Raw genomic sequence first — 144179 nt, forward strand, 5'->3', positions numbered from 1 at the left:
TTTGACTTCAACTTTCACCGAAAGTCGTGTGTTTGAGTGCATGAATTAAGTTAATCTTAGTTAACTTTGTCTTTTTTGGCGTCAAGAGCGACATTGCAGCCAGCTGTGGAAGAAGACGAAGATGAACGAGAGAGCTGTGGCACGAGCGCGAAGAGCCGTATGGGAACGCTAGCATAATGAGCGATCGCGTGTATGCGCGAGGCGAGCTCACACAACTCGCTGTAGCGCAACGCCGCGCTTCCGAGACCATCGTGGGTATGAGCCGCTTCATGCGTTAACCTAATATTGTGTTGGCTATTTTAAATTCAGGTGCATAGAGCGTTAGGCAGAAGATAGTATTGTCAGGCCTACCATATGCTTTATTCTAATGAAAGCTGGATTGTACCTCATTAGGTCAACATGTACCGGCGCATCATTAGCATTCTTAGAAGTAAACTGAACCACGATGCAGACAAAACGCAAGCAAGAAGACAGATACATCACTGTCGTCTTTACTTCGGTCAGTCTTAACTGGTTTTCGATTACCTTGTAAGACTGCACCAACCAGCCCACATCAGCACAGTATGACATCAACAGATAAAACAGGAAAACTGTGGCGAGCCTCTACCGTATACCTGGGGTAAAGACCACGGAATTAGGGACAATGTAGCAAACCGTAGTATTCTTCAATCGACGTCTGCGCCTCCATATAGCTGATCACGACTGCACTGGCACATGAATATAAACGGTAGTTCAGTTGTGTTCATTGCGTTGAAGAGCACCAGAGCGTGACATGTGCAACGCGATCAGTGAGATCAACACGATCAAGGACGATCAACAACCTCTTGTATTTTAAATGAATGCTGAGCCACACCTGTTTTCTTTTGTGGTCGTGAGATTCATGCCTTTGGATGTTTTATATACTCTATTGGGAAGGCAGGTGCTCGTACATCATCAGGTATATTCGCTTTATATTGCGTGTTTCAACAAGTTTTGAAAAAAACGCTCTACGCGCAACATATGGCAGTGGCTTCATTTCGACCTCTTTTTTTTTTTTTTTTCAAGGCGGGCAGGCACAAATAGCGCGATAAAACTAGGGCAAACCCAGAGCTGCGTTCCCTACATGTGCGCGCTTGTTCATATGCTCTGCAGCACGTTTTCTACAAAGTGTGCTTGATCACGACGTTGGTATAACTCTCCACAAATGCGAAGCGCCTGGAGCCGCTGTTTGCACGTGTTCATTCTGCCGTAAATGTCTTCACCCCCTCGTTGCACAGCTGGAAAGAGAAGCAATCATGCAAGGGGTACGCAGGCAATTTATAATTGATATTTGATCGTTTAATTGATTTCGTAACATCAGCAATCAATTCTACTGCTCAAAGTATGCTTGCAAACCCTATGCAGCGACTTCCCAATACAAAGACTTTTTACATCTTGTAGTACAGTAGAAGAGATACAAATTGCAATACATAAGGAGCTGTGACAACCTTGACATCCTGTCACTATTCTGCGTTTGTATAATGTGATGCCTAAAATGAAATTATTATAAGTAGTATATAAACATAAAATTTACGTTCCTCAATGCATGCTGGAACTTTGAAACCTTATACATTGTGAAATGCAAATAACTTTGTGACAAAACAAAAATATTCTACCGAATTTCAGTTACTCTGGTCATCGCTAAGTCATGCTGATAATTCATGAGTAAAAAACCAACTTTTTCTCTTTCTACAGCGGAGATGTATATGGCTAGGGTACCATAGAATTTTCGCGTCCACCCAAAAAATTATCACCAATGCTTCAGTCCCATGTAAGCACTCATACCACCGTTAGCAAGCAAAATCACGACTCATTCCACTCTGTGAAGGTGGTTGACAAGCGAAGCTGTTTAGCACACGGCACGGAGGTGACACGTATTTTCAACAAAGGTATGAAATCATTTATTGTCTCGATGGATGATCACCATGACGAAACCTACGCACCGGCATTCATTGTCTTGACCTGTGGTTATTACTCTACTCCCAACTGCAATCACATTCCTTGATAATATCAACTCGTCGCATGTGCGTCGCTGTGTGGTCGGTTGGGCTGGATGGGTGTCGCATTGCAAGGGATATGTCTGCAACACGGAACGCGCAAACAGCGTCCTTTTCGGGACTGACACATGCACATTGAAACCACCGAGAATGACAATAGGGGCAGTGCAATCGCAGCTCATTCACGCAAAGTGAGTAGACATGAGCCTTACGGGACTATCAGTTGTTGCTTATTTGCTTGCTTATCGGGGTATAATTGATGATGACAGTTTCGAATGGGCTGTTCTGTATGTTGTACGCGTGATTAGAAAGAATTTGAGCATTGTTAGCTTCACTTTGATGAGTGTTTGTAGCCTCTGCCGTACGGGACATAAGCAATTGTGTTTTAGCTAGCTTACGGAAGCATGAATGATTAGGAGGTATTAGCCATTGGTGATGAAAGTCTTATCCATGGAGGACAAAAATGCACTGAACCATAGCCATATAGAGCTTCGGTGTAAAAAATGCAATATGTCATAGCCCCGTTAGGCAGACGCTGCAAGCCCTCAAGGAAGTGAAGCGAAAAGTGCGCACATTCTTTTTAATCACCCATACCAAATATGAAACAGCATGTCGGAAATTGTGATCATCAGTGGCTCATACCCCCGTAAGCAAGAAAAAAATGCAATGGCTCATGGGCCTCTAAGGTTCATTTCTACAAACTTTGGCTGCGTTAGCTGCAACGATACTACCCCTGTGGTCGTTGTCGATGATTTCAATGGTATGACTGTGTCTGGACCGAAAAGCCAGTGGTTTACGCGTTTTAGGTTGCAGACATATCGCTTGCGATGACGTACCGATCCGGCCTAGCGGACAACTCTGTGGCATATGTGCATCTATTTACATTATTAAACCACGTGTTTGCAGTGGCGAGGACGCCGATCAGTCGATATCACCGTGATCACAAAGTCATTGTGAAGGTCGTTACTGTGTCACCATGAGTAATGCAATAAAGTCTTTACAACTCTTCTCAACCACCATGTCTAGCGCTCTGCTTGCCATCCACCTTGGCGTGGCAGAATGGCCTTGAATTTCTTATTCAGACTCACTGGTAGCCTTTGTCCTGCTAGCTAGAGGGCTGCAACGCGAGAATTCAGTGCCCAGTATATGAGTATTATTATCAGTATATGCTTGTGCACCCTTCAACAAGTTATCTGTCAGATGAATACAACTCTAAATAATGATGCGATCCACAATACTACTTTGTATCTCACTGAAAAGCTAGCTGCTCACACTAGCAAAATGGAGGAAAAGTAAATAGACAATGTCTCACTCAGGCAGAAAATAATTTTTCTTTCTGACAATGCCTAAACTGTGAACAATTATCCGATCAAACACAGTAATTGGTTTCAATATACAGGTATTGTTCTACATGCAAATTCAAATTTTATGTTACCCAATGAGTGTGCTTTCTAGGAAACAACCTATTGAGTGTTACTGTAAGAAGTGCGAGAAAATTTCGACCGGTATGGTGCTCTTTCATATTAAGTTGCTATACTGCATGAAAATATTGCAGAACATCTACCACATTTGCCGTCATTCTTTAGGACGATTATGAAAGCACGCCCTTAGTAAACACGATGAATCTAGCATGCTATTGTTTCGAACGTTACAAATTCTTGCTGTTCATTATTGACGTTTCACAAATGTGGTTCTTTGTGTTAGTCACGTAGCCAAATACATTCGTCTATTTTATATTGTTACGTGCAAAGATGCACAAGAACACGAGTTGCACGAGTTTACAGCTACAGCAAAGCAATGTCGCACTTCATTTCAGGAAATACAGCGATATTTCCTTTCAATACGCTGATTCACTGGGATGTTGCTGAAACTGTTTACGTGCATGCTTGTTACTTTGTACACAATTTTCTGCATATGTAAAAGAATACTGCAATTTATTTGCTCTTTCTTGTGTTTCTTTTTGGCATCTGTATTGCTATGTTATAGCCCTAAATATACGAATATTTTTTATTGGATCCTCCACTGGGCTATAGGACTAGGTCAAAACAACTGTGACTATTTCTATGGTGAATTTTATACGAAAAGAGTATAAAATTGTATTTAGTGAAGCTTTTACATGTGATTTATGGCAGCCCACAAGGCTTTACTGGACTGTAGATTTGGAGCGTTGGTGCCGAGTTGGCTGGACTTGAAAAAGGCTGGGCAATAAAAATATAGCTAGTAACAATTGTAACATTACAGTATTTCTATAATAATAAATATTACATACGATGAACACATGGAGATCCATTCAGTGCATCTTATGCGCATGTTAAGCGTTTTGAAAGCACAACGGTTCCATCATCGTAAATGGGACGAACCTGTTCAAATAGGCATAGTTCACCGTTCTCTACTGGATGTGATGCAGCACCCATTATTTTGGATGCCAGTTTTAACGTGTCGAAGTCAACGCCCGAGCGATCATTGCCTCTCGCGAAAAGAGATCTTTAAGCCTATGGTTTATTGTCGCTGGCACATCATAGTCGCAGTTGCTTTTTTGCCATAAAACCCTACATAACTAACTAAGGCTATGCTTTCGTGTGGTCCAAGCACTGGAAGCGATAACGAAGCATGAAATACGTCATCTAGATCATATCTTACACCCTTCTTACTCCACTTTGGACAACCGGAGGACGTTGCTCATTGACCAAAACCCAGAAAAGAAAGACCTACTTCATGCAACTTCACTTGAGGGTGAAAAACAGAGCAGTTAAGCAACAGTTAGTAAAGCACTCGTAGAAATCACCAAATTTAATACTGAAATACAATAAAGACTCTTTGCTACTACTTTATCGGGGCTATACAAGGCCACAACTACTCAAAACAAATGCTGACAGGATTATAAAATGCGTACCGAACAGGACACATTTCTCAATTAGAACGTGTTCGTTTGTCATGGTGTTCACTGCTCCTCTTATATCAACGTCAGCGCGCAATGTGCGCCCACCGCTAATTGATCCAACTATTTTAGTCAGTGAAGTTTCGTGTTTACGTGTCAGCAGCCCACTTCTTATATGCTGAACTGAATAGTACCGGCCGTCCACAGTGATACAAAAAACGTGCCAGACGGATTCCTTAGCAATTTATGCTGGTCTTTAGCCTCCAACTGATTCAATGGCTTGATTGTCGCATAATGCTGAATCTGGTGAATCTGCTTATCTGCCGAGTGCATGGTCGCTACATGAAGCTTTTTTACGCAGTTGGTGTTCCGGCCCTATTTAAGATCTTGAAGTCGGAGGATGGCGCAATATTGCAGGACATTTAAAATATTTATTCGCACAATATATTTTAAACTTAGGTACGTTCACCAGCATAAGCATGTAGAAGTTGCGACTAACAATAAAGCGTGCACACAAGAAATAGTGGGACTGATGCAAAGGCTGAACGACCAGAGCGCTGCAATTTTTCGTTTAACATGCACCAGCAGGCTCAAGATACCACTCTACCATAAGTGCTCCTCCAATTCTGTGGAGGCTTCTTACATTTTCATAAGGACCATCCCAATCTAAATACTGCTAAAATTCGCGTTGTAGTGTGTGTACGTTTCGTTTCAATAAAAAGTTTAATCATACATAGATCTTCAAGTTTTAAGGTGCTTATAAGCAACTGCCGTAAAACCAAAGCATCAATAAGTGCAGGAACAGGTCTTAGGCTAACATGCGTTGCACATATTTTCTGCACAAGTGCACGAATGCAAGCTCTTTTTCAAAAAAAGAAATGAGGCATGTTTCGTGGCATCGGTGCCAACATAATATTCAAAGTTCCTTTCGACGAACTGCAGAACATTTTTGCCAGCGATCATTATGCCAGCCACCATAAGAAACATTTTTTTACGGGCTAAGTAGCATTCCAATTACAACTTGACCGGATTAAAATCGTGAATTCAGGATTTTTACAAATGGAGACGGGGAGGGGGAATCAAATCCTAAAACTTTACTTTGTATGCTTGTCTAAAACTGCGGTTATTCTAAAACGGTCCTATTCGTTGGAAACAAAACATTACGTGATCACGTCGCATTTACTGTTTATATTTTGGCCAATCAGACAAGGAAATTAGTGTGAACAGCAAACGTTTTACGGCTCCGTGCAGGATTTCAAAATTTCTCAGTATCGAAGTGAAATGAAGAGGGCCTGCTGTCTTGATCAGCGTAGGGCTGAGCGCCGTATGTCGTGAAGGCTTGCCTTTCACATCGCTTTGTGACACAGGGTCCTGTAACCTCCGGTTACGCATGTCAACTAATAGTCCGAAGTGGCGCAGAAAATCCGCCCTGAGAATAGCGAATTTCACGTCGGCTACTCTGAAAATTCATCGTAGCGTTCTCTGCAGGCCCAGACTGACGGTTAGGCAGCGGTTTCCATGCGTGGCGATGGCCGTCTTGTTTACTGCTTGCAAATGCGATGTGTTTGGGCGCTTTCGGTCCGCGGGCGATGCTGGAAGTACGCTCACTTCGGCACCTGTGTCGACGAGGAAGCGGAAACCGCTGTTGCGGTCGGTTAGCAAAAAGACTGATGAGCGACCGTCTTGCATGGCAGAAAAGATGGTCGCCCTCAGCGCCTGCCCGTGGCGTTTCCCGAGCGTTCGCAGGGTGGTACGCATTTGCGTGCAGCGTTGCCGAACTTGCGATGGTACCAACAAATTTTTTGGCGTTTCATAGGCGATTGCGGAGCACTCTCACTGGTTGACCATGACGCGGTATGGAGGGCAGCCACGGAATCCACGAGACGCGAGATTTCGTTCCTCATCTCTTGAAGCTGGTCATGTGGAGACGGTTCGCTTGTGAGGGCCGCGACAGATGTGGGAGCTACCGCCATGAGCTTGTCGGCTAACTCGGCCAGCTTGGATAGATCGTTCTCATTTGAGGCAGTGATGACCATTCTGACGTTCGGGGGGATTTTCTGTAGAAATATTTCTTGAAGAAGCAGGCTGTCAAGACCATCCACTTTGCTGCCCAATAATTGCTGCATATGACGCAGCAGCTGGCTTGACGCCCTGTCTCCGAGGTTGACCTCGTGGAAAAGCTGCTGTAGCCGTTGGCTTTCGGGGGGCGTGATCCTGCGAATGAGTGTTGTCTTCAACGCCTCGTAAATGTTGTCTGCTGGTGGGGAAAGTAGCAGGTCTCGAATTTCGCTAGTGGTTGATGGGCGCAGACTGGTCACCACATAATGGTATTTCGTAGAATGTGCTGTGATGCGCCGCGCAGGGAATTGTGATTCTACCTGAATCAACCACAATGCAGGGTCCGCAGTCCAAAACGGAGGCAGTTTGACGTCGACGCCGGAGAGTGTCGGAATTTCGGTGCCTTGAGGTGTGTCCATAGCACGTGCTGCTCGTCCGGGTCACCAATGTAGTGCGGGACGCGAGCGCGGCTGGAAATTAGCAGGAAGAAGCGAGTGATGCGGCCCCGAAGAACAAGCAACAACTGGCTTCATTTTTGTGTTCGTTCAGCCTCTACGGCTCGGTTGCAGACTATCGCACCACTTTCCCTTTCCCGCACACTCCGCGATAATATTTTATTGAGTCAAAAGGGGAAAGAGTATCTGGCTGCTGCTGTGCGACCGTGAGGCCGCCACAGGGTAGTGGTCGGAGCATCGGTGAGTTCAGGCAGTCGTAATTGAAGAACACTGGTCGCGCAGTTAATGAGAGCAGAATGAATGGATAAAAAGTCCAATCCAATGATAACGTCGTGAGGGCAGTTGTGGATCAGAGCAAAGAGAAGTAGGGCGGCCGGCTATACTTAAATGCGCAGCACACATTCCAAGAACAATCAGCACGCCGCTGTCGGCCACGCGAAGCCCTCGGACAGCTGCTGGGGTGAGAACCTTCTTTAAACGTCTACGTGGGCTAGCACTCATCACAGATACGTGGGATCCAGTGTCGACGAGTGCTTGGACAGGTAAGCCGTCTATTTTAACGTCAATTACACTCCTCATTGTGGGCAGAGGAGAGAGAAGTGGTTCTTGACGGGAAGGAGAAAAGGCTAGCGCTATTTTCTGCAACCCATGCGGGAGCACGGCTCAGCGCCAGCAGGGTGGAGGGGATGGGGTTAAAAGAGAAGGAGGGTAGGAGGGAGAAAGGTAGAGGGTCGTAGAGATGGAAGCGAAGTAGTGGCCGAGCAGGAAGCCCTAGGTGGTGGGATGGCCGTTAGGCCAGTCTTTGTAGAAATGTCCTATAGTCTCGCCGAGAGCCCCGACGAGTCGAGGTACTCGACGACACTTAGGAAGGCTGGTAGTTGATTACGACAAAGGAACAGGATATCTTCCTGTCGTGAACATGGGAGCCGCAGGCGGTGGAACTCTTGCAGAAGTCGACCGCGGTGCTGCAGGTGAGCAGGGCCGGCCAGCAGGAGGTGTTCCAGAGTTTCTGGTTCAGCACAGGAGGCACAGGCTGGCGAGGGGGCTTTCCCAAGGCGGTGCCGGCGGGCTGCCGTCCAGTAGCAGCCAAACCGCAGTCGGAGCAGCAACGAGGCATCCCTTCGTAGGAGGCCGTGCTGTGGAAGAAACCGTGGAGGCCGGCCCAGGGATACCCGTTTGTCCGGGTGGCAGGCGATGATGTGCCGGCACAGCCTGTGCCTCGAGAAGTCTGCGGCCGTTACAGCAGGACTGAGGGGGACGCTTGAGTGGTGGGCACTTTTTGCCAGAGTGCCCGCTTCTTCATTGCCCGGGATCCCCACGTGTGCCGGTAGCCAATGCAAAGATACTGAGCATCCTGCGTCCTGAAGGGCCGTCAGTCTTGAGGAGAGTAGCGCTACCCCAAGGCTAGCCCTGTCAGGGTTCTGCAGGCAGACCATCGCCGCCTTGGAGTCGCAGAAGATGGCTGCCGGGCTCACTGGTAGCTCCTCTGCAAGTAGGTCCACAGCAAGGTGGAGTCCTGCTAACTCTGCTGCGGTAGAAGTTGCGTGCCCCGGGAGGCAGCATAGCTTGCTCTTTCGTAGGGCCGGTGCAACGCAAGCTGCTGTGGATGAGCGAGTCCCCGGTATCACGGATCCATCGACGAAGATGTGAAGGTGGTCCCCAAGTCTCTCTTGACTGGAGAGAGGCTGCCGTCTGCTGTAGGGCACATGCTGGGGAACGGTTCTTCGAGACACCTGGCAGCTTCGTCGAGATAGGGATTGGTGGTCGATGTGGTGGGCGTGGCTGTACAGCGTTTTCAGGAGTGTACACTATGACCTCCTTATAGAGGCCACACAGCCGTCCCATGTGTGATGCTGGCTGGGAGCGTAGGCGGCTCAGGAGTGCTTGACTATCTGCGGCATGGTGTAGGCGATCAAGGTGTCGTAGCCCCTGTTGTAGGAAGAGTAGTGACAGGGGCAAGGCACCTGCCTCAGCCAAAGTGGCGGCCACTTGTGAGGTTCGGGGAACGCCAAGACAGAGCCGTATTGCTGACCGATGCTGTAGCTCCAGTTTCCGCAGGCGGGGTGGGGGCAGCGCCACAAGAGGGAGGGCATACAGTAGCCGTGAAGTGACTGCAGCTTCAAATAGCTGCAGGGCCCACCTGGTGGTACAGCCCTGTCCACGGGCAAGGAGCTGTGAGATAGCCTTGCGGACCCGAAGAGCCTGGGCGCACAGGGCCTTGGTAGCCGGCAGCCAGTTCAACCGATGCTCAATGCTCAGCCCTAGGTAGGTGTCTGCCTTGTTCCATGGGATCTGGACGCCCTCCAACCGCAGCCGGCCAGCTGAGCGGTGGGCTGATGCTCTGGGGTGCAGTAGCAAGGCCTCGGTCTTCCTGGCCGAGATGGTAAGGCCGATGCTGCACAAGTAGGCAGCCGTAGTGTCCAGGGCTCTCTGTAGGGCCGCACGTGCCTTGCGGATGTGTTGCGGTGGTCCCCGCACCCATAGGGCGTTGTCGTCCGCGTATATTGAGGACTGCACGGGGAAGTGATGGTCGATTGGCAGGGCAGCAGGCAACCATGCCATGGCCAGGTTGAAAAGGAAGGGGCTCACCACTGACCCCTGTTGCACGCCTGCAGTGACTGGACGGGGGGTGCTCTTCGATTGACCCACACGTACCCTGAGGGTGCGGTTGTGCAGGAACGACGAGAGGAACTCCCGCAGGTTGCCACAGATGCCAAGGAGGTCCAGGCCCTGCTGGACAACAGCGTGAGGGAGGCTGTCGAAGGCGCCCTGTACGTCGATCAGCAAGAGCATTACGAGGTCCCCGCCGGCCTTGGCGTCCTCCAGGGTGGACACTATGTCAGCGATGGAGTCCGCTGTGCACCGCCGCCGCCGGAAGCCCGTCTGTTGGTCTGCCAGGAAGCCGCGAGCACGGGTCACCCAGTCCAGTCGTGCCAGGGCCATGGCCTTATCACCTTGCAGGCAGCGGAGGTGAGAGTCCGGTCGATAGGATGACAGTTCTCTAGCCGGTTTTCTGGCCTTAAGGATGGGTGCCACAATGGCTGTGCGCCATGCCTCTGGCACCTGCCCTGACTGCCAGATCTCATTAAAGCGCTCGAGCAGGTGCTGTTGCTCGCTGGTGCCCAGGTTACGGAACATCTGTGGCGTTACACCGTCTGCTCCTGGTGCGCTGCGGCGTTTCCCTCTCCTCAGAGCCGCCTGGAGCTCGTGCAGGGCTCTTGGCAGAGGGCAGCGATCTGGCTGGACGTCCAAGCAGGGTGGATGCTGTGTAGACAGGTGGGTAGCTGGGCAGGGGGGTGTCCGTCCGGTGAGATCGCTGCACTCTGTGGCACGGGAGGGGCGAACTGGTCCGCCAGAAGTGCCGCAAGGGCCTCTTCGCTGATTCCTAGCGAGATGGCCACAGCGAGGACGGGTTCACGACTCGTCCTCTTGCCGGTGAGTGACTTGAGTAGTCGCCAGGCTAGGGGGCCCCTTGAACGGTCCTTGATGCTGGAGCACAAGGACCGCCGCTGCTCCAGTCGGCCTCGACTGGAGCAGCGGCGACTTCCCCAGTCTGTGTGGTGGGCGTTGAAATTGCCACACAGGACTGCCTGCCTCCCGAGGCGTAACGCCAGCTGGTCAAGGATGGAGGAGTCCCATGTCTTTCCTGGTTGTATGTATATGCTCGCCACGGTTGTGTCTTGGCTGCCGAGACGCACTGTGACAGCACAACACTCCAGAGGGCCTCCTACGACGTCGGCCACTGGAACCACAGCGTGTGCCAGATTGCACCTAACGTAGATGGCTGTGCGTGGCTTGCCGGGCTGGTGGGCGTCGTCCACGCACGGCGCGTCCGTGCAGCCGCGTGTCGTGCAGGTGGTGGCACCTGAGTAACCGGTGTATCCCGGGAGTCGCAGGTCCTCGGCCATCGCGTACACCTCCTGCAGAGCAAGCACGTCGTAGTCACTCTGCAGGAGATGCAGGGAAAGGTCAGCGTGTCGCCGCCGCAGAGAGTTAGTGTTCCACTGGAGAACACTCGGGCGGCGGCGACTTTTCCTTGCTGTTGGCTGATCAGCCATGGTGGTTGGATGGCTGATGGCAAGCCACTGCCTGCAGGCAGATGGGTCGGAGTGGGTTGTCAGCTGGCAGCATTGTGCTGACTGCTTCCATGATGAGCAGCAGGTTCGCTACCAGCTGATCCACGGTAGTCTGGACAGGAGGAGCGGCAGTGTCCTGTGTCTCCTGGCTGCGGGAGGCACGAGGGGCTGCAACGGGAGGCCTGGGTGCCGGGCTGGGGCCCTTCAGCGCGCTGGCATAGGACGTCGCCGGAGGTGAGGACTGCTGCGGCCGCTGCTCCTCGCGGACTGCCGCCCGGACAGCGCGCCTCGACAATGGCGAGGTGGAGGAAGCCATGATTGTGGCTACCTTGCGTTCTTCCTGCCACTTGGGGCAAGCAGGAGTGTCCGCCCTGTGGGAGCCCCTGCAGTTTCTGCAGCCTACGGCCTGACAAGAATGTTCGCCGCGTGCCTTTCACCACAGGAGATGCAGTCGGTCGGCCACTGACAGGACTTCAGAACGTGCCCAAAGTGGCCGCACTGTCGACACTGTACTGGGCGGGGCCTGGCTGGCCTCGCCCTGAAGCCGAGCTTGCAAAGGCGTACGTGCTCCGGGGGGACCGGTCCCGCGAAACGTATGGTGACGGTGCTCCCATCCATTGTTGCCAACAATACAGGGATGCTGGACTCAATGGCTCCCAGTAGGTCCGTGTCTGCAGGCAGCCCGCTCACACAGTGTAGGAAGCCGGTGCTCTTGCCGCGCTCGGCCGATAGTCGGGCAGTCACAGGAATTGCGTGCAGCTGGGTGAGCTTGAGCAACCCTTCTAGGCACTCCTGGGTGGTAGTGTCGGCGGCCACGATGTTGCGCCTGTGGATGACGCGAACCGCTGATATACCGGGCCGCGAAGAGAGGGCCGCGGCAAGTGCGAGGCGCGGTGCTCCTCGGAAGGCTCCGCCAGGCGCCGCGGGACGGAAGAGCACCGTGCCGATGACTGCAGAGTACACTGGGAGCGCAGCATTCTCCAGGGCCCGTGCACGCCGCCTGTCCCCCTTCGACTGCACCAGAGTGAAGCCGTCTGGCGTTGGCTCACGAGCAGGTGGTGTCCCCCTCTGTACTGCCGCTGCAGGCGCGCTAGGGGTGACCTGGGTAGCAGGTTGGCGCAGCGAGTCGTCCGTTGCCTCAGGAGAGGAACGCGAGACATCGGCAGGCTCGTTTCTCTGCTTCTGCTTCTTCTTCTTCCCTTTTGGCATCAGCCGCGGAGCAGTCTGGTGTGGCGGGTCCTTCAAGAACCGCGCCGCGGCGTGCACGGGGCCCTGCGGTGACGAAACGGTGGCTGTCTCGTCTGCCAGCTCCATCGCATCGGTAGCTTTCTTGTGTGCAGCCGGACTGCTGGCAGACGACACTGCGGGGGACGCGCCACCATCGGGAGCAGACAGTGCTTCGGGGGGAGGGGGGGGGGGGCGTGCCAGGCGCGTCCTCGCTCGGAGGAGGCGCGAAGGAGGTGGCTGTCGCCCTTACCGGAAGGGCTTGCTCTATGGGGTTGCTGGCTGCCGCGTGCTGCTCCGAGCTAGGGGCAGCGCTCGACGGCTGCTTGCGACGCACGGCCGCCTCCTCGTCGTCACTCTCTGTTTCGCGAGTGCCTTTTCTGGAACTGCAAAGGTCCATGTCCTCGTCGTCAGAGAGAGGGAGCGGGATTGAAGCATGGGGCTCCTCATGCGCTGGGGAACCGTCCTCGAGGGGCTCCGAGGCTTCCTCGGAGGCTGCCGGCTTCGTGGCGTCTCCTGGCGTATCCGCAGGCTGGGCGGGGTCCACAGCCAGATCGACGGAGGTGGCCCGTTGACTGAGCGACGTTGACTGAGTTCCAGGTCCACCCTTGCCCGGAGTTCGTCGAGGGACGCGGGGCCGCGTGTCACCAGGCTCAAACTGGCGTGGCGACGGTGGCGAACGCGCGGCGGGCGGTCTCCGGGCGAGGCGAAAACCGTCATGTGCTGCGAGAGCCTCTTCTCGCGCACGTGTAGAAGGCCAAGGAACAGCGAAAAAAAGCAATGATCGTCCTAGACTCAGCGTCGTTCTTTTTCTGCAGTAGTGGGCAATGCAGCACCGCCTCCGAGGGCTGCATTTCTTAGTGTTCCGAAAGGGTGTGGCCAAAAGCCATAGGGCACGAAAGGCGACGTGGCTACGGCGAACTGTAAGAGGGGCGGCCTGTTTGCGGTGAACGAGACTGTTGTCTGCGCGGCGATGGTGAGCGGCTGTACCACGTGTTTTGAGAAGAGTTGTCGGCGCTGTTAGACTCGGTGGTGGGCGAAACATTGCGGGCATTTCCGTCGAAACAGCTCAGCTTGGTCGGCATGCGAGGTGTCGAGGGCCAAGAGTTGCGACCGTATCGGGCGGCATCACCAATGCGGCTACAGGTGGAAAATATCGGCTGGTGGTCCGCAGTTCTCCACTCAGTCGGGTTGCGATAACGCGGAGAAGCATCGTGGTGGCGCAAAAATAGTAGAAGGGCGTTGGTTAGCTCTGGGATCGGCGACAGCACACACAGACTGTAAACCAATGTTTTCAACTTCCTGGCGAACGATGGCTTGTACGAGGGGAATTGAAAACGGAGTAGCATCAGGGCTGCGCGAACAGAAAGCTGCGGGCGCCATCGCATCCAGTTTACGTCTAACGATTCGCACGACGTCATCTGATGGCGACGCATGCTGCTGGGCGGGGTGATCTTCACACGTCGGCGTTGCGGCAATATTGGGAAGTCTGCCGATTGGTTGCAAGACGCGTGGGCTTTTGGCGTGCTCGAATTGACGGCACTGTTTAATGATTGCATCAACTGTAGAGCAGCTCCTGCACATGAGCAGATTAAACGTGTCGTCAGCATTGCACTTAAGCACGTGCCCGACCTTCTGAGCTTCAGTCATGTCGTGATCGGCTTTACGACAAAGTGCCAGCACGTCTTGGGTGTACGAGCCATAGGACCCCATGGTGGATTGGGCACGGGAGGCGAGTTCCTGCTTTGCGGCAATTTTATGGCGGGCTGGTTTGCCAAACAACTCTGTCAATTTCTCTTTGCATTGGTCCGAGTTGCTCTTCGTGGTTTTCGTAGCACACATTTTCCGTGCCTTTTATGTAGAACAATAGGTTAGCTAGCATAAGCGTAGGGCCCCATCTGTTGAGTCCACTCACGCGTTCGTACACGGCCACCCACTCTTCAACGTCGGCGCCATCGATCCCGCAGGAAGTTCCAGGATCCTTGGGTTGCAGAACGACAACCGAAGGTGACAGCGACGTACCATGCAACGGTGACGTACGAGGCGGCAACGACGTTGATCCCGAGTGCTCTCCCTCATTCATGGTGCGGGCGGTGATGCGGTGTTCACTGTGGAGCTCCGTTTCCAGCCGTTGTACCCCGCACCTCTCACCAATATGTTACAGGGATGTTGGGAGTATCGAAGATTGTATTTACAATATAGTTATACAAAATGAGTCAGAGTAGTTAAGATGACTGACCAACAACATGCAGCAGCCAGCGTCCCGCTATCTTCTCCTTCCCCTCATTCTTGCATCCTTCCGTTAGAATATAAATAAATTTACATTTGGTGAAGATGACCGAAACCTATTGCCCAGGCAAATCTTTCTTGGGGTATTTGCGTGTGTTATCTCCATACGTGTCAACCTTCGAAGTTTACAATTTGCAGAATCCCACGAAGGGGTGAGGAAGGGGCCGATGACACGCATTTTTCAAGCTTCTCTTAGCACATTTGTTTTCAAGGGCACATGTAGACTTTTGTAACCAGTCGTTAAATTCAAACGCAGCACTTTCATAAGTAACAGACTTAGAATTGGAACTAATGATCAAGAACAAACTACTTCTAGATCGCAGTGACTTTCAGTAACCAAGCTATTGCCAATTTCACCCGCTTACAGGATTTGTTTGTACAACATTTCTCGAAGCAGGTATCTCTCTTGCATCGTTTCGCCATGTCAAAACGAAGCTATGAAGATGGACGTGCGAAAAATCTCGCAAAAAGAAATAGTTTTACAGGTACGCTGCATACTGCTAGCCAATTCGTCCACCCGTCTATTGCCTGAAGGCCCAAAACTTATCTGGTGCAACCCCATGCGCATGTGGGATAAAATAGAGAAAAGAGGCGTGGGATTGGCTGCGCAAGTAGCTGCGTCACCGCTGAGCGCTCACGCAGCAGTTTCTCTCAAGTTCCGCAATGGGTAGGCCGCGCGTCATATGTACTCTTTAGGAGCAAGGAGCATTCGATCAGGAACTTCACGAGCAGAACCGTTAGTGAGCTCGTCTACGTCGCGCCGATGCTGCAGCTCTGGCCCAAGAACAGGCTCGAGCAGCCGAGTGAAAGCAGCAACTGCGTACAGAGGACCCGCCAGCCTACAGAGCCATTTTTATTGAGCGATCGGGATTAACCCAGTGATAAACACCGGGGCCGCACGTTTCAGCCTCACCAGTTAACAATCTGTACGGTGTGATCGGGCGGTGACTTTCGTATTCGTAAAGCTTGATGCAACATGCGTAATATTGTAAAACTGGCACAAATTCATAAGCGTTCCGTAGAATTCGGATTTTCGCCGTTCATGTCTTCTGCATTGGACAGCTACATTTCAGCCATGCTGTTGGGCCGACCCGCCAACCCCCCCACCCAAAAAAAAACAAATAGAAGCGAAAACGCGCGTTAACGCTACCCAAGTGGCACTGCAATTGCCTACAGTGCAAGACAGCACGGCGTTCGAGGGCATAACCAGCTTGCGTGGCCCTGTCTCATGCTGAGGCTGAACGCCTTTCTCCATGGGTAAGAACAGAGACGGCACAGTGTTGACTTCAGTTGATTTTAGGCATGGGTTTCGCCGGGATTTGAACAGTCGCTTTTCCAAAAAAAAAAAAGCCGTTAAAGAAAGCAGTTGGATTTGTCACAGATAATCGCCAAAAGACAGGCTACGAGAAGTAAATCAAAGGACAAGCTCTCTCTGGATGCGTAAGCGAAAAAAAGATATGTAATAAAATGAAATCCTGACGATTTTCATGTGTTTGTTCAATAGAAAAACATGCTTCAAATTATTTATTGATCATTTATTGGATGAAATTGCTGATAGTCCACGGAGCATTAGGATTGCCTATGAACACTGACTGTGACACAGTTAATAGAAAGTTGCGAGTGACTGTGCGACATTGTTTGCTCATTACCAACCATCTCATAATTTTCATGCCAGGTAATATTTGTCATGGTTTGTTGCTGCTAATAAAACAAACAGAATAAAGTATTGTGGTGATTTCCAACGAACGGCATTCCCTCGAATGTTTACAGCAAAAAGTAATATGGCAGAAGCAAGATAGCAAAGTGGCGAGTTGGTTAGTATCCATCGTACTTTTGGTAACAATGCAAAGGGATACGGACAAAAGCAAGAAACACGATAAAAGGGGCGTTGACTCACAAGTGATAATGACCGACGGATTACTTATACAAGCGCTCCTAACCTTTATGTTGTATGCTTCCGCTATTTCTCCTCCCATCTGGCTTAAGAATTAAAAGATAATGGAATTTTCTTTTGAGACAGGAACACAGCCACATGATTTGCAATACTCAGGTAGAGATCTTTGCGACGCAATTTCTCGTATAGATAATTCATGCTCACTAAGACGAACATGAAGAGGACAGCGTGACAAGTGTCAGATCCCAGAATTGGAGTGAGGCTGATTAAATGACTACTACGGCATCAAGATGGCGGTTTGATAACGAATGCACGATGATGTATGACCACAACGGCATGGCGTGTTTTGAATGACAAAAACAAAATGATGGTGATGCAACGAACGCGATGGCATGAAGACCACGAGCCAAACCTAGCGACCTAGTCTACTAGGCAACTTAGGATGGCAAAGCAGGAACGACCACGCCGGTATCATGACCGGGTGAACATACCAAGTCAATGTGATCCATGCCGGCAGACAACCTGGGCCACTGAGTTGGCCTCTTAGGTTTGGTATTTGGATAGATAGATAGATAGATAGATAGATAGATAGATAGATAGATAGATAGATAGATAGATAGATAGATAGATAGATAGATAGATAGATAGATAGATAGATAGATAGATAGATAGATAGACAGACAGACAGACAGACAGACAGACAGACAGACGGACGGACGGACGGACGGACGGACGGACGGACGGACGGACGGACAGACAGACAGACAGACAGACAGACAGACAGACAGACAGACAGACAGACAGACAGACAGACAGACAGACAGATAGATAGATAGATAGATAGATAGATAGATAGATAGATAGATAGATAGATAGATAGATAGATAGATAGATAGATAGATAGATAGATAGATAGATAGATAGATAGATAGATAGATAGATAGATAGATAGATAGATAGATAATATGTGGTACGCGGGAGTGCAAAACATAAACATATGAAGACAGTGCGCCGTGTCGGACGGCCGGGTCGGACGGCAGGGTGGGACAACAGGGTTGGGCAGCAGGGTCGAACCGCCTCGCGGGGCTCAGGTGGCCCTGCGCAACAGTCGATATAGTGGAGCCTCCACGTGCCCGGTTTCCCTCCGGTGGGGTTTGCGCTCGGGAGCCCACGGCCACAGTCACCGGGTCAGGTCCACAGCTGGCGGGGTAGCCCTGTGGCCGCTCACCCGAACGCTCGATCACCCCGGTTCAGGACCGCCAGCCCTTCTGGACCAGTTGTCCAGCGGAAGAGCGGGGCGAGGTAGCCTCTCAGCAGGCGACAGCGTTTACTCGGGTGTGGCGTAGTGACGCGGGCGGCGATAGCTCCTATGGGCCAGACACCCAGCGAGGAAGCTCTTCGCGTTCGAACGCCGAACTTCGCGCACTGCTCGCGCCACGGGGCCACGGGCCACACTCTCTCGCGCCACGCTTTTTGAGGTGCCACTGTCGACGCTCTAAATCAGTGTCGATGATGATGATTGCTCTCTCGCGGGTATTTCCAAAAGTCGCTGTCCTCTTCGCCACTGCACGGCGCACTGTCTTCATGTGTTCATGCTTCGCACTCCCGCGTACCACATATTATCACAGACAGACAGAAAGACAGACAAACAGACAAGCTCAGAACGATTGAATTTAGCAAAAGAATGCTATTCGCATTAAAAATTGCAAATGTAAAAAAGACGTCGATTTCGTAACATTGAACTGGGTGAAATTCACCTCATGCGCACAATTATTCCAGCGGAGAAACGGAAATTTCGACCACCTCGGGTTCTTCAGCGTGCACATAAAACGAAGTACACGGGTGTCCTCGCTGTTCTCTCCCTTTAAAATGCGTACGCCCTGGGCGGGATTTGATCCCGCGACCTTGAGCTTTGCAGCCCGTGACCACATCCGCTAAGCAACCATGGCAGGCCGTTTTGCTGGTAGCTGGCTTGCCATTATGGCTTAACTTTATACAAAGCGTTACGATGTAGACAAACGCATTCGAATAAGACAATCGAACAGCAGTCTTCCGATACGAACATATGTGTGACGACACACAGCCTCCTGACGTTTAACACGAAATTACGAAATGCCGGTTGCTGAGTGGGTTCTACATAAGGTATGTGCAAGTGTAGGCGAGAAAATCGCGGGATGTGACATTGTCAGCGACTGCATGCTGGATAACTGTGAGTGCTATCGCACTCAATATGAACGGCAACACGCGAGCCGCGGCCGCCGCTGTACTGTCGACAAAAAAAGTGAAGAGGGCTTTGCCATTGCAGAAACGCGTATACGACCGTTTTTATGTTGTCTGCATTCTTCCCGAAACAATAATAGAGCTGCTCGCATAGCTGCCCGTAGCTCATCAACCTTAGCGCAGCCTGTTTCGTTATTGCGGGAATATTTTAGATATTATTTTCTTTACTTAATACGCGATGTCGTGGTATCTTTCCGCTGGCCAGTGTATTTATTATCGCTGTGCGAAGAAAGATGACGATGGAAAACAGAGAGAGATGCGCATTGCTCGATTGGCGACACCATCTTATGTTTCCATCTTGAGCATCACTGCAACAACGGCTCGCTTGATGCAGCTCATATTGAGCGCGATAGTGCCTATTGTTGTGCTATGTGCTGTATGCTAAAGTGACAGACATTTTAGCTTCAGCAATAAAACATGAAAACCTGTTCTTCCTGGGCTGATCATGAAAGCGGTGCAGCGTCAGAATTTTTTCCATGGCGTTAGCTGCTATAAAGAAAGTCTTGGTAAATGTGGCCCAATTCCTCACACTCTGGAACTTAACACCACGTTTCAATACAATAGGTTTGACGCCAAAAAAAAAAGAAAACACAGGCACCTGGAGACTCGACAAGCATTTGAAAGAGATCTGTGTCTTTGGTACGAGAGGAGTATTAGTGTAATAGTGGCCTAGCAGTTAGAGCAATACGCACAATTGCATATTCACTGTCAGTAAATAATTTCTTTTTGTTGTTTTTATTACAGGTGCGCGAAATGTAGTGAGACACGAAGTACCGTACCAAACTACCGGCCTGCGGCAAATTGCCTTCAATAACAAGAATGTTCCGAATCAAAACAAAACATTCACATATTTCATAGACAGCTTGCCTTTTCGGCAGCTAGAACGATGACCCAGAAGGAAACCTTTTTCAGCCCTACCATAAACTTAACTTTATTCCCTCGAAAGCTCCTTTCAGTAAAGAGCCACATTCTGTAAACGTCTATAAGCACATCAAAATCCGCGGTCATTGCCTACATAATGCGCGGGGCAAAGGACGTCGAATTTGTGGCGATTTGTGCCAAGGACGACATCGCCTCTGCATCTCTAATGATGACGACATTAGCTAATGAGTATAGGTTTGTGGTCACTTTCGCTCACGTTACGTTTTGACTCAAAAGACACGAAAGCGTTGCACTTTCAAAATTATGAGTAAGTATATGAAACACACACATCTATTATAAACAAATTCTGAGCCACAGCTGTTTCCCTATAGCGGTCGGACCATTTATACATGTTGTTATTTCCTTTTTCATACGGCGAAGCCACGCGTTGGCGGAGTTTCAGTTGTTTGCTGCTTTTACCGCTTGATTCAACGTGTGCTGAAGGTACAATGTACGCGGCACATATGGAAGAGGGTTCATAACATTTATTTTTCTCAAATTACACAAGCATAATGTGCACGACAGAGCGGCAGTAAACCCTGGTGAGCGCTTCCTGCATGGTCGCGCTTGTTCAAGTGTTCTGCAGGATGTTTGCTGCAATGTGTCCTTGATCACGGCATTCCTTCAACTCTCATTCAAACGTTCAGAGCCTGGAACCGCTGAAACGCACCTGTCCCCTCTCATGCCAATATCCTCGCAACTTCATTGCACTGCTACAATGAGACGCAATCATCCCAGGGGTACGAACGAAATTTGCGATTTTTCTTTGTACCTTTCGTTTTTCTCTTAAAATCAGCAGCTGTTTCTATATTCACTGTAACGAAATTCGACACTTTCCTTCAGTAACTTCCACAATATGAAGACTGCATTTGGTCGTTGAGTGTAGGAGCCACCCACAGTTAGGGATAAAGTGCGTTGATATTCTTGAGAATCATGCCACTGCTGTATTTTTGAACAGGATAAAGCGTAAATTTATATCACCATAAGTTTTACGCACGCTTCCAGTATAGTTTTCTCAATGCACGCTTACCCGCCGTGGTTGCGAAGTGGCTGTGGTGTTGGGCTGCTAAGCACGAGGTCGCGGGATCGAATCCCGGCCACGGCGGCCGCATCTCGATGGGGGGGAAATACGAAAACACCCGTGTACTTAGATTAGGTGCCCGTTAAAGAACCCCAGGTGGTCCACATTTCCGGAGTCCCCCACTACGGCGTGCCTCATAATCAGAAAGTGTTTTTGGCACGTAAAACCCCGTAATTTAATTTTAAATTTAATTTCAATGCACGCTTGAGCTTCGAAAGAGTATATATTTGGAAAAAACGATTGAGCTAATCAGTGCGCACCACAAAAATATTACAACAATTTGCATTTACATCTGCCTTCACGAATCGGTGCCTACAATCCATGCGCAAAAAGCGAGCTTCTTCTCTTTAGTGTGAAACCTTGACATGCCTGTATCGTAGTGGCCACAGGGTTACCAAACCATGCCTAGGAGCCCGCGTCATCACGCCTTACTATCCTATATCTTGGAAGCCTGCGTGTAGGTCATATATGTTTTGCCGATGGAGAAGCTCTTCAAGATAAAAAATGAATGTGTGAAAATACGAATGACTCATTACCAGAAGCAAACTAAAATCGACATCGTTTTATGTTAATCTTATGCCAACTGTCATAAAAGCAGGTGAAGGAAGAAAATTACGAATTATCGGTTTGATTTTCAGGTCCCTCGAACAAGTCATCTGGCCGGTCTAAATACGACCAAATATTTTTTTGTCCTAGACATTGATTGGCTTTTACCTAGACAACCTACTGATAACAATCGTAAAACTAAATATACGATGTTCCATTCCCGAAGAACTGTGTTAATGTCTGAATTCCTGTGAAATATTGACAAATTCAACACACTAGCTGGTTTAAATACGTAGGTAATTTTACGGATGCAAATTTACAGTGATGTAACAAATTAAGCACGCTTTTCAGAAACGAGCATCAGCGTGTTGACGTCGCAAGGGCGAGATCATTTTGACAAGTATATTACTCGTTCTGACTCACTTGTTATGCTGTATAGTAACATGGCCCTGTACCGTGCACAAATGCGTTGGTCCCCTAGAACGAATACAACCTTAGAGTAATAACCCATAATAAACCCGATGGCCATTATTGCCATTATTGCCATGCCATTATTTGGAACCTTGCAATTTTTTTTCCTTATGAGTATTTCTGTTCTCTAAAAGTTAGTGTGAATTGGCCCCATAGTAAACTATAATTTCTTGTTAACTTAATCTTCATCATCGTATTTCATCAGAATTCATACCGAAGGTTATTCCAAAAGGACTTCTTCGGCAAATTAGTGCTTAGATACCAAAGCCAGTATTAAACTTGTCATGCCCCGCCAACGAACGCAATCCCCGGGACCGGAAATCATTCTAGATTTTGTCTAGAATGTGTTTTTCACACTAGAAAAGGCATATACATTTCAGCGCAAACATTGCGAACTCGGACTGGATTTCGTGGCAACGCCCATGTACCTGGGTTCACATAACACTAGGAGCTCCCTCTAAGCACAAAGTTTCAAGGGTGTGTTTATGGCGAGTTGGCTCGTCGCGGTGCCTCGCGGAAGCGGCGAAATCTGTGGGGCGCATGGATTTCAATTCTGAAACGTAATGCGTATAAAGTTCTCATAAACTCTTGATGCGAAAAGTGCAGTGATATTTGTAAAGTCGTGTATTAGGTCTTCCATTCCGGAATCTTGCGGGTTTACCGTTGTTGTAAAAGATCGACGCTAAATGTGCGTTGAATATTCTAAACGCACATATCAGACCATGCAACGATACAAGTCAAGTCAACACATTATCAGGCAAGCTGACAAAGCACGCAGCGAGATCCGATGAGCTGACGTTTTGTGGCGGTTCATTTGTGCCTTCGTGACACAGGAAAGGATATCAATATTTTTTGCACCTGCGCCAAAGCATCCATGTCAAGACACTAAGTCAGTAACAGTAACTATGTTATATCATCATCAGCCTGGTTACGGCCACTGCAGGGCAAAGGCCTCTCCCATACTTCTCCATACACCCCGGTCATGTAATGATTGTGACCATGCTGTCCCTGCAAACTATTTAATCTCACCCGCCCACATAACTTTCTGCCGGCCCCTGCTACGCTTCCTTTCCCTTGGAATCCAGTCCGTAACCCTTAATGACCACCGGTTATCTTCCCTCCTCATTACATGTCCTGCCCATGCCCATTTCTTCTTTTTTTTATTTCAACTAAGATGTCATTAACTCGCGTTTGTTTCCTCACCAAATCTGCTCTTTTCTTATCCCTTAACGCTACACCTATCATTCTTCATTCCATATCTCGTTGCGTCGTTGCGTCGTCCTCAAGTTAAGTAGAACCCTTTTTGTAAGCCTCCAGGTTTCTGCCCGTACGTGAGTACTGGTAAGACACAGGTGTTATGCACTTTTGTCTTGAGGGATAACGGCAACCTGCTGTTCATGATCTGAGATTGCCTGCCAAACGAACCCCAGCCCATTCTTACACACATATCTATCTATCTATATATATGTTGTACTGAAGAGGAATGCCCGGTGCCGCAGCCACATCGCCAGTCGCCCGGGAGGCGCGAGCTGGAGATTGCCTGAGCTGCTCTGGTTGAGACACGCTGCCTGCTGCTCTCTTGTGCTGTATTCATATTAGATTCTGGTGGAGGTGCTACAGTTTTCCCCAACCTGGAATTACGCACCAGAACTCTGCCATCCGTCATGCCTGACGACCCCAGCCTGACATCCTCACCGTTTACTCCAGCCATCGTTTGTGCCCGTGCCCAGCGTCAGCGGGATCCTGATATCTTCAGCGGCACCGTTGAGAAAGACGTTGAAGATTGGCTGGAATCGTATGAACGCGCCAGCAACACCAACAAATGGGACGATCCCCTTAAGCTCGGCAACGCGATCTTCTATTTTTGGGGCGTCGCCAAGCTGTGGTTCAAAAACCACGAAGCCAATCTTCACACGTGGGCTAGCTTCGAAACCGACATCGCAGAAGTTTTCGGGCGCCCTACCGTGCGCAAGCTTCGCGCTGAACAACGCCTACGAAGCCGATCCCAGCAACCTGGTGAAAAGTTCACCAGCTACATAGAGGACATCGTCGACCTCAGCCGGCGTGTTAACCCGACGATGGCGCAGGCGGACAAGGTACGTTAAATAATGAAGGGCATTTCCGACGGTGCCTTTCATATGCTCCTCTCTAAAAACCCTATCGCGTATCCGCAACAGAGCGCCGCGTTATCGACGAAGAAGTAGCTGACATGCTCAAGCGCGGTGTCATTCAGCCTTCGGACAGCCACTGGGCATCTCCCGTTATTCTGGTTAAGAAGAAGGATGGATCGATACGATTCTGTGTCGATTACCGTCGTCTTAACAAAATAACTTTCATAGATGTTTACCCTCATCCTAGAATTTACGACGCCCTTGATTGTCACCAAGGCGCGGAGTTCTCTTCTATCGACTTACGCAGCGTCTATTGGCAAGTCCCCATGGCACCCGAAGACCAACCTAAAATGGCCTTTGTAACACCAGATGGCCTATATGAATTTCGTATCATGCCTTTCGAGCTTTGCAACGCCCCCGAAACATTTGAGCGTATGATGGACAATCTTGTGCGTGGTCTCAAGTGGAAAAATGTGCCTGTGCTACTTATGTAATGTGGTAATTTTTTCGCCTGATTTTCCCACCCATCTATATAGGTTGGACGAAGTGTTGCAGTGCCTAACTGCCACCGGCCTTCAGCTCAACGTGAAGAAATGCCACTTTGCCGCAATTCAGGCCACCATCCTTGGTCATGTAGTATCTAAACACGTTATTCTTCCTGACGCCGCCAAGCTTCGTTCAGTTGCTGATTTTCCCAAACCTTCCTCCGTAAGAGAACTTCGCAGCTTCCTTGGCCTGTGTTCTTTCGCCGCTTCATTCGGAATTTTGCGTCCATCACCGCTCCCTTGTATCAGCTTCTACGGAGCGTCTTGAATGACTACGCCTGGTCGTCCGCCTGTGGCGATGCCTTCCAAGAGTTGCGTCGTCTACTGACCTCGCTGCCTATACTGCGTCACTTCGACCCGACAACTCCGACCGAAGTACACACCGACGCCAGCAGTATTGAACTCGTCGCTGTGCTCGCGCAGTGCAAATCTGGATTCGACGAGTACGTCGTTGTATACGCAAGCCGCACCCTCACCAATACCAAGAAGAATTATTCTGTTACCGAGAAGGAATGTTTGGCCATAATCTGGGCACTTGGTAAATATCGACGCAATCTCTATGGCCGCCCCATCAACGTGATTACAGACCACCATGCATTTTGTTGGCTGTCCACGTTGAAGGACACCTCAGGTTGATTAGCTCGCTGGGCTTTGCGGTTGCAAGATTTCAACGTGCCCGTTGTCTACAGGTCTGGCCGCCGCCACACCCATGCCGACGTGCTTTCCCGTTCGCCCGTGTCAAGCGAAAGCGATGCCTGCCTCTTTGCCATTGACCAAGTACTTTCGTTCTCAGCAGGAGGCGACATGGCTTCGGAGCAACGCAAGGATGTCTGGATTAATACTCTTATCCGCTTCCATTCAAACCCGTCGACTGTTCCTTCACCTTTTTGAGCTTTGCGCCGTCAAGCATCACTTCATCACATCAAGCATCACATCAAGCATTTCACTTTGAAATTTGGGATGAACTTCTCTATCGCCGGAACTACGTCTCTGACGTCCGCAAGAGGTTGCTGGTCATACCTCGACATCTTCGTGGTGAAATATGTTCTGCCTTCCACACTGACCTGCAGTGTCCACATACGGGTGTCTTCCAGACGTACACCCGGCTTCGCTCCAGGTTTTATTGGCGTGGCATGTACAGGCGCCGACCGAAGTGGTATACTCCACGCAGTCCACGCAGCGGGAGCCGGAGCAGCGGCACACTGCATCGCTACGCCATCTACAGGCGGCATCTGGGATCGATACAGCCAATGGGTGCCCTTTATTATCGGCAGAAATGATCCCAGATGCTGCCTGTAGATGGCGTTGCGATGCAGTTTGCCGTCACTCCGGCTCCCGCTGCGTGGACTGCGTGAAGCATACCACTTTTGTCGGCGCCTGTACACCTTTGTGTGCAAGTACATTCTGTCATGCCCTCAGTGCCCCACGCCACAAGGTTCCTGCTCAGCATATCTCTCGTCCACTGCAACCAATCCCGGGTCCTGCCAGGCCCTTCGATCGCATTGGCATTGACCTGTATGGACCGCTTCCGAGCACGGCTTCCGGGATCCGCTCGATAGTCGTCGCCCTCGACCATCTGACGCGATACGCAGAAACAGCCGTTGTGCCTGCTGCCACCGCTCGCGATATAGCATCCTTCCTCCTGAAAAACTTTATTCTCCGTCACGGTGCACCTCGCGAACTTTTAAGTGATCAAGGACGTGTCTTTCTCTCCGAAGTCGTAAACGCGCTCCTTGCTGAATGCCGGTTCTTGGCACCACCACCGCCTACCATCCTCAAACTAATGGCCTGACGGAAAGATTTAACCGCGCCCTTGGCGACATGCTCTCCAAGTATGTCGCCTCTGATCACACTGATTGGGACCTCATTTCGCCATTCATCACGTTCGCCTACAACACTGCACCACAGGCGACCACAAACTTCGTCCCATTCTTCCTCTTGTATGACTGCGAACCTTCGGCTACCCTCGACACCATTCTTCCGTACAGACCCGACTCATTTGACTGTAAGCCTCTCTCTGAAGCTGCCCGCCGCGCAGAGGAATGCCGTCAGCTCGCCAGTTCCTTTACAGCCATCAACCAATGGAAACAAAAATCTAGACTTGACGATGATCACCCGCATTGTAACTTTCTTCCGGACTCCCTTGTGTGGCTTTGGGTTCACGCCGTTCCTGCTGGACTCTCATCCAAGCTTGTCTCCAGTTATCAAGGACCCTGCCGTGTTGCAAAGGAGACATCGCTTGTGAAATATATTGTCGAGCCTGTCACGTCACCTACGAACCGACGCTGCCATGGTCCTGAAACCATCGACGTACAACGCCTGAAGGCATATTGCGCCCCCATGATTCTTTATATATATATATATATATATATATATATATATATATATATATATATATATATATATATATATATATATATATTTGTGTGTGTGTGTGATACTTTGACTTTTATTCGAGAGGACAAATTGAGCCTCTTCAATTTTCTTGCTCGGGCTACCAGTGCCAGCCAGTGCCTTCCTCTCGTGTAGCTCCGACCTCCATGGGGCCACTTCGATGCGCTTTTGTTTTTCTCTGGCCGAGTGGATCTTCGCCTGGCAATGTTTTAGACGCTTTCTGGCTAGCAGACGAGAAAAGGAAACAATAGACGCTCGCGACCATCACTGTGGGGACTCGGGGGATTGCCATGCATTCGCTTGAGCACAACCTCTACGGAAAGTCTTGTCTCGCCGCTGTAGGCTAGCGAGCAGTACGCGTATGATTCTCAGTGGACGAAGTGTCCCGTACGTTCTTCCATACTCCTTCAGTAGCCACATTAGGTGCCCAAAGTAGGCATTCGATTATGGCCAACATGCTTTCCTTTGTGTTTCTTTCATTTCGGGGCCCACGCCCCATAAAAAAAAGAAGACATTGTTGCCTGAAAGTTCGATTTCCTTACTCCTTTTGCGGAAAGTAATGGGTCATGGGACGCTTTATTTGCCGGATACTCTTATTATAATATTGCGATATAAATTATATGGACTGTTCAGGCGAAATCCTGCTGTCGCCCTCATGTTTCGTATCGAGTCCAAGGGCGATAAGATCGTGACTGCGCGCCGCACGCTATGTGTGCGAGTGAAATCATAGGGCGGGGGGGGGGGGGGTGGCATGGGTCAGCTGACAATGGTGGCTCAGTCTTGTTTGCGCAAGGGACAAAAGCGGAGAGGAAGCGCGCTGCCTTCAATCACGCCTGATACATGGGGTGGAGTGGAGGGTAGGGGGTCAGGCCCTAGGATTCTGTGATCTGTCAATCTGTGATTTAGCAACATGTTTTTTGCCTTGTTTGACGCATTACATACAGTGACCTTTTCTTAGATACGTAGATTTATTGGAGACTCATTCGCATATTTAAATATCTTCTTGCGAGGTTTTGTGTATACGTGGAGTGAACTTTGTTTCCAGTGACAGACTTTTGCCTTTCATCAAGCTGTTTCTTCACATTAGTGTATTCCATTGATTCTTCGCATTTGTAATGCACGAGTCAAATGAAAGTGAGCCAACCAACCCCGCGTAATAATGGTTCGATTCATTATCTGCCAGGCATGCGCGTAGCATACAGGCATCCGTCATTTACAAGAGTGACACGTGAGTGTGAGTATAAATCTTCTTTCATGCTCTCAAAGAGTGGGTTTAGCATGGCTTGTAATTATTGGGGTCGGGCATGAAATAGATGGGAGCTCGCCCATGCCGTCGTCTAACTCATCCATGTTGAACACCTTGTTGAAGGGAGAGGCTTGTTCTCATCGAGAATGATGAATATGGGACTTATTTGCAGTATCTACACGGAAACGTTACAGTTCATCAGTCTAGCATAACTGAAAGAAAATGCACACCGAGCAGCCACGCAACGATCGCTTATAAACACTCTGTCCTCCCCCGATCCCTAGGTGAGGCGAAACGGCCTTTCAACCTTAAACCTGGGAGCGTCCAAAATCATCGTAGCCGACCCGCATTTGAGGGGGAGGGCTTACACACTTACTTCCGCACATGTTTTACTGAACACACCCAGGTGAAAGGGTTCTCGCAGACAGAGGTTTTGACCCGACTAGGTGCCTCTTTGATCCCAGAGCTGACCCCACCGACAGTGGCCGCTGCGTCTGTCCATTTACTGACCGCTTGGGCCTGTGAGACTGTACCGCAAATACTTCCAAGAGTTCGCCCGCTCCAAACAAACTGAGATGGCGACGGCGAATCCACTAACAATATTTCGTCCGCCCACCACGCCAAGACGTGGTGGAGCTGACGGGCTGTTGACGTGGTGCATTGTCGTCCTTCGAAAGCGAGTCGCCGCAGCAGACATGCCGGCGCCGATGGGCTGTTGACTCGGCGCATTGTCATCCTTACAAAGCCAGTCGTCGTATCGGGTTAGCAAGGCTTCGGAGGTCGCTGTTCATAGATCACCAGTGCCCGCGCGCCGATCGTAACAGGCTGCGTGACATATTTAAGGCTCCAAAAGTTTAACAGCGGGGTGTTGTGAGGTTTTTGACCATTTGAGGTGTTTCCCAAAATGAAATTAGTCGCCGTGTGGCTGCTGTGTACGTTTAACATTACACTTCATTGACCACTGGGATACATTGGAGCAAACAGTTCGAAGAAAGACGTGAAAGTACCAAAGACGGTGCTAGACCGGGCCAAAGCAACCGTGCAGTCACCCCCAAAACAATTGTGAAGGTTTATGAGTTGATTTGACAAGAACAAAGGATAAGCATCGATGAACTGTCAGAGCAGGGAATCATCAGTCACGGTTCCGTTCCCACTATAATTAATAAACAGCTCGGTTATCGGGTCTTGTGTGCGCCATGAATGCCCAAGATATTGAACCGCCGCGAGAAGATACCCGATCATCTGCCTTTGCTCATCTGATCGGGTATCACAATGAGGGTGACGACTTCTTTTCTGCAATTGTAACAGGGGACGGATCATGGCGCCACTACTACGAGCCTGAACTACGACAGCAAAGCTTATAATGGAAACATTCGAATTCACCACCCAAAGGTGTTGTTGACTTTTTTAGATCGTAAGGCATCATTAATGATAGAATTTTCAAAATCTGAAGGGTCTATCAATTGTTTCCAATATTGTGAAGCACCGGATCGGCTGCTGGTCGCAATCAAGAACCAATGACCTGGAAAATTGACGCATGGGTTCATCTTGCATCTTGGCAATGCCAGTCCCCACGTCGAAGATGTGGTTTATACAAAACTGGCAGAGTTCAAGTGGGAAACGCTGCAACACCCGCCATACAGCACAGACCTGTCGCCTTGCGACTTCCACATTTCGGGGCAACTCAAAGGAACCATGTTCGTGTCGGACGATGATGTGAAGAGTCAGTTACAGATTTCTTAAAGCAGCAGCCCAAGGAGTTTTATAAGACGGGAATCACGCGACTCATTATTCAATGGGACAAATGTATTGTGAGCATTATATTACCCCTTTATCTTCTTCATCTGTATACATTCATCATCTTGGCCAGCGTCAATAAACCGTTGAGGCTTAGCAGCTGTCTCGCAAGTGGTGGAGACTGCTTTCGATCCCTTGGTCCTCTAAACCTTTGAGTTTCCCTGGAGCTTCGTTCAGGCCGCGCTTGCTCCACCTTTCCGCCAGGATGCCCCATAAAATCCTCCAGGAGTCTCCGGCGTCACCCTCTCTGCCCCACTGGCCGTTCTTTCATGGACCATCAGCACGCGGCAGCGCGATACCACCATGTTCGCTGGCCTTCGTAGTGACGACGTTGATGACTGGCTCCACAATTAGGGCCGCGTGAGTGTAACCGGTGGGATGACATGCACAAGCTTCGCAACGTGGCATTCTACCTCACTGACGTTGCCAGGACTTGGTTCCTCAACCACGAGAGCACCTTGCCTGACTGGGCGGCCTTCAAACACCAGCTGCGGTAGATTTTTGGCGCTCCCAACGTCCACTCTGAGGTCACCAAGAAAAAGCTTGATGGACGCATGCAACTTCCAAGGGAAACATACACATCTTATATCGAGGACGTCCTCGCCCTTTGTCGCCGTGTTGACGCCACCATGACGGAATCTGAACGTGTTCGTCACATTGTGAAAGGGGATTGCTCACGTCGCGTTCAACGCACTGGCGATAAAGAATCCTAACACCGTTAACGATGTGATCGCGACTTGCAAACACCTAGACGCACTGCAGGCCATCCGTTTACAACCTGTCGCTGGTGACGCGCCTCCTTCGTCGGATACTGACCTGTGTATGCTGATTCGGACTCTCATACGCGAATGGCTCCAAGCGTGTGGCCTGCTAAGTCCTCCCGTTCTTCAGCCTCAGCCTTCGGTTCCTGGACTGTGCGACATCATCAAAGAGGAGCTATCCTCCGTGACCTACACTGCGAGCTGTGGCCCTCCTTTGCCATCCACCTCGTATGCTCAGGTTGCGGCTATGCAACCAGCGTTCGTTCGGACAGCGCTTCCTGCTCCTGGTACTGGCCCCAACCATCTGGCGACTCTACCACCCCGTCCACCTGCCACAGGATATTACACTGCCCGGCCTACGCCCCGCCCCATTTGTTATAATTGTGGCATTCGCGGTCACATATCGCGTTTTTGCCGACGACGACAACAGGACGAACGCCGCAGCTACGATATTTATGAGAGAGACCCATTGGTTCCTCCGAGTCTCTACCAGCGCCGGCTCTCCCCACACTCACTTTCTCCAACTCCCAAAGCACCTCGCAACTACCGTCCAGGGCACCGCCGCTCGCCCTCCCCTCTCCGACGCTCGACATCACCCCTGCAACCTGCCACCCGCACTCCTGACTACCGATCGGAAAACTATATGGTGAAAAGCTGCATGGCTCGCACAGACTGCAATTCCTCCAGCGTGCCCGGCCAATACTTTATTCGTGTGCGTAGAAGGTGTACCAGTCATAGTATTGCTTGATACGGGAGCAGCTATTTCTATTGTTCACGCTGGCTTGTGCGCTCGTCTACACAAAGTTACTGCACCCACAGTGGAGCTATTCTTCGTGGTGCAAATAATGTTGCGATTCGACCATCGGCGCAATGCACCTTTAGAGTTTCGATCGATGGGATACGCCGCCATATCCAGTTCGCAGTGCTGACTTCCTGTGCTCACATGCTTATACTAGGGTGGGACTTTCTCTCTTCGGCGTCAGCTCTCATCTCGTGCCGTGAACGCCTCGTTAACTTGATGGAGACCAAGAATTCCGGCGACGCGCACGAAGCACACCTTCGCTTATGAACTGCCGACGATTGTATGGTGCCCCCTGGTTGCGAACAACTCCTTGCAGTTAACTCTGACATCACCGATGGTGACGTTTTAGTTGTACCGTCAGCCCGTTGGTTATCCAGATGGATCGCTCTGGCACCCAGCCTTGTTCGCTTCACCAACGGCATGGCCACTTTGGCTGTACTCTACACAACCAATGAGCCAGTCCTGCTTTCTAAGGGCGCCGTTCTCATGTGCGTCTTGGACACTCAGCCTGTATCTGTCCTTACCTCGACTACTGCTGTTTCGCAACCACCCACAGCTATGGATCCGGTCCCTGCTTCTGACATCGCTAGTACGATCAGCTCCGATCGAACGCCACAGCAGACGGGGGAGTTACTGGCGTTGTTATCCAAGCATAAAGACTGTTTCGACTGCTCTCCTCGTCTGGGACTGACTTCTGCGACGGCTCATCGCATACACACAGATGGAACTACCATCGTGCACCGGCGGCCATATTGCATTTCTTCCGCTGAACGACAGATCATCGATACCCACGTTGCCAACATGCTGAAACGTAGCATAATACGCCCGTCTTCAACGTCTTCAACTCCTTGGTCGTCACCTGTCGTTTTGGTGCGTAAGAAAGACGGCTCAGTGCGATTTTGCGTAGACTACCGTTCCTTGAACAAAATAACCCGCAATAATGTATATCCACTGCCCCGAATCGATGATGCCTTAGATTCATTACAAGGTGCGGAGTATTTCTGCAGCCTTGATCTACGTGCCGGATACTGGCAGATACCCATGCACGCAGCAGACAAGAAGAAGACTGCCTTATCCACACCCGATGGACTTTACGAATTTAACGTAATGCCTTTCGGCGTGTGTAATGCTCCGGCCACATTTGAGCGGATGATTGACACCGTACTACGGGGCCTAAAGTGGAAGACTTGCTTATGCTACCTTGACGGTAGCATCATCATATTTTCGTCGACCTTCCATCAGCACCTGCAGCGCCTCGACGAAGTCCTGACGTGCCTCTCAGCTGCTGGCCTTGAGCTGAATACAAAAAAGTGCCACTTTGCCAGCAAAATCATTAAAGTGCTCGGACGCCTTGTCAGCAAGGAGGGCCGTCGACCCGACCCCGACAAGATTACCGCTGTCCTCCGCTTCCTCAGGCCTCAACACGCCGAAGACTTGCGTAGCTTCCTTGGCCTAGCTTCGTATTTCCGGCGCTTCATACGTAACTTTGCCAACATTGCGGCGCAGCTCCTTCAACTCCTTCCTTCTGGAGCTCCCTACGTATGGTCGGACGAATGCCAAACTGCTTTTGACGCCCTCAAGCGTGCCCTCATGTCTGAACCTGTGCTTTGTCATTTCGACAACACCGCACCCACTGTTCTACATACTGACACCAGCGGACATGGTATCGGCGCTGTTCTTCTGGAACGTCAGCAAAATTCTGAAGAACGTGTGGTTGCATATGCAAGTCGCACGCTAACAGCTGCAGAAAAAAGTTATACGATTACCGAGCAAGACTGTCTCGCCGTTGTTTGGTCCGTCCAAACATTTCGGCCTTATCTGCACGGCCGCCACTTTACGGTCGTTACTGATCACCACACCTTATGCTGGTTGGCGACGCTAAAGAATTTAACGGGACGTCTCGGCCGTTGGATACTCCGTTTACAAGAATACCACTTCGACGTCACCTACAAGTCTGGAAAAAAACACCAGGATGCCGATGCTCTCTCTCGTTGTCCCCTACCACAGTGCTCAAACGCTGCTTGCTTACCATCTTGCTTGAGGAAACCGCGGGGCGTCGCCTGCATTCCCTTCGCTCGCAGCTCTCGACCAGCTCCCATCCAGCCATTCTCATACGTTTGCCTGTTGCCAACGTAATGACTTCTACTGCCACTCTGTTATGGAACGTATTCGCGGATCATCTCGCACACCTAACGCTCGGCTACGTCGTCACTTGAAGAACTTCAAGATCGAAAATTCGATATTATACCGGTACGTGCTTCATCCCGAAGGACACCGTTGGGTTCCTATCGTACCCCGATCACTTCTTGCCCATATATTGGAGACCTTTCAGGACGGTCCCCCTGCCTGTCATTTTGGTTTCCATAAAACACACGAGCGAATACGCAGCCGCTACTCTTGACCTGGGCTTGCCACCAGCGTAGCGAAATACGTGGCTTCCTGTTCACTCCGCCAACACCGCAGACGACTGACCTCACCTCCGGCTGGACTGCTCCAACCTGTCCCGTGTCCTGAATCTCCTTTCGCAGTCATTAGTGTCGACCACTATGGACCGCTACCCTTAACCATTGGCGGTAAATGATGGATCGTCACAGCTGTAGACCACTTGACACGGTACGCTGAAAGAGCCGCACTATCTTGGGGATCCATAGGAGAGGTTGCAGCCTTTTTCTTGGAAGCCATCTTTTTATGGCATGGAGACCCACGTGTCCTTTTGAGTGACCGCGGCCCAGGACCTTTCTTTCTAAATTTCTCGACGATCTGCTCCGTGCGTGCACTACCATCCATAAAACGACTTCCAGCTACCACCCTCAAATTAATGGTCTCACAGAGCGCTTTCATCGCACGTTGTCCGACATGATGTATATGTACATCAACCTTGACCACACCAATTGGGATGTCATTCTACCATTCGTCACTTTCGCATACAACACAGTCGTCCAACGCACTGCGGGATACTCGCCCTTTTTCCTCGTGTATGGTCGCCAACCGCTCACTATCCTCGACGCTTCTTTCTCCGGTGCCTTTGTCCACATCTGTGTGTGAGCAGTTCGTTTCGCGCATTGCCCGGTGCCACCAACGTGCCCGCCTCAACACCGACGCCAGTCAACAAGACCGCAAAATTCGCTATGATGCAACTCACCGTGTCGTTCCCTTCGACCCTGGAGACAAAGTGTTACTGTGGACCGCAGTTCGCGCTCCGGGATTGTGCGAGAAATTTCAGTCCCGTTTGACCGGGTCCTACATCGTACAGGAACAGACTTCACCAGTTAACTACCGTGTCACTCCAGTTGTGGCGCCTTTGGACGGCCACTGCCGTTCCAGAGAGATTGTGCATGTTTCGCGCTTAAAACCTTTCATATGGCATTTCCCGCCATAACCAGCGGCCAGGTTGGCCGCTTCCACGCGCGGGAGTAATTGTGTGAGCATTATATTATCCCTTCATCTTCTTCATTTGTATGTATTCATCATCATGGCCAGCGTCATTGTCTTCAGCGCGCGACTTGCGCAATAAGCTGTGGAGGCTTAACAGCTGTCTCGCAGTATAAATGCTCATGGAGACTACTTTTTAAGTGAAGTACCCCGTTCGTCATATAGTCACATTGGCTCACTTTATTTGTCTCTGCCTTGTATATTTTGTAGAAATCTTGCTTTTTATACGTGCTCTCTGTTGCGACTATTATTTCGCTGCAATCACTCACAGAACACGACCGGTGACAGCTACTCCTGCGTAATACATTAGAACCAATGACAGCAACATTTAGATTTTTCCCTGCCGGTTACATATCAACAAAACGTAAACAATGGTTCTTGAATGACAAAGTTTCATTAACATATTTGTCCTGAACTTATTCATATCATGGCCTTTATATTTTTCACATCAGCGGCATGCACTGCTTTGCTGATTTCGAACTGATACAGTTCTAAAGTTCGTGTGATATTCTTTTTAGTTATTAAATAGACAAAAACATGGAATCATTGATATCAGTTATTTCGGGTGCAATTTTCGGGACATACAAGTATATTCTTTCATGAAAAAGTACACATTTTACTTGTCTTAACAGCGTGTAGCTTTCAAATTCGTTCGCAGCATCTTTGGCAATGATAATGCAGTTATTATTCATGTATTTGATCCCTCAACAAATTCTATAACGAGGAGGCTGAGCTGCCAAGTGGACCCCCCCCCCCCCCTTCCCCCAGCGAACAAAATTTCTGTCTACGCCACTGTTGCTAATATTGAATACGGTGAGCGACTGTTACTATTCATTGGCACAAAAATATTGAAGAGCTTACCGTTGCAGTTAAGCAACCAAGCAATTTATCTGGTGAAATACATCGATAATTCCTCTCAATACTGTGATCCACTAGGATTTTGCTTGAAAGTGCTTGCATAAACCCTTGTTACTTTGTACACTAGTTGGTTTTTGCGCGTGTAAAAAATTGTGCACTTCAAATGCTTTATATTTCCCTTTTTCTTGTATGCGCCCACGTTTATGTTGTAGCCATAAATGTGTTCTTTCTTGCACCCTCGACTAGCATTTCGCTTTAAGAGAAGTTTAGACACTTGAAAGTGCGTCCATGAAAAGGAAAGGACATATCTTCGCTTACGGTAACAAATTCTCTTTTGGATACCTGTATGACGTGTTGTATGCGAGCACAAATGTGAGTTGAATTTTATAAGGCATTTTCATATTGCTAGACCTCAGCGAACAGAGTATTCTTAAACGAAATCGTTTATTTACTGCTCTGTAGGGTATTGATTGCTGCAGGTCAGTACACAAGGTGAGTCAAGACAATAAATGAATTATTCAACGAATATAGCTTCATTGAAACAGGGACTTATCACTAGAGCTGGGAACGTCCCTTACTCCAGGGAACCGCTGGCCTGGACCGCCTGCCGTACGCGGGTGGTGAGTTGGCGTTGGTCGACCAGTTTCGCCTTGAAGATAACTCCCACGTTTCACTGAGGATGTTTCGGACTGCGTCAATTAGGATATTAAGATAAAAAATATTAATATCAAACGCACATAAACTTCGAATACAATGATCTCCACATCAGTGTAACATATGCACATACTGAGCGTATTGAGCGTTTTGAAAACACAATTCTACATATTTATGAGCCTGACTAGCTAGCATGGCGCTCTTTGGACATACCTGGCCTTTGCGTCATTAAACATCACACGTTGCTTCATCAGCCAAACTGAGACGAATCTTTGCATGTGATTTTAATGCACCGTTTCATAGTTATTGTAGAGCAGCAGCCCGTAATATCAGAGGCTAGTTTTTCACGCTTCTTTTGATTTGAAATCAACACCGTAGCTACCAGTGCCTCCTACAAAAACAGATATCGAAAGATATGCTTTTATAGGCTGCACACGCAAGAAGCGGCTGCGAAGCCTGAAAAACGCCATGGCGACTATGTGCTTGACACTACCTGCGACACCACCTTGGCGCAACAAAAACTAATTTCTGTTCTTTATTTAACTGAAGGCAAAAATTTAAGTGAAAGCTACCTATGAAACAACAAAATCACTAAAACCAGTACTAGAATTTTAGAAATACTGTTTCTTACACCTTTACCAAGGATTTATAAGGCGACAACTACGCGACAAACCACTGACAGGGTATAATTTGAGTTCAGAGCATGACTATTTCGTCCACTTAGAGCGCGTTCGTTTGTTACACTGCACTCACTGTTGCTTTTATGTAAGCTCCACCATTGAATAACATGTGCGCAGTCCCCTGGATGAACCCGTTCTCTTTGCCAATGAAGTTTTCTGTACACACCAGAAGCCTTCTTCTTATATGCTGAAGTGCATAGCATAGTACCGGCCTTCCAAAGCAATAAAAAAACGGACAAAGTGAATAACTTAGCATTAAAGCGGATCATTGAAGTCCAGCTGTTTCAGTAGCAGGATTTCGTGTATAACGTTGAAACTGGGAAAAACATTGCACTCGAAGATTTTTATTTGACGAAGTCGATGACCTTTCTCTTTTTATATTGTAACAATGGCGCGATGGCACAGTATTGCAAATTATTTTACTTAACTATCTGGCGCTCTTTAAGTTCTACATTGAGAGGTTCAGTCGAATGAAATTAAAAGTTCGGAATAACAAACAGTGTGCACGAGTGAAAACGGCGACTGATGCAAAAGCGAAACAATCATAGCGCGGATATTGTTCCTTTAACATACACTAGAAGGCTAAATGCTCTACTTTACTATCACTTCCTCGTGCGATTATGCAGATGCTATTTGTCATTCGCGCGCTTGTCGCGGCAAAAAATACGATAAATGCTGCATTGTTTTGTTTCATTGTGTGTCTTCAATAAAGGTTTTAAGATACTTGAAACATACAACTTCCTGCTTTCATGTGCTTCTTAACTGTGTCATATGACACAAGCAGAAATAAAGGTAAAAAATAGGTTGAAGGGGACAGTGTGCTTGGTGCACATGTTCTGTACAAGTCAATGAATGCAAGCTCCTTTACTAAACGCCAGATGATTCGTAGTGTCGTTGCCACAAATGTGTCACATGCCATTCTCTTCACGAAACACAGAGCATTTCCGCCAGTGATGTTTAGGCCAATCGCCCACAAGAAACAGTTTTTATGAGCATTCACGTTACCACATTACAGGATCACAAAGGCGAATTTACATTTACAGTTGTTACAAAGTCGATGGAACCCAATTATACGACCTTTGCATCTTTATTTAGAACTTCAGTTCACGCCTCAAAGCGATACCATTTATTGGACACATTGCATAAATATGTCAGCTCGTCACGCTTACTGTTTATGTTTTCGCCCATCACATCTTGCAATCAGCACGAACAGTAAAAGTTAACCGGCTCAGTGCAAGCTTTCAATCTTCACGCAAGATGCCGCTGTGGAATTTTGTGGGTAGGCAAATAAACAAACATCGACAAAGCATCATCTACCTGCGTTTTAATGCTACATAGAAGTAAGTTCCATTAATCACTTCAGAAATACCAAGAAGCAAGGACCTAAAGGCTATGCTTCTTTTCTCTATCACTGCAGAAAAGAAGCCAGTTCCTCGTCTACGAATTCTTTAGAAGATTAGTTGAACATTCATTTACGACTGCGCAGTATGCGTGGAGTCTGTTCGCCTAAGGATACTTGAGTAAGGAACAATTCTGTAGGATATGAACTCAAACAAGACAGATTGACTTTCCCACAGTCAGGTGCGAAATTTAGTGAAACAGCTGTTTTAACTATTGTACGACTTTGTTAGTAATTAAGAAATAGCGACGTTCAGTACAGGAAAAGCTGCAGAACGACAGAACGTCTACATAGGCGACAGCGAGCTTGTTACTTTAGTGCCCTAGTAGGTAAAGGAATTGAAGAAGTGGTATTTTGTAGTGTTTACGTCTTTGGCAAATATGCTAAGTTTAATTAATATTTTCCTCCGCAGCTCAATCTCCCAGGATTAAACGCAAATATACTGACCAATCCAAGGGTAACTAGAAGAGAAAACCTAAAATAAAAAAGCCCTAAATCAATTCTACAGAATATTATTAGCTATTGGCCTGCAGCACGAGTTATCGATCGCAGAATTGCAACAACATCCACAATTCAAATTGGCTCTATGCATCCATTCTTGCAGCAAGAAAGGTTCGTGGCCTTCGCCTCGATGCTTCTCAAGTGGTGTGCCATCGGCTGCTTCTTCCTGAGTTTTGACTGTAGGGTCGCCAATACAAGCACAAGGAGAAGCAAGGCGCTCTGTCTGACATTGCTGGAACTGGCGTACACGGTAGGTGACTTTCACCCTCGCGTATCGCCTGAGCCTGCTGACCTGTCGAAAGGGGTTCTCCTTGATAAGGTAGCGAAGCTAAAATAAAATTTTCTTATTACATTTAAAATTTAGAGTTATCCACATGTGTTCGGGTTATCTTTATATCGTACTGATCTGCAGCCTTCGAGGAGGTTCTAAGGAATAGTAGGAGATACAGAAATTCCGGTAGCTTTTGTAGAACGTCATGCCTTACAACAAGCGACACAAAACTGCTTGTCTTGTAGGTACCAACGCACAATAAGAACGGAAATATACAATCACCACTCTATGGTAGAAAGCACACTATGCTTTACGCCGCATAGGGCAAAGTAGCTATGAAAAGCACAAACAGGGAAACAAGGAAAGTTAAATGGCTTTTGTGAGCAAATAAGAAAAAGCAAAACTAAGATATGCCAAAACCTGTCCTGAAGAACATGTGTACTCGATTAGTTTTCGTAAGAAACAATTGGAGAACCTCAAGGAAAAACCGAAGAAAGAATAATTCAATTCTTCCTTACAGAGCATCCAATCGCGATGATGCCCTGATTGCTCAGAATTTCGGTTATGCTGTGATTCGTACCATGAGAGTGAATTCTAACCGAATCGAACTGATTTTTTTTTGTATGCTTTCTAGATGGATCATTATTTCTTTTTTCTCTAGTTCCATCAGCACTACCCAACAAGAAACCATTATATTATAGCTTGGAAGAATGTTTTATTTGCTAAGAGCCTAATATAATGTGGACGTTCCCACAGTGCCCATCTTGGATACTTGAGTTTAACTACAAAAATAGTCTACACTTAAACACAAATTTCAACACTACATGAATAGAAGGAAAGAAATTTTATAACAAAAGTATAGCAAGCTCGCACAAATAGGTGGAGAAAAAAACTGCAACGTATTAAATTAAAATTCGCATCGCCACAACATTCATATGAGGCAGATCACCTGCGAAGCTGTTTAGGCTGCATACATGGAGTGCATACATTAGGAAATCATACATTTTTCAATAGGGCACACACTTCACCGACACAAGTGCCGCTGCGTTCACCGCATCTCCCATGCATATGCCGCACCTGCTGCTGCAATCGCGCCGGCACCTACGACGTGCTTGACATTATTTATTTATTTATTTATTTATTTATTTATTTATTTATTTATTTATTTATTTATTTATTTATTTATTGTAACCTCAGGGCCGGAGCATTACAGAGGGGAGTGGCAGAAAAAAACATTTCTGTGAAAAGATACACTTATACATGGAGATATATAAAGTACGAATAAAATACAATACGCTAATTAATAAATCAAATCAATTTAAATCACCGAAATAGAAAACCATATGAAGTGACTAGATGATACAGGTAAGCACAAGCAAACAAGAAACAACGAGAAAATAACATGAGGAAAAGAACTAATTAGTTACTGTTAGTTAAAGCGTTCTTGAAACGTTGATGGTCTGTAATTTCTGCAGTAGTGGTAGGAAGATGGTTCCAGTCCTCACAAATCCTGGGAAAAAATGAGTACTGAAAAATAAGTGTCCTACAAAAAGGAGCGGCTACTTTATGACGGTCTTCAATGCGTGATGATACATACTGGGGAGGAAAGATGAAATCGTAATGTAGTGAACGATGGTGAAATATGCGGTGAAAAAACACAAGCGATGAATCTTACGGCGAGATGCTAGCGATGGTAGTTCAAGGCTCGATTTCATATTAGTCACACTTGTGGTCCCAGCATGATTAGACATAATAAAACGTGCAGTGTTCTTTTTAACTATTTCGAGTGAGTAGATTAGGTTGTCATGGAAAGGGTCCGAAACAGAGGTGGCGTATATCACCTTCGAACGAATTAGTCTTTTATAAAGTAATAGTTTAAGAGCCTGAAGAGCGCGTGAGAAATTCCGGCGAATATATGCAAGTGTTTTGTTGGCACTGGCGATTATGGATCCAATGTGATCATTTGAGGTTAGTTTTGAGGATATAGTGACACCAAGATGTCTGTATGACGATACTACTTCCAAAGGAACTTTATCAAGATGATATGAAACATTTGCATTAGGAGATCTAGCTACACGCATGATTTTGCCTTTTTTAGTGTTTAATTTTATGCACCAAGTCTTAGACCAATCGGATATAGCATCAACATCAGACTGTAGAATAGTAGTACCGTTAGGACTAGATATTTCTCGAAATATTACACAGTCATCTGCAAACAAGTTGATATGGGAAGAGACGCAGGAAGGTAAGTCGTTAATGTAGATAGATTAGAAAGAGGAGAGGGCCAAGCACCGATCCTTGTAGTACCCCTGAGGAAACAGGACTCGGAGGAGAGTCGGTGTTATTAACAGAGACAAACTGGGAACGATTTAGTAAAAACATTCAAGCCATGCAAGTTGTTTGAAATCCAAATTTAGTAACTGCAACTTATATAAAAGAAGTTTTGGCATACTTTATCGAAGGCTTTTGAAAAATCTAAACTTGTACGGTCAGCTAAAGAGGAACGATCGAGGATAGCATTATGACGGTGAGTGAAACCTACGAGTTGAGTGTCGCACGAGAATGTCTTGCGGAAACGATGTTGTGAAGGCGAAAAAAATGAGTTTGATTCAAGAAAAGAAACAAGATTTGAAAATAGAATATGCTCGAAAATTTTACGTGGAATACCAGTTAGAGAAATGGGGCGATAATTTAGAGGCGAGTGTTTATTACCAGACTTGTGAAGTGTAACCACCCTCCCGAGAGAACTGTTCTCTAGAGACTGTTGAGAAATTTTTGTTAATATAATTGATGAGTAACAGACTATTTATAAGAAACCTAGGATTAATGGAATCGTACCCAGGTGAGGAGGAAGCTTTTAAATTTTTTATAGCTTTGACCACGCCATTGTAGCCAATTATAATGGGAGACATTACTATATATACTAAAGGTTTAACATGAGGAAGCGTTGTTTTAGTTGTTGTAGAGAAGTTGCGGACAAAGACTTCACCTAACACACGGGCACACTGCGCATCAGGTATAGTATTCTCTGCAGAATCAACAAGACTGACTGCGCTATCACTTTTAGGATGAAACACGCGCCGTAACTCTTTCGGATCGGATGTGAGCAGTGAAGGTAACGTGCCATTTAGAAAAGTTACTTTAGCATTCTTTATGGCTGCTATGTACACGGCCGAAGCTTATTCGTAGGCTGCCCAGCGGCCATCATCTAGGGACTGCATTGCTGAGCGGTATGTGCGACCGCAGATGCACCGGTCATGTGCGTAGGCAGCGTCACCCCACGTTTTTCCTCTCTCATTATTCGTGAAGTGGGATTCAAAAACAAAGCGTATGAAGGCGATCTTGGTACACTAAGTGAACCGCTTGATATATATATATATATATATATATATATATATATATATTTATATATGTATATATATATATATATATATATATATATATATATATATATATATATATATGTATATGTATATGTATATATAGATGTGTATATATATATATATATATATACTAGAGCAATTAAAAGGCACTAAATTGGATATAGTAGGGCTCAGTGAAGTTAGGAGGACGACAGAAGCATATACAGTGCTAGAAAGAGGGCACGTCCTGTGCAACCGGGCCTTGGCAGAGGGACGAGAACTAGGAGTCGGATTCCTCATTCATAAGGATATATCTGGTAACATAAAGGAAATCTATAGAATTAACGGGAAGGTGGCAGGTCTTGTAAAACAAATTGAAGGTCGTACAGGTCTACGCCCCTACATCCAGTCATGATGGCCAGGAAGTCGAAAGCTTCTATGAAGACGGGGAATCGGCGATGTGTAAATTGAAAACAAAATACACTATACAGATGGGCGCCTTCAACGACAGGGTAGGCAAGAAGCAGGCTGGAGACAAGTCAGTGGCATAGGCTTATGGCATAGGCTCTAGGAATAGCAAGGGAGAGTTATTAGTAGAGTTCGCAGAACAGAATAATGTGCGGATAATGAATACCTTCTTCCGCAAGCGGGATAGCCGAAAGTGGACGTGGAGCAACCCGAATGGCGAGACTAGAAATGAAATAGACTTTGTACTCTGCACTAACCCTGGCTTCATTCAAGATGTGGACGTGCTCGGCAAGGTCCGCTGCTGTGACCATAGGATAGTACGCACTTGAATTGGCATACACTTGACAAGGGAACGGAAGAAACCAGTACATAAGAAACTGATCAATGAGTTAGTGGTAAGAGGGAACATAGAGGAATGCCGGATCAAGCTACAGAACAGGTATTCGGCTTTAACTCAGGAAGAGGGCCTTAGTGTTGAAGCAATGACCGACAATCTTATGCGCATCGTAAAGGAGTGTGCAATAGAACTTGATGGTAACTCCATTAGACAGGATGCCAGAAAGCCATCGCAGGAGACGAAAGATCTGATCGAGACACGCCAATGTATGAAAGCCTCTAACCCTCCAGCTAGACTAGAAATGGCAGAACTTTCGAAGTTAATCAACAAGCGTAAAACATCTGACTTAAGGAAGCATAATATGGATTGAATTGAACATGCTCTCAAGAACGGAGGAAGCCTAAAAGCAGTGAAGAAGAAACTAGAAATAGGCAAGAATCAGATGTATGCGTTAAGAGACAAAGCCGGCAATATCATTACTAAAAGGGATAAGACAGTTCAAGTGGTTGAGGAGTAATATAGATATTTATACAGTACCAGTGGCACCCACGACAATAATGGAAGAGAGAATAGTACAGTGGAATTTGAAATTCCTGAAGTAACGCCGGAGGAAGTAAAGAAAGCCTTTGGAGCTACGCAAAGGGGGAAGGCAGCTCGGGAGGATCAGGTAACAGCAGATTTGTTGAAGGATGGCAGGCAGATTGTTCTAGAAAAACTGGCCACCCTGTATACGCAATGGCTCAAGAGCTCGAGCGTACCAGAATCTTGGAAGAATGCTTACATAATACTAATCCATAAGAAAGGGGACGCCAAAGGCATGAAAAATTATAGACCGATGAGCTTACTGTCCGTTGCCTACAAAGTATTTACAAAGGTAATCGCAAATAAAATCAGAAACACCTTAGACTTCTGTCAAACAAAGGACAAGGCCGGATTTCGTAAAGGCTACTCAACGATAGACCATATTCATACTATCAATCAGGTGATAGAGAAATGTGCGAAATATAACCAACCCTTATAATAGCTTTCATTGATTAAGAAAAAGCGTTTGATTCAGTCGAAAGCTCAGCAGCCATGAAGGCATTACGGAATCAGGGTATATACGAGCTGTATGTAAACATGCTGAAAGATATCTCTAGCGGCTCCACAGCCACCGTAGCCCTGCACAAAGAAAGCAGCAAAATCCCAGTAAAGAAAGGCGTCAGGCGGGGAGATACGATCTCTCCAATGCCATTAACAGCGTGTTTACAGGAGGTATTCAAAGACGTGGATTGCGAAGAATTGGGGATAAGTATTAATGGAGAATACCTTAGTAACTTGCGATTCGCTGATGATATTGCCTTGCTTAGTAACTCAGGGGACCAATTGCAATGCATGCTCACTTACGTGGAGAGGCAAAGCAGAACGGTGCGTCTAAAAATTAATCTCAAGAAAACTAAAGCAATATTTCACAGTCTCAGAAGAGAACAGCAGCTTTCGACAGGTATCGAGGCACTGGAAGTGGTAGGGGAATACATCTACTTAGGACAGGTAGTGACCGCGGATCCGCATCATGAGACTGAAATAACCAGAAGAACAAGAATGGGCTGGGGTGCGTTTGGCAGGCATTCTCAGATCATGAGCAGCAGGTTGCCATTATCCCTCAAAAGAAAAGTGTATAAAGGCTGTGTCTTACCAGTACTCACGTGCGGGGCAGACACCTGGAGGCTTACAACAAGGGTTCTACTTAAATTGAGGCTGACGCAACGAGCTATGAAAAGAAGAATGATCGCTGTAACGTTAAGGGATAAGAAAAGAGCACATTGGGTGAGGGAACAAACGCGAGTTAATAGAGAGTTTTAGTATAGCGTAAAATGCTTGCGTTAGCGTTAGCGTGCGACGCAACGCTAACGCAAGGAAAGACTGCACTGCGCGGCACAAGGTAGTGTTTTAGAATAACGGAACGGAGAAAAGCGTTAACGTTAACGCAAACAAATACAGCGCCATCTAGATGTAAAAACACAAAGTACTGGAAAGCCAAATCCACACGAAATGTCGAGCTTATCCAATGCCGAATCCGCAAGTGTGTCCCTAAGTCAAGCTTATCAAAAGCCACAGTCGCTGCGTTAATTACGCATGTAGGTGTTTGGTTTGAGCGTTGTTTTGTCCAGAGTCGCGAAACACACCGATTAATCTTGGCATGCCGCGATCGAGTGTTCTGTGGGACCCATATTACGTGTCCTTTTTAAGTTGGGATGACATAGACGCCCTTATGCTTCGGGAATGAGAGCGACCGCGCAGGTTATACGTGTCCTCAAGATCCACTCAACGTCGAAGCTATACCGGAGGGGACGTTTCGCCGGCAATTTCGCTTCCAGAAAGCGGATTTCCCACTTCTTTCCAATTTTTTGCAACGGACGCCCACCTTGACGTCCATCCGAATGGGTTCAAGGCGAAAACCTCCTTCACGAGGTTCATATCGTCGTCGTTGGTAAAACGCACACGCATTGTGACCACAGCACCGACCACACTACTGTGTTTTGCCGCGGAAAACATGACATGCATCGGCTTCACATGCGGCTTTACACCAAGCGAACGAGCGAAATACACTTGGGCGCCATCTCGAGGCGGATACAGCAAACATGAGCAAACATTAGCAAACCCTCTAGTTAAGCCTACTGCCCGGCTAATCGAGGACGTATATCGCAAACAACGCCCATTTGTCACCTGTGCGCCGCTGCCGAAGCATCATCACACAAATCTAAGGCGAACACGAGCATTAGCGGGGAAGGATAGAGCCTAGCAGTGCAGGCAGACGACTCGATAGATCCGAAGCGGACTGCTCTCACTTCGACTGGCGCCGCCATCTTGCCGTACGTAAGGCTCCCCTTGCGTGCGTTAGCGTTCAACGCTAAATCCTGAAAATAGCGTACGTACGTAAGAGCTCCAGCAGCGTTTACGTATAGCGCATGCGCAGTGTGGTGCACGCAACGCTAACGCTAACGCTAACTCTTTGCGTTTGCTGCTTTACGCTATACTAAAACTGTCTAATGACATCTTATTTGAAATCAAGAAAAAGAAATGGGCATGGGCAGGACATGTAATGAGGAGGGAAGATAACCGATGGTCATTAAGGGTTACGGACTAGATTCCAAGAGAAGGGAAGCGAAGCAGGGGCGGCAGAAATTTATTGTGGGCGGATGAGATTAAGAAGTTTGCAGGTACAACAAGGCCACAATTAGGGGATGACCGGGGTAGGTGGAGAAGTATGGGGGAAGCTTTTGCCCTGCAGTGGGCGTAACCAGGCTGATGGTATATATATATATATATATATATATATATATATATATATATATATATATATATATATATATATTGTTTCTCTTACAATGCCGAATTTAGGTGGTTGTATATGGACCGAAGGTGTTGCCACGGGGCAGAATTAGTGAAGTATAGCTGTATTTAGAAGCATGTACAAGTTGCAGCATGACTGAATGCACAAGATGGCTACCAGACCTAGCCGCACACTCTTTTCGATAAATCGTCGCCTTTATTAACAGTAATAAAATGGCCTTACCCCCTGCTCTGCAACACTATTCCCGGGTCGGAACGTCGCCGTGTCGGCGGTAGCGTTTATGGGGACAAAGTGTCCGTGAAGTAGCATTTAAGCATAGAAACGTAGGCAACATCAATGATCAAAGTGGCAGACGATGAACTATAGTCGAGCGGGGATACTTCGTAATTTACATCGCCGAGCTGGCGCACGATATTATAAGGCCCTGTGTAGAGCGGCAGCAGTTTTTCGGACATTCCGATGCAGCATTGTAGTGTCCATGGAAGAACTAGAGACCCAGGGGGAAAATGTACGTTCTGGTGGCAGGTGTCGTACCTCGTCTTCTGTGCAACCTGTGAGGCAGTTAGCCATGAGATGCAAACTCGCTAGCTCAGTGAGCCCTGGCGAAGATGTCGCGGGCATACTCAGTTGAACTGTTGGTCGTAGCGCCAAATAATGTGTCGTAGGGCAAAGTTGTGTGGCGACCAAACAGCAGATAGCAGGGAGAAAAACCAGCGGTCTCCTGACGGGATGAAATATATGCAAATTATATGTAAGTAACATGCCGTCCTTGTCACTGTGGTCCGGAAAAACGTACATTGATAGAATCTCTATCAACCTCCCGTTGAGCCGCTCAGTTAGTGCATTGATCTACGAATGATATGCGGTGGAGATTTTGTGCATGGCAGAACATGACTAAAGACCTTCGACAACGCGGGGAAGAAGCTGCGGGCGCGAACAGTGAGCAGCTGGGCGTCTCGGCGCGCCGTGATGCTGTATGATGTCATACAGCAGGAAACTCCGCAACGTCCGTAGCGCAGGTTGCTAGCAATGCTCGCGTGATGGCGCAACGCGTCGTGTAGTCAGTCGCGATAGCGACCCACTTCTTTCCTGTTTTAGACGTAGAAAAAAGGCGTAGCAGATCGACGCCGACGCGAAAGAATGGTTCGGAAGGGGTATCGACGGTGTGTAGGCGGCCAGCGCGTGTCGCTTGCGGCGCTGAGAGAGTGCACAGGCAGCAATGTAGCAGCGCACAGAGCGATAAAAGCCGGACCAGTAAAAGCGGCGGCGTACACGGTCGTAGGTACGGGAGACACCGAGATGACCGGCGGTGGGTTAGTCGTGTAGCTGCTGTAGGAGTTGTCTCCGGGCGTTTAAGAAGGGGTAGCTGGCTCAAGCCGTTGTCGAACTCATCCGCGCTAAGGACGTTGTTGAAGGGAGGAACGTGTTCTCATCTAGAACGAGTACTGGGTTTATTTACAATGTCTACATGAAGAGTGGAGTACCTTACATGGCATCAATCTAGCAAACTCTAAACGAAGCACACCGAGGAGTCACAAATGACTCCTTAAAAGCGCGTCCTTTTAAGTACTTTTTATTTGCCATTAATTCGGAATGTACCATTGATAGTACCCAACAAGTCCCAAAAATTAACGAATGTCTGTTTTCGTGCGCGGCTGTGAAATATCTCCAATCGTAGTGATTTTCAGCTCGGCCGGGCATCTCGTACCATGGCGGACAACATGGCCCACATAAGTAACCTGCGATCAGCGAAACCTACAACTTTCCGCCTTCATCGTTAAGCCTGCTTCCCTCAGCCATGAGAACACCTGTTTGAGGTGCGATACGTGCTCTTCCCAGCTGTCGGAAACAATTGCTACATCATCAAGATATAGCAAGGCGAACTCCTGCAAGCCTTTTAGGACAATATACATTAACTTAAAGAAGCTAAACGGCGCGTTTTTCAGCCAGAAGCTGAGAACTAGAGGGCGAAAAGTGCCTAAAGGGGAAACTAATGCGGCGTAGCGGCTGGCACTTTTTTAAGGGGCATCTATCAAAGGGATTTATCAGCGCTGACTCTTTAGATTTATTCGTAAATGTTGGGTATCGGGTACAACTGATCCCCTGTGATGACATTTAACTTTCTATATGCAACACGCGGACGAGGGTCTTTAGCATGGTCTTCCACAAATATTTGCGGTGACGTGTAGTCACTATCAGGGGGCTCAATAACTCCCAACGCAAGTATGCGCTGTATCTCTGCCTCCTTAATTTATCTCTGTCGTGGAGACACCTGGTAGGATTTGGATCTTATGGGTTGGGTTGATGTCAGCGCTATTTCATGCGTTATTAGTTCGGTTCTGCCTGGGTGATTGCTGAATCCCTCGAGATATTCCTACAGGAGCCTCTTTCGCTCATCTAGCTGCTCGGGTTTAAGATCGTCCCTGCTTACTGAGTGTTCCACAACTTCTTTCAGGCTGATTTCAGAGTTTGAGGTCGTTACACTAATTAAACTTGGTATTAATGTCATCCGGCTCTTTCTTGGTAAGGTTAACGACTTAGCTCTGCTACACATACAGCTTCATCAAGAAGGATCTTGGCACACGTGCACAGAAGTCCACTGAGTGTTATGGGGCGTATATCCACGACGTCCTCGTTCTTTGCCACAAGGTGGATAATATTATGGCAGACGCAGACAAGGTCAGCCACATTTTAAGATGCATCGCAGACGAGGCGTTTACCCTGCTTGTTTACAAGAATATAACAGATGTCAATGAGATCAATATCGAATGTCACCGCTTTAAAGACGCGAAGAGCCCCATAGTAGTTCAACAATTTACGCGTCTACTGAATACCGCAACTTTATCAACGTTCGAAAATATTTGTCTACCGCGTCAACCCACCTCCTCCGAGAACGTCGTACGTATCGTCAGGCGATAAATCGAAGCAGCGTCTCCTTCCACGCCAGTGACGCAGTGCTTTGACGATTCTCGGCCACTCGTGTCTCTCATTAAGTCGGTTATTTGCCAAGAACTTGCTCATGTAGGTCTTCCGTCCATCTGCTCTGCCAACCATCCTCATTTTACTTCGTCTGCTGCCTATGCCTCTCTTAACCGGAGCCAATGCGCTATCCGAGATATCGCAACCCAGCCTAATTGCGCACACATGACGATAGACCAATCTGCTTTTATTGTGGACGTGTGGGCCACATCTGTCGTCACTGCCGAAGTTCCTGGACAGCCCACTGTCGACCAAGCTTTCCCGCCTACCGCCGCTCCCCAACGAATCCTCGCCCACCTGCACTCTCCATCCAGGTTGAAGACGCACCTCACAACGCTCAAACCACGGCGACTAACCTCTTGCAATCCCCACACAGACGCCGCTCCCGTTCATCCCAGTTACGTCGCTCCCCGTCCCTAGGTTACTGTCGCCGCTCTCCAACGGAAAACTGAGGCAGCTTCTGGAGGGGACGCTGCTGTAGCACCGCGGCCTGAAATTCCTCTGCAGACCCTGCCCACTGAACCTTCTGGGCTTGAACGTGGATGGGTTGCCCGTCAAAGAACTCATCGACAATGGAGCGCAAATTTCTATCATGAGTGCACAGCGTCGAACACGCTTGAAGAAAGGGCATACTCCTGCTGCGACTTGACTGCTCCAGTTCACTGACGGTGGAACTCCGGCTGTGCATCGAATGTGTACTGCACGTGTCAGTGTCACCGGCCGCCACACGTCCGTTTTGTTTAGTGGGCTCTAACGTTGCCCCCATGATGTGCTCCTCGGACTCAACTTTTGACTGTTCAGCCGGTGTTGTACAACTTGATCTACCCCTTCCCGTGACCTTCCCGCTCAAGCTCCAACTTAGCTTTGTTCTGGAGCTTTTATTCGCCTCCCGTGTCTAGCAGCAACCTGCATCACTGTTTCAGCCTGCCCACCTGTACCGGACGGAGACTATGTCCTTACGCCTGTGACTTCAGTCCTGCTTTCTCACAATGTCTTCTTCCCACACATCTTCATTTCTGTAACGGACAATCAGACATGTCTCCCCATCTTAAATTTCGGACAGTGCCCACAAGTGCTTCCTCGAAGCATGCCTCTTGCATGTTGTCAGCGTGGCATGAGTGCCACATTTCCGTTCTATCTGTTGCGCTGTCTTCTATCAGTGCTCATTCTGTGCTTTCTGCCCCACCCGACGACATTACAAAAATGATTTCACCGGACCTCTCATCCCAACAAGCCGCAGTTCTCCCTGGCCTCTTCGAGTCCTACTCCGACATTTTTTATCTGAACGATCGCCCTTTGGGTCAGATTACGGTCGGGGAAATATCGCATAAATACCGGCAACGCAGCACCTATTCGCCGACGCCCATACCGGGTGTCGCCCTGTGATCGACAAGTTATCGAGAGGGAGGTTCAAAAATGCTTGCCAAAGGGATTATTGAAATATTCCAACCTGTTGGCTTCCCCTGTTACTCTCGTCAAAAAGAAGGATAACAGCTGGCGATTCTGCCTTGACTATTGTCGTCTAAACACGATCACCGAAAAAGATGTATATCCACTTCCCCGCATTGACGTTGCTCTTGATTGTCTCTACTGTGCCACTTATTTTTGATCGGTGGACATTCGCTGTGAGTACTGTCAAATAGCCGTGGGTGAAATGGCCCGTGAAAAGACCGCATTCTTCATTCCAGAGGGCTTTATCAGTTCAGGGTAATGCCTTTTGGCTTGTGCATTGCCCCTGCGACGTTTGAACCGATAATGGGCATGCTCTAGCGTGGATTTCAATCGTGCATCTGTTTGTGCTACTTGGATGACGTCATCGTATTCTCTGCAACTTTTGCGACCGATCTTGAAATACTTTCATCTGTTCTGCTGGTTTTTCGCACCCCTGGCTTGCAGCTCAACTCGCCCAAGTGCCACTTCGGTCACCATCAAAAAAACATGCTCAGACATCTCGTCGATTCGTCAGGCATTTGCCCCGACCACGCTAAAGTACAGGCTGTGCAGAATTTCTCCGTACTAACTAGTGCCAAATATGTTCGAAGATTTCTTGGCCTTTGCTCTTACTTCCGCAGGTTTGTGAAAAATTTTGCCCATATTACCCGTCCCCTGACTGACCTCCTCAAGAAAGACGTTTCTTTCTGCTGAAACTCTGAACAAGCGTCTGCTTTCTCCCAGCTCATCACGCTGCAGACCACACCTCTTGTTGTCGCCCATTTTGACGCCTCCGCTCTGGCAGAAATCCGCACTGACACCAGTGGCTACGGCATCAGCGCAATTTTAGCTCAACGCCAATGTAGACACAACCACGTGATCGCCTACGCCAGCCGCCTGCTCTTTCCAGCCGCGTGCAATTGCTCGATTACCGAGCGCGAGTGTCGCACCCTCGCTTGGGCGGTGGGAAAGTTCCGACCCTACATATATGGTTGCCCATTTACACATATAACCGATCAACACGCCCTTTGTTGGCTTTCTTCCATCAAGAATCCGACCGGACGCCTCGGTGGCTGGGCCATGCCGCTGCACAAGTACACATGCACTGTGGTCAAGTCGGTTCATCCAAATAAGAAGCCAAATTCATTTCTCGTCATCCTGTCGATGCACCGCACGTTTAGTGCATGTCGCACTGATCTGCATTTTTTTCGCTATCCGCCTTGAAAGGCATTTGCGCTGAACAATGACGTGATTAATTTTTAGGGCACATTATCGAAAGCGTGTTCTTCTGTCCAGCTCACTCATTCCTTCACATGTACTACAAAATAGCATCCTGTATCGCCGCAACAAGCGCCCCGATGGGCCCAAACTCCTAACCGTCATTCCGCCTCATCTTCGAATGATTGTACTCCAGCAACTGCACGACGTTCCCACCGCTGGGCAAGTTGTCGTCATTCAGACCTATGACCGAATTTGGCGACGGTTTTTCTGGCCATGTCTCAACCACTCCGTCCGGCGCTTTGTTGCCGCGTGTGAGTTGTGCCGAAGCCGGACAGGACCAGCTGTGCATCCTGCTGCTCTACTGCAGCCCTTTTTTTTTTCTCGTTATCGTTGATCTTCTCAGACCATTCACTATATGAAATTACGGAAATAGGTGGATTGCTGTCGCTACGGACTATACAGCCCGCTATGCCATTACTAAAGCCCTATCGACTGGTTTCACTACTGACGTCCCTGACTTCTTGCTTCACGACGTTATCTTACACCACAGTGCATCTCGTCAACTTCTCACCGATCGCGGAAGATACTTTCTTGCCAAAGTCACAGACGACATACTTCAATCATGTTCTACTAAACACAACGTTATTAATGTTCATTATCCTCAAAATAACGGTCTTACCGAACACCTCAACGGCACATTAACTGACATGCTAGCAATGTATCTTTTCTCCAATCATCGCGACTGGTACACTGCTCTATCATTTATCACGTTCGCCTAAAATTCTTCCCGCCATGACACAGCTCGCTACTCACCCTTCTATCTCTTCTTCGGCCGTGAGCCGACTTTGCCTTTCGAGGCTCTCCTTTCGACCACACTCGACTCGCCGACAGAATGCACTCATAATATTATAGCCACAGCGACCGCAGCACGCCAGGTTGCCCGCATTCGTCTTTCCGCTTCGCAGGCAGGCCAGAAGTGCCGCTACGACCAGTGCTATCACGACGCAGAGTACGAACCAGGTGCTCTTTAGCTAGGTTGGTCACCAACTCGGCGTGTTGTTCTTTCCGAGAAACTCCTCCCGCGATACTACGGCCCTTACCGCATCCATCACCACGTGACCCCTGTCACACATGAAGTGTCTCCACAGGGGGTCACCATGCCTTCACCTCTCCCTGACATCATCCACGTCAGCCGTCTCAAACCATACCTTTCGCGGCCGATGAGCGGCACCAATAAGGTGCTTTTTCCAATGGGGGCGATGTCACAGTCTGTAATGCGCGAAGAAGAGGACGCTGATGGCGGCCTTAGAGATCACGAAAAAGAGTTCGCTAGTCTAGGCTGGCTGCCTCCGCCATTAAAAGCTATCTGAGAATAGCCGTATGCTTCTTCCTTCCCGTAAAAATATTTACGAGTTCGTGACTTTCTTCTGTACTTTTGTGCCTAGTTCCTCACCGACAACAAACAATTCGTCTCTCAACAGTTTCCTCAAATGCATGATTGCTACTTTACTGCCTTGGTTCTGCTCGTTATTTATAAATACGCAAACACAACCTAGCTAACAGTGAACAGTCCAGATTCCCTACATTTCTAAACTGAAAAACCATAAAACTTTGGCTAGAGATTGAAAGCAAAAACCAAGCACTGACCGCAGGCACATCACAACGTCGTAAAGTCCGTCTCACAGCTGCCAGCCAGTTGTAAGAGTTGGAGTCGGGTGTGTGAAGAGGGGTAACTGGCCCAAGCCATCGCCCGACTCATCCACGCTCAGGACGTTGTTTGAGGGATGAACGTGATCTCATCGAAAACTAGGAGTACTGTATTTATTTACAATATCTACGTGAAGAGAAGAGAACGTTACATTTCATCAGCTAAGCAGGAGTGAAAGCGAAGAAGACTAAGTAGCCAAAAACGGCTGCTTAAAACCCCCTCTGTCCTCCCTAGATGTCTAGGCCAGGGAAACTGACGTCCAACCTTCGTCCAGTAGGAGCGTCCAAAGTCAGTTCAATTCAGTTCAGTTTATTTTTCCTCACACACACAAAAAAAGCACACAAGGTGAAAAAGTGGTGAGAAATGGCAACCGGAAGAAAAGCTGCATTAGAACAACTTGGAGCTCTCGAACTCGTCGAAGGACCCGCGTTGAGTTCGAGGCTTCACACAGTCGCTTCCGCACCTTTGTTTCACTGAACACATAGAAAGAACGGCGGCTCCCAAGATAGGGGTTTTCACGCTTGGCTCAAGCTGGCGCGTCTTGGTTCCTGAAATGAACCGGCAGTCAACTGCAGCGTTTGTCAAACGACCGGGACGGTTACTGGGGTCCATGGGAAAACGCCTCAGAACACCCTTTTCCAAGTGTTCACTTTCTCCCATTGATCCGTGAAAGCGGCAGTGAACCTACAAACTACAGTCGGTCCGCCTAACTTGTCTCATCTTGGTTGCGCCGCAAGCCTATCGGAGAGGCACGCATTGCTGGCTTCATAAAGCGATTCGTCGCAGCGGGCTAAGACAACTTAGAAGGTCACTACCCCCGCAAGGTCAGGACGCCAGAAGCATGGCCTCAATGAAGAGACGCAATGGGGCATCACGGGATTGGTAATCATGCATGTCAGACAAGTCTGAAATTGCTTGGACGCAAGCATTTGTGTCGTGGACGTCATTGTCTGTACTGCCGACCGGGTAACGGCAAAGACAGTCGGCATCCTTGTGTAAACGGCTAGATTGGTACAGAAACGTAAAAGTGTGCTCTTCTAGCCACAGCGCCTACTGACCCAGAAGTCCAGTCGGGTGTGTCATTGATATGAGACAGCAAAGGGCCTGGTGAACAGTGATAGCAAAAAAACATGGTCGGCCAAATAAGGAAGGGAGAACTTCGTTACTGCCAAACCAGGGCCAGGAACTCGCATTGTGTGATAGAAAACTTCCACTCTGTGGGCGAGAGCAGGCGGCTAGTGCAGGCAACTACGCAATATGCGTCGTCCTGCTGCTGAACGAGAAGAGCACCTATTCTATGGCCACTGGCATCTGTGTGAACTTAAGCTGTAGTAGATGGGTCGTAGTGAGCTAGCAAAGGGGGAGCCGTTAGCAGGCGGGCGAGGGTGGCGAAGTGTTCGGCTTGAGCAGAACCCCACGAGAAGGAAACATCTTTTTGAGTCGGTCAGTGAGCGGGTGCGCGATGACGGTTAAGTTCTAAATGAAGCAACGGAAATAGTAGCATAGTCCAACAAACCTTCTGACATCTGCTGTGGATGAGAGTACCAGAATGATTTGGACGGCGCGAATTTTGTCACAGACGGGTTGAACTCCTCTGTCATTCACAAGGTGGCCAAGAACAGTAATCGGGTGGCATCCAAAGTGGCATTTGGACGAATTGAATTGAAGGCCAGGACGTAGGAAAACAGCAAGAATGGCCAACATACGGATATGGTGACTCAAAAAGGTGGGTCTAAATAACACAGAATCGCCTAAATAACATAGATAACACGGCCCATTTATATCCACGAAGTAGAGAGTCCACCATTCGCTCGAAGCTTGCCGGGGTATTACCGAGGCTGAACTGCATAACCTTGAATTGACAAAGCCCTTTAAGCGTTACGTAGGCGGCCTTTTCGTGGTCCATGCCATCTGCGGAGATCTGCTAATAACCAGAGCGAAGGTCTCTGGACGAGAAGTACTTCGCTCCATGCAGGCACACCAAGGAAAATTACCTAGATGGTCGCACAGTCTTCATGTCCACGAATGATGGCGCCGCGGCAAGACACGTCTTGGTCCGCGGAGTGCCTCAAGGAGGTGATCTCAGCCCGACTCTTTTCAATGTTGCCCTTATTGGCGTTGCAGAAATCAATCGATACAGTACGCATCAGTACCTGAGCAGATGACAAATGCATATTGGCATCCGCAATCACGCGACCGCAAATTCGTGCCAGATTGCAGCGAGCTCTTTCTTTAACGTCTCAGTACCTGCAGTGTCGAGGACTGCAACTAGCCCCAGATAAGTGCGCTGCGATAGCGTTTACACGGAAGCTTATGTGTTGGTGTCCAATTATGATTAATGAAAATGCCATCCCATATGTCACCCAACACAAATACCTCGGCGGTGTCTGACTGCGGTGTTTCATGGTCGAAACATTTGGAAATGGTAAAGAAAAAAATTAACTGGCCTTGCTCAAGTTTTTCGCTTTCTGGCCAGTGCGAAGTGCGGTCCATCTGAACATGCGCTACGCCGGCTGTACCAGGCTCTCTAGGTCGGTACCATTCGGTATTATAGCCTGCCAGTTTTATCAAGTATGAGTCCGTCATGTTTGCATACGCTGGAAAGTGGCCAGGCACAGATGCTGAAAACATGTCTCGGTGTTCCAGGTTGCACCTCAACCCACGGATCAATTGAGGAGGCTCGCGTCCCGCCTTTACCTGTCTAACTCGGATGCGAACCTGTTCTAGTATTCCTGCGACTGTTGTGCCGTTATAGACGCGATGCCTTATCCATACTTCCCGATATACGGCCGGACTCCACTTTTTCGAGAGACGTTAAATCCCAAGAATCTGCCATACTAGTATAATTTGCCCCTGCTGACCTTCCACGTATTGCCCCATGGGTAATGTCGAAAATACCGGTATGTCTATCTATCCCCGTAATTTCTAAAAAAATCGCGAATACCTACCATCGGCCTCAGACATTGAACACTTGAATATATGTCAAAAGAATATGACTCCTCGGTGAGTGTGTATACAGACGGATCCGTCTCGTCGTATGCGTCTGGCGCGGCTTTCGTCGTGCCTGCGCGTCAAGTCATTCGACGCTTTCGTCTGTATAAAAAGACGACTACGACATCTACGGAAATAATGGCAATCAGCGAGGCCATTCAATATATTTCGCGACAGCCTCCTCAAATATGAACAGTTTTCAGTGACGGAAAATCGGCTCTGCAACTACTTATAGTGCTGTTGAAAGAAAGCGCTTACAGAGTGTTGGCTCTTCAAACTGCCGAGCTCTACACTTTAGCGCAACAAAACGGCCACCACATCCCATTTCAGTGGATTCGCGCTCACTGTGGTATACACGGCAACGAACTGGCCGATGCCGAAGTGATATCAGAAGCGAAGAACAAGAGTGACTGCTTTCAATTGCTTTTTAAAGAGAGGACGCCCACTGTCTCCTCTCCAGTGTCATCCGAAAATTGACAGCAAAGCACTGTGACAATCAGGATAATCGCCACAGACGGCTCCAGAGGTTGGACCCTACCATAAATTTTAGGCTACCACCGAAAATTCAACGCAGCTGTGCCAGTCTTCTGCACAGACTAAGGCTGGTGGTAGCGTTTACGCGCGGATACGTGCGCCTCATGCGACGCACCGAGTCTCTACACTGTGAGTTGTGCAATGTGACTGAGACTATAGGTCATGTGCTTTGTGCCAGCCCTAAGTACCTGGAAGAGCGTCAACAGTTGGACAACGACCTTACACGTCTCGAGAGACCCCGTTGTCGGAGGACGTTATTTTAGGCCCTTGGCCAGACGCTCAATCGAGTTTCAAGGCCATCCAGGCGTTCCTGAACTTTTTAAAAAATAGGGGCCTGGGATTGTAGGCCTTGAGCATGCCAAATTGCTTGCCATATGTTCTACATCTTCCTTCTATTCTCATCGTCACCCATCATGCGCCTCCTTCTCCCCTCTTTCTTTCCCTCTTCCCCTTCCTCCAACGCCGAGTAGCTAGCTGGCTAGAGGAATATACATCAGGCTGACCTCACTGCATTTCGTGTCATTAATACGTGGAAGTGGGTGGACATATTTGTGCGAGATCTCATTCAGATGTCAGTAATCGACGCAATCGCGCAAGTTCCCATCTTTCTTCTCAATTAGGACTACTGTATACATCCATGGACAAGACGAATGTTCGATGATGCCTTTAGTCAGCGTTTTGTCCACCTCATGCGGTATAAGTTGAGGTTCGGCATGTTAAACACGATACGTACGTCGGTGTATGGGATTCGTGTCTTCAATAAATATACGGTGAGTGACCACTGATGTCTGACCTAATGGACGGCCATCAAAATAAAAAAAACGTCGTGAGAAGCCTCCAAGCCGCGGTCTATCTCCGCAGCCTGCGTAGGAAGAAGACCAGGTGCGATCTTGTTTAGTTCGTCTGGTGCAGGGTTGCAGTGATCGAAACTGCCTGAGTGTGATGGTGGAACTTCCGCCATATTATACGGATATGTTGCAACCAACGATAGGCAAGATATCAGCCTGCGACATGCCTCTCGGGATAACTTGCGCGAAGTACCTAAAGTTGAGGAGAGGTTGCAGTTTGTTGAACTTCACTAGTGAGTAGGGTGTGCAGAAAGGCGACGCTGCTTTCGTGCAATACGTGAGCACTTGGACACACCACAAAGTCGTCGTCAAATACAGGCGGAAATGAAGTCACAGTAAGGTACTCCGTGGCTTGCGGGGGCGGCCGGATGTCCTCGAGACAACACAAGCCATATTGTGTATCTTGTGGAATGTGGCTGCTCTGGGGCAGTTGCGGTTAAATCGCACTGGACGTTCAGTCAGATAGGGCAGAATGAGACGATAACAAGTCTAATCCTATGATAATGCCGTCGGAGAACTGTTCCAAAACTGCAAACAAAATAGTGGTAAGGGGCCCTGCGATACTGACAAGAGCATGGCACATTCCGAGCACGGTGGTCATTCCTCCATAGGCGACACCGACGGTACGTGATGCGGCACGTGTAAGGACTTTGTTCAGGTGGCGGCGATATTGGGCACTCACCACAGTGGTCGCGAAAGGGACTGGTTATGCAGGAATGACGGTGAGAAGCTGTTCCATGTAGCTTTCGTGTCGGTGTTGGGCGGTTGCTGGTTCAATAAATGCTGGAAACAGCGTGGGCTCATTCCGGTATCCTAATCACCATAGGTCGGTCGTGGCAGTGAAGAAGCGATACGGTTGTGGCAATGGTGGGTAATGTGACCGATTCGACGGCAAGCAAAGCAGATTGGTCGATCTGCAGTTCGCCATTTGGCAGCATTTCGATAGCCTGGAGGGTGCCGCTTGCTAGGCGAAGTATAATATCCATTAGAGCGTCGTGAAGTTGTAATGGAGCAGATGGAATGAACTCCGAGACTTTCGAGTTCGTGGACTGTTTCTTGAACAAGTGGTCCCGCGGGTATGCTGTTGGGCACCAATGCGTGTACCAAGGGTGACAGGTGACAATGCTTCAATTTCACGTCATACAATTCGTGTCACGTCTTCTGAAGTCGATCTTCACACAATTCTGCTGCCCTAGCATGAGGAAGTCGCAGGTGTGTTGGGACAGCGGGCGGAACAACGTTGCATTGCGGCGGCTATTTAGCTACTCAAAACGTTGGCGCTCCTTGATAATATAGCTGACTGTCGCACAATTGTCGCAGTTTTCGCATTTGTCGCACTCAAGGACAATTCAAAGTTTCGTTTGGCCTTATCAGACATCATCACTCCCGGATACAATTAACCAATCAATTTTGCTGCAATTACTAAGCATTTTTTGCTGCTTTGTTTATTCACTTGTGTATGTCTTTTACCGACTGCCCTCGGTAATACTTCGGCTCCTGCTTTCACCTTGTTCTCGTTTCGCTCAGGCTCCTGCTTTCACCTTGTTCTCGTTTCAGTCAGTCTCCTGCTTTCACCTTGTTCTCGTTTTGCTCAGGCTCCTGCTTTCACCTTGTTCTTGTTTCGCTCAAGCTCCTGTTTTCACCTTGTTCTCGCTTGGCTCATCGTCTGGAATTTCCACCTCCCGCATTCCTCGTGTGTTCGATCTTGAGGGCACAATAAAATAAAAATAAAAATAAAAATTGTTACGCACTAACAATTTCAAAGCATCGTCAGCGATGCCCTTAAGAACATGGCTGACCTTGTCCGACTCGCACATGCCACTGTCAGTCTTGCGGCCAGAAGCAAGCACGTCCTAGATGTAAGTCTATGGATGGTTGTGCACAAGTCGCTAGGTCTTTCTTACCGGCGTTTTTCCGCCCAAATAGTCAGCGGCCAAACAAGTCCTTCAGCTTCTGTTCACAAGCTTCCCAGTCCATAAGCTAGTGTTCGTGGTTCTCAAACCACGCCCTCGCCGTGCCTTGCAAGTGGAGCACCAGATTGGCCAACATTACGGTTGCATCCCATCTGTTGTGGGTACTCACAGGCTCATACATGGCGATCCAAACTTCCCCGTGAACGTTGTCGTGCTGCAGAACATTCGTGGCTCTTTCGGATACGGCAGGACAATGGTTCGCCTTGTCTCCGCTGGCGCAGGCCCCGCTTTCTCCGTCATGAAGTTGATAATGTGGCGACATCCGCTGCGTACTTCTGTGGTCACTTGGAGATACCCAGCACCTCTACCAAAATGCCGCGCTGCAGAATTAGAGAAGCGTAGGTGTATGTCTAACTATATAAAAGTTGCAGCAACACTGCATGCAAAAGCTGTCTTCCCCAAGCAGCCGCACGCTCTTCTGGACAAATCGGCATGTTTGTTCACGGTCATACTATGGCTATACTCCACTGCCCATTGACATTAAACTTATTTTTGCAATTTCTGGGAGTACTTGAAGCCTGCTTCACCTGCGCCACGGGTCTGCGCGGGATCGGCCCACCCATTCCTGTGCACGCGTCGCCAAGCAAGGCGTAAGTTGGCCAGGGTACTCTTCCTGGGAGCGCGTGCGGGAGATCGAGCACAGGGGCTAGAGGTAAGCAGCTTCTATATAAAAAAACACAGTGAAGTTTCACTTCGAGAACGCGCTTCACGCGCAAGTGTACGGGTGCCATTCCTATATAATTCCGATAGCAATGTTATGCACACTCCAGGCCCATTTCTGGTGTCGTGCTTGCGACGACGTTACATATGAAGTCCAAGTGCGACAACATCGTTCCCGCGCACCGTATGCTATATGTGCATGGTAAAAGCTTGCAACAGTAAGCCGAATCGCGCTCAAAGCATGAAAGCGGGAAGGCTGCGCGAAAGAGTGGGGAAGGAGGCAGCTTGTACTCTGGTAGTAACTGCGCAGTTTGCACAGCGCCGCCCCCCGTCTCTTGAAAGCGATCTGCAGATGGCTCATACCTTTGGGCGTCCTGTGCTACCGCAGCTCAGCTTGCATTGAAGCTATAGACAGTTTGGGCCCTATAACGTAAAACTATCCCAATCTCTTTTTGTTCCAATGTGCTGACATCAAATTTACGTAACCACCGACAGAAGCATTTGGCGGCAACCCGCAACGTTGTATGAAAAGCCCAATGGAGTGCACTCCTCTTTTCTAGGTCATATTTTTGCTTTCAGAGCAAATCGCATTGCCTACGTTGGCCAGATTTCCTCCTCGAATAGGCTGACAAGAGGCAAAGAGCACGCTGAAGTGAAGAGGGATTCAGTGGGGCCGAGCCAGAACACTGGAAGTAGATAACTGGCAGAAGAGGGTGGTGTCCGAGTGTGTTATTGATCCACTTCCCTTTACTTAGCTTGCGGTGGATGGTCGAAAATCACGGCGGCGTGCAACGGAGCGTTAAAAATGCCCCCAGAACGGATCCTCAGCAACGAATTGTTGGCAAAGTGATGTCTCATACTTGACGAAAAGGCTTGATAACGTTATAGTGCCACGGAAAACAGTTTATTATACGCAAATAAATCCATGCTCCGTGGCCGCCACCAGTATCTAGTGCCAGAGAAATCGGTGGGCGGCCATCTTTTATTCCTTTCGGAACGGGGCAGTTTGCGCCTATTCCGAAAGAAATTCTGGTTTGTTCGGCATAATAGTGCGCCTTTAACGCGTACAGGTCACTTTGATGCTATGAGTTTTCGTGGTTTTGAGACGTCGCGTGATAGACCGGCAAGATGGGCACAGCCCAAGAATGTTTGCTCAACGTCAGAGTACTATGGCGAACGAAGCATCCAATGTGAAATAATTATTTGCCTTTCGTTTGGTCGAATCATGCATAATCAGTGTGCACACATCATATTGACATGTGTACTTTATCGGGCGACCACGTTTCACCGCCTAACAAATGTTATCGCACAGCGCAGGGCGCGCCAGCATGTATCAAAGGTTTCTGGAATGTTATCGATGGTTGCATCTGCTGTCTGTCACCCAATTCTGTGTAATCTGGGGTGCGATCGGATATCGTTGTTCGGCGCGTTCGTTCGGTTACCGGCGCGCGCGATTGGCCTACTCCTCGCCGACGTCGCCAGCCGCGGGGCGCGGCCACGTTTTTGGTGACGTCAAAATGACGACACGCTCCTGTCAATCATCTTGCCACCGACCACGTCGTCTGCTGGGCGCCGAACCCGACGGGAGTTGGGAAGGTTGAAGCGATCATCGCCCATTGCGAGATCGGCTTGGCATATCGCGTCTGGTGGATTGTATTGGATTCAAATGGCGGCTTCGGCAGCCTATTAGCACGTTCGGATGCAATCCATAGTTTAATTCCAGGAAAATGGCGCTGACGATGCTCGAGGAGGAAGGAGAGCGGGTGGCATTGCGAAACGCTTTTGAAGAAATGGCAGAAAGCAAATTCCGGCGTCGCTTTCGTTTCTTGAAACAAATTGCGCGTTGGTTGTGCAGCGAAATCGACCGCATCATCGGTGCCAGCGAGCCATTGGAATGTTGCTGCCTCTTGAAAAGTGCTCCACTGCTCCCGTCGTTCGTTTTTTCTTTCTCTGTTCTCGTAAAACCCCTCAATTTTTCAAAAGTAGTGCCATTCTTAGATCTTTCCGCCACCCCACTCACCCTGGCGCGTCCTCCTCCACGCCTCCTGTCGCCCCAGCCTCCTCCGCTCCCCCATTGGCCAATCTGTGGCACGTGGAAGCAGGCGCCGCGCTTTTGTATATTTTTTTCTTTCCAGCACGCGCCGGCCTCCATTGTTGGGCCTGCGCGACGAAAGTACGGCAGGCGGACTGACGGAGTAGGTTAGCGCAATAGAATGTGTAGGGCCGAGAACTTAATTGCGATGCCGTGCTGCTGCGCCTTTGGTTGCCGCAACAGACACAGCGAAGGCAAAATGCTTTTTCCTTTTGCCATCCGGCGGGCGCAACGCAAAAAGAAGTGTGGATTCACAGGATCGGGTGGGCTGACTTCGAGGAAGTGGTAAAGAACCCGCTGCTTTGTGAAGTAAGGGCCACGGCTACTCACAACCTCTTCTTTTGAGCCTAGTTCACGCCTTCCACTTCGAAAAAGTGTGTGTTCATGCTCTGCGTGGTTTTTAGCGCGTTGGTTGACTTTTTCTTGGAATGTGCTCTCCTTTTCATGTATTTTCGTCTTGCGGTGAAATGCACGCATCTGCAGCTGGCCTGTGACATAAAAGCGACTGTATTCAGGGTGTGTTTTGAGCTCCACCAGTAGTTAGCACATTCTCGACGCTTTTGCAAGGCTCACTATGACTTACGATGCAGTCTTTTATCTTCGAATGTACGCCCGCATGTATTGCTTTGGTTTGTGGTGATTAACGTTTTTAACGTTCCGAAGCGACTAAAGCTAGAATGGAGGTCGTAGTGGATGGCTCCGTATAACTTTATCTAGCTCGCGTGGAGATGTTTAACGTGCACTTTGATCATAGAGTCGTACGTGGGCCGGTAATTTCCTCGTTGGCGTTTCATAATACTCGCGCGGGCGCGCTAGCGCTGCTTTAGAAGTGGGCACCTCGGCGCGATTGTATTTATTCAATAAATTTTATTTACTAGTTGTAACAACTTGTCATTATTTCGTATTCTTGACGGCGCCTCCAGGGCAACAAAGCGGCAACGGGAACACCAAAGCTAGAACCAGAGCTGGATGGGGCTCGCCGAAGCCTGTGCATGCCAAGGGGTATAAGATCGCGGACAGCCAATTTTGTATGCGAACACTCCCTGCACCACCTGCTTTATTGCAATGTCACGTGCTCTTCAGACGCCTCCGTTAGCCATTACATGTGCCCTCCCGGAGCAGTACTTGTATATCGTCACGATTACCGAAGCACCCCGCAATGAAAAAAAACGGCCCTGTTGCCAGGCGTTGCTGACCGCACACAGCTTGAATCTCTCACGGGCCGGCCGAACAAAAGTATCCTGCAGGTACGTAAATGAACCTACGAAACCACGTACACATACTTTCACGCTGTCAACACCTGAAACTTTGGTAATTACGCGCGTGTTTGAGTACACCGCGTGCTTGCGTCGTGTTTCAGAAACACGAACTCTCGACGTCGCACGCTTTACGCCTTAAATACGCCTTCAATAATGGTCCTTTTCTCTATTTCTTCCGCAATTCCAACGCGAAATTCTAAATTCTAAAGGCCAGTTACCGACTGACGAAGAAAGATCTCGAGTGAAAAAACTGCTCTGCATGGCTCGAACGAACTTTTCTGCGGATTTTCGCCCGTAGCGAGTTAGCTGTCGTCTGCTACGGCAGGCCCACCACCGGCAGCGCCACCGTCGAGGCCACGCCGAGAGGAGGAGGAGGGAAGTGGTTGGCGCTACATTGGGAGATTGAGGGGTATTATGTTCTCGCTGTGCGCGACACCACCTAGGGACGACGCAGAGAAACTAATAGTTATACATTGTAGTATTCACACTTCCTACTATTTGAAAACGTATTTAGGCTTTAGAAGACAAATATAGATTTTTTAGATAAAGATTTCATTCATTGGAAGACGAGAAACATTTTGTTTTGTAGTATACTGTCTGCAAGCAGACGACAAACGCGGGAAGTAAACTTTTGGGGAGTTCACCACTTGCCGATTGGCTGCTCTCTCCGCCCCGTTCTCAGAAATTTTTCATACTGCCACTTTGTGACGTTGCAGCAACCACACAGAACGCGTATCGAAGAAAAATCTCCGATCGCGCCCCTGATTGCACGTATTTGCGATGCGAATAGTAGGGCACACCGACGTTGTCTCTATGGTACTTAAGCGGGCATTGTCTTTGTTCTCGCTTCAAAACAACCTGCTAGTAAAAAAAGAACTTGTCAACTCTCCGCGCCAATTACCTTCTTGTTGTTCCCTCAGCCGTGCGTACAGAACTACTGTGCGCCCTGCATGACGATCCGACCGCTGGACATTTCGAATTCTCCCGGACACTATCGAGGATACATGGAAGGTATTACTGGCCGCGCCGTTACGTCAAGGCATGCCGAGACTGTCAGCGACGCAAGACACCACCGACAAGGCAAGCGGGATTACTACAGCCAATCGAGCCGCCTTGCCGACCATTTCAGCAGAACGGAATGGACTAGTTCGGACCCTTTCCGACGTCAACAACCGGAAATAAGTGGATCGTCGTGGCGACGGACTACCTCACCCGCTTGGCTGAAACGAAAACTCTGCCGAAATGTAGCGCAACTGAAGTGGTAAAATTCTTTGTCAAAAGCATCCTGCTGCAACATGGCGCTCCAGAAGTCCTCATCACAGACAGAGGAACTGCCTTCACAGCGGAGCTCACCCAAGCCATCCTGCAGTACAGTAAGACAAGCCACAGGAAGACAACTGTATACCACCCACAGACGAGTCATATTGACATAATGGCACACATCATATTGACACATGTGCTGGTTTCTCTTTATCGGGCGACCGCGTTTCACATCCTAACAAATGTGATCGCACAATGCAGGACGCGCCTGCATGTATCAGATGTCTCTGGAATGTTATCGATGGTTCGATCCGCTGTCTGTCATCGAACCTTGTGTAATCTGATTGCACGTATGCACCAGAACTACTTGCTGGTCTAGTTGGTGCTTGCTAAAAGACATGTTTTTTTTGCCGCAAGTTAGAACACACACAAAAGGAAGACATGTGTCTTACTTTTGTGTGGGTTCTAACTTTCGGCAAAAACATGTCATTTAGCATGTATGCACGACACCAATAGTGTAGAACTTTGTGGAAGACACGCAGGTCCCAGCGATTAATCTGGAACGTTCGAGGACTGATGTATAAAAGCCGATGCGCTTGACTCACTAATCAGATTTTTGACGATCGCCAGGTGTGCTCGCCGCTTTCGTTGAGCTTTGCGTGTAGCCTGTTTTTGTAGACACAGGTTTACCCAATAAATTTAGTTTCGCCATATACAGTTTTGTTGCTGTGTCATCAACCGTCACTACCAGGTGACTATATCAGATAGGGCGCTTTCACTGTTTTCGTGACGTCGAGTGAAAGACAGGCGATGTGGGGGTGGCCTGAAAATTTTTTCACCAGTCATCTAGGGCTGATTGCAAATTGGAATAGAAAAATTTGGAATAGCTTTATGCTATAACGCCCCTAAGCCATTTCGCTCACTGCTGATGCAGGGCTTCCACATGCCAGCACCTCTTCAGTTCGTGCACGGTGTTTCGCGACTGCGTCGGGGTCGGTCGACGGGCTGTCGGCCTGCCGGTGCTTCTGTTCCTACGGTCCTTCTCGCATAGCGCTCGTTAACAGGATCACGGGAAGAACCCGGTACCTACATAGTGCGTAAACAACGCGTAGTAACTGCCAGAGGAAGTGAACCTAGCATTCTTCGCCTACACTCCTTCCAGGTGAAGCTTCGCCTCTTCTCTCCTTCCTCGCGTGATGTTCCGTATCTTGCAGCAGGGTTGCCGTTCCTATGCACGAAAATTCCCTATTTGCGACAATGTTCTCGGCATTATTCGAAAAAATTCCCGCACATCACCCTGTATATACAGATATAGTAACTGGATTAGCGCATTTATACAATGCAAAGGCAACTTCACTGTTAACATGCGTTGACTTGCCCAACAGTGTTTGTCGGTCGACCGGTCTACATATATATATATATATATATATATATATATATATATATATATATATATAAAGGTGTAATTCAAGGAAAAGTCCTGCAGGTCGGGTGCATGCGTAGTTGAAGAAACGCAGGCGCACACTTACAGAAACTGCATTTTTATTGTTTAGCTTAACATCTTAGCTTACCCCTAGCAAAGAATGCGCATGGAGAATAGCTAATACGCTTTCTCAAAGCAAAATTTCGAAATTAACTTCAGCTTAATTGAAAGAGGCTTCACATTTCCGTCTGCCATTACAATATTCGGCGATACCGTTTCAGCACATTTATTTTCCTAATACAATGTGTCTATTCGCTATATTACAAACAAAGTGTATCCGTTTGTAATACCTCTTTGTATACATTTTCTGTTGTCAGCTCTGCTTACATGCCATTCTTTCTCTTTGTGTATAACCAAATCACATGTTGAAGTTAAGATACTATGTTATTTCTAACTACGTTTCTTTTTTGTCAATGAACCTCGTAAAAGAGTTTTTGGGGCTCACACTAATTCAACTTTCACGTACTTGATCTCTAGTAGCCTCCGGCTAGGGTCTAGATAGGTGTGTATTTTTATGTGACGTCAAAAGAAAGAAAATTGAATTGCATTGGATACTACATCATGGCATCGTGAGCAAGTTCATGCACACAGAAACGGTATCGTCAACCCCCATCGCAGGAACTTGTCACGCCATCTCCGTGAACAAACTCACAGATCCAAGAAAGTTCACTGGTTTCTATTTCATTGGTTTAGCGGGGGCTTTGGTAAAACAACGTCGAGCAAAGCTTTTGGGGCAATGTGTGAATTGAACGGCGTAGCCCCCGTGACCCGAAAATACGACCATGCTTGCAAACGGGACCAAACAGCTCCAGTGTATACCAGAAAGCATAAATGTGGGTCGAAACGTCCTCATTCGAACGTCAGCACCCAAACGTTGTGGCAGATCACTCACACCCTACTGCTTTCTACTGCTGAATCATTCGCGCTTTCTCGTTCAAAGTACGAATGTGGCGAGACCTCCTTCTACATAATGCTTTCTAGAGATGGTCTCTGAGCTAGAAGGTAGCCTAGACCCTCTCCACGCTGGTGCACATACCTGAAAGCGCGACCATACTCGTTTTACAGAAGCAATATGCTGTTCAGCTATCATCCTGTATCAGAAACAAATAGTTGGTGTACATGTCTTCGAATTTTCTCCCATTGAAGTCATCACCTTCCTCAACAACTTCTTGCAGAAATCGCCAATGACTAGTAAAACTCATAGACTTCCGGATAGAACCACTCCGTGTATTCCTATTGATTGGACAATGTCATAGAAATACAGTACAGTTGGTAAGTTTATTGTACATGTCGCAATTGGCCGTATTCCAAAAGCTAGCACGAATTCGCTATACTGGACGTCGCTTATGTTCACTTTGTGTCGTGATGTATTGCACCTGTCGTATATCCTTCGCTATCATAAAAAACCGCAGTAAGGTTGCTACAAATTCATTAATAGCAATGTGTATGCCTGAACACTGCTTCCAATTTTTTGTGCCGTACACATACTAGGTAATACCGCACAGTTCCTTAATGCCTCATGCAAGTGCAGTTTATTTCGACAGAAATTGCCGTGTGGCACGTTGGACATTTCCATTTGCAACCATGGCCTTTGCGGGTCCGGAAAGTTTCCTAGCTGGTAATAAACAATAGCCATGACGTCACTGTACGAAAGTTGTTGGAAAGGCAGAGGGTGTGCTGATGCAACACAAAGTCAGTAATAACCGAGAACTGATTGCGAAATTGATGACGAAGATGGTGGCCAATTACTGCGCGATGGGACACAAACCGAGCTGTTGGTGCATAGGAGCTTTTGAATGTTCAGTGGCGCTTCTAACCTAGTCGAGCCTGTACTAGTGTTGCCCAACTGGCACTCTGTAAATTTTATAGCAGTGTGCCGCTCTAGTCATAAAAAGTGGGGCGGTAATCGAGAAGCCGGCCTGTTAGTAAAACAGACTGATGTTCTTCGTATTGGGCACGTTACTAGGCATCAGAGTTGCTCACAAGCATTTCGGTTACTCAAGCAGTGAGAGTTGTTGTGAAAGCAGTGAAAGTTGTAGTGAGCGTTGTCTCACTTGTCTGTCGTCTAGTGTAACTGCTGCCTAAGTTGCATTTTCGCTGTTTCCTTTTTCAGGTTTGCAACTTAGCAACGTCTTCAGCATGCGCATCGCAAGCACTTATCCTCAGTCAAGACATGAAAGCTGAACCTATCGCAGACACACTCAAAACGCTAGATATATTTACGCATTGTGTCTTGTCCATATTACTGGTAAGTTGTTGTACGCCCTACTTAATAACCTCTGAGAGGGTTGCGCATATTGATTGCTTCACATTGCACATCGCAACTTAGCCGAATTATTAAACTTTAATTGAATTATGGGCTGTAGATGCCAAGCGCTCAATCAGATTATGAGGCGCGCAGCAGGGGCGGATTCCGCTGTGTTCGTTACGTGTCCCTAAATTTAAGTGCACGAACATTTTTTTTTTCTTTATTTTGCCGCGTCGTAATGCGGCTGCTGCGCTCGTGATGCGACCAGAGGCCTAAAGAAATGTCATAACCGCAAAGCTACTGCGGCAGCCACAGAAGTGTTTATTTGGCGTGTGACAGCTGCCGTAGTGTCGCCTACAACCTACGTTGTGCTTTATAATAGCTCTGCTTCAGCATTTCTGCGCTTGACGAATTTACATGATGTTTATTTTCAAAAATAGCAGAAACGTACGGTACCGTACGTTTAACCTAAAGTTATCTTGTTTCTCTGCAAGTGCTATTGTGTAGCGTTTTCTTGCATTTTCACGCCACCATTTCCTTATCACCCTTTCTTTGCATGATAAATGCGGGAGAAGAGTGTCTAGGCTGTCATTCACTCGTTTTGCGGCTCTGTCGGTTCCACACATTATCTGTCTCCTCTCCCCCCTCCTCTTTGCAGTCTATACGGCTTCACTTTCGAGTTGTACGTGGGTAGAAAGGTAAGCGTTGCTATATCTGCAATGCTTTTACGTGGGGTCTCTGATAATTACAACTATCAAGAAACTAATGTGGTCACACCCGGGGAGCTAATGTGGCGACGCCAAATTGCCTAATGGGGCAACACCAAAGGTCCAAGAGAGTTTCGTGCTTAGGCTTTCCTCTCTGCCGTGGTCGTGTCAAGCATACACGCGCTCTGAAGAATACCCCGACACTGTGTGCCAGATAGCAGCATAAGTCGGAATGTTGAAGGAAGAGGCAATTATTATTCGCTTTAAGGCATTACCAAGTACAACTCATTAAAAGCAGTACAGTTAAAAACTTCAGAAGAAGGAGGCAAACTCTAAGATAGGCACGCATCGAAGAACAGAATCATCTAAGAGCGGAGCCCAAAGGCAGGCAATATTTTTGAAATATTTCTTTCGTGCTGGATCCTTCGTACAATTATCCAAACTTCAGAAAATTTCATAGCAGGAAAACATGTCAAAGCTCAAACAAGAATCGAAATTTCCGCGAAGGAACCAACTGCGAATCTTGCCTGATATTACAATTTCATCTTTACAGGATGCTAAATAGTTTCATATTTATTGCTATCGGTTGACGTCTATGGCAGCCGCCAAGTTTTAGAAACGTTGCCTCAAAATTTTGTCGCTGCTAGCCCATTAGAAATTCCCCGAGCGATGTTTCGTGCCTTCAAGGTTACTTCCATAAGTTCTAGTGGGTTACCAAAATTACTCTAACTGATACGCCTTATGTTTACTTGCGTGCAAAGCCTTCAAATTACGGATAGGTTAGAGCCAGCATCAACGATGGAAATTTTCTTTTCCGCCCGAGGGAATTGTAAACCGCTCGCACGTACGCGAAATACGGCGGTACCAACACGAAAAATCACTACTGCTTACTCTGCCATTTACCCCGTCCCTCTTTTGCATACCCAAGCGGACAGTTGAGGATCGATATTACCTGGCAGGTCTATGAGAGCTGACACTTTATAAATAGCATCAGTGGCTCTACGCATAAATTAGAACATTTATGGCTGTAGTACGTTTGGACAGTTCTTGTTCATATTTACTGCAATAGCACCGCATTCAGCTCTGTTTCTAAAAAGATTTAGGGTATTAAGGTGAAACTAAGACTTCGTCAGTCTTTTAAACATTTATCAGTTAGAAAGGCAACGATACAAGTTAGCGCCCATTGCCACCTGGACAATGGCTGAGAATCTAACCGAAACCCACAAGCACAATACATGGATGTTATACCGATTGCGTCAAATGAGCAAGCGTGGAATGTACGAACAATTCTCACCCATTTCCTTTAACGGAGCCTGGCTAGAATTAGTATCTTTAGACGAACACAACACTAATGACACTCACGAGCACACGCACTCTACAAAAGTTTTCTTTATACCTTCCTGGACTCGAAAATGCATTCAACTGACGATGAGCCGTTTACACGCTGGAACTAAATAAATCTGCAAAAGCTTTATATGTTCGTTTATCATTTCTCCTTGGCAGGGGGGCCCCTGGCGGCAGATAAGCACCTGACCAGATTGCAAATTATGATGCGTATCTCTAACGCAGTCAACTCTGCTTGTAGAAACCACGTTAAACTCCTGTGACGGGATTTTTCTTTCCTTCAGTGGCGTCTGTGACAACCTTCAGGGGAGGAAACACTAGATCTGAGAATGTCAGAGGATGTGAACTAAATTTGATTGTATGTCATGCAGTGTAATACTATGTTACTACCGGCACAACTGAGTCGAAAGGAAGCATTGGGATGTTTGCAACGACTGGTCACAGCTTGTTAGAGTTACCTGATTTAACCTTCAGAAGATCGTCCAGAATCACTATGCCGGCACTTTCGACAAACCAATCTCGCACACCAATCTATACCAAAAATAACCTGAAACTGAAATGAAATTTCGCAACACATGTTAAGGGTGTATATGTCAGAAACGGTGCTTGTCCTATAATTTATGATAGGCAGACTACTTCATTTTCACTACTTTTCAGTTTAACTTTCAGGCTGGATTCCATGCTCTAATGTGAATAATTAGGAATAGTTATTTACTAAACCCTCACCATTGATAACTTACACACCATGATTACACGATTTCGCATACATGTGACTTCCGCCACTTCCTGTTATGCAACTGCTAAGGTGCAACAGAACGGTAACAGACCATTCCTAAAGTATATGTTCGAATTTCATTAAAGTGGCATGCATGGGCCATGTCGAGTGTATACTCATTACACGCTATACCATAGCGTAATAAGGATACAGTATACATATAATGACTTCATTCGTAAACTACAGAACATTCCCAGAAGCTTCGTAATTTATCGAACCCTAGTATTTGTTAACGACTTTCGTCAAACAGTAATTTTCTAATCAGGTGCTCCTATTTTACAATTTGCAAGTTACTGTGGTCCAATGAATGTTTTGAGAGATTCAGTGAAGCAATGTATTGCTGCGCACCCTCTAATGACTTGCAAGGATCATTCCAATCAGACACACTGGCCTGCATTAAAAATAACTCCCGCACAATACTTTGCCTGGAGAAAGTTTGACATGTGCTGGAGTTGCATACCGATATAATGGGTGCGAACGTATGTGGTGCAGACTGACCGTTGATGAAAAATTCTTTATAGAATGGCATCTTGAAATCAAAAATGAAGGTTATTTTTAAGAGGAACTAAAGCTCTTGCCTGACTCCAATGCCGCCTATTCAGACACATGTAAAAATCCCAAACACGTTTATGCGATAATCACTGGCACGAACTTCACGAAGCTTGTTCTACTTCGGAGCGAAATCTAAATTTTATAAATTTTTCTGCCAAGAATTTTGATTTAATGCGTGAGTGTGTTAAAAAAGTTTGAAATATTGGTACGTTGGAAAACAATATAAGCAAGAAGTTTGAAAATGTGTACCTCTGCCAACCAGGTAATATTCACAGTTTGCTAAACTTCATATTTCAGAGCATCCAAAGCCGAGAAATTTGCTACATCATTTTACATCTGACGTCAATTTCTTAGATAACTTACAGTAGTTTTGATGTATTGACCACTATAGTAAAGGGCTAAGATGTTTGTCTTAGTCCTTTACTATAGTGGTCAAATTTAGAGCCATGTAAAATACCCGAATTTTGCCCGCTGTATATGTACTATTACATGTCATTTACAAAATCGTTGTACAAAAGCAGGCGCTCCCGCAGTGTTGGCGGCAATGCGAACACCTGACTAACAATGCGCCTGCAGGAGCCGCAGTACTGACAGTAACAGATGAGACCTCGCTGCGTCAACTGATAAGAGACATTGCGCGCGAGGAGATTGCGAAGCAAACTGCGACACCGAAGGAGTTTACTGTTGCTTCGGTCGCTGAAGTTGTTCACCAAGAAATTCGGCAAGCATTTGCATCTCCTGAGCCACTCCCTGAACCGCCTCCTCAGCCGCGCTTCGAGCCACGTGCACATAGCTAGGCAGACGCTGTCCCTCGCCCGCTTTCTACCGTGCAAGTGCGGCAGTACCACCATCGGCCACCTATTGCTGCCTAGATACACAGGGAGCATTTCAGGCGACCCCAGCTTCGCAGGACCGACGTATGGTGCACTGCTGATCACCGACCATTGTGTTTTCACTGTAGCGAACCTGGGAACATTTATCGTTTTTGCCCTCATCGCCAGGGTGGCATCCAGGAAGTGTCACCTGCCACTCTGCGACAGTCTCCAGAGAGACATGCATGCTTCTACGGCAGTGTCACTCGGGACAAGGCAGCTCAGGTAATCTTTGGTGGCGCTCGCCGTCTCCGTTACGTTATTCTTCGCCGAACCGTCGCAGTTTCGCCGACGGGGTAAAAAGCCGCTCTCCAAGCCCACGGTGGGAAAACTAAAATCAGCGACCTCCAAAGGGAAGCTTGCAAGCCGTCTAACCGCCGAAAATTCCCCATTATTACAGCGAAACGAGCAGCACAACCAGGAGAAACGGAACACCGACGAATTTGTGAGTGCCGACCTACTCTTAACGATTGATGGGCACGACGTGACAGCTTTAGTTGATACTGGCGCAGACTTTTCAATAATCAGTGAGCAGTGGGCAGAACGGCTTAGGAAAGTCAAAATGCAATGCACGGGCCCTTATATTTGAAATGCCGGGGACCAGATAATGATACCTACAGGAAAAGGTACCGCACGGCTCCAGATAGGAAATACAGCTTTTGTGGCCACTTTTATGATTGTAAAAGAGTGCTGCAGATCACTCATCCTTGGAATGGACTACTTCGGGGACTACGGCGCCCTGGTTAACATACGGGACGGTGAGATAACCTTGTCAACTGGTACAGACAAGAGCCATGATGAAGAGCGCCAACGTAAATCGTTACGGGTCGCCGACTACGGCGTCTGCATACCACCATTAGTATGCAGTCTTGTCTCTGTCAGTTACAGAAAACAGTTTAAGAAAGCCGGTGTAGCCTATCAACTAACTGCACTGCAGTTCCATCAAGGTATTGCCATCGCTCGGGGTATCGTCAGCCTAATCGGTGGTCGTACAGAGGTACTACTGCCAAATTTTACCACTGAATGCCAGAACATCAGTAAAGGCACAGCTGCGGCATACCTTGACAAAATTTACCACGTCCAACACTGCTTTGCTCTAAAAGAGGAATAAACCACCGATACGATGCCACCTGCACCCGTCGTCGACGTTGACCCTGATTTAGCGCCGCAACAGAAACAAAGTCTCAGGGAACTGCTTGACCATTTGAAGGACAGGTTCTCTACAACGTCCCGAGTGCGCAAAACGCCACTGACGACACACCACATCATTACGGAGGAAACAGCAATACCCATCCGACAGCATCCGTATCGCGTGGTTGAGAAAGAGCGTGAAGCAATACAGCAGCAAGTCAAGCAAATGCTAGATGATGATGTCATACAGCCATCAAAAAGCCCTTGGGCATCGCCCGTGGTACTCGTTAAGAAGGAGGATGTTATCATGCGGTATTGTATCGATTATCGCAAGCTCAATCGAGTTACGAAAAAAAGAAATTGGGTCCCTTTCCCCGCATCGACAATTCCCTCGACAGGCTACGGCATGCACGTTACTTCTTATTGATGGACTTAATGAGTGGACAATGGCAAATACAGGTCGATGAGCGGGATCGCGATCGCGAATTCAAAGTTCTCCTGTTTGGTTTGTGCTCCGCCCCAGCCACGCTCCAAAGGCTAATGGATACTGTTCTTTCAGACCTCAAGTGGAAGACTTGCTTAGTGTGCCTAGACGATGTGAATGTTTATTCTGCCACATTCGATGAACATATCAGACCACTACGGTCAGTTCTTCAATCCATACGGTTCGCTGGGCTTATCTTCAAACCTGAAAAGTGACACTTTGGGAATGAATAACTACAGATTCCGAGCCACGTTGTAAGTCACACAGGTGTCAGACCTGATCCGGTGAAAATTGCAGCCATCGCAAAGTTTTCAGGGCCTACGGGCAAGAAGGCAGTCAGCCGCTTCCTGGGCCTATACGCATATTACCGGTGATTTATTGCGGGTTTTGCACGCACCGCCTCACCTTCCTAGAGAAGACGTCACGTTTGTGTGGGGCGAGGAGCAGGAGGCGGCATTTAACGAGTTGCGGCACCGTCTACAAACTCAGCCTGTTCTCGCCAACTTTCATGTCGATGCACCGACAATGAGTCACACCGTCGCCAGCGACGTGTGTCTAGGCGCTGTCCTTGTTTAGCGGCAAGACGGCGCTGAACGAGCCATCACTTACGCGAGTAGAGCACTGTCACGTCCTGAGTCGAACTACACCACAGAGAAGGAACGCTTGGCTGTAGTATGGGCAGTTACCAAGTTTCGCCCGTACATATACGGCCGCCCATTTCAAGTTATAAGTGACCACCATTCTCTCTGTTGGTTGACCAACATGAAAGATCCCTCTGCACGTTTGGCACGCTGAAGCCTGCGGTTTCAAGAGTACGACATGACAGGGGTCTATAAACCGGGAAGACTGCACTTAGGCGCTGAATGCCTTTCCCGATCGCCGATCAAGTCGTCAGGCGGAGATCATGACGAATCCGAAGGCTTTTTAGGAGTTGTTGACGCGGCCACCATCTCTAAACAACAGCAAAAGGACCAGAAGCTCTCTTCACTAATTGATTTCTTAGAAGGCCGCACCACAAACAAGCCCGGATTGTTCTCAAGGGACCTGCCATCATTCTGGATACGCAACAGTGTTCTTTTTAGAAGGAACTTCTCTCCAACAGGGAAGAGATATCTGTGGTCGTCCCTAAAACTCTCCGTAGTGAAATCTTGCAGGCCTGTCACGATGAAGCTACCTCGGGCCACCTAGGCTACACAAGAACAAATCAAAGAGAACTATTACTGGCCACGGCTCGCAGCACAGCTGAAGCACCACGTTCGGACATGCCTTGACGGTCAGCGACGAAAAGTGCCACCTACGAAAACTGCCGGACTATTACATCCCGTTCCAGTGCCGGAAACGCCGTTTGCACAAATTGGGATGGACCTTTTCGGCCCATTCCAAATATCTGCTGCCGGAAATAATTGAATCATAGTTGCGACAGATTACCTCACACCTTATGCCAAAACCAAGGCACTTCCGAGCAGCATAGCAGCCGAAGCTGCACAGTTGTTCATCGAAAACGTCGTCCTGAGGCAGTCATCGTAACCGACATGGGAACCGCGTTCACGGTTGAACTTTTGCGAACTGTACTCACGCTCGTTGGCACGGCGCACATGACGACGGCCTATCACCCGCAAAGCAATGGACTTACTGAGCGCCTCAACAAGACTCTCGCAGGCATGCTGTGCATGTACGTCGATGTGAAACACAAGAAATGGAATCAAATATTGTCGCGTATACTCTGTTGAAGTATACACGCTGAATGAGGATCCAGGCGTTTGTACTTCACGAAACGTAACCGTTGACGCGCGATGCCGAGACGAACCTCGTTCTCTTCTTCTTTAGTCCCTTTGCTGTGCCACAGCATGTGGCACTACCCCCTCTTCAAAAAAATAATAATAAAAGATTGAAAACATACATAGGCTTGACATGAGAGCGCCGAGATGGCCTAGGACGAACACATACGCTATAGTCACAATCACTGTGGTGTACGATATAGTCACAAGGCACTGAGGGACGAGCAACAACAAAAACTAACCTAAGCGGCTGAAGACGTCGGATTTTAGGGGCTATGGTACGGTTTCAACCGCACAACATGCACAATCTCAGATTGCGGTTGTCGACGTCGGGGAGGCTGGCTTCCGTCAGGAAGGACTTCGTAATTCACGTCACTAATTCGCTGCAACACTTTGTAAGGTCCGAAGTAGCGACTCAAAAGCTTCTCGGATAGTGCTTTTCGGCACACGGGAGTCCAGACCAAAACTGGATCGCCAGGTTGGAACGAGACTTGTCGATGGCGGAGATTGTAACGTTGTGCATCGATGCTCTGTTGTTTCTTTATGTGCACTCGGGCAAGCTGACGGGCTTCTTCCGCTCGTTGCACGAAGAGTTCGGCATCTTGGGCGAGATCGAGGTGATCGATGTTGTCGCATGGCAGCATTGCTTCTAACATAGTCTGCACTTCACGGCCGTAAACGAGGTAAAACGGCGTGAATCGTGTTGTTTCTTGTGTAGCAGTATTTTAAGCAAACGTTACGTATGGGAGTATCTCGTCCCACGTCTTGTGCTGTACGTCTACGTACATAGACACCATGTCAGTCATCGTTTTGTTCAGTCGTTCGGTCAAGCCGTTTGTCTGCGCACGATAGGCAGTTGTCCGTCGATGGGTTGTGCAGCTGAGTTTGAAAACGTCTTCAATGACCTGCGCTGTAAAGGCTTTAAAGTTGTCGTAGCGGCTTGCGCCGATTGCAGCGCGACTGGCGACGCAACATAAGTAGGTGCGAAAGCTTGGGCGGGGCTCAGTAATCTTTCTGCGTAAGTCTTGCGCCGGGAATCACTTGGCAGAGGTGGCGCTTCACTGCTGGAAAGAGATGCCTGCAGTGCCTGCTGTACTTCGTTACGTACGAAGCAGGCGAGGGAGCTGACTGGCGGCGGCGACGTACCGTGGTGCTTGTGCAGCTCGTCGCAAACCACTGAGCGAATCATCTCGCAAAGCAAGGCGATGTCGCACCCGAAGCCTACCGGAGTATCCGGAGTGCAGGCGGAATTTACTTGTCGGTTGTACGTGTTCGACCGTTGCTGAAGCGTCTTCTCCATTGCAGTGGCTTCGGTGAGGAACTCCGCGACAGACTTGGGCGTATTTCGAACAAGACCGCCAAAGAGCTGTTCCTTTACGCCTCTCATCAGACGGCGCACCTTCTTCTCTTCCGACATGCTCGGATCGGCACGCTGAAACAGACGCGTCATGTCCTCCACGTACATCGTGACGCTCTCGTTAGGCTTTTGGACGCGTGACTGAAGGGCTCGCGCTGTTTTTTCCCAGCGATCGGGGCTGGAGTAAGTCTCCAGTAGCTTGCGCTGGTATTCAGGCCAGGATGACAGGGCACTCTCGCGGTTCACAAACCACGTGCGAGCACCATCCTGGAGGCTGAAGTAGACGTTCCTGAGTTTAGCGTTGTTGTCCCACTTGTTAAACGCAGCCACGCGCTCGAACTCCGCCAGCCAGTCTTCCACGTCTTCAAATGTGTCGCCATGAAACGCCGTCGGCACTTGGGGGTTCAGCAGCGTTAGGTAAGTCGGTGTCACCCTTTCCGTAGAAGTCGCAGTGGTCGTAGTCATCACTTTTTCCTGGAGGTTTCCAAATTCGGGGGCGAGGCCTCGTATTCGCCGGCTTGTGCGGTGAACTGGAGTCAACTCCAATTGTGCGAGGTTCTTGCTGCCCAGTGGGGTCTCCTGCGTAAGTTGGGTGTACCCAGCAAGCTCCACCAAATTGTCGCGTATACTCTGTTGAAGTACACACGCTGAATGAGGATCCAGGCGTTTGTACTTCACGAAACGTAACCGTTGACGCGCGATGCCGAGACGAACCTCGTTCTCTTCTTCTTTAGTCCCTTTGCTGTGCCACAGCATGTGGCAATATTACCCTACGTAATATTTGCTTATAATGCAGCTCGGCAAGAAACAAGAATGACGCCCTTATGTCTCCTCTACGGTCGAGAAGTGACTACAATGCTGGATGCTATACTTCCTCATGATTCCAACGATTCCGCTACTGACGCTGCAGATTTTACAGAGCGCGCCGAAGAAGCAAGACAGCTTGCTCGCGTTCGCATAACAAGCCAGCAAGACTGTGATGCCCCACGTTACAATTGACATCATCGATGCGTCGTCTACAAGCCCGGCCATAGAGTCTGGGTTTAGGCTGCAGTACGCCTCCGAGGCTTCGCGGAGAAACTTCTACGCCGATATTTCGGACCACAAAAGGTTCTACGATGCCTTAGCGACGTCAACTATGAAGTCTTTCCTGACAGCCCATCCTGCTGGAGGCGCAGTCATGACTTGCCTGAGACTGTGCACGTGGCGCGCATGAAACCTTATTTTTCTGAATGACATGGACACTCTCCGGTTTGTTGGACACCGGGTACTACCCGCCGAGCATCGGGACGATGCTCCTTCTGGAGGGGGGGCAAATGCCACGACGCCATCTGTACCCAGCCACGCTGACGACGAGGACGACGATTTCGAGTGTGCAAGCGGGGTGCTAGAGAAGAATAAGCATGAACTCAACGCTTGTTCTTGTTGTGTCTATTAAATACCGCTCTCCGCTCTTGTCTCAAGCGAGCCGTGACAATATCTTTGTCTGTTCCTTTGTCAAATGCAAAAACTTGCGTGTAATATTACAGTCTGTTTTAACAGAGGATATACGAGGCAGCGTGCAAATTACTGATAGTGCTGTGCTTCACAACACTATGTACATACTGGTATTTTGCTTCTTAGCATTTCATGAAAGACCTTGTACACGCTTAAGCGGAGTATTTAAAGTAAGCAATGTTTATTCTTTTCTGCCCAAGTCATTCTCAAATAAAAGTTGTTCTAGTTATTCAATTCACTATTCGGAACAATGCTTGCGAACTTTAAGAAAATGTAGATTTATTTGGAGTGCCCAATAAAATTCTTCATACCAAGTTCTACCTTTTTACAATTTGGCATGTATTCCCCTATATTGCCAGTATTCCAATTTCCCGCAAGATATTTCAGGAAACAATTAAACATGGCACTCTCGTTTTCTTCCCGGCATAGCTAGGTCATACTATGTGCCACTAAATCGGAAAGCTAAACGTCATCTTTTTTTTTTCAAGATTGCCATCTGGAGGTGATAACTTTTTTATCGGAAAATTGGTAAGCGTCCTTAAAAAAAGTGGCAGGTTCACCCGGAAAGCGACGCATTGATTGAGATAAAAATTAGTTCACAGCCATATGAAGTAAGGATAGTAGTTTTATGGGCCGTATACACTTCGAAAAATTCGCTAGCTGAATTACCTCCCATATGTTGCCAACCCGCACAAGCAAACATGAACACAGCACACTCGATGGACGCGTACAGTCGCTGTCAAAACTCTGGTGCGTGCAACGCGGCAGCAGCAGCGAGCGAAGTGACCTTCGTGCTGTCTACCGCTTCAGCGCAGGAGCAGTGAGCACAAAGCAGTCACAAAAGTATGAGCCGTCTCCATTTCATTTTCAAGATACGGTTAGCGCGGCCGTACAATGTACTTGTTGGCGGATCGAAAGCCGGCCCCATCCCTCCCGAGCTGCCTCTCCGCTTGCCCTCGAGATTGAGCCGCAATCATCAGTTCCGCTTGCGACCGGCCGTGAAATGCGCAGTTGTTGCCAGAGCACAATTCCGCCCCCCTCTCTTTCCCCCGCATTCACCCACGCCCTTTGCGCAACGAACAACGGAGCGTTCGCTCTCCGCTTTCTTCCTTCGTTAGTGCCAGATTGAGCCGCAAGCGTCGGCTGTCCTCGCTTGTTTTCACTCGCACATACAGCATACGACGCGCGGCGACGGTGTTATCGCCCTCGGACTTTATACGAAATATCACGGCGGCGGCAAAAGTGCGGTTAGTGTGTTCATACAATTGATATCGCAACAAAATAATCTCCTTTGATTTATTTATTTTTTTCATTTCAGATTATAACGCCCTTTTCATCAGTGTTCATCAGGTGGAGACAGGCAACTGCATCATACCTTATCTGGGGAGCCCATAGCATTCAACTTGCTTCCGCAGTCACCGATATCCTGCTGACAACATGCCTAGTTGTGAGTTTGCGAGAACCTTCACTGCACACAAACGCTATTTTTATTCTGCCTGGCATTGCACACAACTTACTCGGATAGGTTTTGATGGTGTGATGATACGATGAAGTTTTCAGTTAGAAGCTGGGTGTTTGCAGAACATTCAGCCAGCTGGTAATCTTGCAATGAACCTACACAAATAATAATGATAACTGTCTTTATTTTGGGATACAAATGGTATTGTTACTGCTTCGGAACAAAGACCTCTGGCCAGTGGAGTACCACTGGTTGTTCAACATGGTGTACAAACTCTCCTTTTTCGCAAACTTGTGTGCGTGTTCTGTTATTGAGCAGAGAGTACACACTATGTCGAGTAATGCACTCAGACGCTCTTAGGCCAAGCATAGGGGAACTGTCACACGTCTTTTTTCACGTGGTCTCAGCGCATAGGCTTAGCCACCATTCAAAGTTTACCAGTCTGGCTTTTTGCGTTTCGAGCAGGGCTTCCGCCAGTTCGCTGAAGGTGTTGCTGATGCCCAGTTGGAGCAGTTTTTCGTTTTACGTGTTTTTTGGCAGATGGAGAGCCGTCTTGTATGCTTTCCTGAGTATCGTGTTCGCCTGTTGCCTCTCTCCTTTGGTCATCGTGTGGTACCGTAGCGAGTAGATGACTCGGCTGACGACCAGGCTGCCGAGGAGTTTGAGTGTGTCTTCCTCTTTCATGCCGTATGTTTTTTAGGAGACCCTGTTGATCACCCGGCCCACCTGCTCCGTCGCTTTGCTCAGCAGGCTGATAGTGTGGCTGCATTTTCTGCTACCCTGTAGCCACATGCACAGGATTCTGATCATGTTCTTTTCCGGGATGTTTTGACCGTCAAGCGTTACTTCCAGTGTTGCTTGGGTGGGGTGCCTACCTACTCTCAGTAGCTCGGATTTTTCTGTGGAGCATACGAGTCCCTTCTCTATGGTGTACTTTTCGACACAGCGTGCAGCCTCTTGTAGCTTCTCTTGTTTTTCTCCCTGTGAACCTTGCGTGACCCAAACTGTGGCGTCGTCCACGTACATCGCGTGTTGGATGCCCTGGATCTCGCCGAGTCGTTTTGCCAGGCCGATCATCGCCACAATGAATAGCACGGGCTATATCAAGGAGCCTTGGGGTGTCCCTTTACACGGTGTGGAGAAGGTGTCGCTTCTCAACTCCCCCAGCCCTACCGTTGCCGTTCTGTCGGTTAGGAAGTCCTTGACGTAGTCCTGTACTTTCCTTCCACAGTTGGTGTTGTCGAGGCCCTCCATTATGGCCGCGTGGCTGACGTTGTCGATGGTGCCTTTAATGTCGAGCGCCATCACAACGTTTTCACCCGCCTTGGGCATTGTGTCGAGTACCTCCTCTTAGACTTGTAGGAGGACGTCCTGCGTCGATAGGTTGGCCCTGAAGCCATACATGTTGTCAGGGTACCGCCTCCCGTTCTCCAGGTGCTGCTGGATCCTTCTGGTGACTATTCTCTCATACAGTTTTCCCAGGCACGACGTGAATTCGTTTGAAGAATTCGTTTGCAGCATCTTTGGCAATGGCAGTGCAGTTATTATTCATATGTTTGATCGTTCTACAAATACTATAAGGAAGAGGCCGAGCTGCAACGTGAGCCCCCCCCCCCCCGAACGAAATTTCTGGCTAAGCCACTGCCGACTGGGGACATAACGGTACCATTGTTCGAGATTTCGCTGTCATCAGCTACGTCCTGTACCCTATTGGACTCTTTAGCGTCACCAGGTAGCGGGCCAGACTTTAAGTACTGCAGCTGCTAGAGCAGCAGTGGATCCTTACGTTGTTCCAAGTGAAACTTCACAGTGTCGGTGAGTGGGGACATATCAGTCTCGTCAACAAGGGCTGCTAGTTCAAAACCAATAGTTTGTTGTGGCTCTTGCACTTCGATTGGAAACCAGTTCTCCGACAAACAAGGCTGAGCAGATTCGGCAACACGGATGGGGCACTTGCTTAGTGTATCCGCTGGGATGTTGGCCCGTCCTTTACGACGCCTTATTGTACAGTTGAACACTTGTCTCCTCACTTGTAAACATTCAAGCCAATGATACATGGCCACAATGCACCTCAAATGATGTGAATTCTACATACACTCGGAATCTACCGATATCCCACACCACAGCGAGACATTCTCATTCTTGGAGAGTATAGTTCTTTTCAGCAGCACTCATTGTCCTGCTCATAAATAACACAGGCCTGAGTTCACCTTCGACTTCCTACAACGAAACTGGAGCCTGTTTCAATCACAAAGGGCCTGTTCTGGTCAGGCAATACCACAGCCAGCTTTCCTGCCAGCGTCAGCCTTACAGTCTAGAACGCTGTCTGATGCTCGGCACCCCAAACCTAATGGGCTCCTTCTTTAAGAGAGCTGTCAGGGGTCTGGCTTTGTCAGAAAACCAGAGGATAAAATTTCTTCAGTATCCCACAAGGCACAAAAACATTTGGAGCTCCTTGACTGTTTTAAGGCATGGGAACTCTGCAACCACTCGCACCTTGTCTGGCTCTGGTTGACATTTGCCGTGTTAAAATACATGTCCAAGGAACATTAATGCCTGTTCACATCACGTAACTTCGCTGGAATTGATTGTCAGATCTGCAGAGCAAATTCTTCGCAGTACGACATGGATACGTTGTAGGTGGTCCCCAAAGAGAGAGAGAAAGAAAGCAAGTACAGGAAAGCAGGGAGGTCAACCAGAAGAGCACCCGGTTTGCTACCCTACACTGGAGGTAGGGGAAAGAGGAATGCAAAGAGGAAAAAAGTGAGATGGTCCTCAAAAGTTTCTGAATAAATGAGCACATTGTCAAGAAAGAGACGCCAGGGGGTGCCGACCAGTGCGCATGGCTGTATATCCACTCCCGCTTTGTTGAATGTTTTCGGCCGGTTCTTTTGGAAGCAACGTTACAAAATTACAACTATTCAACGCGGTTTGTCACAGGGAACCGAAAGACACCGAACTTTCAGCGGTGGGTGCTTTGATGACTTTTCTCTGAGCAGTTTTCTTGTGGACCACGTTGGCGCGCTGGTAAGCCGAACGCACACAGCCTAAAGACAAAGTAGGGGCTGCTTGGCAAAATGCTCGCTCGAGCCGCACGTGACGTTCGGCGAAACGCATTGCTATGGCCTCCAATCCAGCCGTTGTGATTGTAGAAGGCATGGATGTTAACGCAGAGGACGTCGAGTGCTCAGGCTGGTAAACAACGCTGGGCAAAAAGAAGAAAAAGAGCGGGCCGGGCGAGCCGACGATGCCAGGGCCCGCAGCGAAGCAAAAAGGGGGGAAACGCAGCTGCCGCACGGCCACCCCACGGATCGCGTTTAAGCGTACTGTGGACGCCTCGAGGCTCTTAAAACTAACGAGGGAGCAATTCAAGACCATCGTCTGACCTCGAGGGGGGTTGGACGGGAAATATTCTTCTAAAACCTTCTTAAGCACCTGCTCGATGATAAACAGACCAAGGGTAATCAGAGGCTGGCCGTAGAGAGACTTGTGCATAAGCAAGAAGAGAACGGGGGCATTTCGACTCGTCCGTTCTACGAGATCTGGTGCGGAAGTATCTTCCGTTAGTTAAGGATAAACGACCGGAATGCCCTCAATACGAGAGGGATGACGCCCAAAGCTCCATAATTTGTTTTCGAAGGCGGAGGTCAGGGAAGCCCTCCACAATCATAACCAACCGGTTATGCCGGTTAGCATAACCAACTGGCTCCTGAGCAACCTGGACGACTGGTACATAACCGCAATTGCGAAGGAAATCAACAAGCTATGGCAGGAAGATAATGTTCCGGACTCGTGGAAGCATGCGACCGCGGTACTAATTCATAACCCTGGAAAGCTCACAAGCTTCGACGACCTCCGGCCCATTTCCGTGATGTCGTGTTTAGGTAAAATTGCGGAGCACATGATACACAGGTTCTCGAAACAGATAGAGCGCGCGGGGTTGTTCCCGTACAATATGGTAGGGTTAAGAACATCACTTTCGACGGAGCGCATCATACTACTGCTTACGAGTCAGCTTACTAACGGCAGGACCTGGGACGTCAGTAGTATTCTGGCACTCGACTTGTCCAAAGCATTTGACACCATGTCGTGCGACTTCATGTTAAATGAGATTTCGGCGTTGAACTTGGGAGGTACATTTTTCGCATTCATGGCTTCCTTCCTCAGTAGCAGGACGGCGGTCGTCAAAGTGGGGCAGACCAAATCAGAACCATTCGCGCTAGCAAACAGAGGCACAAACAAGGGGCGGTGATCTCCCCCTTCTGTTTATCATTGCAATACACGGGCTCTCGAAGCGGCTGGCCGACATACCCAACGTGGGACACGCACGCGCTTTACGCCAACGACATTACGATCTGGTGCCCGAGAGGCTCGGAGGCGGCCGCGGAACAGGCGCTCCAGGAGGCCTTGGATGCGACCGAGTCCTTCCTGAGTGGCACAGCTCTCCGACTTCCCCCGGCGAAGTCACAGCTCATCTTATACAGACCGGCAACGCAGGCGGTTCGGGGGCTCTTGCTGCTCAAGCAGATCCCCATACATGTGTACACGAGCGACGGCCAGAAGATCCCCAGGCTAAACTCCATCAGAGTTCTAGGACTGCTGCTCGATGCCAGGGGCTGTAATGTCCGAAAGCATAGTGCATCTGACCTCCCACACCGAGAATATTCTCAGCTTAATCATGGCACTCTCCAATAAGAAGGAGGGCTAGGCGGGCACAATATTCTTAGGGCGCATCACGCTTTCCTTATGAGCCACATCAACTATGTGGTCTCGGCCCTGCAGTGAACTAAGACTGAAAGGCACAAGCTTGATGCGCTGGTGCGAAAAAGCGTCAAAAAGGTACTGGGTATCCCGGTCACGGCAAGCATTGACAGGCTAATGCAGCTCGGCGTTCACAACACCAGCCTCGAACTAAAAGAGGCACAACGGTCGGCGCAGATCACGAGGCTCTCGGGTTCCAGCGCGGGCAGGCGCCTCTTGCAGGCGGCGGGACTGGCTAATGCAGCTCGGCGTTCGCAACACCAGCCTCGAACTAATAGAGGCACAACGGTCGGCACAGATCACGAGGCTCTCGAGCTCCAGCGCGGGTAGCCGCCTCTTGCAGGCGGCGGGCTTGCGGCCGCGATGCAGTCAGAGTTAAACAGTTCCGCTGGAGGAGAACTTAAGAGGGACCAATGACGTCGGACCCTTCCCCAGAAACGTTCACCCACAGCACAACGAGGGCAGGCTAGCGGCTTGTGCTAGGGCGGTCTTAAAGAAAGCGGTCGGCATATTCGTGGACGCAGCTCAACATCGGCGCTCCGGTAAATTCGCTGTAGCCAGAGTCAGTGAAAAGGGCGATCCCCTATCTGCGGCCTCAGTAGGTGCTGTCACAGCCGACCTTGCAGACCTGGGAACGGTTGCGCTTATGCAGAATTATCAAAGCCCGTATATCTACACTGACTCCGACGGGGCCTTCAGGGCTTTTGTCTCAGGAATGGTTGCAAGACAGGCGGCGGGAATTCTGCAAAAGAAGTCCAAAACCAATTGTCACCTCGTGCATTACTTTACGTGGTTCCCCGCTAGCATGGGCGACGAAGTGCTGCCGGGCCGCCCAAACCCCTGTGAGATTGCTCACCGCCGTTCGTGAGAACTCACGCACCGCGACGGCGATGAGGCTTCATTGGATCAGGAGGAGATCGGCCACAGAGACCTATTACTAACCTTGCTTGAGATCGTCTCCCACTATAAAAAGGAACTTAGGCGCTTCCCACCTCCACACCCACAACTATGTAGATGTCAAGTGATCACGCTTAGGATGCTTCAGACATGGTCATATCCCTCGCGAGGTTTCCTAAGCAGGATTAACAAGAAAATTGATCCACAGTGCCCGGATTGCAGGGAGGAGTTTAGCATCCTAGCTCCTAGGCTCTGGCAGTGCCCTCCATTAGGGGATATGACACTCACCAGCGAACAGGACTGGGACGAGGCCATCTCATGTACCGAGATCAACATCCAGTCCACGGCCGTCCAGAGGGCCCGTGATAGAGCGGATAGGCTTGGCCTCCCGATTCTGACATGGGAGCAGCCAGCGGCGAGCCGGGGGTCCCAACGGGTCTCTTTCTGCCTGCTAGACCTTCAGGACCTCAATAAAATTCCTTGTCTGTCAGTCTATCTATCGACAAAAAATTCCATGCAGTAGATGTGTTTCCTCTACTCCTCACTCCTCGACGGCACATGAATGCAGTCTTCGGTACATCTTCGGGAGCAACCGACACTTGGAAGCCCTGAGCAAGGTCGAGGCTCGTGAACTACCTAGCACAGTCGAGCTGAGCCAGTACCCAGTCGGTGCGGGGCATGGCATATACTGGCGCAGTTGTAATTGCATTTCAGGGTCTGTAGTCGACCGCAAAGTGATATCCACGAGTTTTCTTGTTTATTAATACAGAGGAACTAGCCCAGGAACTGAAGCAGGGCTCAATGAGGTCTTGGTCCAGCAAATCTTAGATAAACCCATCAAGAATTTCTCTTTTGGGTGTTAACCGGGCGCAGCTTGCATCTAACTGCTGGGTGGCTGACTGTGTCTATTTTCTGAACCACCAGGGACGTGCAACCTGGCAGAGTGGTAAAAATATGGTTATGGTCTACAAGGAAGTTATTAGGTTTCTGCTTCGGCTCCTGCCATAGGTTCTCTAGCCTACACTGGCCACTCTCAGTGTTACTGCTGCATAAATCCTGCACATCTTCATAAAGTGCCTGCAGAGAGCTGGCCACATTTTCATCAGGCTCTTGACATTGCTTAACGCATTTCAACGCTGTCTTACAAACTGAAAGGGTCGGTGTCCAGCATCCGACCCACATGGCTGCTTCGGTGCCTTTTTTTAAGTTTGACGAGCCCATATGGCTCACAGTGCAATGATCATCCGCCAAGGCCCATGTGTAGAGAAATACCTGCCACCTCAATAAAATCCTGGCCAACGACAACATCGTGGCACAGTTCTGGAAAAAGAAGCAAGCGCTGCTTCCTGGACCCACCATACCAAAGAATACAACAGCGAACTGATTGTTCAGTTTGTGACCAAGCCTGAGCAAGCCTTAGGGTTCGCGATTCTGCCCTCAAGGTGGCTCCCGCGCACTTGGCCGCTGCGATGGCAGGGCTACCTATTAAGCTCACGCTTGCCCCAGTGTCCATGAGTGCATAAAGGACACTGTTACGAATCAAGAGTTCACGCAGTGGTTCTTTATTTCCGGCTGTTGCGAGCACTTGCAGGGACGTCGTGTAGCCGTCAACCGGAGAAGCGGCTACGCTCGTCCATTTCCCGGGCAATCTGCTTGTAGGTGTCCCGGGGAATTGCAGTGAAAACTGCATGGTTGGCTGCGTGGTCTCGCAATAGAGCATTGCCATGTAATGTGGCCAAAACCACCACACCGCCGACACGTGATACTGTGGCTTGGCGGCTTGTATCGCAGGAAAACTTGCGTCGCTGGAAAACCAAAGTTCTGAGGCGCTCTCCCGAGATGGTGCTGCGCCGAAGTGTAGTTGCCCCATGTGTCCGCCGCACGAGCGAACAACACAGGTGAGGCGTTCTTCTCAGGAGCTCCTGCGTGAAGCGTCGTTGACCGCGGACACTCAGCAGCCGAAACTACCGCAGGCTGCGGCTGCCACTCTCGGTTCAGGGCCGGGAGGGTTTGGTTTGGCGTTGCAGTGGTATGCGGAGATGAATAGAGGAAGGCGAAATCAGCTGCTGCTTGTGAAATACGCGGTGTTGGCGGGGGTGCGTAGCTCAGGCGATGCCAAGCGCGTTCCATGATAGGGCCGGCCGCCTTCGCCATTTCTTTCAGGTTTACGGAGCTCATGCTGGCTGTTAGGTCTTGAAATGTCGGACGCATTTGTCTCCGCGCGCGTTCCACCTTTTCGCCATCTGAAACAGGCCCCACTATACGGTCACAGTATTCGGCGATGAGGTCAACGAGCTGCTTGAGGTTTTCTGCCGGAGGCTGAGTGGACTGACCTAGCTCTGCTTTTAGTTTAAACTTGTGGTCAACGGTGGTAAACTCCGCCATAAATTCGGACGCGAAGGACTGCCAGTCAGGGCGCGCACCTGAGAAGCGCCACCATTATTTGGCTACCCTTCCAACGCTGCTGAAAGCAACTGCAAACGGTGGTCAGGGGGGAGCCCCGCAATATCGCAGTACTCTGAGTACTTCACCAGAAAGTCTTGAGGCAAGTGTCGGTCCTGGTAACCACTAAATTTTCGTAAGTGGGGCGGGTGCACCTTTGATGTTGAGCGCTGGCCCGGCGCCGGTTGTCTCGTCGGGTCTACCCATGCCGGTTGTCTCGTCAGGCCTAACCATGTCGTTGAGCAGCGTAGTGCGCATAATTTGAGCTATATCAGCCGCGAGTCTCTCCCTTTCCATTGTCGTCCCGGAGGTCGAGGCTAACAGTCCTTGGACGATCTAAGAAGGCAGGAAAGGCTGCGCGACTGGCTGGGTGGCACTAGACGATTTTTGGTCCCCATGTTAGGTCCGGTCGGACGAGCCCCCACTTGGCAAGTACGTTCTTTATTCGGGAAATCGTCGGCGCACGCACACACGCGCAGCCTGCGTTCCCTCCTGCCGCACCGAAAGCGGCTTGCGCCGCCGATTGCTTCACTCACTCAGTTCGTTGCCGGGCGCTCCCCGCTAGCCGACCGCGCACACACGCCTTCCATGTTCTCCCTCCTCGCCCCACACCGTCGCCTACCGTCCTGTGCCTGCTACTCTACACAGTTGCCTACCCTCTCGTGCCTGCGACACTACGCCACCTGGCGTCGGCCCGATACTCTCACAAGTGTCCCAACTATTACAATTAGATGAAAAGTGGCAATGAGAAAATTATAGAGCAACATGAAAGGCTTCGGGTAGCGGGCCTAAACTTCGGCTACGGCGGTCGCATTTCGATGGGGGCAAAATGCAATAACACCAGCGTGAAAGCAGCCACTCTGCTATTTAGACAATCTTAAGCGTACAAGAACCATAATAAACTATAAACCGAGGCACGTGTGCAAAAGCTAAGTTTACATCAAAGCGTAATAGCATATACGCTAGACAGCACCGCCCTACAGTTATGTGCACACCTAGTAACAACAGACTGTACTGTGCTGCGCAAACCAAAGCACTCTGATGTGCATACCAGAACACACCAAGCCACTCTGGGGTGAACACCAGAACACACCTGGCCACTCCTGCGTGCACTTGAGAACACATCACGCCACTCTGGTGTGCACACCAGGTAACACCAGACCGTGCTGGTGTTAACACTAGGAAACACCAGAACACATCAAACCGGTTTGATTTTCAACCATTGCTCTAGAAAAGAGAACTACATGCAGTACATGCAACATCCACAAACGGTCTGGTGTGTTTTCCAATTATTGCTCTAGAAGACAGAAGTAGATGTAGTACTTGCAACATGCCCAGACACGCACAGGGCTTCGTTACATTCACAGCGCCAATTGCCATGAACTTGCAGACATGCACACAGAGCTTTCCGTTTTAGATGCAGGGGCAGTGTCGCCGAAATTCTTCCGCGCAGCATAACGTTTTAGTTCTCCCTGTAAAGAAGGGCAAAGTGTGCTGGCCAAGGTGGGCTCCTCTATCTTTGCTAGTTAAGCAGAGTTTTGGTGCTGTGCTTGATTTCTCCAGAATGAAGCACAACTTTTCATTCCTATCTAATAAGGAGTGTTAAGGAGAGCTCTGATGGAAAGAAGCAAGTAGTCGTTTTGTTTTACAGCTGCGCACATGCAATTCCTACGTGCCAGCTGGTCGTCTCGATGAACGTGGCACAGCTGTCATGCTTGCACGCACAGTATAAATGGCTCACATTTGGCCCTGACGGCAACGCCACGCAATATTACAAATATTCATTTATAAAATTAATGCTCCCGACATATGTACCTATCACCGAAACCCACCCATCCCAGTACAGTAACCGTCATCGTGAATGCGAGCATAGACAAATTTAGAAAAGGTGGTGCCTCAGTCAATGCCAGGGTAACCTTTTCATACATACTACTAAAGCCTTAGTGCTTAAAGAAGCCGTGGTTTTCTTGCACAAATATTGCAGTTTAGGCAATGCCAGAACAGTGCAGGGTTTGACAACCGTGACATTGCGAATAGTGGCTTCGTATGACCGCATTGATGGAGCATCACATGTGACAGACATGTCGTGTGGCATGAAAGTTTGAGTCATCAAAGAAGAAAGGGGAAAATATACATTAAAATTTTGTTAGTCACAATGGCCCTACACAAAGAAGAACGAAAAATGTATTCAATCCAGTGAAAATTAGCGGCATACATTCTTGAAGAACCCAGCTGATCTCCGATACTCCGGTATTTCGTCAGTTGTGAAATGTGCGCACACAGGAAAAAACCTGTATTCCATTTTCTAGGCATGTTCAGTCTGCGAACCTCAGAAGTTTTAACGAATGCATCAGGTATGATGTCAGCTTTAAAAAATTGACTACCTGATGACGTTATGCAGATTGGACTCAAAATTTCTTCAAGACTCTTGAACAAGAATATCTAATCAAGAGCCCACAATTTAATTAAATACCGATATTCCGATCTGTGTAAATGGAAGATAATGATGAATAGCCGGACAAGGGAACAAGAGTTTAGGATCGCCAGTCAGCCTCTATAGCCTATGAAGAAATAGTTTACTTAGGTCAACTAATCACAGGGAACACAGATTATAAGAAGGAAATTCATAGCAGAATAAAAATAGGTTGGGTTACATACACCAGACAGTGTCAGCTCCTGGCTGGAAGCTTACCATTATCATTGAAAAGGAAGGAAGGAAAAGAAGGTCAAATTGATTGAATGCTGGATAACGTAGGGTCGTGAACAGCCTGCGCATGCGTGTATGTGTATACATATTCATGGTTCCCAGCCCAAACTAAATCAGTTGGAAGTGCCACCCGTGTTGTCTACTATGCGTCTTCCTTTGGTGTATTTTAACTTTGCAGCAAAACACATGTCTATCCCTTATGCCTGTACTAGATGACGTTGCTCAAAAAGCGAAATCATTGTTTAGCTTAGAGGAGCCTATCAAATACATATCTTGCTTTCATAAAACTCAATGTTTTGCTACATAGTTCGTAGATAACTCCTTTCCCAAATCCGTACTTTAACAGACGTCTAATAACCATGAAATAAAATACCACGACGTTTATATCCACAGGACAAGTGACTTCAATAATTAAAGCGTTGAGCCCAACAACCACAGTTGATGGGCAGCGTTGGCGCTATGGGCCTGTTTCACTCAAACAGCGCTATGGCGATTGCGAAGTTTCAACCAGGGATACGTCTTTTCTTTTACCATGTGCCCACTGTCACTTTTGCTGGCAATACCTTTGTGTGAAGCCAGCACAGGCGGTTGTTTGCTGACGACGCTTAGCGCCTCATTGTAGCAACGCATAGACAAAACACACATGTGCTGATGCTTATCTTCGTGCAAAGAAAAGTTGATGTGTACATTTGCTTTCGTATTGTAACTTCTTGGGACTGATGCAATCTTGAAAGTTGTGCACGCAGTTTTTCATACGCCTTAGCAGTCTTCCCAGAGAGCACTCACTATTTTCCAGGCTGGCTAGTGGTGTATCTCGCCGTTTAGGTGGGCCGATGCTGGTGTTAGTGCAGTTTAGAATAACGTGCCGCAGGGGTGACTGAAGATCTGCCACTGGGGTGACTGCGCATGTGCGCCGTCTATGTGCCCTGCGTACGCGCCACTCCGATCACTGGGTACCTGGTACGAGTATGTTCCCTGTGGCCACAAAGTATGTGGCACCGGATGTCAGCCCCTCTCCGAAAGTCACCACATTTTAACACAATCGCCATTCTTTGTCTACTTCAAATATCCTGAGCCGGCGAAGCTGTGTATTTTGCTATTTATGAGCCTCGAATGCCGATGTATTGACCCAAGTTGTTTACCAGCTTGGGCTAATAGGTGCTTTAGATGTCGTCGTGATACAGCGTGGTTATGATGATGTAGTCGTCATTCTGTTGCCGTCATTCCAGCTTTGTTATTTCCCTCTTCATGCCGCCGTCGTCATATCAGTCTCATCCTACAGTTATCATGCCCGTGAGGCCGTCATTATCGTTCAACACATCATTCCCGCTTCGTCATCTGGCTCTCGTAGTCATCATAGTCGTCATACCTTACGCTTCGCGCCATCGTTACTGTGCAGCTTTCGTGATAGAGCCGTCGTCCGGCCATTGTTGTCATACACACATCGTCATCTCCTTGTTCTAATGCCGCCTTTGCCAAGCAGTCGTTGTTAGGCCATCGTCATCATTTCAGAATCGGCACCTCATTCTCGTCATATCGCCTTCGACTCTCCATTGTCGTCACTGCATCGTCATCATAAGTCATCATGCCGTCATCATAAGTCATCATGCAAGCGGGGGCCATAGCAAAGTAGGACAATAACAGTGAATTACGCATAAAGGCGAAGCAACGGAAGTCTGAGGATCAGCAGTACACATTTTAAACAAAGGTGTTTCTATCATAGCGGTGTGTAGCTACATTACTTGAATGCTAACCGCATTACCGACGACAGTCATCACGAAATCAATTGTGCGTAAGTAACAGCAGGCAAGCAGCCGCAGCTTCTCTCAATGTAAGTTGGCCGATCTTGGTGATTGTGCAGCCCATAGGCGGAAAGTTCGGGGGGGTCGCTGGGGCTTCATCAGCTTTGCGAACACACACACACAGACATATATATGCACACACATACACACACTCACATATATATATGTATATATATATATATATATATATATATATATATATATATATATATATATATATATATATATATATATATATTACCTTCATTCACAGTTCCACTCGAAGAAAGTTCGTGTGACCTCAAAAAGTTGTTCACTGAAGTGACGGCATTACATGAGGATATACAAGACCTCATGTAGGAGACAGTTCGGTTTCACAACCTGAGTCCTCTCACACCACCAAGCAGCTGGCGCCTCTCGGTGGTGTAATCTTCCTTCGGGAAATTCTTTTATACTTCGCTATCACTGATACTGCTTCGCCTTTCTGTGGAAACTCCAATTCCTCTATCTTTTATTGCTTCTGCGCATGACTCCTGTTGATTCGGATTTCCAATGAATTCGGCTTCGCCTCATTTGGGTTACTAAATGAATTATGTAGGGTGTCCCTACTATCATGCACAAAAAATAGCAATTACATCAATTCAAGAAAACCTAGAGCTTATTGTTTCCAATACAGTAGAGTAGCCGCCAATATTTATTTTTTCGTTACTGAGACTGAATTAGGCAATTTAATTATCTAAATCAAGAAGTACTGTCGTAATTGTAAAAGTGCAATGAGGCATTTGTAGGCACCCCCAAATTACATCTAATTGCTGTGTTTACAGTGACATACCAATTACGTACAATCTTTTTCTGATCACTAGAGAAAGCCTAAAGAAATTTTAAAATAACACGTGACTGCGCTCCGAGCCGAATTATAAAGCAACGCCCTCAAATAAGCTTATTGAAAGCAAGTTCTTTGCAGCTTTGCCTGTCGCAAACCCAAAGATACTGCACAGGATCTTGATAATGGTACCGAAGGAGGACAAACAACAGATTCTGTGGCTTCGCAGCTATTCATTCTTCTCATTTCTACGTCTTACTAATTATCCGTCTCTCAAGGTCGAGGGGTCACATAGAAAACAAAAGCCCCTTGACAACGCAGTGGAAGGGCCACTCTAAACACGCACGATGCGTGAAATGTAATCAATAGGCATTCAATGTTTGGAAATACCGGCTGTGCTCACACCGTATCGAAAGAATGTGCGCGGAGCTATATTTCGCGCCACAAGCTTGTTTCGGACCAACGCAAAATTAAAGCGACGGTTTCATTTTTCACAAAACTGTATACGTGCTGCAAAACCAGCTTCGTGGCCAAAAACAAAAGCGAAATTTAACAGATCGGGAAGCGCCTCCATGTAGGGAAAATGGAAAACCGATGCGTTCGGAAAAGTAAATTGACCACTTCTAAATGTGCGTATTGGCGTGTGCAACGTCCGCACAAAAGGAAAAATCCACGCAGAATCTTCTCTGGTATTTATCTGAATGACGTGTACGCATTTCTTGGTATTGACATGGTGTTTCGAGGTGGTATGTTGGTGTGTTTCGTATAATTGTGGCAATGACCACGAAAAAAACTGTGAAGTGGAGAAACGCGGTTGCACAACCGAAATGTTAAGTGATACCTGCACGAGAGGACGTAGAAGAAGGGAGTAAAAGCAATGTTCAGTGGTGTTGTAGACAGATCGCAGGGGATGCAGACTTGGGATGGATTGACCATGGGGATGTAGGAAATCAAGAAAATTTATGCAAAATTTATTGAGTACACTGAGCCATTGTGAACCGTAATCAGCCGGGCTTTGCCGGCGGCTACGTCTGGTGCGGCGACACGGCCCGTATCTTGAAAGAGATCTGCGAAAGCGGCAGAGCGTGGCACGTGCTGAGAGCTCCGTGAGCGCTGTGTTCCCACCGATTCATTGGCGTTGAAGCGAGAGGGAGAACGCAGGTGAATTCGCTCGCTGCCGCGGGTGCTATGCTGCAAGCGATTGCCCTACGGCACGGACGGAGCGACAAATTTTCCGTTTGGTAAGGATGTAAAAGCTTACGCATTTAAAACCATGAGATTTCACTGTGCCTTTATTGCCTATCAATTCGCAAGCTCTTTTGAACACCAGGTGCTTCCTGGTGTTCGAAGTCCGCTTATCACATCTTCCGTGGCTTTCTTGATGATGAACACCGGAATTCCATTGCCGACATCCGTTATCCTTGCCTTGTGCTCATCTGACGTCCGTCTCGACCACGTAAACACGATCGTTCCCATTACCGCAAAGAAATAAGTCGAAAGCAGAGAGGTCAGGTGGCCCAGCCCGCCAATTTACAGGTCCATGCCTTCCAATCTATTGCGCATGAAAATTCACGTCCAACCATTTTTGTGCTCGGTCACTGCTGTATGCTGGCGCCCCATCCTACTGATACCACAGACGTGGAAGACGGGAAAGCGGGACGTCGCTGAGAAACTGAGCCACCACTCCTGAAAAGATTTCATCCACGTAACACTGTCCAGTCAGTGCGTGATCAAAGAAATTTTAAATAAGAATAAAGTATGGGGTTTTACTTGCCAAAACCACGATCTGAAATTGAGGCAATCTGTAGTGGGCAACTCCGGCAATTTGGACTACTTGGGGTTCTTTAACGTCCACTTAAATCTGAGCAAATCGGTGTTTTCGCATTTCGCCCCCATCGAAATGTGGTCGCAGTGGCCGGAATTTGGTCCCGCGCCCTCATCTTTAGCAGCCGAACACCAGTGACTGAAGTAGGTGGGACCGACTATAGCACCACCGCAAATTCCGAACGACCACTGGTATTGGTGCAAGTACACTTTACCCAGTGGGTCGGAGTCGCTCCAATCGTGTGCATTACGCAAATTTACTGGGCCGTTTCTGCAAAAATTGGTTGCATATGTGCACATGATGTTGCCCAAAAGGCCGGAGACTCATCGGATTTTGTAAGAACCCAGTTCGAGAAATATAGACGATTCTGGAGGTCCCTATTTTCCAAGCATTGCTGCTGGTTAAGGTGGTACGGGTGAAAGGCCGTTATTTAGAATCCTCCACACTGATGACTTGGAAATGTGTACTCGGGTGGCCACGTCCCGCCCGCTAGCATGAGCGTTTGAGGTCATAAATGCTAGAACTGTGCGCAGGCTAAGGCTCAAAAATAGAGTGATCGGCCGCTGTTTCTGGCAGCTGCTGGTTTGTCTCAGCTTTTCATAATTTACGGTGATAGTCGATGTATTTGGTGTACCGCCACACTTCCATGACTGATATATGTTTGCCGCCTTCCTGAAGTTGCAGCTCCCAAGGCAAGGGTCATGTTTTCCTACTGCATCTTAATGAAGGACGCGGCGACTTCGACAAAACAAAGCGCACCTCTAAGCCTTTGCACTGACGTTCTCAATAGGTTTTGCGGCAAAAAAAAGAAAACACCTTCCGTGCACTATATTTACGCTAAGACAACAGCTATCACAGCTTTCCCCAACTAACACCAAACGTGACGCGTTAGTTGAGCCGCTGTATTGCAGATAAGGAACTAGCTTGATGATGATGATTTTAATTTCTTCATTTCGTTCTGGTTAACTCAGATGGAGCTTGTTCGTGGCATCTGCTTTATAATGCGGGTGGGAGCGCAGTCACGTGGTATTTCTGATTTCGCTGGGTTTATTTATTACTCCGACAAAATTTGTACGCAATTAGTACGTCACTGAAGATACCGCAGTTAGATGTCCCTTGTCTGTGCCTATATAAATATCTCACTTACACTTTCATAATTAGAATAGTACGTCTAGAGTTTGATAATTATTTACAATTACCTAATTAAATTTGAGTACTGAAAAAGTTACGAGCAGTTAGGAGCAGCTACTCCACTTTACCGGAAACAAGATGCTCTAGATTTTGTTCCAGTAACGCAATTGCTCTTTTTTTGTAAATCTGCGTGCATGGTAGTTAATTCCGACATCCTGCATAAACTCATGACCTCTGCGTGCAGGTGACAATGTTTTCAATCCTTATAAATGATGTGAATTATTGAAAGAGTTTTCATTTTGTCTTTCATGAGTCGTTAGCATTGCTCACTGGAAAGAGAAGTAATACTGCGACACATATCATTCACGTGCATTTCACACGCCGTTAATACAGGACACTGCCGCAGAGGTCACTGAAGTCTGCAGGTTTTTTTCAGGGCCAAAAGAGCATGCAATGCAATTTGAAGCTTGGTGAACATGCAGCAACTACTCATTCTCTAGGCATAGGCTATCCATACCTTTAGAAATAATTTTTACTTGGCTACGTCGTTTTCATAAAAAAAAAATATAATAAACATTTTACAGTGCACATGTTAAGCTATATTGTGTATGTGCATGGTGTTTACTGGGAAAATATGAAACAATGTTGAAGTGAGCAAATATGGATGAGGCAGCCGCTACTAGTGTTCCTAATGCGATTGTCCTCCTATTGTCAGGATTTACAGAAATAAATAGACAATATCAATTAAAAGCCGTGCGCGCCCGCGCCGACAATGATGCAGTAAGCTATTAGCCACAATAAAATTTAAGGTGAGAATGTCTAGGCCAGTAAAAAAAAACCTCAAATTATGTTGGTGACAAAATTGCTGTAATGACATTCTGGGTGTGGGGGCGCAGGTAGCCTTCGGCAAAACCGGCGGGGAGGGCTCTGCCCGCTCCGGAAAACTCCGGAGGGAGCCATACATTCTAAAAAAATCATGACGGCTTGGTGTGACACAGGCATCAACTACACCAAAGTCTGCTAATTCTTTAAGGAGTAAGAACAAACGTTCATTCAGAAACTACAGTATTTGAATTCAGGCACTCTTTCGTAAACTAAACGAGCAAGTGCACATTTCACTAAATAATCGACAATTTTTCTTGTTTCTATTTCAGGGGAATTTACGTTACTGTTTCAGTGATCCCTGGTTTAATATGACAGGCATGACTGTGGTCTTCCTAGCGTCTGGAAGCTTCCTTTTTTCTGGCCTTCAGGCCACTCCGACGTGTACTAAGGACAATGTGAAGGTAGGGCTGCACGTTCTGCATAGCTGGCTTGCCATTTCAATATGCATAGTAGCTGATAGCGTAGATTCTTCATTCTATTGGTACCATTCTAAAGATTTGATGACCTGACGCTTTCTTGCTACTTGAAAAAAACGGAAGGTTCTATCTTGTACCCATTCAAAAACAGTTGAACTATTCTTATCCATGGGGTACAATTTGTAAAAAAATTTACTTGTTTGAAGAACATGCAGTTCTGAGCCTTGGTTGTCAAAGTGCTCAGAAATTCAGACTGAGGTTCTATGAAAGGTTATCCAAAGTGCTATTATACACCAACGGAACAATTGTAAGAGAATTATTTGTAAAAAAAATTAAAAAGCAAGTGTTTCTTGTAGTGCTCCTAGGCAGAAAATATAGACTCAACTATGTAAAGAAGGGAGGGAGCAAAATGGAGGCAGCGATTCGATGAATTATTACGTTTCGCTTATGCATATATGTCTGCAACGCGCAGATCATGGTGTTCCCGAACCCCTCGATCGACCTTCAAATTTTAGACAAAACAGAAATAAAACGAGCAGCACCACAAGTGCTTAACACAACTGCATTCTCATCGTTATTGCTTCTTATTTAAACTTGTGTAGCAGCTTTATTTAATCACAAACATTTCAGATCACGAGCGAGAAGAACGAAGATAAACATTCGGTGTTTCGCAGGCTTGTCTGCACGGCTGTGTTCAGGTGAGGCCATACCTGCGCAATTGCTTGCTTTCTGGCTGGAAAAACATTTATCACGTAAAAAGGAAGGCAAACGAATATGTATGTTGGGTGTAAAAAAAGTCGCCACGGTGCCATATTTCATGTGGCAAATGTGTTACGCAGTTACGTGACGCCTGTGTCTTGAGGACGTAATAAACTGAGAGAGCGAAAAGAGGAGAAACGAGTGCACAAGCGCCACCTACTACAACATTATTAGATCTGCGTACAAGAAGTAGTCAGATCTTGCAGATGAGAACAATTTTCTTTAAACTAACTGCGCCCCTATAAATGTAAGCTTTAGCTGTTTAACTTTTTTGCAGACACACATGGAATTCAGTTTGCCTCGCCGAAGTCAAGCGTGAGAATCTGCCTGTTCTTGTGAAAAGCATGCGATGCCGTCCGCTGATGAACGCCCTTCGCCGATTTCTAACAGTGTATGTACCTACTTTACCCTCAATATAGAGCTCACCGCACAAGCCCGATTGTCGCTTTCATTTCGCTGAGAAAAACTCAGAAGGCACACAGCGCAAGTTCACTCATTTTTAATGGCCTTTCTCTGTGAACTTCTTTTCTGTCTGTCTTTGTCAAATTTGAAGATTAAAAAGAAACACGCACAAATAATGGCTAGGGTTATGGCCAACACTTTATTTTTCTTCTTGGACATGTGATTGAAAAATGTAGCTTACTGAGCAGAGAGGAGTTTTGTAGAACAATTTAAACAAGTATTAATGAGTGATTTCGCTGCGCTAAGGGAGACGTTCTATACATAGGCGTGCTAAAAAATATTTGATATTTTGACCTACTAATGATAATTTAGTCGCACAAAAATACGAGATCGAGCCTCATTATCATGTTACATGTTATTAAACTTGCAAATAGTTAACACATGGTTATTAAAATTTACGCCATTCTTGTGGAGCTCGAAATAGCCTAGATTAGAGCTACCGTACATGTTGTTTTCCTATTCCCCTTGAGTGACCGCGCGTAAATGCGGAATTAAGTCATACACAAGTGTGATAGCCCTTTTCATTCTAAGAGTTTTACAGCAATTGATGTAAATTTATTCTACCAAAGCCATCGTTCATAGTTTCCAGGTTACTTGCGTGTCAAGATTACACACATAAGCACACTTTCACGGACTTGGAAAACCTTCAATGTTGCTCCCGTATAGCGACTCTTTCCTATTGCAGAATTACTTCAACAATGTAAATTATGCATCTGTATTCATTCATAAGTTAACTTTATGGATTTTCCTCTGTTTTGTGCCAGGAATTTAGGAAATTCTTCACCGCGGAGATTTACGACCGGCGTCCTCCATGTTGTCTGGGAGGATGCCCTGTGGAGCATAATATGTAATTTTGCCTATTACATAAGCCTCATCGCCAGAATACCGATTCTTGAGTAAGTGTTTCTCAAGAGACTTTTCGCCACACCAGGTGCAGTTTAAGCAAACAAGCTTTAATAAAATGTAATGATATTTAGGTTGAACCCAGGGCCATTTCACTTGGTTTTGGCGAGAACAATACGTATTATTGACCCCTACGTAACAATAAGCGCCTCCGAGTTTTTGCGCCACCTTGTCGTAAGTTGTCCACCTAACTAAACACTTACTCATTTGCGTACATGAATTACTGCTTTACTTAATTCAATTAGGGTGCCACCAAAATATACTTATTGTTGACAAATACTTCGTGCTGCCGTAACAGCTCCTCACGCCTGGACGCAGCCGCAAAATGTTGTTGAAAACTTAATGAAGTCCCAAGTTGTCATTACACAACAAAAGCATACACATATTATATTAATAAAAAGAAACACCTATATCATTGGCAGGATGTAGTCTAGAAACATTTCACACCTATCATTTCAGGGGAATGTAACTTAGTTTGGTAGACTTATACAGCCAAGCTGATTATCTTCTTGACGCACATATATACCGGTGTTCTTAACCATGCCATTCTAAGATCAACTGTAAACAATTTCCTGTTTTGCACTGCAGTTTCTAGCTTGGTTAATATATACTCCTAGGTGACAGACATGTATGCATATAGGTACGATACCCAGTGGAGTAGATGGGATCAGAATAGGAGGTGTCATCATGCCTTGACATTCGGAAGCTGGAATCGAAGTTCAGTGCGCCTGGTATTAGTGGTCGTGTGACTGTGCTAGTCAATTTTAACTGTGTATATGATAATCAAATGATCTATTGACCTCCACCCATCGGACATCGTGGGCTCTCTATTTCCAGCAGCTGATCCGACCAGTTACACTGCATATTGTGACACCATAAGGTGATCGAACGGTTACCTGAAGATGAGCTCAGTGTTGAACCGGCGATATTATTCAGCTTAATATGCACTGAAAGGTGGCAGCGTCAATATTGGTGCTGTCGACCATTCGTATGTGCTTATGACATCACGGAACGCGTTGTATTTTGTATTTACAATCGCATGATGAGGCTTAAGTATAAAAAAAATTACCCTCAGACCTCATTTTATAAGTGGTTTCTTATGTCATAGTTAGGCATGTCATATGTCTTATGTCATAATTAGCAGGAAGGGGAACTTTTAAAAGTATAGAGCAGTTTTACATGCAGGGTAAAGCGTTTCCACCTGTGTCATTGAGCAAATTAAGGTGCTGAATTGAAGAATAACTTCTTGAAGCAATGAAATGCTGTGGTAAAGCATTTTCACCATGTTAACTATTTGGCGTTGTTTGAGACCAAAAACTGATGTTTCCACATTGTAAGTTTCTTGAAAATGATGTGAAAACGTACGTTTTAGCTTATCCGTCCCCCATTCAGTGTTGACTTTCTTTAAGTATCCACCGACGATTACGATACTCCCTAATAGGAAATTTGAACGCAGTATACACGTTTTCATTTCGCGATATATTTACTGTAGCGGACAACTTTTCTCGTACGGCACGTTGCAAATGAACGAAATGTGGTGCGAAGGCCTCGCTCATCGGGAGAACGCGAGAGCCAGCACGTGGGGCACGCGTGCCCGTGATTCAGAGCAACCGCCGCAGACAGACCTGCGCTGATGCAGCCATTTGTTTTTAACACGCTCGCCGCATGCCTACTTGGATTTGGGTGCACGTTAAAGAAGCCCGGTTGGCCAAAATTGTGGGAATCCTCCACTACGGCGTGCCTCGTAATCAGAAAATGGCTTTCGCACGTTCGACCCCATATTTTTTTAGTTCAATGATTCAGTAAAAATAATTGCAAAGTCACATGAAAAAAATCTATCGTGAATTTTCACAAGAGCAATAATTTACTGCTTGTACAAAGAATTTAGGCGCTCACTTTGTCGTTGAAATATTTAATTTTGCAACTGACAAAGTCTCGCGGTTCTGGGCTGGACTCAAAGAAGACGCAGGCATCGTGCGAAGGGTGCTGTTATTTTTCAAATCTATGTGACACATGCCTCCAAATTCCTGTCCATTGGAACAGGGATTGTAAATCCATGTGCTTGTCATGTCGTAAGACCCAAGACAGACGATGCATTGGCAACAGAGCAAGAATCATCAGCATTCCTTTCTTTGGTGAATATTAATATTATAAAGGAGATTTATTGAGGTTTGCTAACGACAGCCGGTTCTAGGATGCACCGAGCACAGTCACTTAGCTCGAGCCTGTGCCGCGCGCTTGATGCTGCCGATGCTGCTGACTCTGCGCTCACGTTCCTTATTTTCGTTACAATGGCCCTGCGGAAATAAAAGAGCCATCCTGGCGACTTAGTTTTCTGGAAGGACGGTAGGATGGTGACATGGCTTGAGACGCTCAACGTGAACGACTACGCGCTTATGACGTCGCATGTCGGACGGCGGCGTTAGCAGCTCAACCAGGTAATTAACGGGTGATATTCTCTCGGGAACATGGTATGGCCCGTCGTACTTCGGAATGAGGTTTGAAGCGAGCCCAGGCGTGCGGTTTGGCACGAACAACCAGACGGCGGCGCCCGGGAGTAAAGTGGGAGTCGATTCTGGGCGTCATGAACGGCTTTTTTACGGTTATGGTAACCCGAAGTGAATTGGTGGGCCAGCGGGAGACATTCTTCGGCGTTTCTGGTGGCTTCCGATATTGCAGGCATTCGGATGGGTACGGCCAGTAGGGCAGAATGGTGTCGATTGTGTGCGAAGGAATGACGGCCGTAACGAAGTTCAAGCTTGAGAATCCGGTAGTGGCCTGAGTCGCGGTGCTGTAGGCATAGGTGACAAATGGAAGAACTAGGTCCCAATTAGTGGTCAGGTGAGACATACATGGCGAGCATCTCACCAAGAGTTCAATTAAAGCGTTCCGTGGTACCGTTAGTCCGTGGGTGATAAGCACTGCATTTACGATGAACAATAGCGCAGAACCTGAACTTCAGATAAGAAGGCGTGGCCTCTGTCGCATAATAGTGCAGGTGAACCTCCATGACAAAGGAGAAAACGGCGTAGTATGGAATTGGCGACTTCCTGCGCTGTAGCATTTGGCAGTGCAGCAGTCTCCACATAACGTGTTAGGTGGTCTACCGCAGCAATTATCCACCTGTTGCCAGTAGGGGTCAACGGAAGTGGCCCGTAGAGATATATGCCCACGCAATCAAAGGGTCGGGATGGGCATTGTAAAGGCTGGAGTTCACCGGCGGAGTTGTGCGGTTGCGCTTTGCGGCGTTGGCACTCATCACAAGAGCCGACGAAGTTTCGAACCAAATTGTACATTCCTCGCCAGTAATAGCGGTGTCGAAATCTTTCGTAGGTCTTGAAGACTCATGCGTAGCCACACTGAGGATCGACGTGGAATGAGCAGCAGAACTGATCGCAAGATTCTCGGAATGACAAGTAACCAGGTGCGTCCCTCTGGGGCATAGTTGCGTGGATACAGTAGCTCTCGAATCTCAAAATGAGGAACTTGGCGCCGAAGCGTTTGTGACGCTGGAACTTTCGATGTGTCCGAGAGAAGGTCGAAAAGAGGTGCAGTCCAGGAATCATTACGCTGTGCAGTAGCGATAGTGTCAAAGTCCAGAGAGGACAATGAGCACTCATAGGAGGAGTGGTGACTGGCTTTCGGGGGAAGCGGTGAACGGTATAGCGCGTCAGCGTCGGAGTGCTTTCGCCCGGAACGATAAACCATGTGGATGTCATACTTTTGAATTCGGAATGCCCACTGGGCGATGCGGCCCGATGGGTCTTTTAGCGTCGACAGCCAACATAGTGCGTGGTGGTCGGTCACTACGTGAAAAGATCGGCCGTGTAAATATGGGTGAAACTTGCCAAGCGCCCACACAATGGCCAAATACTCCTATTATGTTACGTTGTAATTTGTCCCCGCCTTGGTTAACGTGCGACTCGCGTACGCAACGACGTATTCTGTGTGGCCAGGTTGTCGCTGTGCGAACACAGCGCCATGGCCTACCAGCTTCCATCGGTATGCATTTCGGTTAGCGCTTGAGGGTCAAAATAGCGAAACATGGGTGGCGTCATAAGAAGACGCCGCAAGGTGGTGAAGGCAGCGTCACACTCTGGAGACCATGATGAGGGTGATATCTCTAGCGCCACTAAGGAGCTGCGTGAGAGGTGATATAATTGACGCAAAGTTTCGAACCAATCCCCGGAAGTCACAGCAGAGGCCGATGAAACTGCGTAGCTCTTCCATAGTGGTAGGTTTTGCGAACGCAGTAACAGCACGTAGCTTCTCGAGATCCGGGCGAATGTCCTCCTTTGATACGACATGGCCTAAATTGTGAGGTGACGAACAGCAAATCGACACTTCTTCAGGTAAAGTTACAACCTGGCATTCGTCAAGCAAGTGAGTATGTGGTGGAGGCGGAGCAAGTGCGTCACGAAATCAGGGGCGAACACCACAATGTCGTCAGGATAGCAAATACTTATTTTCCATTTGAGGCCACGCAGAACAGTATCCATCATTCTTTCGAACGTAGGCCGGTGCGTTGCAATGTCCGAAAGGCATGACGGTAAATTCCTAGAAGCCGTCAGGTGTGACAAAGGTAGTTTTCGGGCAATCGAGCACTGCCATCGGAACCTGCCAGAAGCTTGACCGCAAATCTAGCAAAGAGAAGAACTTGACTCCCTACAAACAGTCCAGAGCATCATCGACGCGTGGTAATGGGTAGACGACTTTCAGCGTGATCTTGTTCAACCGTTGAAAATCAACACAGAAGCCGATGCAACCGTCTTTCTTTGTGACGATTACCACGGGAGAGGCCCATGGGCTCTGTGAAGGTTGAATGATGCCTCGACGGAGCATGTCATCGACCTGGCCTGCAATGACGTGACATTCCGTAGTGGACACGCGATATGGTCTTTCTCGCAACAGTGAGTGAGGACCAGTGTCGATGTGATGCTCGACTGTCGATGTATGGCCAAGAGGTGTTTGCGCAACGTCAAAAGAACGGCGGAAGTGCTGTAGGATCGCGAGTAGTTGATATCGCTCCCAATGTGTCAGATCTTCGGCGATGAATGGGCTGAACACACCAGTTCATGTTTAGTCGGAACGGAGAAGGCTTCATGGACGGCAGAAGAAGGCACTTCGTCAAGGACGGAGACAATTCATATTGAATCGACCGACTCTGAGCAACCAAGACATTCGCGGCGGAGCACTGATAGCGGTGATGAAAGACAATTGCAAATGGGCATCGTGCTGACACTGGCGGCAAGGTCAACAGCCGCAAAGGGCAAAGGAAGCGCTTTTCGGGTTACAAAGGGATGAGAGGGCATGAAGAAGACCGTCTCGTCGGATATAGTACTAGACAAGACTGGTAAGAATGCTGGAATGGAAAGCGATCGGAGACTTGGGGAGGGTGACCAGACGCGTTCAAAGCGAGGGCAGCGATCAGTCTGGGAGCGAGCTGGTGATGGGTCAAAGGGTTCGTAAGGCGCATTTGGATCAGGTGGCACGCAGGGCGCTCGTCGATCGTCATCGAACGCCTGCGATCGGCGGTGGCAGAACCTTGCGACATGACGGGGATACCTACATGCACAGCACATATGGTGATTGTCCGGCGTACGCCACGGGTTAGCGACGGCAGTGGTGGCCCAAGGGACGGGAGGGGGAGTGCGGTGCACAGGCTGCTGGAAACGACGTACCGGTACACTGCGAGGGACCTTTGCAGCAACCGTGGCATAAGTGACCGGTGTAGCCACGGCATCCTGCTGGTGAACAGCTGCCAGCGCTTCCGCGACCTCTTCACAGATCACGTTACGGAGAAGAGACGGCAAAGTGCTGGCCGACTCCTGAATGCCGGACACAAGAGATAGCTGTCGTGCGACTTCTTCGCGGACGAAATCCTTGATTTTGAATTAGGGAGGCTTGTTCGGGGCCGGTCGTGAGGCTGCAGAGTGATGCCGCATTTCGTGTGAGATGTCGCCTTGTCATAGCTCACTACTAGTTAATTTATCATAGCTCTGGTGCAAGCTGATAACGTCGCCAACAGTGCGCAGTTCCTTGGCCAGAAGCATCTGGAACGCGTCATCATCCATTCCCTTCATGACGTGCTTCATCTTTGCCGCTTCCGACATGGCAGCGTTCACGCGCCTGCGCAAATCGAGAACGTCTTCTATATAGCTGGTGAATGTCTCACCCGTGTCATGTACGCGCGTACGCAAGCGCTCCTCGGCTTGGAGAATCCTGATGGTGGGTTGGTCAAATACTGTTGTAATCGACGTCTTGAACGCCGACCACGTTCGGATATCCTTCTTATGATTTCTGAACGAGAAACTGGCCACGCCCGCGACGCAGGTTCACGCCTCAACGAACAGTATGCGGGGGCACCGAAGGGTAGTGAACGAGGACGACGACGTGTGGCTGGCTGGCTGAATCTCGACAGGCGCTCAGTTGACCAAGGCCATCGCTTCTAGCTCTACCCGGCTTCAAAGTAACGCCTTTTGTGGGCGTAACAGAGTGGTGGAGGTGCGGGGTACGACAGAACGTACCACGGAGTCGCAACATCTAGAACTTCGCCGAAGCCGTCGTCTTGCCGGTCTCTTGCCAACGACCTTCCCTATGGCTCAGGACGGAGGTGGACAAATGCCAGCTATAGTTTCACCTTCTCAAAGGTCAGCGCCAGTTGGACCTTTGCGGCACTACATGGAATCTACACTACGCTACACTATACGGCACTACACTACGCTCGTTCGCGGGAAAAGTGGGCGAAGACGTCGACGAGTGGCTGATGCACTACGCAAGGGTGAGCCGCTACAACCGTTGGGATTCTGTCACTCAGCTTGAATATGTTGCACTCTTTCTGAGTGAGACAGCGCTGATGTGGTATAAAAACCACGAAGACTCCCTAACAACGTGGGAGCACTTTGTCGAGGAAATTAAGAAGTGTTTTGGCGACACCCACGCCAAACAGAAACGCGCCGAGAGAACACTTGCTCAAAGAGCTCAAGCTCCTGGAGAAACATGCACTATATACATAGAGGAAATCCTCAAGCTGTGCTAAATCGTAAATCCGCAGATGTCCGAGGAAGACCGAGTCGGACATCTCCTCAAAGGAATTGCAGAAGATGTATACAATTTCCTCATAAGTCGGGAACACGTTGATTCCGTCTGAGATGTCGTGCGTCATTGCCGTACGTTTGAGACGTTGAAAACACGTCGCATTGTGCCAAAGTTTGGACGCCTGGCGAATGTGACAACCATTGCTAGCGTCGATGAGAGCCCGTCTGCCGATCTTTCGTCTACTATACGGCAGATCGTGCGTGAAGAACTGCTGCGGCACCAGGAACTTGCGCGCGACGCCATACGACAACCTGACGCTTATTACCCGCAACACATGGCGCCTGCCGCACCCTGCGCTTCCTGGCAACCGGCGGTATGTGTCACAGACGTCAACCACAGAGGTGCTCCATGGCCACGTGAGGACACATTTACGCCCGAACACCGACCAGCAGAACACCCTCGCCCCAGCAGGTTTGCACGCAGACCGACCGTTCCTCCTGTGCAGCAGGCTCAGCCGCTCCGCTCTGCTACACGACCCCCCACGGCTGAGCGCTTCGAAGGGCAGTTCATCGATCGTCGTTTACCTGTGTGCTATAGCTGTGGCGACTTGGGTCACATTGCCAGGTACTCCAATCGCCGCCAACCACCGAGGTTCGACCGATCGACGATGTCTAGGCGGTACCGCGCTCCTCTGGGCGAAACATATTCGCCCTCGCACACATATTTAGGAAGCTTGCCTCACCAGCACCCGGAGCCGCTACGAAACCGTTCTCCAGCATCCGATCGCAGCTTGACACCACCACCCGCTCCTCGTGTAAGCCGGTCGCCCTCTCCGCGGCGTCGATACCCGTCGCCACCTCAGGAAAACTAGCCAGCGCGGCCGTTGGAGGTGAGGTCGCTGGACAATCTTCGATATCGACAGAGATACCTCCAACCATTTGTATGTTTAAGAATAAGGTGTTTGTATTAATTGACGGGGTTTCATCCATGGCCTTAGTGGACACGGGAGCAACCGTTTCAGTGATGAGCCTTGCGTTTAAAAGCCTCCTAGGACGAAAGGTGATGTTTCGCTGGGACCGTGCCGATACGTTTCGCGGAGTGAGTGGGGAGTTGTTGTATCCTGTGGGCGTGTGTAATGTAGACGTTACCTTGGGTGGTCAAATATTTAACGCGGAGTTCGCTGTTCTACCTCATTCTACGCATGACGTAATCCTGGGTCTTGATTTTTTGAAACTGTGTGGTGCCACCGTCGACTGCAAAACGGGTGAAATCAGTGTAGGTACGAGCTTTGCTGCGGCGTTTATGGAAGCCCCACCGTATCGTGAAAGTGTGCTTTGTGTATCCCGGGATACAGTTGTGCCTCCGTTATCCGCAACGTGTGTTTCAGTCGCCTGTTTCCCCACCACCGACGGAACGTTTGACGCTACCGTGGAGCCCGTTCACCTGAGTTGCATCAAGAGGAATGTACTGATACGGTATTGCACGCTGTCAGTTCAGGGACGCACCAACTTATGGGCCGTAAACTGTTCGAGTGAACCTGCAATACTACCACAGGGTCTGAAACTTGCCGCCTACCATGAAGATCACGTGCTATCGCTCGCCATTCTTACAGAGGCCCTTGATTCTGGGGATGAGCGCCATTTCGCTAATGTCTGCCCTGCGGCGCACTCCTCATTCCTGACTATGGTAAACAAGTCGCTCAGCACTAAGCAGCGTCACGAAGTGGCGAAAATTCTGCTAAAACATGCCCGACTGTTTGACTTCTTCCAGCAAGAGGGACCACCATTGTTTCCTCCTTCTCGTATACACCATCGCATCGATACGGGATCTGCCCAACCGCTGCGACAGAAACCATACAGAGTCTCACCGTCCGAACGCAAGGTGATCAATGACCAAGTCCACGAAATGCTAAATAAGAATGTAATCCAAGAATCCTGGAGTCCGTGGGCAGCGCCAGTGATCCTGGTTAGAAAGAAAGATGGTACATGGCGATTTTGTGTTGACTACCGCCGCCTCAACACCATCACTAAAAAGGACGTGTATCCTCTTCCGCGTATTGATGATGCTATCGACTGCCTCTCATCAGCGTCTTACTTTTCGTCTGTTGACTTGAGGTCGGGGTACTGGCAGATTCCTATGCACGAGGCAGGCAAGGAGAAAACGGCCTTTGTAACACCAGATGGACTTTTTGAATTTAATGTGATGCCGTTCGGGCTCTGTAATGCACCTGCAACTTTCGAGCGCTTCATGGACAACATCCTGCGTGGTTTGAAGTGGGAAGTATGCATGTGCTATCTAGATGATGTAGTGATTTTCGGGCGCACGTTCAGTGAGCACAACGCACGTCTCGATCTTGTGCTAGACTGCTTGGACAAAGCGGGTTTGGTGCTCAACTCGAAGAAGTGTCATTTTGGAGAGCGCCAAACACTCGTTCTGGGACACCTAGTGGATAAGGAAGGTATACGGCCTGATCCAGCGAAGACTGCTACGGTGGAAGCCTTCAAGCAACCTCGCCATGTAAAAGAGCTACGCAGTTTCCTAGGGCTTTGCTCGTACTTCCGCCGGTTTATTCGTGGATTTGCCAACATCGCGTATCCGCTGACATGCCTCCTCCAGAAGGGCGTTCCCTTTGAATGGACTCCTGAATGTGAAGCTAGTTTTCGTGAGCTGAAGTCTCGTCTGACGTCTCATCCCATTCTCCGACACTTCGACCATGCGGCTCCCACAGAAGTTCATACAGACGCTAGCGGTATTGGCATCGGCGCCGTCCTTATTCAACGCGTCGACACCAAAGAACACGTCGTCGCCTATGCTAGTCGTTCTTTAAGTAAGTCCGAGCGTAACTACACCGTTACAGAGCAAGAATGTCTTGCAGTTATTTTCGCAGTACAGCGGTTCCGGTCGTACCTGTACGGGCGCCCCTTCACTGTGGTGACAGACCATCATTCTCTCTGCTGGCTGGTTAATCTCCGTGATCCGTCGGGCCGGCTTGCGCGTTGGACACTCCGTTTACAGGAATATAACTTTACCGTTTCTTATAAAAGCTGCCGCCGACACGCCGACGCTGACTGCCTCTCGCGCATGCCGCTTCCAACGACGGACTGCGACGCGGACAACTTCGACTGCTATATCGCATCACTGGAGCCGGGATTTCCTGATATAAATTCCTTCAAGGTCGAGCAACAAAAAGAGAGAACTTTAGAACCACTGCTCATTACTGCAAGGCAATCAGCACCATCCACTCGTTTCTGTGTTCGTGATGGGGTTCTTTACAAAAAGAACTATTCTACTACAGGCCCACGATATCTTCTGGTGGTCCCGGAGAGTCTCCGTGTCTCCGTCTTCCGCGCTATGCATGACGACCCAACATCTGGACATTTGGGTTCTGCGCGAACTCTCTACCGCCTCCAAGAAAGGTTCTACTGGCCTAAAATGCGCCAGACGACCGCCCAGTATGTGTCCAGCTGCAGCGAGTGTCAACGTTATAAGCGTCCGACGAGTGCTCCTCCTGGTCAACTCCATCCAGTGCCACCCCCCAGCTCTCCCTTTGAGCAAGTTGGCATCGACCTCCTCGGTCCTTTCCCGCGTTCATCCGATGGGAATCGCTGGATTATCGTGTGTGCCGATCACTTGACACGCTACTGTGAGACAGCTGCAATACCATCGGCTACTGCAACCGAAGTGTGTATTTTTCTGCTGCGTTTTGTCATTCTCCGACATGGACCTCCCAGAGTCATCATCAGCGATCGTGGGCGGCAGTTCACTGCAGACGTGGTCGAAGAGATGCTTCGTCTATGCGCTTCAAGCTTTCGACATTCCACCCCGTATCATCCCCAAACAAATGGCCTTACGGAACGCACGAACAGAACTCTTACTAACATGCTGTCCATGTATGTCGAGTCAGATCATAAGAACTGGGACAGCGTGCTACCTTTCATTACGTACGCATTTAACACCTCAAAGCATGAAGTTACGGGCTACAGTGCCTTCTTTCTTCTCTACGCTCGTCCGCCTCGTTATACACTAGACACTATCTTCCCGTTTTGCAGCCACGATAATCTTTGTATATCAGAGACAGTCTGTCTTGCTGAAGAAGCCCGACGACTTGCTTCGTTACGCACTCTTGTTTCACAAGACCGCTCGAAGGCACGCTGCGACCGCCGACGCCGACACGTGATATATGACCCTGGTGATTTAGTGTTGCTCTGGAAACCAACCAGGAAACGTGGACTATGTGAAAAACTGCTGGCCCACTATGTTGGACCCTATGTTATTACGGAGCGCATCAGCGAATTAACCTACCGCATAGCACGTCTCATATCAAATGGCCGACGGTCAGCAAAGACTGAACTTTCGCATGTCACCCGTTTAAAGCCCTTTATTTCTCGACAGCCTGTTTGACTTGCCCGGCGGGCTTCGTCTGCGCGGAGGGAAATGTGACGCTCTTAGGTGCATAGTGGGTTCACGAATGTGACGCGCTTAGGTGCATAGTGGGTTCACGCCTCAACGAACAGTATGCGGGGGCACCGAAGGGTAGTGAACGAGGACGACGACGTGTGGCTGGCTGGCTGAATCTCGACAGGCGCTCAGTTGACCAAGGCCATCGCTTCTAGCTCTACCCGGCTTCAAAGTAACGCCTTTTGTGGGCGTAACAATACGTAAGCCAGCTTGTCCGAGTCATTTCATTTGTTGTGAACGCTCACCCGTTCGTAGGAGAACAGCCCCTCTTCAACGTCATTGTCGTCGGTACCGCTGAAGAAGGGAGGCGCCCGCTGGCGAACGGGGCCAGCGCGAGGGATGGGTGGCGAAGGAAGAGTCTGCTGTACGGCGTCCGGCATGGCAGAGGGTAGCGTCCGAGGACGTAGTTCCACGATGGTACAGTGTAACCTTTAGATTATAACAGCGCATGCCGATGTGCGTTATACATGGAGTCATCAAGTTTCTTTGTAATAAAACGTCGACAAAAGTTATCGAGACCTCCACCACTTAAGTCACAGTCGAAGCATGCTTGAGCGTGGCAGCGCTATTTATAGAGGTTTAATTATTTGCGTTCTCAACAAGTCTCGCCTACTTCCAAGCAGCGGGGTTCCCTTTTTATTGAATAGTATCTTTTTTTGATTGTAAAGTTGTAAAGTGCTCAGCATACATTCTTGCCTATACGCAAGGTGTCTCACAAAGCAGGGCCTATTTTAGGTTTAGTAAGATTCTCAATATACTGATTATTTTCGCTGAAACTAATATGGTATATAGGGGAAGATACACATCTTTAAATAATGCAGACATTACCAGAGGAAGGCATATCGCAATAGCAGTTCTGTAATACGACAGGGGAAATCGTGCAACAGCTTACTGTAACTGAAAGCGCTCAGCTGGCATCATGATTCAAAGCCTGCAGTGTGTCAAGTGCGTAATGTGGGTTGCTAAATTACTATAGTCGCTATGGATGAGTTTAAACTTTAATCCAGCAATTATGCTCATACTATATTTATGAATACTGTATGAGCAGATATGGGCAGATGTAGTCGGTCACCCGCTTCTTCGTCGGATATAACCAAGGCAGGTGTATAAGACATCTTCAAAGCACACCATAATTTTTGTAGGGGCCCATGAGAGTCATCTAACGTGACGGACATTTTACTCTTTAATAACGTTAGACACGACGCACACATGAGCAGTGATTGAAGGACAGGGATCATCCTGACAGAATGCTTGTGTGGTATACCTTAAATACCGTAATTGCATGAAACCGATTTTTCCTAGTTAAAAGTCCGTCATTTACCTCGGTTGGCGCCTCACCAGATGCTCATTGTCAAAAGACAATTATGAATTATCTTGGCAATATGAAAAATCCACCAAATGTAAGGCTGCTGTGTTGCGTGGCATAAACCTTTCTTTTTGGGCACTCGTCTTCTATGGGATACAAACAATGCCTCATAGAACTTGGAAGTGCTGCAAAGTATTGATGTATAGGATTTACTACGAGAGCATCGATGGCTCCAGTTTTATGCAGGATTTCGCTAATCGTCATTCTGTGCGACCTTTTCACGTGTCGCTCGACTGCCCTATTGTTCAACGGCGGCTGCCCCACCACGGTCTCGACAAGCGTCTTCTAAACTACGGCCCGCGGATGCCTCCGACAAGCCAGGGACCTCCAAGAAGGACAGCGCAATGCGATATAAGGAATTTGTCTCGCTCTAGTATATCCAGTTACTCCCAATAATAGACCCAGCTCAGCAGACCCAGCTATAGCCTCAGATAATGCTGCAAAGCTTTCTCGACATCGCCCAGGCACGCTTGTATAAAAAAACTTTCTCAAGATTTTCGTCTGCTAAATATGTGTAAATAGATTTATTAGACAGAGCTCCTTTCTTCAGGCGACAGAATGTTGCATGCTTCAGTCCAGAGCATGCGTGGAACGATAACATGGGAGGACTTCTTCAGAAAATTAGAAAGTACTGTCTCCACGTACAGCGTGTATTTGGCCTAATAAAAATCTGCCACAATTAATGGAGGAGGGGGTGGAGGACACATCTGCGGAGCTAGAAAGGACACGTAGTGCAAATAAATGCTGCTGAAGTGGGATGATTCCCAAAGCCAATGCTTTCCCACTGCGTGACTCACGAGGACGCCCTCTATGGGAAATATATGGGCAGGCCCTGTGTTCTGAAACCTGTTCTTTTTCTGCTAATGCTATGACATCTGATGTGCTCAATCATTGCCAGTTTTGTAAATTTATAAAGGCGATGGAATCTGAGTTCTTAAACGTGATCTATCACAGATAAGTTGAGTGGCTGCTCTGCGGAACAGATTTTCTTGTTTTTTAACATTAGGGATGTTACAAAGAAAAGTTTAGGACCCTCGAGGTAGCGTCGGCCTGGCCGTCTAGAGCTTGACTAGCAGAGAAGACGGTCATCCAAGGATTGGTCATCTCTAGAGGCTACAAAGTTAATTTTGTCGAGGTCATTTCCCGCGTTGAGGGCTTTGACTTGAGCCACGGAGTTGCCGTGGAGACCCGTGTTTTTGTACACACCTGGAAATAGTTTTTCTAGAAGGCAAGGCTCCAGCACAAGCGAAGGCCACTTTTGGAAAATGTTGATAGAAGCTGTTGTAAACGTTGATTACAGTGACCCGCCTGAACAATCATACTTGAACTTGCAAAGTCGCCTAGCAGTTCAGGAACAGCCTGCACGCACACTCTTTTTCCGTAGCGCTGTACACCTGTTCGCAACTGCATAATGAATGACTGGCCTAAAGAATGAAATGCTCCATCTCTCTATCTCTACCTCGCACACGACTAGGGCCCTGCCTCACTCACTAGTGTCTTCCACACCTATTTACAGAGTGTATTTCTCTGATGTGATCACTGCACCTCTCGCGTTTGCTTTCTCTGGGGTACGAGAAGCGCACTGAGTTTTTTCATCAGGGTAAGCAACTTTTCCCTGTTGAATTCGGCACCTCGGAGCTTTAGCTGTCAACCAAGCTTCGCGTACGCAATTTAGCAATGGATCGCCTAGCTCAAGGTGATGCGCTCTACAGTCAGACTAAATATTTGCTATCTGCTTGCCTTTGCTTCTTGCATCATTTGGCGATTTTCGCGAATCATGCAAACCTACTTCTATTTGAAGCGCAGCCTGCACTACGACTGCATCGTCTACGAATCAGGAGAAGGGCTCTGCATTGACGCGTGCTACCGTTTAGACGCGTGTAACGGCCGCAGTATTTTCCCACTATTTTGTTTAGGCGCGGCCCTTACACGAGAACGAACCACTTCTTCAAAATGGTGCCGGGGCAACGTTGACTTGTGCTCACCCCGAATCCCCGGATGCACCACTGCATCAAATGCCAACGCCAGCTCTCGCCATCTAATAAGGATATGCGGAAGTACGTAGCGAGCCAAAAGTTGCCGGTGCACGCGCGCTGTGTCGGAGTACCAAACGCGATTGTTTCTCCGTTAAATTTTTTCAAAATTTCGGGCTGCCAAGTCGGGGGTGGGGCCCTCACAGGGGTGTGGCGCTTGCATGAGCCAACATAACTGCACTGACGCTGCCGCTTTGTGCCCTGGCTCTTTTACACATTGACATGTTTCGCGACTCCCCAGAGGTTTCTCTGAATGGCGGAAAAAACCAGTGTCGCTAGCACCTAGCTGCTTCGAATACGGACTTGCATGTGACACGATCCGCGTATCATGATGAAAGGCGTCAGGCGCGATGAGTTGATGTAATTTCACTTCATTGCGGCATCCATGCTTTCGGTCCAGACAAACACCTTTGTCCCAAAAAGCTTGTACCATGAAATTGTACAGCTTACGTCTCAATTATTGTATTGTAGCCTCGCATCCTCGTTTTTCTCGGACAATGGGGCCGGAAGTGGTGATCTCTAACCTTTTCAGGCGGTCGCTACCACCAACTCTGGCAACTCGTTTTCTCGGTTCATTTCGGGCGCCCTCTTTAGCGTTTCCTGAGCTTCCGCTGCATTTTTCTGCGCCATACCCTCGCTTACATAACACGTGATGTGTAAGCAGGGGGCTTCGTTTTGTTAGACCATAAGGGTCGAAACACTTATTACCCATTTCCTTAAGCTTTTTCACGATGGCGTGACGAATGCCGTTTTCTACTGGGCCCATATTTCTTTCTCAGGTGCTTTCTCCAGTGATTCCTGCGCTTGCACCGTATCAAGGTCACGTGTCTTTGTGGTTCCTAGGTCGTGTGTCACCATGTAGCTGTTAGAACTACTATCTATGCGATGATCTGCGCCAGGGGTGCTACCTATTATGGAATGACGCGCCTCTTATTTACAACCTGAATTTGTAGTCACTCGAACTACGCTTTCACAGCCAGTCATTAGGCACTAAGGTGGAAGCGCTTTTGATCTCAGCCGTTTCAGTGTGCTGCGCTTCTGACTGACGTTCGCCTCTTGAAACTGGGCACTGTTTAGGGAACTACTGCATCTGCAGCGTGCTCTTACAGCTCTGACTTGAACACGCTTGCAATCTCTGTGCGCTGCCCCACTTACTCATGTTCGCCGCTTAAGACAATTCGCTCTTGAACCACTGTTCTCGCGGCGAGCCTACTCGGCTCTCACACGTAGCCTGGCAAAATATCCGCGTATTTGGCCTCTGGCTCATGATTGCCGTGTGAAACCTTCGTTTGAAGTAAATGAGGTCGATCGGCTTCAACGCGGGGTTGCTTTTGAGCTTACGGCACAATCTGAATTTTTTTTGCGTCGCTTGCAATCGTAGTGTGTTTGTGTGTGTGCGTGTGTGTGTGTGTGAGTGTGTGGTGAGTGAGTGAGTGAGTGAGTGAGTGAGTGAGTGAGTGAGTGAGTGAGTGAGTGAGTGAGTGAGTGAGTGAGTGAGTGAGTGAGTGAGTGAGTGAGTGAGTGAGTGAGTGAGTGAGTGTGTGTGTGTGTGTGTGTGTGTGTGTGTGTGTGTGTGTGTGTGTGTGTGTGTGTGTGTGTGTGCTTGTGTGTGTGTGTGTGGGCGTGTGTGTGCATGTGCGTGTGTGTGTGTGTTGGTGTATGTGTGTGTGTTGTCTAATGCCATTTCGTCGAGCTTAAAAGCATTTCACAACAACGTATTGGGACTTGGCGCTCTTGTTCTTTGCGGCGTAACTCCCGTTGGAGTTCTCCCGTCACTTCACCTAATTTTCTTAGCGACTTTCTGTATTCCCATGTCTTGCTCTTAGAAGTATCCCCCTAAAGTGTTAGACCTCCGTTCACTCAGCTTCACTTTAAAAGAATGATTTCAGGAGTATTGGCAACGGTCATACCATCTTCTACGCCTGATGTCACGCTCCCAACACAACTCGTTCAGCTCGATTTTTCAAAATGTTTCCGACTCCAAGGTAGCACTGTTGCATCTCAAGCAGGCAACCAGTGAATGTCGGACGTCACCGCTGGCACCAGTTGTTAAGGGTGCGAACTCAGTTGACGGGATGGTGCTGGCGCTTGCGTTGGTTCATTTGCATTGGTTCACGAGTAACGAGAGGACCAAGCGGAAGACAGGACGGTGGCATAACGACGGGCAGATACATTTTAATTACATCACTGCGGAGTTTACATCACTGTGGAGTTACATCACTGCGAAATTACATCACTGCGGAGTTGCATCACTGCGGAGCAGCGTCTATGAACGCCGCACAGGGCAAACGAACGTAGGGTGACCATGCCCGGAGCGCCCACAAGAAGGGTCACATCCATCGCTTTCGTGGCCGTGGATGCCACAACCGCCAAAGAACGCTGCGGTGCACTGCGCATGGTAGTGGACGCTAGAGCCGCACCGCGTTGCAAACCGCGGTAGTCAAACGTCACACGGTGACCAAATAAGCTTAAGTTATTAGGGACAGGGGTTGTGGTGTTAATTTCCATCGGAACGAAGCGGGTGCTCGTGAGCACGTCAGGTCGTCTGATCATAAGACCAGCGTTGACAGACACAACATTGCCGTATGGTGACAGTGCCTGGACGAGGAGTTCGGAACGAAGGACGGCGAGAACAGGCAGGTTACGTTGGTGACCTGTGGGCCGAAAGGGAATGACAGGACAAGACTCGCCACTGATGATAAAGGAGTCAGCCTCGTCAATTATAGTTATGGAAGCCATGCTCTTCACTTTGACTTGCAAGCTGAGGCCTCGCATGTGCTGAACGCAGTAGACCTCAGAGAGGCCAACTATTGAGGCAGTCGCGTCGACGATGGTCTCGAGACGACGGTCTCGGGACAACAACGTCTAAGACTTGTGTCATCCACGGAGTCCACGACACTATAGGCGCCATGGCGTGAGAGGTGGAGGTTCGTGGCGTGAAACACGCAAGGACGTCAGCAGAAATCGTCGGAGTTGTCCGTCATCAGGAATGGCTGGAAAAGTCACGTCCGGCGTCCAACGTCTGATGTGATGGTTTGGAATTTGGTTCGAAATTCTTTTTGCCAAAGTGTCATCCAACACTGGGCGCCCGGCTCGAGGCGTTGGACGCCGGCGCCGGATTTTCTGCGATACGGGGCCCTTAACCATATCGCATTAAAAAGTGCTCCTAAAGCATTCTCACCACACGAAGCACGCAAAAGCAAAAATGAGGTGGCAGAATGTTGAAACAAATATTTACACTATAGACTGCTTGCTAACTTTGACTTGCATAGTGTAACACTTTGTGTAACTAACATTGCTTCGGTGTTCGAACATCTTCAAGGACGGGCAGAGGTGGTGATTTTCTTTCGCACTTTTATTATTTCAGTTTGAGGACATTCAACATAAAAGACATGTACTGTCGGTGTTCTCTTTCATTACATTTAGTTGTGGGTGGTCATTCTCAAATGCCGAGGACAAAACTTGTCAAGAATGTAAGACAAGATATGACCATCTTCAGCAATAGAGTGGTGCGGCATTATAACCCACATACACCACATTCCATATGGCAAGTTGTCGCACATGTATATACCTAAATATATACAGGACTATCCGCTCACGGGGACGCCGGCGCCGGACGACGAGGCCAACGCCGTATTGCCTGCGTCACGGGCCCCTTAACGCTCTTGCGTTAAAAGCGTACTACCGCTCGGCGGCGGCGGTGGCTCCGTCCCCGCGACTTCCTCTGGTCACCGATGGCATGCGGCGAACGCGTCCACAGGCACCCGTATAGAGAAACAAAACGCTGCATTAGTCGTCTCCCGCAGCTGCTGGGAATCGCAGCGTTCCCTCTCGCAATCTCCCAATTGACGAGGCAGTCGTGCCACATTTCCCTGAGAGACAGATTGCCGGTGCCAGCCCATATATCGCGAAATGAAAACAGGTATCCAGCTCTTTTCAAATGTAGCATTAGGGAGCATCGTAACCGTCGGTGATTTCTTTCATGCCACTCGTAAAGGATAACAATTCCCCAGGATATAATAGCGGAATCCACATGTCACAGGATAAGACGCACAACTCCTACTTCTTGTCCTTTGTATTGCGACATGTTACTTTTGAGAAAGCTACACAAACGGTCCTGCGCATCTACACTACTGAAACCTAAGCACTATGCAAAAAGTCAGTACTTAGTCATGGATATACGGAAGTCGTAATGACAAACCAGCTAAATAACCGTCAGTTTCTAGAGAATGGTCAGGCTACTAAGACTCCCTCCATGACCTCTAAAGATATGCCTGCTGCCCGTGAAATTACTGTGAACAGGCAATCAAACTACGCGCGGCCGGGAACTGCGAAAGAAGTTTCTTTGCAATTCCAAATGTTTATTATTACTTCATGTCAATATACCCACTGCGCCTTGGCGATAAAAGCAAGGCAGTAATCCTAAAGTAGTTACATCGCTCGTTTTTCGGTCTTGTAATCAAATGAATGCAAACGAAAAAATTACGAATTATTTGAAGAAAAAGGCGCTCATTTTTTTTCCAAGAGTAATAGTCTACGCCCAGTACTGTTAGAGGTATACGAACTTCATTATGAGTAACACTACTTTAATTATCTATTGTGCGGCCCACTGCGCCACCACTGGCCGCCAGCTCGGTCCTCTGGCCGAAAAAGTTTGGAGACCCCAGGTCTAGACAACTGCGCGCCATCCAACGCCCAGGCACAAATTATCACGATGAATTTCAGTTTGACGGGTATAACAAAGCGTACCACACCTGACCGTCAACTCTGCCAGAACCAGAAGCACGAGATCTTCATGTTCAGGCAAACGTACACGCAGTGTTTAGATGACCCCGTGCCACAGGTGTGAACATTTGTTCTAGGCGGCGACGCTCATCAGTGCGCTGGGGAGCTCAGAATCTAGGCTATATTATGGAGTGTCGGTATCAAAGAATTATGTCATTACATCAGAGAATTATGTAAAGAGAGAAGGAAGACTCACGTTAATATTAAACAAACTTTGGGACAGTAATTTTTTTTGGGGGGGGGAGCAGTTGGTGAAACAGCTTGACAATGGTGGTGCAAAAACACGAGACCAAAATGAAGACTAGATGCCCTTACGAAAATGGATTTCGAGTTCCTTTAGAACTTTTAATGGATTCCTTTGGAGTCTAACGGGACTCAAGAGGAACGCGCGGTCTATAGTGCTCTTCACACAGAATGTCTATATACAATCTAAAGCAACCTGTCTATAGATACATGCCATTTCACAAATAAACCATGCGTATTGTATTAACGTCATAGATATTGGATTATATGAAGTAATTTTTATACAATGTGTTTAGATCTGCTAACGCGACCTGTCTATACAATGGCTTACCATTCGCCCTTTATAAATGTACAATAGAAGGCGTGTCGAGGTTATATTTAATAAATTCTAAGAGGAATATTTGTAGAACATAAAAAGATGCTTATGTGCGGCTTGTCTAAGAGTGGCTATATATTTGCATTCTACAAACGGCCAATAGAAGGTGTTGAATACTGTTGAGTAATATCTCAATGCGTATTTTTAGATGTGAAAGGCAACAGTGCACCGATGGAAAATTCTTTACATGGAAAAAATGAGAAGAAAAAAATACACACATTATTTCAGAGCAAGTTGGAGAATTCTAATAGCCTCTAACGTGCTGCGAGGCCCTCATGACCGAGAGCACACTAATATATTGACGCATCATAGCAATATTTACGTACTGTAACCCGCTTAGCTATGTGCAGGTCGATATGCAGAGCCCTTTTGGGCAAGATGTAAATACACATTGACACCAATTTCCAAGCAATAAGAAGCATGATTTTTCAGCCCCATTCCAGACGTTTGTATATGAATGTTTTTAGAAAAGACAATCATTACAGAAGGCGAACAAGGCACCCAATAAAATTACACAACCAAAGGGACGTCACAGAAGCACATTGTAGCTTCTATCGCACATGCAGGTACATCACAAACAATAATGACCAAGAAATAGTAAAAATGCTACATGTAAGCTACCGCGTCTATTTGTTGGAATACAGTGACAGCAGCACTTTCACTGCACATGGAAGGCCGCCTCACATTTCTAGGCACACACCACTCACATGTGACAGATCAGCGCTGCAGAGGCATGCGTTTTATTTTCGAGTTTTTCTGGGTCGCGCGATAAATACAGAAGCCACGGACGACATGAGCACAATCTGCGCACGGTAAACACACCGACACGAAAGCAAGATACGGACGATATGTAACCTGCATGAAAGGAGCAAAATTAAAGGCCATCGTATATTTGTTGCTTTGCGGCGTGCACAGTTGCAAAACGCACGGAAACATCGCACACTATGCATGGGTACCTCAGAGAGCATGTCAACAATTTCTAGGATACACACAATGCAGACCACAGCAGGAAGTCACCCAAAGCGAAGCGATTGTGCAGGTAGCGTGCGTAACGGCTGCAGAAAGTGTCATTCAGGGTCTTTAAGGCTGACCACTGAAATTAAAGTCGCTCAAACCACACCCTAGCTACAACTTGCTTAGGATAACATAACCAGCGGCGAAATTTATTAGGAGAACTTAGGCGCAAAATTTGACGCAAGAACAGAGATAGATATACATTTTTAATGGGAGAAAGTTGGAGAGGTCAGCCTTAGTGAAGTGCCTCTAGCCTGCTACTCCACGCTGCTGAAAGATTTCGGGGGAACGACAGAGATAGAATGCGAAGAGGAAGGAGGGTAGTGGTAGAATGAAGGCGTAAGAAAAATCTTTCATAGAAAACCCATTCACAAATCTAAAACCGTTCGTAACATACCAGCTTGCTCGCCTATTGAAAGACGAGCGCTGCAGTCGAAAAAAATGTGTATATGTAAGGGTAGCACAGGTACGAACGTCAGTATTTCCGCGATAGTAAGCGTAAGTCGATTCCCAAAGCCCAACGAGCTATCACAGGTGAGGATTTCAAAAAAAAAAAAAAAATACAGGATACGGGTGTAGCAGCTTTACGAACATAATTATGTCTATCTGGATCGCTCGAGCTGGCGCGAGTAATCGTTGGAACGCGCTGTTGTGGCTGCTTAGCCTGAGGCCACAACTTATAGCTGGGGATGGGGCGTGTGCTCATATATATATATCTTTGCAGCGCGCTCTCATTTGTCATCTGAAAGTAGATTGAGCTGTTTGAGTGCCTAAATGTATTGAGCGTACGCTGCTGTGGAAGACATCAACATCGATGCCGTGTGCCGAACTTCTGCCTATGTCTATTAGGCTGTGTTTTTGTGCATGCGTAATAGTCTGAATTTTCGTTCTGGTCATATTGTCACGTCGTCGTGACGTTGAAGAACACAGTAGCAATACTGTGAACGACAAAACTAACTTTTATTGGGCGAACCTATGCCCACAAAAACAGGCTACACTTATAGCACAACGATAGCGGCGAACACGTCCGCGATCGTCGAAAATCTGATGAGCGGGTTAAGCGCGCCCGCTTTTATACATCAGTCGTCGAATGTTCCAGAGTTATCGCTGGGACCCGCGTGCCTTCTACAAAGTTCTACATTATTCACGTCGCGCACACATGCGATCAGATTACATAAGGCTTGGTCACAGACTGCGGATGGAAGCATCGATAACATTCCAGAAACTTCCGATACATGCAGGCGCGTCCTGCGCTGTACGATAACTTATTTAACAGGGATAAGCGGGCTAGTTGGTGGTCGTTATTGGAATGCATCATGTAACCGCACAAAAACAAGGGACAAAGAAGGAACACACAAGACAGGCGCGGAACTTCAACTAAGATTTACTCCGGGAAATCTCACATTTATACAGGTATCGTAATCACACTTGCCAATCATCAGACAGCCATCACTCGACGTTGGCATGCGGGCGTGAGAACCACAAATTTCTTGTAAATATTTGAACTCTTTATCGCTAAATGACACATAAGAGCTGCTTACGCAGCTGCCAGATTGCATTTTTATACACTAAGCTTTATAGCTCAGTTGTGACGCAAACATCTTCAAGACCTTAGTGTCGCGGAACCTAGGCGTGCAATTACGACAGTGGCGACAATGGTCAGCCAGTTTGCCACCCGCCGCCAATCCTTCTACTCCTTCGCGGTGCTCCTGCAGTCTGACGTTTAGGCACCGTCCCGTCTGCCCTATGTAGCTATTGCCACAAGAGAGAGGTATCTGGTACACTACCCCTACTCTGCATGGGACGAGCCTGTCAACGTGCTTGATATCAAATTCATTTCTTTTGTTCTTACCCTGCACCATGTTGCACATGCCCGCCAGTTTTTTGGGCGCCGTGAAAACCACCGGTACTTCACATTTTTCAGCCACCTTTTTGAGGCGGTGGGAGATTTGGTGGTAGTACGGGATGGCAACAGGTCTACGACGTTGCGGCTCTACGCTTGGGCGGAGCTCTGATGGGCCCCGCGCTTCCTTGGCAAGGGTTTCTAGCACCGAGGTGACAATATCATGCTTAAATCCTGCGCTGTGCAGTCTTTGCAACTGTAAGAACATGCTATGTTGCATTTCATGCTGGCACGACTTAACAACAGCACGCAGCCAGTTTTTTGCAGTTCCCCTTTTTACAAGCTTTGAATGAGCTGACTGGTAGTTTAAAATACCTTTTTTTGATCGAGGCTGATACCTCCAGCACGCATGGGTTCCAGCAATAATAATGAAAATGTCCAGGAACTGCAGGCATCCATGTGTAGGCAACTCAAAGGTGAAATTCAACCCAAACGTGCTTTCTCGGAAAATTTCAAGAACACGCTCCACTGCAGTTAAACCGCCTCCCTCCCCAACCCCTTTCAAAAAATGGCATAATCGTCAACATATCTAAAAATCTTAGCCGAGTAGGCTGTGTCAATGCGTTCAGCAATTCGCTTGTCACAATATGATAAAAATATGTCGCTTAATAAAGGGGCAATAGATGAACCAATGCCCACTCCGCGCTTTTGGACGTAGTTCTTTCCTTCGAAATTAACGATGGTCGATGCCAGATAAAAATGAAGAATTTCTAAAAAGTCGTCCACACTTACACCAAATGCGTTCTGAAAAGCCATAGGGTCGTAGTCATCAATGGAATCTCTAATCGCGCATAGCAATATATCTTGTGGAATGGAATAAAATAGGTCAATGACATCAACGGAAAACGAAAACAGCGGTTCCCTCGAGCCTTCATGATCACGAAGAAATGCGATAAGCTCCTCAGAATTCCTTATCATGAACGGGTCCTCAAATCTGAGCAAGCGCAAGTGTTTCTGCAGAAACTTAGAGACCGTCCCCTGCCACGTGCCACGTTCCGATACGATGGCTCGGACAGGAATGCCTTCTTTATGCGTTTTCGCATTCTACCAGAATGATGAAGATACTCAGGTCTGAACTATGGAGGCAAGTGCGACATATTCAAGGATGCATGCGGGTGCTCGCAGCGTCTCAAGTGGAGGAAATCCAGCACATTGAAGCCTTGTACAGAAGGTACTCTCGCGAATGTAACCATTTTACCGAACTGCTGTGGTCCCTGTGCCTTCCAGCGCTCCTCGATTGGGCAAAGTTTCGAAAAAAGGTAGATGTGTCTGCAGGAAAGGTTTCCTATATTGGACACTGCGATGTGTCAAAAAGTGTTGATTCGGTCTTATCTAAAGGACCTAAGTTGTGTATTCAACCCCAAGAGTCACTGGTCGAGCTCCTATCTATTGTCAAGAACATTGCAAGACGCGCGCCTGAGGATTAAAAAGGCTTATGTATTTCAGAAGGGGTAAACTCACTAGCAGTGAAGCGGTCCAAGCAGGACCAGCAGCGAGATGTTAAGCGAACTGTCGAGTACCTCAAGCAGAATGATCTGGCTTTAATGATTTTTGATAAAGAATGTAGTTTTACGGTTTTACCAAATTCTTTATTTCGCCAGAATGCGAGGGAAGCTGTCGCAAAAAAATTTTCTATTAAGACTTGCATTGCCTAAAAAAGCTAGCGTTGAGTCTCTGTGATAGGTGTAACCTGAAAAATCTTGGTTGGGGTATCAAGGGTGCGAAGAGCGGAGCGCTTAGGATTTTCTTCTCCGCGAAAACGCATAACGAAGGCATTCCTTTCCGAGCCATCGTATCGGAACGTGACACGTGGCAGGGGACGGTCTCTAAGTTTCTGCAGAAACACTTGCGCTTGCTCAGATTTGAGGACCCGTTCATGATAAGGAATTCTGAGGAGCTTATCGCATTTCTTCGTGATCATGAAGGCTCGAGGGAACCGCTGTTTTCGTTTTCGATTGATGGCATTGACCTATTTTATTCCATTCCACAATATATATTGCTATGCGCCATTAGAGATTCCATTGATGACTACGGCCCTGTGGCCTTTCAGAACGCGTGTGGTGTAAGTGTGGACGACTTTTTAGAAATTCATTTTTATCTGGCATCGACCATCGTTAATTTCGAAGGAAAGAACTACGTCCAAAAGCGCGGAGTGTGCATTGGTTCATGTATTGCCCCTTTATTAAGTGACATATTTTTATCATATTGTGACAAGCGAATTGCTGAACGCATTGACACAGCCTACTCGGCTAAGATTTTTAGATATGTTCACGAATATGCCATTTTTTTTAAAGGGGTTGGGGAGGGAGGCGGTTCAACTGCAGTGGAGCGTGTTCTTGAAATTTTCCGAGAAAGCGCGTTTGGGTTGAATTTCACCTTTGAGTTGCCTACACATGGATGCCTGCAGTTCCTGGACATTTTCATTATTATTGCTGGAACCCATGCGTGCTGGAGGTATCAGCCTCGATCAAAAAAAGGTATTTTAAACTACCAGCCAGCTCATTTGAAGCTTGTAAAAAGGGGAATTGCAAAAAACTGCCTGCGTGCTGCTCTTGATAAGTCCTGCCAGCATGAAATGCAATATAGCATGTTCTTACAGTTGCAAATACTGCACAGCGCAGGATTTAAGCATGATATGGTCACCTCGGTGCTAGAAACCCTTGCCAATGAAGCGCGGGGCCCATCAGAGCTCCGCCCAAGCGTAGAGCCGCAACGTCGTAGACCTGTTGCCATCCCGTACTACCACCAAATCTCCCACCGCCTCAAAAAGGTGGCTGAAAATGTGAAGTACCAGTGGTTTTCACGGCGCCCAGAAAACTGGCGGGCATGTGCAACATGGTGCGGGGTAATAACAAAAGAAATGAATGTGATATCAAGCACGTCGAGAGCTCGTCCCATGCAGAGTAGGGGTAGTGTACCCGATACCTCTCTCTTGTGGCAATAGCTACATAGGGCAGACGGGACGGTGCCTAAACGTCAGACTGCAGGAGCACCGCGCAGGAGTAGAAGGATTGGCGGCGGGTGGTAAACTGGCTGACCATTGTCGCCACTGTCGTAATTTTACGCCTAGGTTCCGCGACACTAAGGTCTTGAAGATGTTTGCGTCACAACTGAGCCGTAAAATCTTTAAAGCTTACTGTATAAAAATGCAACCTGGCAGCTGCGTAAGCAGCTTTTCAGTGTCATTGAGCGATAAAGAGTTCAAATATTTACAAGCAAATTTGTGGCACTCACGCCCGCATGCCAACGTCGAGTGATGGCTGTCTGATGATTGGCAAGTGTGATTACGATAACTGTATAAATGTGAGATTTCCCGGAGTAAATCTTAGTTGAAGTTCCGCGCCTGTCTTGTGTGCTCCTTCTTTGTCCCTTGTTTTTGTGCGGTTACATGATGCATTCCAATACGATAACATTTGTTAGGCGGTGAAACGTGTCGCCCGATAAAGAGAAACAAGTACACGTGTCAATACCCCCCTCTTAAAAAGCATCGACCCGATGCTGCAAGCAAACGAAAGTAATAAAGAAGAGCACTCGTAGCAAAGAAAACAACAAAATAAGGAAAGTTTGTCAGCGTCCGTAAATAGGTTTAAGACGCACCACGCGGCCACTTCAGATCGTGCGCGGCGCCGCTGTGAATGCGAAATGCCGTCTGGCATGACCTCATCGTCCAGTGCGCCAATGCGCCGGATAACTTTGTAGGGTCCGAAATAGCGTCGCAATAGTTTCTCACTCAGTCCTCGTCGGCGTATTAGGGTCCATACCCAAACACGGTCGACGGGCTGGTACTCGATGAAGCGTCGTCGGAGGTTGTAGTTTCGGCTGTCGGTACGCTGCTGGTTCTTGATCCGTAGGCGGGCGAGCTGTCGGACTCTTTCAGCGCGCTGGAGATGGGTAGCGACGTCAAGATTCTCTTCGTCAGTGACGTGCGGCAGCATGGCGTCAAGTGTCGTCGTCTGGTTCATGCCGTAAACCAGATTAAACGGCGTGATTTGTGTTGCTTCTTGCGCCGCCGTGTTGTAGGCGAATGTTACGTACGGCAGGACGGCATCCCAGGTCTTGTGTTCGATGTCGACGTACATTGCTAGCATGTCGGCGAGGGTCTTGTTCAGGCGCTCCAAGAGACCATTCGTCTGCGGGTGGTAGGCAGTTGTCCTCCTGTGGCTTGTCTGGCTGTATTGCAGAATGGCTTGGGGGAGCTCTGCTGTAAAAGCCATTCCTCTGTCGGTGATGAGGACTTCTGGGGCACCGTGTCGCAGGAGGATGTTCTTGAGGGAAAATTTCGCCACTTCGGCTGCGCTGCCTTTTGGTAGAGCTTTAGTTTCGGCGAAGTGGGTGAGATAGTCCGTTGCCATGACGATCCACTTATTCCCGGATGTTGACGTCGGAAACGGCCCCAACAAATCCATCCCAATCTGCTGGAATGGTCGGCTAGGTTTTTCGACCGGCTGCAGTAACCCTGCTGGCCTTGTCGGCGATGTCTTGCGTCGCTGACAGTCGCGGCATGTCTTGACGTAACGGGCGACGTCGGCGGTCAGACGCGGCCAGTAATAACTTTCCTGGATCCTGGACAGCGTCCGGGAGAATCCGAGGTGCCCAGTGGTTGGATCGTCGTCTAGGGCATTCAATACTTCTGGATGCAGCGCTGACGGTACAACAAGAAGAAAGCTGGCGCGGACTGGTGAGAAGTTCTTCTTCACGAGCCGGTTGTTTTGTAGCGTGAACGAAGACAACCCGCGCTTAAATGCCATAGGGGCAATGTCGGTGTTCCCTTCCAAATACTCGACGAGGCCTTTTAGCTCCGGGTCTGCTCGATGCTGTTTAGTGAAGTCTTCAGCGCTTATTATTCCAATGAAGGCGTCGTCGTCCTCGTCGTTTTGCAGCGGGGGATCGATGGGGGCGCGTGATAAGCAGTCGGCGTCAGAGTGTTTTCTTTCGGACTTGTATATTATGGTGACGTCATATTCTTGCAGTCTGAGGCTCCACCGCGCCAGCCATGCTGAAGGGTCCTTTAAGTAAGCTAGCCAACACAACGCGTGATGGTCGTTGACGACTTGGAATGGCCTGCCATAGAGGTAAGGGCGGAATTTTGCTGTAGCCCAAATGATGGCGAGGCATTCCTTTTCAGTTGTAGAATAATTGTCGTCCGCTTTTGACAGCGACCGTCTAGCATAAGATATCGCCCGTTTAAGTCCGTCTTTCCTCTTGACTAGGACGGCACCGATGCCTAGGCTACTGGCGTCGGTGTGGATTTCGGTATCGGTGTTCTCATCGAAGTTTGCAACTACCGGCGACGACTGCATGCGTCGTTTGAGTTCTTGAAATGCATCGGCCTGCGGTGTTTCCCACTTGAACTCGACATCACATTTGGTTAGATGCGTTAGCGGCGCCGCGATGCGACAAAAGTCCTTGACAAAGCGCCTGTAGTAGGCACACATGCCAAGGAATCTACGCACTGCCTTCTTGTCGATGGGCTGCGGGAACTTTGTGATGGCAGGTGTCTTCTGCGGGTCGGGGCGGACTCCAGATTTGTTGATGACGTGGACTAGAAACAGCAGCAGCTCGCCGTAAGCGAAGCGGCAGTTTTCCGGCTTCAGAGTAAGCGCTGATGACCTGATGGCCTCTAGTACTGTTGCAAGCCGTCTAAGGTGATCGTCGAAATTTACGGCGAAGACAACGACGTCATCCACATAAACAAGACAGGTCTGCCACTTCAATCCTGCTGAAACCGTGTCCATCACGCGCTGGAACGTTGCAGCCGCCGAGCACAGTCCGAATGGCATGACCTTGAACTTGTAGAGGCCGTCTGGGGTGATGAAGGCCCTCTTTTCGCGATCTCTTTCGTCGACTTCTATTTGCCAGTAGCCAGACTTGAGGTCCATCGACGAGAAGTATTTAACGTTGCAGAGCCGATCCAATGCGTCGTCTATTCGTGGGAGGGGGTATACGTCCTTCTTCGTGATCTTGTTCAGACGTCGATAATCGACGCAGAAACGTAGGGTTCCGTCCTTTTTCTTCACCAAGACTACAGGCGATGCCCACGGGCTTTTGGACGCCTGGATGATGTCGTCGTGAAAAGTTTTGTCGACTTGTTGCCTAATAGCGTCATATTCTCGCGTCGAAATTCGGTAGGGGCTCTGGTGTAGTGGTCGAGCACACTCTCCCGTTATCATGCGATGCTTTGCGACTGGCGTTTGTCGAATCCTTGATGACGTCGAAAAGCACTCTTTGTATCGTCCAAGTAATCTTTTGAGCTGTTGTTGCTTAATCATGGGCAGACTTGAATTTATGTCGAAATCTGGTTCGGGAACTGCGGTCGTCGGGGTAGGTGCGGCAGAATCCGAGAGGACGAACGCATTGCTGGTTTCCACAATTTCCTCGATGAACGCGATTGTCGTGCCCTTGTTGATGTGCTTGAACTCTTGGCTGAAATAGGTTAGCATAACTTCCGCTTTCCCTCCGTGGAGTCGGGCGATCTCTCTTGCGACGCAAATTTTACGATCGAGCAGCAGATGTTGGTCGCCCTCGACAAGGCCTTCTACGTCAGCGGGTGTTTTGGTGCCGACGGAAATAATAATGCTGGAGCGCTGCGGGATGCTCACTTGATCTTCGAGCACAATCAAGGCGTGGTGACTACGAGAGCTCTCCGGTGATATTGCTTGATCTTCCGACGGCGTTACCGATTTTGACTTCAGGGGCCGAATCGTATAACGGTTCGGTTGGGGAACCGTTCCTTTGGCCTCACCTGATTGGCCAAAATTTTGATTACGTCACAGGTCGTCAGAGGCAGCGGGGCGGTATCGCAATTTTTGAATATGTCACGCATCTGTCCGTCATCTGCAAAGCGAACCGATCGTAGGAACCGGCGAAGGGGTAGTCCGCTTTGGGTTCCGTTGCTGTGGCTTGGCTTTGGCTTGTGACCCTGGCCGCGCGTGCCGGTCGCGCGACCCCGGAGACACGCGGGCGTTCCGCGCACGTGCGTTGGTTGCTTCGGAGGCTATTACTCGCCTTCGTCGTCTGCTTGGCGTTCCTCTTTCGGTGTCGACCACGGCTGGAAGCGCGATACACGTTCGAAGAAGTGACGGATAATGAGTTGCACCACCCTTGCTGGCTTTCTAAGTAAACCTTTTGCAGGCTACGCTATCAAATGGAGGGGACTCAGGTGCAAGCGTACGAGTGGCCATTCCACGCAGAGGAAGGAATATTGCGCGCTGCGGTTCCTCGCCACCGGCCTGCAGCTCCCAGAGGTCGGTCGGACGTGAAGCATTCATCGGAATGACCTAGATCTCTGCTGCCGACACTGTCCACAAAGTTGCTCTCGCAATTACTGTGTTGGCCGGTTGAAGGGCTGGGTCAGCTTTCCCATGACCTCAGCTTCAAAGCCAATGCCAAGGAGATATTTGCATGGTGAGATCGAATTCTCAGTGCTATCGCCAGCGTTAATAGCTCGCAGATCGCCGTTCAGCAGTCAGAAGGGTTCAACCTAGGCTGGTTCAGCACTTCCTTCGTTCGGCTGATAAAACTATACAGTCAGGACGGGAAGATATTGTGGAGATCTCTTATTTGGCTGCCTTTTTTTTCTCTGGTTCGGGAGTTCCGCACATTGTTACTCAATTTTACGGCACAGCGCGCACCGTCAGCGCCACACTCTTCGATTTGACTTCGCGCAGGCAATGCAGGGCCCGTGTATCGTAATGTTCGATTTCAAGTTCCATTGCTTTTATCACGCGACGCGCCGTAGGGCTTATAGCAGGGACAGCGGCAGTGCGGCGGCGAGCGAGTCATGTCCGAGCCGATGACGAAGGGCGAAAAAAGATGGAAAATTTATATAGTCGACTAGTAAAGGTGTCCCTAAAAACCAGTTCACGGTTTTGTCGCGCTCGCTACTTGAGAAGTGCCGGCAGTGCGTTCCTGTTGCGTGCATCGTGCGAGCTCCTGGTAGCAGACGACATTGCGCTGCGCTCTGCCAACTCATTTACGCTTGCGATACCGCCTGTTGGCTGAGAATAAAAAAGAATGACATTAATAAATTACTTCTGCATTGCGTAAACGCCCGGCACCACACGTTCATACTTTAGAACTTGGCGTATAATATTTAATTTATATTTTACATTTATTTAGCAAGCAGAAACATTCTGCAATTCCTCGATTAGCTCGTCATATAATGACGTACACTTCAGAGGTGGCACCCTCTCATCTACTGGTCGCGTCCTCCCCTTCTTCCACCGCCGGCTTGGGAGTTGCACATCTAGTGACGTAAGCGGCGAAGCGAACGGTTCGTATTCCGAACCGTTATAAGATTCGGCCCCTGGTCTATGTTTGCGCCATGTTGGTTCAGGAAGTTCATGCCGAGAATGACGTCTCGCGAACACTGTTGGACGATAACGAAGGTGGCAGGGTAAATCCGGCAGTGAACGGTAATTCTTGCCGTGCAGATTCTAGTCGGCGTAATGAGATGTCCTCCAGCGGTTCGAATTTGAGGGCCTTCCCATGCAGTTTTAACTTTCTTCAACTGGGCGGCGATGTGTCCACTCATTACGGAGTAATTGACCCCTGTGTCCACTAAGGTGGTAACTGCGTGGCCGTCAAGAAGCACGTCGAGGTCGGTGGTTCTTTGTCTGGCGTTGCAGTTAGGTCTTGGGGTTTGATCACGGCTGCGTCGTGTTGAACTAAAGCTGGAACGTCGCGTCGTCAAGTCGTCTTTCGTTGGTTTAGTCTTGGCTTCCTGGCTTCGTCGGGACGGCGGCGTGTCGTTATTATGTCGTAGAGATGGTCTCTTCGGCGTCTTTGTCGGCGGCGGAGGATCTTCGTCAGTTCGACGAACAGCACCCGCACCTCCATCGGTTGCTGCTTTTAGTTTTCCGGATATGGGCTCGCAGTCCTGCCTCGGGCTGGGCCAATGTATGGTCGGCGGTGCGGCAACAGGTAGCGGCCTGGTGCCAGCGAACGGGATGGTCGTCGAGGGTTCCACTGAGTGGCGGCGAGGTAGTCGGCGATATCGCGAAGTCGCTCGCCAATCTGTGGTCGCGGCGCGTTAACGGCGAACCCTCGGAGTCCCATCTCTCGGTATGGGCATCGGCAGTAGATGTGCCCGGCTTCTCCGCAGTGATAGCAAAGCGGACGGTGGTCGGGGGCGCGCCAAACGTCAGTCTTCCTTGGAATGCCGCATGGGGTGACGGGTTGGCGTGCTGGCGGCGGGGGTGGTGGTGGACGACGGAACTGTGTCGTCACTGGGCCCTGCCGTGGGCGCGGACGGGGAACGTGACGGCGGGCCACAGTGGCGTATGTCATTGCTTGCGGCTGAGGCTGCGGCGATTCAGGGGCTACTTCGTGTTGTTGTTGGAGCTCCTCACGTACGGCGTTGGCAATCGAAGCCACTTGAGGCTGTGATGACGGGAACAGCGTTTGTAGCTCCTCCCGCACGACCTCTTGGATAGTCTTGCGCAGGTCGTCAGTGGCCAGTGACTGAACTCTGGCGTAGTTTGTCGTGTTAGTGCGGCGGTTGAATGGCCGGTTCCGCATTTGCAGTGTCACCTCGATGCTAGTGGCCTCGCGAAGAAACTCCTCGACGGTTTGCGGTGGGCTCCGTACCATTCCGGCGAAAAGTTCCTCCTTTACACCACGCATCAGTAGGCGGACTTTCATTTCCTCGGACATTTCCGGGTCGGCGTGGCGGAATAGGCGGCTCATTTCTTCTGTAAAAATCGCGGTGGTCTCATTAGGCAGCTGCACTCGGGTTTCCAGTAGTGCTTGGGCTCGTTCTCGGCGTACGACGCTTGTGAACGTCTGCAGAAAGCCGCTTCGGAAAGGGCCCCAGGTCCTTAAAGTGGCTTCTCGGTTCTCGAACCACGTCCTGGCAGCGTCTTCCAATGCGAAGAAGACATGTCGTAGTTTGTCGTTGCTCTTCCAGCTGTTAAATGCAGCGACCCTCTCATACGTCTCAAGCCAGGTTTCCGGGTCCTCGAATGTAGAACCGCGGAACGTCGGAGGCTCCCTGTGCTGCTGCAGCACGATGGGGGGCTCTGGGGCTGCCATTGGGGTTGCCTTGGCCACAATCTTCTTGGTCTTCTCAGGTAGAAGTCCGTGCTCCGGGGGCACCTGTTGAAGACGGTGGCTTTCTCGATGGTCCGGGACTACGTTGGTGTTCTGTTTGTGGTCCGCGCTTGGATCACGGCTTGTAGTGGGCGTCCGGTACATGAACGAAAAGCACCTCCACCAGATGTCACGTGGTCGTGACGTTGAAGAACACAGTAGCAATACTGTGAAAGACAAAACTAACTATTACCGGGCGAACCTATGCCCACAAAAACAGGCTACAGTTATAGCACAACGATAGCGACGAACAAGGTCGGCGATCGTCGAAAATCTGATGAGCGGGTCAAGCGCGTCCGCTTTTATACATCAGTCGTCGAATGTTCCAGAGTAATCGCTGGGACCCGCGTGCCTTCTACAAAGTTCTACATTATTCGCGTCGCGCCCACATGCGATCAGATTACACAAGGTTCGGTCACAGACAGTGGATGGAAGCATCGATAACATTTCAGAAACTTCCGATACATGCAGGCGCGTCCTGCGCTGTACGATAACATTTGTTAGGCGGTGATACGTGTCGCCCGATAAAGACAAACAAGTACACGCATCAATATTGAGTGTTAGCAAATGGAAGTGCCCCCCCCCCCCCCCACGACAAATTTCAAGTTTGTCATTGATGTTATGAGCACTTCTATAGCATATTTATTGACACTTTGAGCTTTGTCTTGCTCAAATTGCGGCGGATAATTATTTTTCCAACGCTTCGAGACTATTATTATCCTTACGAGATTGTCGGTGTTGCACGATTCACTGTCGTCTTGCGTGCTGTTAGCCTACGCGCTCTATTTTCTAGCTTGCAGTTTCAATTAAGCACTAAGTCGAAGCGACGTAGTGTCCGTGCCTACGGCTTCGCTCGTTCCGTGGCCTATGGTGCGAACCAACGTATGCGTATGACGGGCGGCAATCCTGTCTGTGATATGAAGCGGGACGGCAATTCGAAGACATAAAATAGGGCGAGTAACGCTACGTACCAGCATTTCTACATTAATTATGTGAACAAGAGAGACCGCTAACCCACTCACCCTAAATAATTGCTTCGAATTCTGTGTGTGCCAGCTCGCCCATGTCAACGCAGTATTGTGAAGTTTTCTCTAATTTTACGAACTTGTCGCATTTAAAACTCCCAGTTGTGCCAATAAATGTTGGCCGATGACAAGGGTTATCACATTGATGTTACGAAGTAAATTTCGCACAGCAAGGCGAGGGACATTGTTCCATTACCTTCACTGAAGCAGTGAGGTCATGCTGCTTGTCGGCAGCATTGACCAGTTTCTAGGCCACTACGACAAAACCCCTTCTGCAGAAACGACCTTCGTGGAGCCACTTTGAAACCTGTGTTACGTCGGCAAAGCGTGATAACGTGGTATGAGGTGACAATTGCCTACGTTCTGGCTCCCATCATCCCGAGTTGGATTCAGTTACGAACGCTGCTTGCCTACGACATATACTGAGCTGCTACAAGAATTCTCATGCGACTACCTGCGAGTTTCTCAAAACTAGTTCAAGAGTGGCTCGAGCAATACATTTATAGGCGCTACCTTTGTCTTCAAAATCCACAACACTGAGCCCATTGGCCGAATCACACGATTTGCTGTATTTTTGCAGTCATGTGCGAACCAAGATGTATGTCACTCGAAGCGTCGTTCTCTCGAAGAAGTGACGCCAACTGCAAGTAGTTTTGCGCAGGCGAATTGAGGCAGCGAGAGATTCTTTCCGTAACCATGTGGGCAATGATATTCCCCATGTAAAATTCCAGAGCTGCATGACATATCGAAATGACCACCAGAATAAAACAAAATAATTACTAATAAAATGGCTTTATAGTTCGTGAAGCTTGAAAAATTGCACGTGTGGGCATGCCTACAGGTATATGAATTAAATCGACCCTTATGCAACTTTCATAGGTTGCCTGCGCGCAGAGTGGAAGCAATACGGCGACCAGTCACAGTGCACGAACTACCGCGAAATCGGCCAAACCGTGAGATGGTGTCACGAACTCGGAGACGAAAACACTTCCTATAATAACGGAAAAAAACGGTAACCAGGAAATCGCCGGGATTCTACAGGCTGGCTGCTTCGAATGTTGAAGCATCGTTGCTTCGAAAGACCCAACAATGTTAAGCTTTAGTCGGTGTAGATTTTACCAAGACCTAAAGCAAATTTGATGATGACGCTGACGAAAATATCAAAGTACATTAATTCCTGTATTATCAGGTAAAGATTGTTTCTTATCCTGCTGTAGACAGTCGTCAACTGTTGTACTTTCCTCTTTGACTACAATTTTCGGCCCTGCATTGTCTAATATCTGGCATTGGAGCGGTGGCCTTGGAACTGTTTAGAGTAGTGACGTCCTACGTTTTTTTTGCCCGTCATGCCACCCTTTCTTTACAGCATTTTTACCTCGCAGCGAAAGAAATCTCCCGAGCACAAATTGTATTATTGGCCTAAATGAATGCACTCGTAGACAAAGGTACACCCTTTGGGGTGTGTATCTGCCAGACAACAAAAATCATCTGTCGTGCTTGCATTTCGGTTCTTGAAAACGCCGCGCCCGCTAGTTCCCGGTCGGGAATGCTATGTCGCGCATGCCATTCGTTACTGGGAAGTACTCGCTGCGTTAAAGAAAGCAAATGCGGACAAGACAGATGACGTTTATTGTTGTATGGAGAGGTACGACCCAAAGGGCGTAATTTTCTTCTAGAGTATGTGTGTGTTCTAACATAATCATGGACGTTTTAGGAAACTACTCCAAGCAGAAACTCTACATGAAACATCCATGCTGACGGTACTCTTCACAGCAAGCTGCGCCGCTGAATTCCTGCTGGGATGCATCGAATTGGAGCACGCGAAACGCTTTTGCGTACGGTTAAAGTCACTGTTTTCCGGGGCCATCTTCACCAAGGTATGAAGTTACCTGAGTTTTACTTCAATAGCACTTATATGGACAGTCCAGATGCATTTCCGCTGTCGGTGTCGCCGTAATGTTCCCTATAAAGTTGAAGTTCGATAACATCGTGGCGACGCGCCATATGCTCTGGATGCGAGTGAAACTGTGCGAGAGTGAGCCGAATATGGTGGGTTGATCTCGCAGGCGTAAGGGAGGAAGGTGGAGAGCACGTGCGCTTTATTCCCATCATGGGCAAGGAACCGGGAGTAGGAAGTGAGGGGGCGCGTTCTACTTCAGCAGGGCTGAGTTGCGCAGCTGAGTGCAGCTGCGCAAGCCCTATCTTGCAGGCGACATGCAATTAGTACAGAGCCTATGTGCGCGCAGAGCTGATAGCTTCCTGTGCGCCATGTTATCACCGCTTAGTTCACGTTGAAACGAGATGCAGTATGAAGGCCGATTTGCACACTGCTGCTGCCACTCCTCCTCACGCCAGCGGTTTGAGAGTGGGTTTGCACGGTCATCAAGTGAGGTGTATTAACGCTCACCTGCGCGCTCGTGAAACCATGCTTGGTAATTTAGTTAGTAAATCGATAATTAGAAGTTTAGACGGTCGGTAAAACTACTTCCCTTTGTTCTTATATATGTCTAATAATTTCCTATGGCATTCGACGCTACGCCTATCGGGCGAAATTGCAACTTTTTGTGTTTGTTGGTGGAGCTACGAACCTAGAAGAATGGTGTTACAACTGCTACATACGATTCTTAATACTCTCATTTTCATTGTACCTTAAAGCCCACTAATGATGTGACTATTACGTAAGAGGTCTGGTGAGTCAGCCATTTTCAGGCTAGTTTAACAGTTTTACTCGCAGTGTGTGTGGTTCAAATATTCCACTGTTTGCCCTAGCACTAAGAGATGTATGACATCCTGGTGCGTAATGTCGCTGCGAACAAGTTTGGCCAAGGAAGCAGACATATAGATGACGCCGATTGGAGGCTAAATGCAGCGATGAGAACACGCGTAATTGGATGTCACGGCGAGAAGCCATCTTTCCATAGAAGCCTTAGTTATTATGATGCATCTTATCATCATAATGATGCGTGTTCAAGCAGCTGTGAGAAATAGTTCGCGGAGTAATTTTCTTTGTTTTCACTAAATAAGTATATGATAACTGATTTTCTGCTAAACAAGAAAGCCGCTGCCTTTTCAATAAGTGAGCGTATTTCTCTTCGCAGATTATACATATGGATCCCACTACGCTGCGTAATTACTCATCGGAGCATCTCATCTCTCTTATAGCAGTTGACTGCACACGGTTGTCTGTGACCATGTTAATTGTGCCAAGGCTTTTTGCCGGTGTTTTGTGTTTCCCGTTGACTCTTTATATACTGTCACGTCGTGTTGGCACGCTCCCTGTGCTATGTAGCGCAACTTGGCAGTTGGCTGCTTTCTTGGCTCTCGCATTCGCAGTGAAATGGCAAAGCAACATGTGGGTGAGTCTATTGCTTATTACTTCTCCTACAGTTCACTAACGCTCTTGATAGATATTCGGAAAACATCTTTACGCAAAAATATTGTTTGTGGTATAAAGATGAGAGAGAAATCTCCTGCCGTGTTCACCAGAGTTCTTCTGTTGACGGCGGACACCTCCATTACGAAATAGTAAAAACTGTTTTATTTAGCCAATTTAAGAAATGCTCACAAAGCACTTAGAAACCAAAGCAGATGTGGTGAGTACGTGGTGCAGTACAGAAAACAGATATTGTTATACGACGAACAAGTTTGCTCAGCTAGAACGTCGTATAATGATCAAGCATTATTTACTAAGAGTTATGACATTTCAATAAACAACTAAAAGCGTGTACATGCGAGGTTAAGGTCAAAGTTCTTGGGAAATTTTATTTGAGTGGGCACAACATTCCCGTTTATTGTGCCTAAAAACTGTAATTGTTCACTGCACACAGTGCTAGATCAGGAACATTTAGGTTAGCGTTACTTGCTTGTCTACAGTTTGCACGTGGGAAGCTAAATAAGGTATACGGAAAGCGACAGGTAGTGTTCGGTACTTGTGCAATGTAAACAAGCAAACTTATAATTTCTCGAAGCCGTAAAAAAAGATAAACTAAGATGATTAAACGATATGCTAACAGGGTGACGAACAGAAGAAAACTTCTATGTTATTGTGGCGCACTATCGCAACTGCATTAAAGGTGCTATCTAAATTTAAAATACTATGCCCCATGTTTCACAACAGCAACACAGGTGGCAAAGAAATTAGGAAATATGTGCAATAATGCAAAGCACAAGGATAGGTTTGCGGTTCACCGTTTCGGAGGGCAGCCCCGCCGGCAGGCCGAGATACAAAGGCGCCATGCGTAGAGACAGTAGAAGCGTAGGAAAGATAATTTCGGAAAAGTAATTTACTAACACAGCTCAAGAATGTTTTGTCTTTAGTGTCCTTTTTAGTTGCGCATTGCTGGTTAAATGCTCTCCCTAATATAAATACATCAAGTTGTAAAAAACTTATAGCGTCTCTCTCCGTAGGAAGAACAAATTTCTTTCTCCCCCCCCCCCCCCCTTACAAAGATGCTGTGAAAACAAAGACGCCGCTGCGTCTTTGTTTTCCTTGCTAAAAATTGTCTTTGCTTCATCTACACACCTTCCGATGCCAGTTTGTTTGGCGCTCTACCGCCTTCCCGCCGCCCAAAAAGTATAGCTACCTCTGGGACCACCACTAGGCAAGAAAAGCAAGAATATGTCTTGTAGAGCTCATGTATTCTCATAAAAACTGCTTTCTTCGAATTCAAGATTCTTCGCCTGAGAGATGTTAGCAATAGCTGAAAGAAGCCCAAATTGAATATTATAAATGTGCTACAGAAGCACTTCGAGAGCATTTGTCATTTCCAATGTGCTTACACCCTATCAAAATGTGCAGTCTTTTCATTCCTAGGTATTGTTTGGGAGAAGAGCTTCACTTTTCTTGTTCTGCACACCTAGAAATTTTCATCATCATCTTCATCACCAGCCTATTTTATGCCCTCTGCACGACGAAGGTTTTATGTCCCTGCGATCTTCGATTACCCCTGTGCTGCGCCAACCGAAAGTAACTAGTGCCTGCGAATTTCGTAGTTTCATCACCTGACCTATTCTTCTGCGGTCTTCGAGTGCGCTTCCCCACTCTTGGCGTACATTCTGTAACCCTAATGGTCCATCGGTTATCCAACCTAGGAATTACATGACCTGCCAGCTTCATTCTCGTCTGCTAATGTTAATTTGAATATCGGCTATTCCTGTTTCCGCTCTGATCCAAACAGCTCTCGTCCTGTCTATTACCGTTACGCCTAGCATTTCTCGCTCCATCGCTGTTTGCGCGGTCCTTAATTTGTTTTCGAGCTTTTTTGTCAGTCTCCTAGTTTCTGCCCCATATGTCAACACCGGTCGAATGCATTGATTGCACACCTTTCTTTTCAATAATAATGGTAAACTTCCTGCTAGGATCTGGTAATGACTGTCGTATGCACTCAAACCCATTTTTATTATTCTGTAAGTGTTCTTCTCGTAGTCAGGGCCCCCTGTGAGTAATTGACTTAGGTAAATTACTCACATAGGCAAATTGTCGTAGCAAAACCCTTGACAGACTCTAGAGGCTGACTGGCGATCTTGAACTCTTGTTTCCTTGACGGGCTATTGATCATTATCTTTGTCATCTTCATATCAATCTTCAACTCAACACCTATACTTTCTGTTAAGGTCCTCGATTATTTGTTGTAACTTGTCCCCAGTGTTGCTGAACAAGACAATGTAATCTGCAAATCTAAGGTTGCTGAGATATTCGTCGTTGATCCTTACTCCTAAGCCTTCCCAGCTTATTAGCTTGAATATTGCTTTCAAGCACGCAGTGAATAGCATTGGAGAGATTGTGTCTCCTTCACTGACCCCTTTTTTACTGGTATCTTCCTACTTTTCTTGTGGACAATTAAGGTAGCTGCGAAATCTCTGTATATACTTCCAAGATATTTACCTAAGCGTCCTGTACTCCTTGATTACGTCATGCCTGTATGACTGCTGGTATCTCTACTGAATCAAATTCTTTTTCGCAATCTATGAAAGCCATATAGAGAGGCTGATAGTACTCGGCGGATTTCACTATTACCTGATTGATGACATCGATGTGATGCATTGTAGAGTAGCCCTTCCTGAAACCAGCCTCTACTCTTAGTTGAGTGAAGCACAGTGTTGCCCTTATTCTATTGGAGGTTATCTTGATGAATATTTTATATGATACGGAAGGTAAGGTAATCGGCCTATAATTTTTTAATTCTTTTACGCCTTCCCTTTCGTGGATTAGTATGATGTTGGCATTCTTCGAGTTCTCTAGGACGCTTGAAATCGATAGAGAGTTCGTATACAAGGCCGCAAGCTTTTCAAGCATTATTTGTCCTCCATCTTTAAATAAAAGGACTGTTATTGCATCTTCTACTACCACTTTTCCCCTTTGCATGTCTTACTAGGCCTTTCTATCTTCATGGCTATTTAGAGAAGGAGCCTCTCTAACCGGTCCATTACTACTTCGAATGGAGGTGTCGTGACTGCTTTTGCTACTGTACAGGTCAGTATACAATTCTTCCTAAGCTTTTACTATATCTTTGAGATTGCTAATGATATCATCCTGCTCTTCTTTAAACGCATACATATTGGTTTGTATGACGCCAAGTTTCCTCCTCACTGATTTCAGGCTGCATTCATTTTTCACTGCATCCTCGGTCTTTCTCACGTTACGATTTTGAATATCCCTTATTTTCTCCTTGCCGAAAAATTTTGACAGTTCCACAAATTCTATGCGATCTCTTCAGTTCGACAATTTCATTCGTTGTCGTTTCTTTATTTTGTCCTGTTTTACTTGGGGGAGCTTACCTACTTGTTGTCTTGGTGCCTTACCTCCCACTTCTGTTGCTGCTTCTGAAGCCAGCCTAGTTGCGGCATCATTCACCGCCTCTTTGTCATCTCCATCCCTATGTTCTAAGGCTGCTTATTTGTTTGCAAATGTCAGCCTGAATTGGTCTCCTTCAGCCTTAATACGCCTAAGATGGCCTGTTTCTTCTGGATCAATTTTACTCTTTCTTTCTTCACATTGGGCTGACTGCAAGCCCTCACTAACCTATGATCACTCTACTATCAACTACCTAACACTTCTTCATTCTGCCTATGCTGAGATCGGCAGAAAGTATGAAATCAATTTCAATTTTGCTTTCCTCGTTAGGGTGCCTCCCGGTTTACTTTTTGTTACAACGCTTCCTGAAAAAGGTGTTTATTATTAGCAGCCTTCTTCCTTTCGGCGAATTCAATCAATATCTCTTCTCGAGTGTTCCTAGAAACCACACCATAGTTTTCAATTGCTTGTTCACCAGCCTGCTTTTCCCACTTTTGCATTGAAGTCGCCCATGACTACAGTATCCTGAGCTTGCACTTTTCGCCTCACTAATTCAACATTCTCATAATACTGCTCTTTTCTTCATCATCGTGACCGGATGCTGGAGTGTAGACTTGTACTAGCTTTATTCTATACCTACAATTTTGCTTTTCTACGACTACTGCTACTCTCTCATTAATACTGTAGAATTCGTCACTGTTGCCCGCTATGACATTATGTACTAGGAATCCTGCCCTGTATTGCTTCTTATCTGGTAGTCTTGCAAGCGTATCAAAGATAACCCAAAATTCGCTTTGAACACAAGGGAAATTGTTCTGGATATTAGTCGCCTCAAACACTTCGCAGGCATTCCGTTATACGTGATGGGAGATAAAATATAAAATTGATATCACACCTAAAAAGTTACAGGCTAGCGTCACACATGCAGCACAGTTATAGCCTAAGCTGTAAGAGCAGCTTCATATGAGCTCCATTTTCGGCACCAAGCACTACAAGGCATTTGCGGCGAAATCTCTTCGTGTCATTTGCACGAGGACGCGATGAAATGCCCGCCCGGCGTCGATGGCGAGCTGCGGCTTGTCCTGCTCTCTGCACGGGGGTCTGCTGAGCCTGATGTTGCCTGGTTGCAGTCGTGGCCATATCTCTATGATTTGCTTCTTCAGCAGCGGTTCGTACCAAGGGAGCAGCTGCCATGCCCTGTATCGAAGAGTAAACACAGATATCGAGGCTATGTGGCGCACATGTCACATTCCTTGACCCGTGGCATCGCACGTTGCTGTTGATGATGTTGATCATAATGATGCTTTATAGGCATCCCATTCATAACGGGGTCGTGACAAGTAACCACGTGGTCTGCTTGAGTAAACGAGATCCAGCTACATGCAGCAGGATCATTCTATGCGAAGTCGCCCAGACGTTGCGCTCAACCATTGCAGATTTGGTTGTTGAAATTTGCGGCTGTTCGCTGTGACCGTTGCTGC

At 48.1% G+C, this 144179-nt stretch overlaps 1 long non-coding RNA gene across 2 annotated transcripts; it reads left to right on the forward strand.

The window, feature by feature from the left end:
• Nucleotides 1-561: 561 nt before the first annotated feature.
• LOC129385891 (uncharacterized) lies at nucleotides 562-81819 on the forward strand. Of its 2 annotated transcripts, XR_011895383.1 has the most exons (5): nucleotides 562-1283; nucleotides 28422-28472; nucleotides 39472-39618; nucleotides 69693-69827; nucleotides 81643-81819. It is a non-coding gene; the product is annotated as an uncharacterized lncRNA (long non-coding RNA). The 2 variants fall into 2 exon arrangements; XR_011895382.1 differs by lacking the exon at nucleotides 28422-28472 and having other exon boundaries at nucleotides 565-1283.
• The last annotated feature ends 62360 nt before the right edge of the window (nucleotides 81820-144179 follow it).

The sequence above is a fragment of the Dermacentor andersoni genome, chromosome 7 (genome assembly GCF_023375885.2).
Source record: "Dermacentor andersoni chromosome 7, qqDerAnde1_hic_scaffold, whole genome shotgun sequence".
In the NCBI taxonomy this organism is placed as follows: Eukaryota; Metazoa; Arthropoda; class Arachnida; order Ixodida; family Ixodidae; genus Dermacentor; species Dermacentor andersoni.